The 141,684-nt window shown below is 51.1% G+C and overlaps 2 protein-coding genes, 1 long non-coding RNA gene and 1 other non-coding gene across 7 annotated transcripts; 2 read left to right on the top strand and 2 right to left on the bottom strand.

The window, feature by feature from the left end:
• The first annotated feature begins 4,620 nt into the window (after window positions 1–4,620).
• WDR45B (WD repeat domain 45B) lies at window positions 4,621–36,482 on the top strand. 2 transcript variants are annotated; one of them, XM_039475844.2, is made up of 10 exons: window positions 4,628–4,881; window positions 8,510–8,584; window positions 17,842–17,943; window positions 25,278–25,365; window positions 26,112–26,206; window positions 30,028–30,218; window positions 32,342–32,427; window positions 33,690–33,791; window positions 34,502–34,623; window positions 35,113–36,482. In XM_039475844.2, the coding sequence occupies exons 1-10, from the start codon at window positions 4,815–4,817 to the stop codon at window positions 35,217–35,219; spliced, it is 1,035 nt and encodes a 344-aa protein (XP_039331778.1). In that variant the 5' UTR covers window positions 4,628–4,814; the 3' UTR covers window positions 35,220–36,482. The 2 variants fall into 2 exon arrangements, with proteins under 2 accessions (XP_074245190.1, XP_039331778.1); XM_074389089.1 differs by lacking the exon at window positions 8,510–8,584 and having other exon boundaries at window positions 4,621–4,881.
• A 7,625-nt stretch (window positions 36,483–44,107) lies between these two features.
• Window positions 44,108–130,812, bottom strand: FOXK2 (forkhead box K2). Of its 3 annotated transcripts, none has more exons than XM_039475842.2 (9): window positions 130,344–130,811; window positions 83,939–84,133; window positions 79,111–79,258; window positions 76,650–76,796; window positions 69,285–69,478; window positions 68,013–68,188; window positions 66,063–66,359; window positions 65,645–65,854; window positions 44,108–47,072 (listed from the first exon to the last, which is right to left on the bottom strand). In XM_039475842.2, exons 1-9 carry the CDS (start codon window positions 130,751–130,753, stop codon window positions 46,876–46,878), a joined length of 1,974 nt encoding a protein of 657 aa, XP_039331776.1. In that variant the 5' UTR covers window positions 130,754–130,811; the 3' UTR covers window positions 44,108–46,875. The 3 variants fall into 3 exon arrangements, with proteins under 3 accessions (XP_039331776.1, XP_039331777.1, XP_074245189.1); XM_039475843.2 differs by having other exon boundaries at window positions 44,108–47,069; XM_074389088.1 differs by lacking the exon at window positions 44,108–47,072 and adding an exon at window positions 63,371–63,785 and having other exon boundaries at window positions 130,344–130,812.
• Window positions 59,269–72,002, top strand: LOC120366779 (uncharacterized). The gene is made up of 2 exons (XR_012514750.1): window positions 59,269–61,187; window positions 63,923–72,002. It is a non-coding gene; the product is annotated as an uncharacterized LOC120366779 (long non-coding RNA).
• LOC120367064 (small nucleolar RNA U13) lies at window positions 69,619–69,719 on the bottom strand. The gene has a single exon (XR_005581562.1). It is a non-coding gene; the product is annotated as a small nucleolar RNA U13 (small nucleolar RNA).
• Window positions 130,813–141,684: the final 10,872 nt, after the last annotated feature.

Below are 141,684 nucleotides of genomic sequence, written 5' to 3'. Positions count from 1 at the left end.
ACCCGGCTAATTTTTTGAATTTTTGGTAGAGACAGGGTCTCACCATGCTGGCCAGGCTGCTCTCAAGCTCCTGACCTTGTGATCTGCCCGCCTCAGCCTCCCAAAGTGCTGGGGTTACAGGCGTGAGCCACCGGGCCCGGCCCTCCTGGTTTCTTGATGCATGTCCACATGTGCTGTACCTTTAAACAATACATCGGCGGACCAGGCACAGTGGTTCACACCTGTCATCCCAGCACTTTGGGAGACCGAGGTGGGCGGATCCCTTGAGCCCAGGAGTTCAAGACCAGCCTGGGCAACATGATGAAACCCTGTCTCTACTAAAAATACAAAAAATTAAGCTGGCATGGCTGTGTGTACCTGTAGTTCCAGCTACTCAGGAGGCTGAGTGGGAGGATCACCTGAGCCCAGGAGATAGATACACACAAAACAGTATGTAAGTCCCATTCTCTCCACCCCCAGAGCTGAGACTCTGCTTTCTGACTGCCCTGGAGAAGGGGGGCGAGATGAGCCTCGTCCCTCACTCCTAGTTGCACCTCAGGTGCCCGACATGGGGACCTCTGAGCTAGCAGTGGACGGTGGGAATCCTGGAGCTGCTGGAACGATGCCCCGCAGGCTGGTGGCCTCCTCCCAGGCCTGGAGGCTCTGGGGAAGAACCTTCCTGCCTCTCCCAGCTCCAGGTGGCTGCCTGGATTCCCGCACTGGCTGAGTCAGGGCTGAGTGCTCCAGTCCCACTGCCTCCGCGGCCTTTCCCCTGGGTCTCCCCTCTTCCCATCTCTTCCAAGAGCATGGGTCATCGGCTTTAGAGCCCAGCCCAAATCCAGGAAGATCTCATCTCGGGAGCCTTAATTACATCTGCAATGATTCTTTGTCTAAAGAACCCCCGTTCTCAGGTTCTAGGTGGACCTTTTTTTTTTTTTGAGACAGGGTCTGGCCCAGGCTGGAGTGCAGCAGCACGATCTCAGGTCACTGCAGCCTCAGCCTCAACCTCATGGGCTCAAGCCATCCTTCCTCCTCAGCCCCCCAGGACATATCTTTTGAGAACCACCATTGAACCCACTGTGGTGGGCAGGGCCGCTCTGGGTCTCCTGGCTAGGATACACTGGCACTACAGCCACTGGGATTGCAAAGTGTGAAGTAAAATGTGAACTGAAGGAGGCGCAAGGGTGGCATGCAGAGAAGTTCAGGGAAATGCCCCAACCCACACTCCTTCCCCCACGTGACACGTGTCACAGCAGGTGCCCACGGTGTGCACGGAGGAGACCCCAGCGCCCTCCAGGGAGGAGCGTGCTGAGCTCTGGGACCGCTCTTAGGTCTCACTCTGTGATTTGGACCTGGGCCCTTGAGCCCTAGTCACAGCCTGGGTGGCCCCGCTGGCTCCGCCCGAGGCTCCTGGTCACTGTCAGGGAGGAGTCCCTCTTGTATGGGAATCAAGGTATTCAATGCCCATAACACAGGAACCGCCTGGCCCGCTACGGAATGCAGAGCAGGGAGTGGGCCAGTGCCCTGGGCTTAGAGCCCGGCCCCTCCTCCTCATGGCTGAGAGGTCTGCATCAGCTCAGGCAGGGCAGGCGGCTGCCAGGGGGCAGGGCCAGGACCTCCTAGGAGATCAGGTGTGCTGCAGGGGAAAGGGAGGGGACAGCAGAGGGAGGAGGGGACAGGAGAGGGAGGAGGGGACAGGAGAGTGAGGCGGGGGGGTGGAGAGGACCCAGGAGGGGCAGGAGAGTGAGGAGTGGGTGGAGAGGACCCAGGAGGGGACTGGAGAGTGAGGAGGGGGGGTGGAGAGGACCCAGGAGGGGGCAGGAGAGTGAGGAGGGGTGGAGAGGACCCAGGAGGGGACAGGAGAGTGAGGAGTGGGTGGAGAGGACCCAGGAGGGGACTGGAGAGTGAGGAGGGGGGGTGGAGAGGACCCAGGAGGGGGCAGGAGAGTGAGGAGGGGTGGAGAGGACCCAGGAGGGGACAGGAGAGTGAGGAGTGGGTGGAGAGGACCCAGGAGGGGACTGGAGAGTGAGGAGGGGGGGTGGAGAGGACCCAGGAGGGGACTGGAGAGTGAGGAGGGGGGGTGGAGAGGACCCAGGAGGGGGCAGGAGAGTGAGGAGGGGTGGAGAGGACTCCCTGGCGGGAGACACGGTCATCCGCCGCATGAGCCAAGCCCAGGGACAAAGCTCGGTGACCAGGAGGCCCGCAGCAGCCTGACCCTAAGAGTGGAGAACTGTGTCCTGTGGGCCTGGAGCCCTGCAGGGGCTGCGCTGTGTGACCATCACCTGTCCTTTAGGAGGGTCCTAAGGGGCTGTGTCCTCTATGGGCTGTGTGTTCTGGGGGGTGGCCTGTGTCCTGGGTGTCTCTGTGTCCTGGGGGTGTCTCTGTGTCCTGGGGGGGTCTCTGTGTCCTGGGGGGGGGTCTCTGTGTCCTGGGGGTCTCTGTGTCCTGGGGGGGGTCTCTGTGTCCTGGGGGTCTCTGTGTCCTGGGGGGGTCTCTGTGTCCTGGGGGGTTCTCTGTGTCCTGCGTGTCTCTGTGTCTTGGGGGGGGTCTCTGTGTCCTGGGGGTCTCTGTGTCCTGGGGGGGTCTCTGTGTCCTGGGGGGTTCTCTGTGTCCTGCGTGTCTCTGTGTCTTGGGGGGGGTCTCTGTGTCCTGGGGGGTCTCTGTGTCCTGGGGGGGGTCTCTGTGTCCTGCGTTTCTCTGTGTCCTGGGGAGTCTCTGTGTCCTGGGGGGGGTCTCTGTGTCCTGCGTGTCTCTCTGTCCTGGGGGGGTCTCTGTGTCCTGGGGAGTCTCTGTGTCCTGGGGGGAGTCTCTGTGTCCTGGGGGGGTCTCTGTGTCCTGGGGAGTCTCTGTGTCCTGGGGGGGGGTCTCTGTGTCCTGGGGGGGTCTCTGTGTCCTGGGGGAGGTCTCTGTGTCCTGGGGGGGTCTCTGTGTCCTGGGGGGGGTCTCTGTGTCCTGGGGGGGCTCTCTGTGTCCTGGGGGGTCTCTGTGTCCTGGGGGGTCTCTGTGTCCTGGGGGAGGTCTCTGTGTCCTGGGGGGGGTCTCTGTGTCCTGGGGGGGTCTCTGTGTCCTGGGGGTCTCTGTGTCCTGGGGGGGTCTCTGTGTCCTGCGTGTCTCTGTGTCCTGGGGGGTGTCTCTGTGTCCTGCGTGTCTCTGTGTCCTGGGGGGTTCTCTGTGTCCTGCGTGTCTCTGTGTCTTGGGGGGGGTCTCTGTGTCCTGGGGGGGTCTCTGTGTCCTGGGGGGGTCTCTGTGTCCTGGGGGGGTCTCTGTGTCCTGCGTGTCTCTGTGTCCTGGGGGGTCTCTGTGTCCTGCGTGTCTCTGTGTCCTGGGGGTCTCTGTGTCCTGGGGGGTCTCTGTGTCCTGCGTGTCTGTGTGTCCTGGGGGGGGTCTCTGTGTCCTGCCTGTCTCTGTGTCCTGGGGGGGTCTCTGTGTCCTGCGTGTCTGTGTGTCCTGGGGGGGTCTCTGTGTCCTGGGGGGGTCTCTGTGTCCTGGGGGGGTCTCTGTGTCCTGGGGGGGTCTCTGTGTCCTGCGTGTCTCTGTGTCCTGGGGGGGTCTGTGTCCTGCGTGTCTCTGTGTCCTGGGGGTCTCTGTGTCCTGGGGGGGTCTCTGTGTCCTGGGGGGGTCTCTGTGTCCTGCGTGTCTCTGTGTCCTGGGGGGGTCTCTGTGTCCTGGGGGGGTCTCTGTGTCCTGCGTGTCTCTGTGTCCTGGGGGGGTCTGTGTCCTGCGTGTCTCTGTGTCCTGGGGGTCTCTGTGTCCTGGGGGGGTCTCTGTGTCCTGGGGGGGTCTCTGTGTCCTGGGGGTGTCTCTGTGTCCTGCGTGTCTCTGTGTCCTGGGGGGTCTCTGTGTCCTGGGGGTCTCTGTGTCCTGGGGGTGTCTCTGTGTCCTGCGTGTCTCTGTGTCCTGGGGGGTCTCTGTGTCCTGGGGGTCTCTGTGTCCTGGGGGGGGTCTCTGTGTCCTGGGGGGTCTCTGTGTCCTGGGGGGGGTCTCTGTGTCCTGGGGGGGTCTCTGTGTCCTGGGGGTCTCTGTGTCCTGGGGGTCTCTGTGTCCTGGGGGGGGTCTCTGTGTCCTGGGGGGTCTCTGTGTCCTGGGGGGGTCTCTGTGTCCTGGGGGGGTCTCTGTGTCCTGGGGGTGTCTCTGTGTCCTGCGTGTCTCTGTGTCCTGGGGGGTCTCTGTGTCCTGGGGGTCTCTGTGTCCTGGGAGTGTCTCTGTGTCCTGCGTGTCTCTGTGTCCTGGGGGGTCTCTGTGTCCTGGGGGTCTCTGTGTCCTGGGGGGTCTCTGTGTCCTGGGGGGGTCTCTGTGTCCTGGGGGTCTCTGTGTCCTGGGGGGTCTCTGTGTCCTGGGGGGTCTCTGTGTCCTGGGGGGGTCTCTGTGTCCTGGGGGTCTCTGTGTCCTGTGGGGGGTCTCTGTGTCCTGGGGGGTCTCTGTGTCCTGGGGGGTCTCTGTGTCCTGGGGGTGGTCTCGCGGCGGCCCCGCGCCCGACAAGGCCAGGCCCTGCCTCCAACGCGCTCGGCGCTCCCGCCGGGCCCCGCCCCGCCGCGCCCCGCCCCGCCCCGCCGCGCCCCTCCACGTCTCGGTTGAACGCGCTCGGCGCTCCACGGGCGGTCTGGCGGGGCGCCCACGCACGCACGCACGCACGCCCAACACGCACGCACGTCCAACACGCACCACGCACGTCCAACACGCACCACGCACGTCCAACACGCACCACGCACGTCCAACACGCACGCACGCCCGGCACTTCCGGCCGCGGCGGCCCGAGCGCCGGCCGGAGGGGACCAGACCACCGGCCCCCGCGAGCGGGATGAGGCGCTGAGCCGCGGACCCAGCACGGCGGCGCCATGAACCTCCTGCCGTGTAACCCGCACGGCAACGGGCTGCTCTACGCCGGCTTCAACCAGGACCACGGTGAGGAGGCGCGGCGCGGCCCCGGGGTCCCGACGCTCCCGCCGGGCCTTCCCGCCCGGGCCCCCCTCCGAAGCCCTCCCGGCCCGAGCCGGGGTCCGGACCAGGCCCGAACCGGCGCGCACCCGCCCGGCGTTCGCCCCCGGGGTCGCCCTCCCCGCCGCGCCACGCCCACCCGGCCCCGGGACCCGCGGCGTGACCGACGCCCCGCCGGGAGCCCCGTGTGGCCCGCGCTGCCCTCGAGGCTCCGGCGGGAAGTCGCGCGGGGCCGCCGGGGCCGCGGCCGGTGCGGGTCTCCTCGGAAAATGTCCCCTCCCCAGCCCCGCCCCCGTCCCCGGGGCTTCTCCTCGCGTTTGGGGGAGCGGAAGGCCCGGGGGAGGCCCGCGGGGGAGGCCGGCCGCCTCTCGCACGGCGGGTCCGGGTGTGGGCGCTGGAGGGCGCCCGCCTTCCCCGCGGGTGTTCGGGGCTGCCCGGGGGGCGGCGGGCGGCGGGCGGCGGGCGGCGGGCGGGGCCCGCGCAGGAAGGGAACGGCCGTGATTCCGGGCCTGGTTCCGCGAGGCTTTCCGGGGGGCTTCGGAAGTTCTGTCTCGGGAGAGAATCCAGGCCGGTGCTGTGTGGCCCCGTCTTTCCCGTGAGGAGATGTAGAAGATGGAAAAGTTGCGTCTTTTGAGACGGAGTCTCACGCCGCCGCCCAGGCTGCAGTGCGGGGGCGCGATCTCGGCCCGCCGCGGCCTTGGCCTCCCGGGCTCCGGCCCACGCCCGGCTGGTTGGTTTTTTTTTTTTTTTTTTTTTGGTAGAGCTGGGGATTTGCCATGTTGCCCAGGCTGGTCTCAAACTCCTGACCTCCTGTGATCCGCCGCCTCGGCCTCCTAAATGGCTGGAATGACAGGCGTGAGCCACCAGGCCTGTCCCAGAAGTCATTTTTAAAAGAACTTTTGCCTCTATTTTTAGATTGTTCAGACTTTTGGCTTGTCTTCTCTTGAAGATAGCGTTCGCGTCCGTCTTCGCGACTCCGTGTGTCGGCCTGCTTGCTTCCAGTTTCCGTGGGAAACACAGACGTTTGTGTGTGTACACGTGCTCTGTGCTGGCGTGAGCTGCTGAGTTCCTTGGGCTGCTGCTGTAGCTCCAAGGTTGAGAGCGGGGAGTATCTGTGGGTCACACATACTTAAAGGCACTCCCTCTCACTGACCGTGATGCCCTGTGGCCGGTCAGGCTTCCTGCCAGCTTCCCCGGGGTTGTGTGTTGGAGTTTCTCGGGGAAGAAAGTTTTGCTGAGATAGCAGGGTGATGCCTAGCCTCCTCAAAGGGTGGTTTCCAACCATTTGGGGTTTGTGATGCCTTCTTTTTACTGAAATGTGCTATACCTGTAGAATAGTGCATGTATCGTAAGTGTTCAGGTAATGAATTTTCCAGACTGAACACACCTGTCACCAGCAATTCAGAAATTGAATATACCTGGCCACCGTTGATTCCAGTAAATGCCCCACCTGGCTTCCACAATGGGTTCGTTTTGCCTGCTTCTGTACTTTGCTTCTGTATTTTCTTAGTCAGCATCATGCTTGTGATTTTTTTTTTTTTCTTTCCGTATTGGGTATAATTGTAGAACAGTCTTTTTTTTTTTTTTTTTTCCGAGACGGAGTCACTCTGTCACCCAGGCTGGAGTGCTGTGGCTCGATCTTGGCTCCCAGCAACCTCCACCTCCTGGGTTCAAGTGATGCTCCTGCCTCAGCCTCCCAAGTATCTGGGATTACATGGCGCCGCCCCCTCCCCCACCACGCCCAGCTCATTTTTGTTTTTGGTAGAGATGGGGTTTCACCATGTTGGCCAGGCTAGTCATGAACTCCTGACCTCATTATCCACCTGCCTTGGCCTCCTAAAGTGCTGGGATTACAGGTGTGAGCCACCACGCCTGGCCAGATCATTCTTAATGATGCACAAGGTTCCTTTGTCCAGATATGTAACAATTCATATATCCATTCTACCATGGTTGGGCATTTGGCTACATTCCAGTTTTTGGCTATCATAAGCATAATAGTGCTACTATGATTATTCTAGAACATGTCTTTTACTGACATGTGTTCACATTTTCACAAGGCATATACTCCTATATATCTGGGAGTAGAATTCACAGTGTAGTCGATAGTGCACATAGTTTTCCAAAGTGGTTGCACCACTTCGCCCTCAACTGGCAGGTCTGAGAGTTCCCATAGCTCTACATCCAGCTCACATTTGGTGGTCATTTTGGTGGCTGTGTAAATCTGTCTGTGTTATTTGCATTTTTCTGATTTTCTATGTTGATTCACCATCTGGATATCCTCTTTTGTGAAATGTCTAAGTCGTTGGAGTTGTTTGCCTTTTTATTGTGGATTTTTAGGAGGTGGTTTGGTATTTTTATTTATTTATTTTTTTTGAGATGGAGTCTTGCTCTGTCGCCCAGGCTGGAGTGCAATGGCATGATCTCGACTCACTGCAGCCTCTGCCTCCCGGGTTCAAATGATTCTCCTGTCTTAGCCTCCCAAGTAGCTGGGATCATGGACACCCACCGCCATGCCTGGCTAATTTTTTTGTATTTTTACCACCTGCCTCGGCCTCCCAGAGTGCTGTGATTACAGGCGGGAGCCACCATGCCCGGTGGGTATTTTATACAAGTGTTTTGTCAGAAATATATGTGTTCTGATGAAGACAAGTATGGGGTTAAAGCTTGGGGAAGATGTAATGGTTGACAGAGGAAGATTAGGCTCCTTTATCATTTTCATGTTTTCCAGCAAGGGATTCCTCTATTCAGATTGTATGAGTCCAACAACATAAAGAGGGAGTTATGACGCAGAATAACTTGCGATAACAACATAGCACTTTCAAGTGAGTTTCAGATTCCAGGCCCGAGTGAATTATGTTTCACAGTGCAAGAGTTGATTGCAAAATGTGTGCTCAGTTGACTGGGGTAGTTGTCAGAGGTCCTTGGATCTGTTATGGTCTACAGTTTTATAAGTGACTTGGACAAAAACACAGGCATGCTTTTCACATTTGGAAGGGTAGCTGATAAGATAGAGTAATATGGCTGCCAAACTGGAATGGCGGATTAAATTTAGTAGACTGGGAATGTATTTATTTGTTTGTTTTATTTTTTTCTTCGAGATGGAGTCCTGTTCTGTCGCCTAGGCTGGAGTGCAGAGTGCAGCTGTGCAGTCTCAGCTCACTGAAACCTTTGCCTCCCAGGTTCCAGCAATTCTCCTGCCTCAACCTCCCGAGTAGCTGGGATTATAGGTGCCCACCGCCATGCCTGGCTAATTTTTGTCTTTTTAGTGGAGATGGGGACCTCTGGTCTCCCCGGCACCCTGCCCTTCCCCTCGCCTGGTGTCCACCGTGGGCAGGGCTGCCTGCTTCGTGGACGTCCTGCTCCAGGTGCGTCCTTCGCATATGTCACTCATTGCCCCTCCAACACCTGGTGTGATACGTGACACACAGCACTCAAATGTATTTGCAGGAGTTGAAAGGAGTTGTGACTTCGCACATACCATGTCCGTGTGGTTTGAGCGTCTGCAAGAGTCCCTAGTAGTCGCTGGTTTCTCCAGACCCCTTACTTTCCCGCTCCAGGCCAGGGGATTAATGTCTCTTTTACACTCCCGCTTTAGGATGCTTTGCATGTGGGATGGAAAATGGATTCCGAGTCTATAACACCGATCCACTAAAAGAAAAGGAGAAACAAGGTAAGGGTTAACGGACGTTTCCTGGTTTCTCCCCTTTCCAACCCTCAGAGTCTAAATTTAACCTTGCAGGTGGAGCTGGGAGGTGATGGCTATTTTTGAAAAGTAAATAGGGTTCATGGCCCCCCATAAATTTGGAGGGAGCTGTCCTCTTTTTTTTGTTGAGCTCCTGTGTATGCTGAGGGGTACAGGAGTGCGTTGAGCAGGCTTGGGCCCAGGCCTGGCTTCTCTGGTTAAGTACTGATCAGCGTGAACTTGTGTCACAACAGGGATTTTCAGAGGTTTTTTGGCAGCAGAAACCTCTTCTCAAGTAGTCTTACCTATAACCCTGGGATGTAGAACAGTGAGTGGTGCTTTGTATGTGGGAGTTTGTTTTGTAAGTCAGGGTGCATCTCCTTAATTGATGATGGGAAGACTGCCCTGGGAGCTTAGAGCTCAGGCTGCATGCACACTGTGTACATTTGAGTCCTGGTTCTGCCCTTGACCAGGCTGCTATGTGACTGTGGACAAGTTTCTCAACCTCTCTGGCCTGATTTTCTTGATAGGTGAAATAAGGTTGATAATAATGCCTGCTTACTAGAGTTACTGTAACAGTGAGTCGGGGTGTGTAAGACACGTAGATTAATGCCTGTACGCGTCAGGTGCTGAGAGTGTACGACACTACCGTCGTTGTCAGCAGGAGCTGCCACCTGCATGACTCTCATAGAGGAAGTCAGTGGAACCGTCGAGTTGCAGGTGGTGCTGGTGTTCATGGCATCTAGCGTACAGTTACTTCGTTTTGGTTGTGCTTTATGCAGATAGGTAGTTGCAACACTTTTTTTCTTTTTGAGACAGAGTCTCACTCTGTAGTCCAGGCTGCAGTGCAGTGTTGCAATTTTGTCTTGCTGCAACCTCCGCCTCCTGAGTTCAGGCAAATCTCCTGCCTCAGCTTTCTGAGTAGCTGGGATTATAGGCACATACCACCATGCCCGGCTAATTGTTTTGTATTTTTGGTAGAGATGGGGTTTCACCATGCTGGTTTCGATCTCCTAACCTCGTGATCTGCCCACCTTGGCCTCCCAAAGTGCTAGGATTACAGGTGTGAGCCACTGCACCCACTTTTTTTTTTTTTTTTTTTGAGACAGAGTCTAACCTCTATCACCCAGGCTGGAGTGCAGTGGCACAATCTCAGCTTACCACAACCTCCACCTCCCGGGTTCAAGCAGTTGTCCTGCCTCAACTTCCCGAGTAGCTGGGATTATAGGCATGTGCCACCACTCCTGGCTAATTTTGTATTTTATTTTATTTTTTAGTAGAGATGGGGTTACTCCATGTTGGTCAGACTGGTCTCTAACTCCTGACCTCAGGTGATTTGCCCCCCCCCACTCTGCCTCCCAAAGTGCTGGGATTACAGGTGTGAGCCACCACACCCAGCTGCAAAACATTTTAAAACAGCGTGACTTGCAGATCTCAGGATACTCTTTACTAAATTGACCCAGAAGCTTAAAGAAGAGTTTGTAGACATTGGTATCAAAGTTCAGTCGTTAACAGCTGTGTAGGGAAAAATTCTCCAACCGTGTTTTTTCTCTGCTCTCACACCGCAGCAGTCCATCAGCATAGAAGAAGACCTCTGTGACAGAATGTGGGGGGCTTTTTCCCCACATGCCAAGCAGTGGACACCAGCTGGGTGTCCTTTGAGTTCTGACACCATCCACCTAGAGATAGAATCAGATCCCACAGGTTGAGGGCTCAGTCCCCAAGACTGCCCCACTCACAACATTCACGAGTGTGGGTCTCCTAACATCAGACTGGCTTTAAGTTGGGATTCCCGCAACCGCCGCATTGGATTGAATTAGTTTGCTGCAGCAGCTCACGGAACTTGGGGAAGCACATGTACCAGTTTAGCAGTTGTCTCTAGCCTTTCTGGCACCAGGGACTGGTTTTAGGGGAGTCAGTTTGTTCAGGGGTCAGGAATGGCTTCAGGATGAAATATCTCCCTTCAGATCATCAGGCATTAGACTCTCGTGAGACCGCATAGCCTCCACATCTCAGATCATCAGGCCTTAGAGTCTCATGAGAGCACAGCCTCCATTTCTCAGATCATCAGGCCTCAGAGTCTCATGAGAGTGCAGCCTCCATCTCTCAGATCATCAGGCCTCAGAGTCTCATGAGAGTGCAGCCTCCACATCTCAGATCATCAGGCCTCAGAGTCTCATGAGAGCACAGCCTCCATCTCTCAGATCATCAGGCCTCAGAGTCTCATGAGAGCACAGCCTCCATCTCTCAGATCATCAGGCCTTAGAGTCTCATGAGAGTGCAGCCTCCACATCTCAGATCATCAGGCCTTAGAGTCTCATGAGAGCACAGCCTCCATTTCTCAGATCATCAGGCCTCAGAGTCTCATGAAAGTGCAGCCTCCATCTCTCAGATCATCAGGCCTTAGAGTCTCATGAGAGCACAGCCTCCATTTCTCAGATCATCAGGCCTCAGAGTCTCATGACAGTGCAGCCTCCATCTCTCAGATCATCAGGCCTTAGAGTCTCATGAGAGTGCAGCCTCCGCATCTCAGATCATCAGGCCTTAGAGTCTCATGAGAGTGCAGCCTCCACATCTCAGATCATCAGGCTTCAGAGTCTCATGAGAGTGCAACCTCTACATCTCAGATCATCAGGCCTCAGAGTCTCATGAGAGTGCAGCCTCCTCATCTCAGATCATCAGGCCTCAGAGTCTCATGAGAGTGCAGCCTCCACATCTCAGATCATCAGGCCTTAGAGTCTCATGAGAGCACAATCTCTGTCTCTCGGATCATCAGGCGTTTTAGAGTCTTATGAGAGCGTAGCTTCTGCCTCTTCCATGTGCGTTCACAGCAGGGTCCACCTTCCTTTGAGAATCTAACACTGCCACTGATCTGACAGCGGGCAGAGTTCTGGTGTGAATGCTTGTTCGCCTGCAGGCCACGGAGCAATACTGCCTCATGCACATGCGGACCCCTGTTATAAAGGATGTTGCCAAGGATACAGATGAAGGCAAAGGCAGGACAGGGTTTGGGGACAGGCCGTAGAGCTCCCAAACCCTCTGTGGGCGGTGGTCCCCCCAGGACCTTCCAGGTGTTCTGCTAACCTCTTCAATTTGTATGCTTTTCTTTTAACTTCATAATTCATTTTCCTTTTTCCACATGTGTTACAGAAAATACCTCTTGGATTTTTTTTTTTTTTTTTTTTTTTGAGACGGAGTTTCGCTCTTGTTACCCAGGCTGGAGTGCAATGGCGCGATCTCGGCTCACCGCAACCTCCGCCTCCCGGGTTCAGGCAATTCTCCTGCCTCAGCCTCCTGAGTAGCTGGGATCACAGGCACGTGCCACCATGCCCAGCTAATTTTTTGTATTTTTAGTAGAGACGGGGTTTCACTATGTTGACCAGGATGGTCTCGATCTCTCGACCTCGTGATCCACCCGCCTCGGCCTCCCAAAGTGCTGGGATTACAGTGTGAACCACCGTGCCCAGCCACCTCTTGGATTTTTAAGGAAGCTTCCTGGTATCTGCATTCCTTCTCCCAGTGTGTAGGGTGGGACCCTCTCTGCGGAGGGTCTTCAGACCCACAATCAAGTGGAGAAGATTTGAGTCATACCTTCGTAGGGGAGAGGAGAGCGGGAGAGAGATTCTGGTTCCTAGGGCCTAACACACCCAACATTATAACAAAAGACTGTATCGAGGTCTGTGGGAGTTCAGAGCCAGGAGCCATGAATGAACGCGTATATGTCTCTCTCTTTTTTTTTTCTATTTTGCTACTGTCACCCAGTCTGGAGTACAGTGGCGTGATCTCGGCTCACCACAACCTCCGCCTTCCAGGTTTAAGCGATTCTCCTGCCTTAGCCTCCCAAGACCTGGGATTACAGGCCTACACCACCACGCCTGGCAAATTTTTTGTATTTTTAGTAGAGATGGGGTTTCTCCATGTTGGTCAGGCTGGTCTCGAACTCCCGACCTCAGGTGATCTGCCTGCCTCAGCCTCCCAGAGTGCTGGGGTGACAGGTGCCAGCCACCGCGCCTGGCATGTCTCTCTCATAACACCACAGCAGCGTATTAACAGCTGCTTCCTAATTCATGAAGATTTTACAGTAAATTCAACATTTCTTACAAAGATGAGTTAGACGACTGGGCATGGTGACTCAGGCCTGTCATCCTACCACTTTGGGAGGCCAAGGCGGGCCAATTGCCTGAGCTCAGGAGTTCGAGACCAGCCTGGGCAACATGGAAAAAGCCCATCTCTACTAGAAATATAAAAAATTAGCTGAGTGTTACGGTGCGTACCTGTAATCTCAATTACTAGGAAAGCTGAGGCACAAGAATTGCTTAAACCCGGGAGGTGGAGGTTGTAGTGAGCCAAGATCATGCCACTGCACTCCAGCCTGGGTGACATAGTGAGACTCCTTCTCAAAAAAAAAATTGTTGGACAAGATGCATCTAAAATTTCTCAATTCCAGGAAAGTATACCGATGGTGTGGTTTAGTGCATCCCACACATACCGGTCCTGTGCGGCTGCCAGCCCTGCCCCGCCGTCCCTGAGCTTAGCACGCAGTGAGTTCTCATGTGCACATGTGGCGTGCTCCCGTTTCTAGCTTCAGTGGGTTGACAGGCCCTAACGTTGAAATGGATACAGGAGGGCCACGCTGTCTTTTTGATGGCACATTTAAGAGGTTGCCGCTGTGCACTTACAGACTTACCTGCTGTTCTGTGTCTGGCAGTCTCCAGTTTAATGTGAAGAGTGGCAGCAGACTTGCCCTTGTTCCGTTTTAATTTCAGCGGTTTGCTTTCCCAAGTTGCAGGGAAGGAAGCCTGCATTGCAGTGTGTCCTGGATCTGGGCTTGTGGCGTGTTCTCTCTAGTGTGACTGTGGCATTGAGTAAGGACACTGGGCTCTTCCAGATATGTGTCTGCCACTTGACAGGAACAGGAAGCTGGTCGTTCAGGGAAGCTTTCTTGGGGATCCCTGCTCCTTCAGTCATGGGGTCCAGTGTTCTCCCTCCCTGCTGCATCCATTGCACACTAAGATTTGTTGTTTCCAGAGACGGCTTGGCCGTCAGGACAGTGCTGTTCGCTCATCTGGGAAGGCCCGTGGGCCCCAGGGAAGGCTGCCTGAAGTGGAGGCTGCAGCCTGTCATGGTCCTCGTAGTGACGCTGTGAGATCACAGCGGAGGACTGGGGTTTGACACACGCACACGACCGAGGGTACACTGCGGAACAGTTCCCTGGTCAGGGGAACGAATGGAGTGTTTCAGGAATGACACTTTAGCACCCCATGGCTGTAGACATAGAAGAGTGTACATGAAAAGTCAGTTGCACTTGTCACTTAAAAACACAGCTCTCCCACATCACAGAGCTGAGTAGAACCTGTGGAACTTGGGTCCATCCCGGTGAGCTTGCTGGCTCTGCAGGCTGGGCAGAGGTGATCTGAGGCCTTCTGCCATCTTCAGTGCGGCCTGCATTTCTCTGGGTGACCAGGACTCACGTGTCATGACGTTGGCAGCCACACAGGGAGAAGTAAAGAGGACTCAGAGATCTAGAGAGGATGCCCTGTCTGAGGTTGAGCCGCAGGTGAAGGCTGTGCCAGTGGATGGCAAGCGCGTTGTTGACAGGCACCTGTTGGGCGTTGAGTGGTTCACTCGAGGCTGGAGATAAGAGTGAGGAGTGAGACTGGCAGGTGTCTTCATGGGACACACTGAGCATCTGTACAGCTCCTGACGCCAGCAGCCCACAGCGCACCCGATCTGAGGCACACAGCCCAGGGCCTCAGCACATCTAGTTCACAGCAGGTCCCGTGAGCCTCATGCTCAGTGTACTCACCCAGCATGCCAGGTGAAGGTGTCAGAGAAACGGGAGGCCTGCAAGGCGGTGGGGACGGGGGTGGAGATCACTGCAGGTGGGAGGGACACAGAGGTGGTGTGTAGCTTTGGGAAGGAGCTGGAAAGGAGAAGTTTCATTACCTGGTGGTGGAAGGTTAAATTGGTAGAGCCGTGTTGTGGAGGAATTTCGCAAGATGTGTTCCTTTTAGGTAACACTGTTTGATGCTGCTATACTGATACTACTTGCAACACTTTCCAAGAGTGAAAAATGGGAGGACCTGAATTACTGCCATGAAAGTGTTGATTATGGTGGTTACGGCACATCTTTAAAATGGTACACTAATGCAGTGAGAATGCTGAGACCAGTCTGTGAATCCTGACATGGAGAGATGGCCATGGCATTGTTAAAGGGAAAATAACTTAGAGAATAGCACAGGTGGTATTATAGGGACAGTGTTTACACACACAGTTTGGATCATACGTGGCCGGGGGGAGTGGCTCACACCTGTCCTCCCATCTACTCAGGAGGCTGAGGTGCGAGGATTGCTTGAGCCAAGAAGTCAAATGAAGATGATGCCACTGCACTCCAGCCTGGGTGACAGAGCAAGACCCTGTCTCAAAAAATAAAGTACATATGTGATGTTGTTTCACAGTGTTTTCTACTTTTTGCTTTTCTGTGGTGGTTTATAGTAATGATGTATAATTTTTTTTTTTTTTTTTTTTTTTTTGAGACAGAGTTTTGCATTTGTCACCCAGGCTGGAGTGCAGTGGCATGATCTCAGCTCACTGCAACCTCCACCTCCTGGGTTCAACCGATTCTCCTGCCTCAGCCTCCCAAGTAACTAGGATTACAGGCATTCACCACCACACCCAGCTAATTTTTTTTTGAAATTTTAGTAGAGATGAGGTTTCACCATGTTGACTAAGCTGGTTTCCAACTCCTTACCTCAAGTGATCCGCCTGCCTCACCTCCCAAAGTCCTGGGATTACAGGTGTGAGCCACCGTGTCTGATCTTTTTATTGTTTTTTAATTGAGGCAGCATCTCACTATCTTGCCCAGGCTGGTCTTGAGCTCCTGGCCCGAGGTCATTGTCCTACCTTGGCCTCCCAGAGAGCTGGGATTATAGGTACCAACTGCTGTGCCCAGCCTCTTTTTAATTTTTTGAGGACTTGCCCTACTTTTTTCCAGAGCGGCTGTATCAGACAGTGCATAAGAGTTCCCATGTCTGCACATCGTGGCCGGTGCTTGTTCTTTTCTGGGTTAAAAAAATATTAGCCATTCTGTGTAGTGAGCCATGCTCCCGTCACTGTGCTCCAACATGGGCAACTCTGCCTCAAAGGAAAAAAGTCATCCAGACGGGTATGAGGTGGGATCTCACTGTGGTTCTGACTTGGATTTCTCTGAGGACTAATGATATTTAGCGTCTTTTCTTGTACTTCTCAGCCATTTGTAAATCATCTTTGAGAAAGAAATCCTTTGCCAATTGTAAAATCAGGTTATTGATTTTTTTATTGTTGAGTTGTCAAAGTCCTTCACATATCCTGGATATTACCCACTTACCAGACGTGTGATTTGCAGACACACTCTGCCATTCCATGGGTTGCATTTTCACTCTGTTGATTGTGTCCTTTGGTGTACAAAAGTTTTAAAATTGGATGTAGTTTCAAAAGCACATTGCCTGTGCTGCTTGTTTTACTTTGATTTTTTTTTTTTCTTTTTGAGATGGAGTCTTGCTCTGTTGCCCAGGCTGGAGTGCAGTGGCGTGATCTCTGCTCACTGCAACCTCTGCCCCCGAGGCTCAAGCGATTCTCCTGCCTCAGCCTCCTGTGTAGCTGGGACTACAGGCACCCACTACCAATCCCAGCTAATTTTTTAATTTTAAGTAGAGATGAGGTTTCACTGCGTTGGCCAGGTTGGTCTCAAACTCCTGTCCTCAAATGATCTGCCTGCCCTGGCCTCCCAAAATACTGGGATTACAGGCATGAGCCACTATGCCCAGCCGTTTTCTAGAAGTTCTGTAGTTTAGGGTCTGTCTTTTCCGTGTTTCACCCATTTTGAATATGGTGGGAGATAAAGACCCAGCTTCATTCTTTTGTTTGTGGACAGCCAGCTTCCCTGGAAGCACTTGTTGAGGAAACGCCGTTCCTCCCTTGAGTGGTCAGCATTTGTTTGGCGGAAGGTGATTGGCAGTTCTTCTCTCTCAGCTCTGGCCCATTGCAGTCCATCCGTCTCTTCAGGATTGTTCCAGTTAGAAACCAGGTGTTAACTGGCAGCATGCTTCCTGTTGTATGGGGAGTGAGTTTTTGGAACAAGAGTAGGCTCGGTTGCTGGGGATTGGTGTCCTGTGCCAAGAGGGTGAAGGAGCTGTGGCCTTCACCCTCTTGGGGCGGGGTGGGGAGCATGGCCTCCCTGCGCCATGGTAATCATTGTGGTTTATGCTATAGCCACGTCCTGTTAAAGCCAGAATTACTTTGAGATGTCTTATGTGTAAGTGTCTGTAAGAAGTTGTTTTCATCGTGGATAATATGGATGATTTTTTCTCTTGGGGGGTGTGGGGGGACAGGGTCTTGCTCTGTCACCTGAACTGTAGTACAAGATACAGTCTTGGCTCACTGCAGCTCAACCTCCTGGGCTTAAGGGATCTTTCTGCCTCAGCTTCCTTAGTAGTTGGGACTACATGCATGGGCCACCACTCCTGGCTAATGTTTTTATTTTTATTTTTGGTAGAGAGGGGATTTCCCTATGTTGCCCAGGGTGGCCTTGAACTCTTGTGCTCAAGCAGTCCTCCCACCTCTACTTGCCAGAGTGCTGGGATTACAGGTGTGAGCCACAGTGCCCAGTCTGGTTTTTGTTTTTTGTTTTTTGTTTTTGAGACAGAGTCTCACTCTGTCACCAGGCTGGAGTGCAGTGGTGTGATCTCGGCTCACTCCAACCTCCACCTCTTGGGTTCAGGTGATTCTTCTGCCTCAGCCTCTGGAGTAGCTGGGACTACAGGTGCATGCCACCACACCCGGCTAATTTTTTTCTATTTTTAGTAGAGACTAAACTTGGGATTTTACCATGTTGGCCAGGCTGGTCTTGAACTCCTGACCTTGTCATCTGCCTGCCTTGGCCTCCCAGAGTGTTGGGATTATAGGTGTGAGCCACTGTGCCCGGCCATAAATGGCTGATTAAAAATGAGTCCTGTAGTCCCAGCTGTTTGGGAGGCTGAGGCAGGAGGATCATGCAGCCCAGGAGTCCAAGGCTACAGTGAGCTGTGATTGTGCCTGTGAGTAGCTACTGCACTCCAGCCTGGGCAACGCAGTGAGATCTTATCTCTTACAAAAAAGAAAGAAAGAAAATTGCTGAGTGTTGGTTGTCTTGACTTTCTCTTTTCTTTTTTATTGTAAAATATACATATTAATTTGTAACATTTATCTTCTTAAAACTATCATTTCAGAATTTCTAGAAGGAGGAGTTGGCCATGTCGAAATGTTATTTCGCTGCAACTATTTAGCTTTAGTTGGTGGTGGGAAAAAGCCGAAATACCCTCCCAACAAAGGTACGGTAACTGTTTGTTTAAGAATCGTGCCTCATGTGTCCTAGTCTTTTCTTGAATGTGTTTATGTTTGTGGCTAGTGTGATTTTCCCTGGTGGTTCTCTGAAGTGTCAAGGACTGGTCACTGGGGAGGAGGCCGGCTGCAAGGCCGCCAGGTCTCTATTCCCAGAGGAGCACGTGGAGAGCGTCCCTCGCTCCCGTTGTTCAGTCCGTTGTTCAGTCAGGGCTAGTAGACAGAAACCAGGGGACCTGCTGCACCGTAGGCTGACACCATCAATGTCTTGAATTCATTTGAAAGCAGGGTAGAAGGGTTTTTTTTTCCCTTACTGAGACCCATTGACTTAAAGGAACATAAGTTTCATAGCCACATAGAAGAAAAAACTAGTTTGGCTTTGGGTTTCGGGATTTTTTTTGTCGGGGTGGGACTGAGTGCACGTGTGTGTGCAGATGACGCTGCATAAGAGCTCTGGTCCTTGTAAAGTCGAGGGAGGAGTAGACGATTTTCCAGATAGCCTTGTGTCTGTGCAAGCTTCACCTCGCTGTTGCTAAAGGGAAGAGGGAGTGAGGCGGAAGGTCCAGGAATGGGGAGGGCAGAGCACGGGGAAGAGGTGGGAGGTCGGCTGGGGCGGGAGGCGGAGGCAGATCTGGGGGAGGCTCGAACGCCAGGAAGGAGATGCTGCCAGATCTGTGTTTGGGGAAAGTTCTAGAGGCAGTGCAGGAGGTGAGTGAAGAGACAATCAGAGGACGGGGCAGGCGTGGGAGGCCCCTGTTATGGGGAGAGGTAAGAGAAGTGGAGCGAGCGTGTTCGTCGGAGCCCAGTGCCACGCGGCAGGAGGAGGCCTGAGAAAAGCCATCTGGTTCTGGTGATGTCGAAGGCCACCGGTGGTCTCAGAGGACAGCTAAGTGGGAGCCCAGTGGTGGGTTGGTGGGTGGGTGGGTGGGTGGGCTGGGAGCAGGTGGTGGGAGGGAAGGAGAGGCGTGAAGGAGGCAGTTCAGAATCAAGACCAGGATGGGGCTGCGGATGCTGCATGCCAAGTGGTAAGTGTGCAGGTGAGCGAGGATCCGGGCGAGACCATGTACTTGGGGACAGAATAGCCTAGGCCAGGCTGTGTGGGAAGGTAGAATTCTAGATGACTCGTGGCAGGCTCTCGGGCCCGGGTCACAGTTCTCAGCAGAGCCCTGTGAACTGCATGAACATGAATGTGAGGAAGAGACGCCACACTCAGCGTGCGGGCAGGCCCTGCCTGACAACACTTACTTTTGTTTTGGAATTAGGAGCAGAGAAATGAAATGGAAAGAGATGACTGACAGGAAAAACAGTGGAAGACAGAGCTTTAGATCTTGTCCTTTGAGCAGTTCTGTAGTCTCACAGGCCCAGGGTTTGTCTGTGCCAGCTTTAGAGCAGAGTTGTGAGGGGCTGCCAGCGCAGCCCAGAGAGGGAGAGGCCTGTGGCTTGTGAGTGCTCTGGAGGCACCCACCCAGAACGAACAGTGGGGGTTTCACAGAGAGGGTGGGGAAGGCTTTGGAGGAGATTGACCTTGCCCTGGCTAATTGGGGATGGGCAGAAATCCTGCTGGTGGATTGGTCTGTGTCTTGTCATGGAGAACATGATCAACCATCAAGGAAGAAAGGACGCTTACGGATGGAAGTTAGGAGGCCTGCAGGGCCGCCTCCCTTTTCTACATCTGGCACTGCTGGGCGTACCCCAGGTACTAACTAGGGAGCCATCTGTATAGGATAATCTCAGGTCTCATTCTCATTATAAAGTTTCTGAGAGGTGTAAAAGCCTTACAAGTTTTACAGACTTAGAATAAAGCAGTATTCAGCAGTTTCTGAATAAGTGTACCTTTTGTACCATATAAGGTCTTTTTTTAAACTAGTAAACTTTATTTTTTTAAGTTTATTTATTTATTTTTTTTTTTTTTGAGGCAGGGTCTCACTGTATTGCCCAGGCTGGAATGCAGTTGCACAATCCTGGCTCACTGCAGCTTTGACCTCCCCAGGCTCAGGTGATCTGCCTCAGCCTCCCAAGTAGCGCCCACCACACCCGGCTGATTTTTGTATTGGTAGCAGGGACGGCATTTCAACATGGTGTCCACGCTGGTCTCACACTCGAGCTCCAGTGATCTGCCTGCCTCTGCCTCTGCCTCCCAAAGTCCTGGGATTACAGGTGTGAGCCGCCATGCCTGGCTGTGTTACTTGTGTGCTTTTTTGAGACAGGGTCTCCTGCTGCCCAGATTGGAGTGCAGTGGGGTGATCATAGCTTACTGCAGACTCAAACTCCTGGACTGAACCTGAGTAGCTGTGACTAATTTTTGTTGTTGTTGTTGAGATGGGAGTTTTGCTCTTCTTGCCCAGGCTGGAGTGCCGTGGCGCAGTTTCAGCTCACTGCAACCTCTGCCTTCCAGGTTCTAGTGATTCTCCTGCCTCAGCCTCCTAAGTAGCTGGGATTATAGGCACCTACCACCATGCCCAGCTAAGTTTTGTATTTTTAGTAGAGATGGGGTTTTGCCATGTTGGCCAGGCTGGTCTCAAACTCTTTTTGTTGTTGTTGTTGTTGTTGTTGTTGTTGTTGTTGTTGCTTTTGGTCTCAAACTCTTGACCTCATGATCCTCCCACCTTGGCCTCCCAAAGTACTGGGATTACAGGTGTGAGCCACCGTGCCTGGCTCTGACTAATTTTTAATAACCTCCCTCACCCCCAACACACTGGGTCTCACTGTGTTGCCCAGGCTGGTCTTGAACTCTTGGCCTCAAGCAGTCTCACACCTCAGCTTCCCAAAGCACTGGGATTACAGGCAGGAGCCACTGCACCCATCCCTCCTGTGGTTCTTCAAAAGCACAGTGCTGATTGGCATTCTCGTCCTTAAAGCTCATCTATAAATTAGGCCTTAGAACACAAACTGCTAATTTATCCTAACAGAATGTTGCAATGTTAGCAGGCAAACAAGACAGAAGAAATTTTGAACTTAAAATAGAGCAGGGGCTGGGTGCAGTGGCTCATGCTTGCAATCCTAGCACTTTGGGAAGTTGAGGCGAGTGGATCACTTCAGCCCAGAAGTTTGAGACCAGCCTGAGCAACATGGCAAAACCCCGTCTCTACCAAAATTACAAAAATTAGCTGGGCCTGGTAATGTATGCCCAGGTAATGTAGTCCCATTCATTTGGGAAGCTGACGTGGGAGAATCTCTTGAGGTCAAGGCTGCAGTGAGCCAAAATTGTGCCACTGCACACTCCAGCCTGAGCAAGAGAATGGGACCCTATCTCAAAGAAAGAGCAAGAACAGCTCAGGAGGTTGAGTGGAGTGAAGACCTTGCTGGTCCTGGTTTGTGTCCCTCTGATTTCACTTTAAAACTGAAGCCTCTTGGTCAGGCATGGTGGCTCACGCCTGTAATCCCAGCACTTCGGGAGGCTGAGGCAGGCAGACCACGAGGTCAGGAGTTCAATACCAGCCTGGCCAACATGGTGAAACCTCATCTCTACTAAAAATACAAAAATTAGCTGGGCATGGTGGTGCCTGCTTGTAGTCCCAGCTGCTCGGGAGGCTGAGGCAGGAGAATCACTTGAACCCAGGAGGCAGAGGTTGCAGTGAGCTGAGATCGCGCCACTGCACTCCATCATGGGCAACAGAGTGAGACCCTGTCAAAGAAAAAACAACACCAGAACTGAAGCCTCTCTTCTGACGTAGGGTTATCTTCAGCACTTTAACATCAGTACCTGTGGTCAGGCTTGCCCATGGGCTCGGTCGGGTGGCACCAAGGAAGGGCAGGGAGAGAGGAAAGTACCCAGGCCAGAGGATGAATGCATTTAGTGTGCCTGTGTATGCGAGGCCGGTGGATTGCCTGAGACCAGGACTGGGTGTGTGTGTACCGAGAGGGGAACGGGCAGAGGGAGCAAGCCAGTAGCCAGATACCGAGGAGGAGGATGGCTGATCACCAGCAGCTCCCAGTGAAAACGCAGAGAACGAGAGGACGCCGCGCTCTCAGATGAATTCTTGCTGCTCACGCACCAGGAGATTCCCAGCGGAGGAGCCCCACGGGTCGCCAGCGCAACTCTTGTGACCGGCGAGGCGGTTTTGCCGGCGCCTTGGAGTGTCGGTTCTTGGTGCAGAGTCAGAAAAGCACCATCAATCTTAACGCCGCTGTTTTAGTCGGCGCAGTGGGTTGCTCAGATTTCAACGCTGAGAATCAATAAGATGGACGTCCACTCAGAAACCCAATTACAAAGACGGTAATTATAAAGACCACAGATGGATAAATCCACAACGAAGGGAAGAAAACAGCCAAAAAAGGCTGAGAATACCCAAGATCAGAACGCCTCTCCCTCAGCAGGGGATCCCAGTTCCTCATCAGCAACGGAACAAGGCAGATGGAGAACGAGTGTGTTCCAGTTACAGAAGCAGGCTTCAAAACGTGGATAATAAGAAACTTCTGTGAATTAAAAGAACTTGTTTTAACCCAATCCAAAGAAACTAAGAACTTTGAAAAAAGGTTTGATGAAATGTTAACAAGAATACACAATTTAGAGAGGAATCTAATTGAATTGATGGAGCTGAAAAACACAATACGAGAACTTTGTGAAGTATGCACAAGTTTTAACAGCTGAATTGATCAAGCAGAAGAAAGGATATCAGAGGTCGAAGACCAACTCAATGAAATAAAACGAGAAGACAAGATTAGAGAAAAAGGATAAAAAGGAACGAGCAAAGTCTCCAAGAAATATGGGACTATGTGAAAAGACCTAATCTACGCTTGAAAGGTGTACCTGAATGTGACGAAGACAATGAATCCAAGCTGGAAAATATGATTCAGGATGTTATTCAGGAAAATTTTCCCAACCTAGTAAGGCAGGATAATATTCAACTCCAGGTAATACAGAGAACACCACAAAGATATCCCTCAAGAAGAGCAACTCCAAGGCACATAATCGTCAGGTTCACCAGGGTTGAAATGAAGGCGAAAATACTAAGGGCAGCCAGAGAGAAAGGTCAGGTTACCCACAAAGGGAAGCCTATCAGACTCACAGCAGATCTCTCAGCAGAAACCCTACAAGCCAGAAGAGAGTGGGGACCAATATTCAACATCCTTAAAGAAAATACTTCAACCCAGAATTTCACATCCAGCCAAACTAAGCTTCATAAGTGAAGGAAAAGTAAAGTTTTTTGTGAGCAAGCAAGCACTCAGAGATGTCATCACCACCAGGCCTGCTTTACAAGAGCTTCTGAAAGAGCCACTACACATAGAAAGGAACAAACAGTATCAGCCTTTCTAAAAAATACCAAAAAGTAAAGCGCATCAGTATAATGAAGAATTTACATCAACTAATGGGCAAAACAGCCAGCTAATATTAAATGGCAGTATTAAACTCACATACATCATTATTAATTTTAAATTTAAATTGACTAAATCCCCTAATCCAAAAACAGATAGGCAATTTGGATTAAAAACTAAAACCCATTGGTATGCTGCATCCAGACCCATCTCACATGTAAGGATACACAAAGACTCAAAGGGGTGGAGAAAGATTTACCAACCAAACGGAGAGCAAAAATAAATAAAAAGCAGAAGTTAAAATTTTTGCCTCTGATAAAATAGTCGTTAAAGCAACAAGGATCAGGCCCAGCGCGGTGGCTCAAGCCTGTCATCCCAGCACTTTGGGAGGCCGAGGCGGGTGGATCACGAGGTCGAGAGATCGAGACCATCCTGGTCAACACGGTGAAACCCCATCTCTACTAAAAATACAAAAAATTAGCTGGGCATGGTGGCACGTGCCTGTAATCCCAGCTACTCAGGAGGCTGAGGCAGGAGAATTGCCTGAACCTGGGAGGTGGAGGTTGCGGCGAGCCGAGATCGCGTCATTGCACTCCAGCCTGGGTAACAAGAGCGAAACTCCGTCTCAAAAAAAAAAAAAGCTAAAGATCCTAAACGGCCGGGCGCAGTGGCTCAAGCCTGTAATCCCAGCACTTTGGGAGGCCGAGGCGGGTGGATCACGAGGTCAAGAGATCGAGACCATCCTGGTCAACATGGTGAAACCCCGTCTCTACTAAAAATACAAAAAATTAGCTGGGCATGGTGGCACATGCCTGTAATCCCAGCTACTCAGGAGGCTGAAGCAGGAGAATTGCCTGAGCCCGGGAGGCAGAGGTTGCGGTGAGCCGAGATCGCGCCATTGCACTCCAGCCTGGGTAACAAGAGCGAAACTCCGTCTCAAAAAAAAAAAAAAAAAAAAGATCCTAAACATATGCAGGAATACCCAGATATACAAGACTTATAAAGAGACTTAGGCTCCCACACAATAATAGTAGGTGACTTCATCGTTAATATTTGACAGATTAATGAGACAGAAAATTAACAACGATATCCAGGACTTGAACTCAGATCTGAAACAAGTAAACTTAATTAACATTTATAGACCTCTCTACTTTAAATGCACAAAATATACACTCTTATCAGTACCACATCATATCAACTTAGAAGTTTAAACGAAATATTGGTTGGCTCCTCGTTTGTTATTCTCTTCCCTCATTTTCTTTTATGTTTCCATTATTAAGCACAATTATAGGCATACCCATATTTAGACTGCATTTTAGCCCGGGCAATAAAGCAATACCCCCAATCTCTCTCCCTCTTCCTCTTTCTTCCTCTTCTTTATTCTTTTTCTTCTTATTTTTTTCTTTTTCTCTAAAAAAAAAAAAAAAAAAAGTGCATGTCTGAGAGTCCTCTTCCAGACACTGAGGCCAAGGAGATTTCTTCAGAGGGTCCTCAACAAGCTGTCTAAAGTCCTGAGGGAAGAGGCTCTGCTGATTGGAGATGGACAAAGGTCATTAGGGTTTTCAAAAAGGGGATGAATTACAGACCAATTGGCTTGATGTTCATGCCAAATAAATTCTACATCTGTTGAGTTCTAGACTATCTACGGAAAGTTCTAAAACATCTACTGGTGATTTTTCCCTTTTTAACTGAACCATTTGGTCCTTTGGAGTGATCCATTTAAAGTTATTTTCACCTATAATTTGGCAAAGACTCCCAGTGTCCTCCATTTCCATTTTCCCTTTCTTCCCCAGCAAATTACCTCTGAATTTTAACTGGACCAAAAAAAATACCAGGAAGGAAAGACCCTGTGAGTGGGGAGGGGCCTGAGGGTGAATCCCTGGCACAGCTCACCGTTTGAGTTGTACCCCAAGGCCTCCCAGGTGCGGGTGTGTGTCTGAGGCCTGGAGGTGGGGGCAGCCGTGCCCAGTAGGAAGAGAAACCACCTTCTGCCTCAAGCTGGCATCTCTGCATGCCGGCACCATGGCCTGTTTATGACTGCATTCATCCATTCTTTCTGATATTTCAGTAATGATCTGGGATGACTTGAAGAAGAAGACTGTTATTGAAATAGAATTTTCTACAGAAGTCAAGGCAGTCAAACTGCGGCGAGATAGGTAGGTTTGGTATCAGTAATTTTTTAAAGTAGAATTTCACTTTCTCTAGAGATGGCTGAGTTACTTTTCTATTTTTGGCAGAAAAATGTTTAGGAAATGACGTATTAAAATGTTGGCCCTGGTCTGGGTGCAGTGGCTCAAGCCTGTCATCCCAGCACTCTGGAGGCTGAGGCGGGTGGATCATGAGGTCAGGAGTTCGAGACCAGCCTGGCCAACATGGGGAAACCCTGTCTCTACTAAAAATACAAAATTAGCCGGGCATGGTTGTGCATGCCTGTAGTCCCAGCTACTTGGGAGGCTGAGGAGAATTGCTTGAACCCAGGAGGTGGAGGTTACAGTGAGCTGAGATCACACCACTGCACTCCAGCCTGGGCGACAGAGCGAGACTCCATTTCAAGAAAAAAAAAAAAAAAAAGCCTCTAGGATCTTCTGCTTTGAAACCTTTCTTATTTTCCCAGACAGAGTAGCATAAAAATATCACTTCTGCCGTGTTTTGCTCAGTTGTGAACCTAGATGGAATGTTTGATGATGTCCCTCTGAACCCAGCAAGGTCCCTTAGGCTGACCTCCCTCCATGTGCACCTACCTGCAGGTGCACTGTGACCTGTCCCCAGGGGGTTTCCTCAGGAACGATCCTTTTCTACGTGGTATTTCCGTGTTTCTGTTTCAGTACGGTAAGAGTAGGAGCATGAAATGTCTGGGTCTGACTTTTGAGGAATACAACTCTGATCATGTTTTTCTTTCCAGAATTGTGGTGGTTTTGGACTCCATGATTAAGGTGTTCACATTCACACACAATCCCCATCAGTTGCACGTGTTTGAAACCTGCTATAACCCCAAAGGTGAGAACTCGAGCAGATGGGTGGCCATGGGAAATGGGTCTGTGTGGAGATGCGGCCTATCCTGGGTGTTTCCTTCTCTGAGCGGGTCTCTGTCTGTCTGAGCAGCGGGCTTGGTGAGAGCAGTCCTGAGCCCAGCGGGGCCTCCAGGGGAGATGACTTGACAGGGCCCGCAGCTCACCATCCCAAAGCCACCTTCTGAACAGAGTCACAGAGTGGGGGCTCTCACTTGGGGGACTCCACCCCCTGATTTTGGCCACTACGGACCTCCACAGTGAACCAGGAACCTGTGTTTTCCCCACGTTAGGAGCCGCTGAGTTCTAGACTCAAGAATTTCCTTCCCTGGTCTTCTGAATTGGAGGATTGTTTGTTTCTGACTTTGTCATTGATTGTACCGTCTTTGTATCTTTTTAAATTTAGGGGTTTTGCCCTGGCTTTGTTGGGGTATAATTTACATAAAACTCACTCTAAGAATACCATTTGTGGCTGGGAGTGGGTGGCTCACTCCTGTAATCCCAGCACTTTGGGAAGCCAAGGTGGATAGATCTCGAGGTCAGGAGTTTGAGACCAGCCTGGTTAACATAGTGAAACTCCATCTCTACTAAAAATACAAAAAATTAGATGAACGTGGTAGCAGGTACCAATCCCAGCTACTCTGGAGGCTGAGGCAGGAGAATCACTTGAACCTGGGAGGTGGAGGTTACAGTGAGCTGAGATTGCGCCATTGTACTCCATCCTGGACAACAAAGCAAGAATTCGTCTCAAAAAAACAAAACAAAACAAAACCAACTGAGGTCAGTTGTGGTGGCTCACACCTGTAGTCCCAGCATTTTGGGAGGCCTAGGTGGGCGGATCACAATGTGGGGAGATTGAGACCATCCTGGCTAACATGGTGAAACCCCGTCTCTACTGAAAATACAAAAAATTAGCCTGTTGTGCTGGTTACTCAGGAGGCTGAGGCAGGAGAATCGCTTGAACCCAGGAGGCAGAGGTTGCAGCGAGCTGAGATTGCACCACTGCGTTCCAGCCTGGGCCACAGAGCTAGACTCCATCTCAAAAAAAGAGAAAACCCGGTCTCATATCCTGGAAAGTGATCTTGAGATCGTCCCCTCCCCACTCAGCTCGTTTTGTTTCTTTAGATAATGTTTGTCTTCTCTCCATGTGTGTGTCTCTGTGTGTGTGTGTGTGTGTGTGTGTGTGTGTCTCTGTGTGTGTCTGTGTGTGTGTCTGTGTCTCTGTGTGTGTGTCTCCATGTGTGTGTCTCCATGTGTGTGTCTCCGTGTGTGTCTCCATGTGTCTCCGTGTGTGTGTCTCCGTGTCTCTGTGTGTCTGTGTGTGTGTCTGTGTGTGTGTGTGTGTCTCTGTGTGTATCTCCGTGTGTGTGTCTCTGTGTGTCTGTGTGTCTCCGTGTGTGTCTGTGTGTCTGTGTGTGTCTCCGTGTGTCTCCGTGTGTGTGTCTCCGTGTGTCTCCATGTGTGTCTCTGTGTGTGTCTCCGTGTGTCTCCGTGTGTGTGTCTCCGTGTGTCTCTGTGTGTGTGTCTGTGTGTGTCTCTGTGTGTGTCTCTGTGTGTATCTCCGTGTGTGTGTCTGTGTGTCTCCGTGTGTGTCTGTGTGTCTGTGTGTGTCTCCGTGTGTGTCTCCATGTGTGTGTCTCTGTGTGTGTCTCCGTGTGTCTCCGTGTGTGTGTCTCTGTGTTTGTGTCTCCGTGTGTGTGTGTCTCCGTGTGTGTGTGTGGTTTTGCTCCTTGTTATTGGTAAGTCACGGCTGTTGGTCCCTTCGGCCGTGTTTTGGCTGGTATGAATAAGAAGTGCCGTGCGTGTGTTCTCATACTGGCGTTTGGATGGTTTTCACTTCTCTTCCGTTGATCCTGAGGGATTCAGCTGCCGGCTCCAGCCGTGGTTGTGCCTCCTGTGAAGTGCTACCATGTGTTTTCTAGAGTGGCTGTGTCCTCTTGCGTCTCACCTGTGGTTTATGAGTGTTCCGGCACTGTCAGTCTTTCTAGATGCGGCCGCCCGTGCGTGTGTGATGATGTCTCACTGGTAACGGCATCTCCTTGTGGTTTTAGTTTGCGTTTCTCTGAGGACTGGCGGTGCCGATGCCTTTCCTTGTGGTTCTTGCCTTTTGAGATCTTTTGGTAAATGCCCCAAATGTTTTGCCCATTTTTTAGCTGGTGGTTTATCTTATCCTGGGATGTAAGAATTCTCTTTTTTTGGAGATGGAATCTTGCTCTGTGGCCCAGACTGGAGTGCAGTGATGCATCTGGCGTGTGCTGTGTCCTGCACTGCATGAGGGTTCAAAGACTTAAGAGGGAACGGTGGGGGATAAAGAAAGGCACAGACACAGACATGGAGAAAGCTGGACCAGGTGGTCTGAGAGGTGAGGCTGTCAGTCTCTTTGGCCTCACCCTGTCTCAATGAACTTTACATGTTCACAAAGCATGTAGCAGAGGAAGGGTGCAGTTACTTAGGGCAGCCTGTGGTTGTTATTCTCATACTTCAGTTAACACACTTTAGCTAAAAACTATCTTGCAGCAAGGTTAGTGAAATCTGGTTATCTCTCTCTAAGCCCATCTCTGTTCTACCCCAAGACATACACATCCTCCTGTTACGGTTTTACTTTTCTGGAGTATCACCCAAAGGTCACAGCGGCCTTGCTGCTGATACCCCCAGGGGGGTGGGGGGCTACTCCAACTCCCTACAACTGGAACCTCTTGGGTTCAAGCGATTCTCCTGCCTCAGCCTCCTGAGTAGCTGGGATTACAGGTACCTGCCACCATGCCCAGCTAATTTTTGTATTTTTTAGTAGAGATGAGGTTTCATTATGTTGGCCAAGCTGGTCTCAAACTCTTGACCTCAGGTGATTCTACTGCCTCGGCCTCCCAAAGTGCTGGGATTGCAGGTGTGAGCCACTGCAACCTGGCCGTAGGAATTCGTTACATGTTGTAGATTTAGTCCTTTACTTGACATACTTCTGCAAATACTGGTTAAAAGATGTCTTTGATGTTTTCTTCTACACATTTAGTAGCTTTACCCCTAAAGTTAAGTCTTCGATCCATTTCAAGTAAATTTTATATTCAGTGTGAGGCACAAGCCTGGGTGGTTTTCTTTGTGGGCATCTAACCTTGGTACCTTTGTTTAGATTAAATAAAGATAAGTTTTGTTCTGGACTTTTTGTTCCATTGATCTGTGTTTATGTCCTTATGCCAATACCATCCTGCCTTGATGAGAAGTTTAAAGTAAATCTGAAGTTAGAAGTCTTCCAATCTCATTCTTATTTTTAAAAAAAATGTGGGCTATTCTAGTGCCTTTGTTTTTTCGTATAACTCTTAATATCAGTTGTCTTCAGGAATCTTGCTGAGATGTTAGCTGTGATCACACTGACTCTGTAGATGAGTTAGATATTTATAGGTGCCAGGCTGGAGTGCAGTGGCAGGATCTCGGCTCACTACATTCTCCACCTCCTGGGTTCAAGCAATTCTTCTGCCTCAGCCTCCTGAGTAGCTGGGATTACAGGCATGCACCACCACGCCCAGCTAATTTTTGTATTTTTAGTAGAGATGGGGTTTCACCAGGTTGGCCAGGATGGTCTTGATCTCTTGACCTCATGATCCACCCACCTCGGCCTCCCAAAGTGCTGGGATTACAGGCGTGAGCCACCCCGCCTGGCTGAAAAGTCTTTAAATTGACTTTGTGGTTCTGATGTAAATGAAAACCCATGTTTAATTCTTACTGCTATTTTTTCCGGAGAACTTGGGGGCAGAAAATGGATTTTGGCTGTGAGAAATCAAAGGCAGTTCCTGATAGGTGTCCTTTGTCTCCATGCAGGCCTCTGTGTCCTCTGTCCCAATAGTAACAACTCCCTTCTGGCCTTCCCCGGCACGCACACGGGCCACGTGCAGCTCGTGGACCTGGCCAGCACAGAGAAGCCACCCGTGGACATTCCCGCACACGAGGGCGTCCTGAGCTGCATCGCACTCAACCTGCAGGGAACAAGAATTGCAACTGCGTCTGAGAAAGTAAGTGTGCTCCTCACCTCATTGGTGTCGTGCCTCCGGGAGCAGCAGGCTCAGGAAACTGGCCATTCCCTGTATCAAGACCCAAAGGTGATGGGTCTACCCAGCCTGGAGCCCCTCAGGGGCCCGTGGACCTGGCTGGTCATGTCACAACGGGGTCGAGGTCTTCACAAGTTGTCTTGTGCCAAGGGACTGGTTTTATTTCCAATTGTTCACAAACAAACGTCTTGTAAAATATGATAAATTATTTGAAAAACCAAAACACAAGATGCCTGTAATCCCAGCACTAAGGCGGGCAGATCACTTGAGGTCAGGAATTCAAGAACAGCCTGGCCAACATGGTGAAATCCTGTCTCTACTAAAAATACAAAAATTAGCTCAGCGTGGTGGTGGTTTTCGCCTTTAATCCCAGCTACTCGGAGGGCTGAGGCAGGAGAATCACTTGAACCCAGGAGGTGGAGGTTGCAGTGAGCTGAGATCGTGCTGCCTCACTCCAGCCTGGGTGACGGAGCGAGACACTGTCTCAAAAACAAAAGGAAGAAAATACATACACGCCCGAGTTTCTTATCATTAGAATAATTGGATGTGAAAGCTTGATAGTGTTGTCACAGACATGGCAGAACCACAGCCTGATAACAGACAGCTGCAAACCCCTTTCACCTCCTAGGGTTCTGTCTTCATTGAATTGCCACCAGATTGTAACTGAAAATATGGAAATATTGGACACATTATCTTAATTTGCCAGATCAGAATAGTTGTTAATTTTTAAAAATAGTTTTAAATGTGGGGTTTTTAATACTTCCTTTTGCCTGAATTCAGATTTTTACAAAGAAAATTGGTGTCTTTGACTATAGTTTTCATGGAAGACTGCAAGCCCAGTGTTACTTTGTAGGAAATGGTCAACTGTGAAGTAGGGCGGGGCCGCAGGGCGGTGGTCGTGCACATTGTGGGCACCGTCTCCTGACACTTGGGGTGGGGGCTGCTCCAGCCCTTTTACCCGGTGCCAGTGCCAGGGCCACTTCTCCACATGCGGGGACAAGTGGCTTGGGGTGCACGTCCTGCTCACTCCTGGGACTCAGCTGAGAACAGGGTTAATTATTTTTTAGGTAATATATTTTACAATGCTATTGTATTAGCAACAAAATAGATCTAATTTTGTATGGATTATAAATACGGTTCCTCCCTATTTTTGTACATTTTTTTCTTACATTTTTTTCTTTTTGCCTTTGCGTTCTCCTCCTCCGCCTCCCTGTGGCTTTTTCTTCTTTAGTAGAATCCCTGTTAGGAGCGTGGATCATGGCGTGCTTCTCCGCCTCCTGCCTTCTGAGCTCAGCAGTGCCCTCCGGGATAACTGGGTGCACGGGATTACCTGGAGCCTTGCAGTATCTGTGACCCGTCCCACACTGTTGGTGGTCACCCCGTGAGGCTGCTCCCGCCTTGACCCCCACAAGCTGGGCTCCCTGCTGCACTCCCAGGAGTAGGCTGCTGGGTTGAAGGACGTAGAGATTTTCGTCGGATGTTGTCAAAGTGTGTTCCACCAAAGATGCGACAGTGTTCATTTTCCCAGCTGTCAGAATCAGCTGGAGAGTCCTCCACTTTCTGGAGGAAATGTTGAAAACACCCCGATGAGGTCTTGGGCTCCTCTCTCAGGAAAGCCAGTGTAGTTGACATAAATGGTTTTAAGTCCTTTATTTTCTTTTGCCTTACCTTTTTGACGGCAGGATTCCTGTGCTGCTTTTTCTAGCTGTCTGAAGGAGTTAGGGTTCGGAGGATGCTTCTCTCGTCGAGGGCCATGTGTGGTGGGAGCAGGGAGCCTGGGTGTTCCTCCTGGGTGTCAGCCAGGGATGCCAGCGTCCAGAGTCAGTCCGTGCTGCCTGGCCAGGAGCTTGTCTCCTGAAGCCTCTCTTGACTTGTGCCCAGTGCTGTGGGAGCAGGAGCTGCCGGCCGACTCGTTCTCAGGGGCTCACTGTGTACTGGCATTTGGAGGAGAAAGTTAGTCTTAGATGATGTGGGTGAGTTTGAGAAAGGCTTGTGTGGGCTAATGGGTTTGTGAATGTAAATCATTTCAAAAACTAACAAACAAGTTTCAAATCTTTGATAATGAAACACTTCACTGTTTTTCAAAGGGGACCCTTATAAGAATATTTGATACTTCATCAGGGCATTTAATCCAGGAACTGCGAAGAGGATCTCAAGCAGCCAATATTTACTGGTAAGGGCACCCCCACCTTCACCTGGAGAAGAGCTTTGGGCAGACAGCACGGAACTGGGCCTTTGGGACTTGGGAGAGCGGGTAGGAGCAGCCACCCTCTACCCCGTAAGATCAGAGGAGGAAGGCTGTGTCGGGCTGCTCGGGGCTTCAGTTCCAGCTTTTGAAATTGTGACTAATTTTAAGTTTTTATCATGGGAAATTACACAAAAGTAGAATATTTTAATTAACCCTGCTTCCGTGTTTATCAGTATCAGTATTTGCTGGTTTCTATTGTTTTTTTGTTTTGTTTTGAGTTGTTGTTTTTTTGAGTCAAGGTCTCGCTCTGCCGCCCAGGCTGGGGTACAGTGTCATTATCATGGCTCACTACAGCCTCGACCTCCTGAGTAGCTGGAACCACATTTGTGCACCAGCTCGCCTGGCTGATTGTTGTGTTTTTGTAGAGAGGGGTCTCACGCTGCCCTGGCTGGCAGGCTCGGGTTCATCCCTGTTTATTTTTCATCTTTCTGGTGTTTTTACCAGTTTCACCTCTTGGCCAGCACTCTGGCTTGTGTTTAAGGAAGTGCTGGAGACTGTTGGTTCGTCTGCTTCTAGCCTGTTACAGTCTGAGAGGCCACACTGCCACCCCACGGTGGTGTCCCTACAGCCTCTGGGGGGTCTAGTGCTGAAGCCCTGCTTGGGCAGGGTCTCACACCCTGTGGCCACGGCCAGGAGGCCTGGTTTCTCTCCATTCCCTCGTATTGAGCAGCATTTGGATCTTTGGGATGAAACTGTAATTCATTTGTAAATACAGTGGCTTTACCTGTGAGGTCCTAGGCCTTGTGGTGTGCAAAGCACACCCTTGTCTGCTCCCAGAACAGACAGCACATGGCCAGTGCCTGCCCCAGCCCAGGTGACCTCCACAGGAGCAGCCTGTACCTCCTGGGGCCAGGATCGTTGGAGAGAATGTGTTTCTCACCCGAGTCTCGTGAGAGCAGCCCTGAGCAGCATGTGGGGGGCGGTCTGCAGGATGCCCCTTCTCCCAGGCACACAGCTCGTCAGCTGCATTTGGGGGGCCCGTGGCTCACAGGATTGTGCTTTGTGGCTTCGACCTGTGGTGCTGTGGGGATGGTTGTTGGCTTGTTGAAGAAAGGGCAGTATTCAAGGTTGGCGCCTCGGGTGTGGGAACCTTGAGGTCTTCCTGGGTGCTGACAGGTGCTGTGGGCCGAGCCTCTGGACTCCTCCGCGTCCACTCAAGGCCTGAGCTGTGCTGCTTTTCTCTGTAGCATTAACTTCAATCAGGATGCGTCCCTCATCTGCGTATCCAGCGACCACGGCACAGTGCATATTTTTGCAGCTGAAGATCCAAAAAGGAATAAACAGTCCAGGTAGGTGTTGGGACACCTGCTGGGGGGAAAAGCCCAAGGATGAAAGGAGTCCCTGTTGTTTCAGTGCGGACAGGACAGACCTCCCCATGCCAGCAGGGCAGTGTGTACAGACGCCCCACGTCAGCAGGGAGGTGTGGATAGACCTCACGTGCTATCAGTGTTGAAGTCTTTTTCATCTAACTTGGTATTTATTGAGGTTCGAAAATCAGTGCAGGCTGGCCGTAGTGGCTTACACCTGTAATCCCAGCACTTTGGGTGGCCGAGGTGGGCGGATCACCTGAGGTCAGGACTTTGAGACCAGCCTGGCCAGCATGTTGAAACCCTGTTTCTATTAAAATACAAAAAATTGGCTGAGCATGGTGGCGGGCGCCTATAGTCCCAGCTACTCAGGAGACTGAGGCAGGAGAGTCACTTGAACCCAGGAGGTGGGGGTTGCAGTGAGCCGAGATCACACTGCTGCACTCCAGCCTGGGTGACAGAGCAAGACTCCGTCTCAAAAAAAAAAAAAAAGATTAAAAGCAAAAATAGAATTTAAAAATAAAGTCTTATAACAGGTTTTGTTATGCATAGCAAAAAAAAAAAGTCATTAAAGCTAAAACTATATTAAAGAACATTTTAGTATTTTCAGCAGCATTCTCAGTTCGAGCAGGTGACTTTCTGTAAACTGTCTGAGGATGCAGTCACCTTTCCTTGCTGCTTTGTCTTCACAGTTTGGCCTCAGCGAGCTTCCTCCCGAAATACTTCAGCTCCAAGTGGAGCTTCTCCAAGTTTCAGGTTCCCTCGGGCTCTCCGTGCATTTGTGCCTTTGGAACAGAGCCAAATGCCGTCATTGGTGAGTGGTCCTTCCTGGAGGGCACGTCCCCACCCACTCCACCTGGGATCCGGCCACTGAGCTTCTGACCCAGCTTCCCACAGACATCCCAGCACCGCGCTGTGGCACCCATGACCACCCACTTTCCCTTACTTCTCCTGGGGGATCAGTGTGTCCTGCTTACGGTCTACAGGGCCATTTGGGACGTCAGCCCCCCTCCCTGCAGTTTCCCCAGGAAGTCACTGGGACAGGGCTTCTAATGTTTGTACAGACAACCAAAGAATGCTTGTTACCCCGTAGCCAGCACTAGGACATGAGTTGTTCACCCAAGACAGTCAGGGCTCCCGGCTGCATGTGCCACGTGCTCTCAGTGCAGAGCTGGGGCCTTTGGGGCTTTGAGAGCAGCTGCTTGGCTCTGAGAGACGCTTTGCAGTTCAGCTCCGTGGGACTCTTTGCTTTTAACTTTGGGGGAAAGAAACACACGGGTAAAGCTGTCTCCTTCTGTCCCAGCGATTTGTGCGGACGGCAGCTACTACAAATTCCTGTTCAACCCCAAGGGGGAGTGCATCCGAGACGTCTACGCGCAGTTTCTAGAAATGACCGATGACAAGCTGTGACTCCCGGCCGGGAGCGCCACAGCACCCACCGCCTGTCCCCTTCAGGCTCTCGGGGCTGGTGCCAGTGCCCCAGGGGCCTCCTGGGCCACGGGCTGGAGGGGCTGCCCAGGGACTTGGTCTTGAAGCCATACGTGGTTGTCTGCTTTCCTGAGGACTCCCATTTCCAGTATTAAAGAGAGAATCATCATCAAGGCACCGTAGGTACTCAGTGGCTGTTCCCATGAGTTCAGCTGTGACGTCGCTTCAGCAGCTCCACTGCATCCTCACCTGGCGGGGGCTCCACACAGACCTGGGGACTGGGCTGAGGGTGGACACGGTCAAGTGTGTTTTTGCAACAGATTCCATCATCCTGAGTCTGCTGTGGCGAAGTGAACAAGTGTGTAAATGTAAGTTCTTACATTATCAGCAGATTTAAATAGAACACCAGCAGCTTGCCTTAGAAAAGGAGAATTCCTTCTCCCGTCGGACATGAAGAAAAATGACTTGTAGCGAGAACAGAGTGTGAATGTTTCCCTCGTGTGAGCCCAGCCCGTGGTTTTCTCCCTGCCCACAGCGTGGTCATCTGTGGCTGTGTGTGGCGTCCCCGTCTCTGTTGGCGCCATTAGAACAAGACAAACACCAGGCTCGCCCTAGAAGCCGAGCAGTCAGTCCTGGGGCGCGTGTGGGATGGGGACTCTGCAGGGTGTCCTGGTTACATTCTGGGTGAAATCCCAGTTTCCCAGTTTCGTGTAGGGAACAGTGATGCACAGACTTTGAACATTCATTACGGGGGAAAGCATCCTTGACTTCGGGTCGTCTGCCAGAGCAGGGTCCGGGGGCGCCCACTGCACTTCCCGCTGCTGTGGTCTGCTCTCTCAGCCCCACCTTCTCCCTTCCCCTCATTTATAAGAATAGTCACACACTAACATTTTGGGAAGGAAAGGCAGACCTTCTTTTTAACATCTGGTAACTAAAACAGGTTATGGGCTTTACATTGTCTGCTACTTGGGGTATATATTTACTTTTCTTAAATTCCCTTTAAAGAAACTTTATTTTACGGTTTTGATTTCAGATTGCAAACATATAAAACCTGCACAGCAGCAAGTTCTCGGTTTTGCTGGTTGCTTTACCGTTACTGTCATGTAATCAACTAACTGTGTATGTGGATTTTGATGTAAAGTATGCATGTTACTTTTATGTGTATTTAATCATGAAGTTTAATTTTGCACACTTATTTGTAATGTTTCTTTTAAATAAAAGTGACTAATTTTGTTGTACTCTGGACCTGTCACGGGAAGTGGAGTCAGATGTATGACGCAGCCACACAGTCATCTTGTTTTGAGAATCGTTTTGGACCGGAGGCTTCAGAACAGCCTGTGGGGCAGGACAAGGTGGAAGCCAGGGCCGCTGCGGGCCGAGCCTGGGGATCAGGGATGGCGCTTCTGGAGGAGGGAAGGAGGAGGTGTGTCTGCGGCAGCCGCGTGTGGCTCTGGGAGCCTGCAGAGTGGAGAGTGACTGATGGCGGCAGTGGCAGATCCGTGCTCGTGATGCCGCCGCCGCTGCTGTGTGCTGGGGTCCCTGCTGAGCCGGGGTCACCTTTGACTTGGCTCTGCGTGGGGGAGCAGAAGTTCCCGCACGGTTGTGCGGTTACCGATTTGTAACGCTAGACTGGGTGAAGTGCGAGAGAGGCGAGTTTCCTCGGTGCACGTGAGCGTCCTCAGAACTGATGTGCAGGCCGGGCGGGGCAGTCACAGCTGCTGTCGCAGGCCCGTTCGTTAGGAACGCGGTGCGGGCCCGCAAGTGAGGCCCTGGCACCACGGCCCCTCCCCAGGTGTGTGCTTCTGTGAAGTCACCGCAGAGCGGGAAGGACCCGGGGTCTCCGGCGCTGGGGACTGTCGGGGAGCAGCAGGCTGCTTTTCTGTTGGAGCTCATGGGAAGCGGGGTGGATGGGAAACCAGGCCAGGCTGCCGCTTCTCCCGCGAGCCTCCTGTGCGCAGGACACGGGGGTGAAGCCTGCAGAAGCCCCTGCCGGGCGGCTTGTTTTTCCAGCCGCTGCCGCAGACGGCGCCCGCTCAGCAGCTCGCCCGGCTGATGATACAGGTGCGTGGGCCTGGCTCATTCCGGCTGCGTGTCGGGTCCGCCTGCCCTCCCCACGGCCCTGGGATGCCTGTGGGGACCCGGCCCCCAGCCAGCAGCCAGCCTGGGTTTGACGGTGACGCCTGTGTGAACCCCGGGCCCTTCCCCGCGGCCACCACTGCAGTCGGGGCGCTGTTTTCTTCCTGTTTGCCAGAGACCTGTCACGCGACTCAGCCCTCCTCTCTCTCCTGCTGTGTCGGGCATTGGGTTGGTTACATTTTCTAAACTTGCACCAAAATTTTTCTCTTCCAGATGGATCGGAAAATACAGTGAAAAAACATTGCTCGTGCAGAGAAGCAAATAAACAATTTTAAAAAATAAGCAGAAATAATATATTCCTTGTAAAATAAAGAACATATAGAAAAATATAAAGTTGTAAGCAAGAGTGCCCTGTGTTTCCACGTCCAGAGAAGGTCACTCTTGGACAGCCCCACGCCTGAATGTAAAACTTACTTTTACTTAAAATTTTTTTGGGGTGGGGATGGGGTTTCTCCTCTGCCTCCTGGACTCAAGCGATCCTCCTTCCTCGGCCTGCCATGCGCCACCACGCCTGGCTAATTCTTGTCTTTTTAGTAGATACGGGGTTTCTCCATGTTGGTCAGGCTGTTCTCAACTCCCGACCTCAGGTGATCTGCCTGCCTCATCCATTCTCCCAGAGTGCTGGGATTACAGGCGTGAGCCACCACACCCGGCCTGTGTGTTTATTTATAAGGGATTCTGATTTGTAATTTTACTTTCTTTTAGTCTCCTTGCCGCATTATGGAATTACGGATCAGGTTAGTAATTTTGTGGTTTTGGCATTCATTTTAAAATGATTTGTCTTACGCAACATCCACCAAAATGGAGACATACAATGTGTTTTAACAAAAGCAAACGTAGCCTTGAGATTGAGGCGGCAAGTAGTGAAATGTGATTTCTTTTATAGCTCTGTTCAAGAGAAACGCCACCGTCCATAGAGGCCGTGAATCTTCCGGCGTCTGCCCTGAACCTCCTGCAGACACCTGCAGCGCCACCCTGAACTGTCCGTGCTGGCTGCCAGCCAGGCAGAGTCCTGCCATCTGTGTAAGACGCTGCAGACGGTGAGTCTGATGCTTCTGGGCTGTGTGGCGACGACTTCTTATCTCCGAGTCCCTCATAGGCACATGGGAAAAAGTGGTTGAGGAGCTGGCCAGATACTGCAGAGGAGGGTGACCTTCTTAGCAGATGTGTGACTCCGGAAAATGGCAGCACTTTTCTACCTCGATGTCAGTACTTGCACGGGGCTGAACTTCACGCCGCACGTCATTCACCGTCAGCAGCTCGTACTGACAGCTGCCTGCCCTTTCCTCTTGCCCTCGCCCAGGCCGGAGTGCAGTGGCGCAGTATCAGCTCACGGCACCCTCTGTCTCCTGGGCTCAGTGACCCTCCGACCTCAGCTTCCCACGTAGCTGGGACCAAAGGCAGGTGCCACCACGCACAGCTCGTGTTTTTGTAGAGATGGTGTCTCTCCATGTTCTCCAGGCTGGTCTTCTCCTCCTGGCCCAAAGCAGTCCTCCTGCCTCAGCCTCCCAAAATGTTGGGATTGCAGGCGTGAGCCACCGTGTGCAGCCACGCTTTCATCATTTTTCTTCGTTTGGCTCTGTCTCCCAGGCTGGAGTGCAATCAAGGCTCGCTGCGGCCTCCACCTCCGGGCTCAGGTGATCCTTCTACTTCAATTTCCCTAACAGCGAGGACCGTAGGCATGCACCAACAGGCCTGGCTAATTTCTTCATGTTTGTTTCTTTGAGACAGAGTCTCTCGCTCTGTCTCCCAGGCTGGAGTACAGTGGCTCAACCTTGGCTCACCGCAACCTCTGCCTCCTGGGTTCAAGCGATTCTCCTGCCTCCACCTCTCAAGTAGCTGGGACTACAGGTGGGCACCACCACACCTGGCTCATTTTTTGTATTTTTAGTAGAGATGGGGTTTCACCATGTTGGCCAGCATGGTCTCGAACTCCTGAGCTCAGGCAATCCACCTGCCTCAGCCTCCCAGAGTTCTGGGATGACAGGTGTGAGCCCCTGCACTTGGGCTTTCTGGCTGATCTTTAATTTTGTTTTAGAGATGGGGGTCTCCCTTTGTTGCCCTGCTTGGTCTCAAACTCCTGGATGGAAGCGGTCCTCCTGCCTTGCCCTCCCAGAGTGTTGGGTGACATGTGTGAACCGCCATGCCTGGCCTTCACTTCCTTTTTGATTGTTTATTGCTGGTGCCTGTGAATACGGCGTGTTTTTACCTTGACCTTGTACACTGCAGCACTGCTGAATTCGTTGGTCAGCGCTCGTGGTTTGAAAGTGTGTGTGTGTTTCTGTGGAAGTTTCTGTCCGCGCTCATTCCATCTGCAGGGAGGTCACCCCTTCGAGGCAGATGCCTGCCTCTCTTTTCTTGCCCGATGGCTCTGGCTGACTGTACGAAAACTCCTGACCTCAGGTGATCTGCCTGCCTCAGATCCTGGTGTCCTGTTCCTGATCGTAAAGGAAAAGCTTCACTGAATGTGTGCACTTAGCTCTGGGCCTCTGCATTTTTCCTGCTGGGATTTCATCAAGCCTATTGGAAGTGTAGATTCGTCTTTATCGAATCAGGGAAGTTTTCAGTGACTGCTCAGGTGTTTCGTCTTCCCCTTTCTCTGCTTCGGGGAGTTCTCCTAAGGCCTGTTTGGGAGGTTGGTGGTCCTGTAGGTCCCTGCCTCTTTACTCCTTGCCCATTTTTCTTTTCTGTCTGTTGCTTAGACGGGGTCATTTAATTGACCCTACCTTCAAGTTCATGGCTGCTTTCTGATGCCTGCTGAAATCTGCTGTTAAATACCTCTAGCGAATTTCTTATTTTAGCTATTTTGCTTTTCAGCCCTAGATTTTGTTTAGTTTCTTTTTATAATTTCTATTTTCTGTTCTTTCAACTTTTTCATACACTATTCGTATTTCTTTCTTTTTGGGGCGGGGGAGGGACAGCGTCCTGCTCTGTTGCTCAGGCTAAATTGCAGTGGTGTGATCACGGTGAACCGAAGCCTTAACTTCCCACGTTCAGGCGGTCTCCCACCTGAACCTTTGGAGGAGCTGGGACCCAGGCACGTGCTAGCTCACTGTTTTTTTGAGACAGAGTCCCACTGTGTTGCCCAGCCTGGCCGCGAGCTCTTGGGCTGAAGCTGTCCCCACTGTGGTCTCCCAAAGTGCTGAGACTGTAGGCCTGAGCCACCACACCTGGCTTGCCTTAGTTCTTTGTCCCTGGTTCCCTTCAGCTCGAGCGTACTTAAGACAATTGTTTCTCCAGTACAACTTCCCGGCTTCCTCAAGGGTGGCTTCTGTCAACCTGTCCCCTGCCCCAGCCTCATGAATGGCTCATGGTTTCCTGTTTCTGTTTTATTTTTTGAGTTAGAGTCTCACTGTTGCCAGCCAGGTTGGAGTGCAATGGTGAGGTCTCTGCTCACGGCAACCTCTGCCTCCCGGGTTCAAGCGATTCTCCTGCCTCAGCCTCCTGAGTAGCTGGGATCACAGGTACCCGGCTAGTTTTTGTATTTTTAGTAGAGACGGGGTTTCTCCGTGTTGGCCAGGCTGGTCTCGAACTCCTGACCTCAGTGATCCACCCACCTTGGTGCTGGGATTACAGGCGTGAGCCACTGGGCCCAACCTAAAATATTTTTTAAAAAAAAGTTTACACACCTTATTCCATTCTCTAGGAATCGAGTGACGTACACATGGGACTGTTTGATCTTGTCCTGCAAGTCCCAGTTCATTTTTGTTTCCCAGTGTTTCCCTGTTTGCTGAATTTTTTCATTTGTTTGGTTCATTTCGAGAGCATCTGCCCTTATTTCAGAGCATGGCTATGACTGTTCTTCATCTGACACTTCCAGTGTCTGGGTCATGTGAGAGTTGGCAGGCGGTCTTTCCCTTGAGGGCTGAGAGTTTTCTGGCTCTTTCTATGTTGAGTAATTTTGTGCCCTGGGCATTGGGCGTACCTTGAGACTAACCAAGGCCTATGAAATCCTCTGCAGAATGCTGAGTTTTGTCTCGGCAGGCAGGTAACCGGTTCTGTTCTGACTGCAGGAGCCAGCATCCTCCTCCGCTGTGGTTCCGCACGCCTGGTTTCCCGTCTGCGTTTTGCCATAAAGGCCTGCACCTGGCGTCACCAGCCAGGGGCCAGTCTGCACGAGAGTTCAGTTCCCAGGGCCTTTGCTGTCTCCACCCCGCCCCCATCCCCATGCCGTTCCTGGGAGCGCGAGGGGCCCTCCAGCTCCTGTGCTGTGTCCTTAGACTGAGAGGCCCAGGCTTTAGCCTCTCTGCTGTTGCCAGCCTGGGGCCAAGGTGGGACAGGGATTTCCCTCATGCTGTTTGCACTGCAGGTGCCCCGTTCTCCAGTTGCCGTCAGAGTGAAGGGTTCTGTTGTGGGGAGTCGGTGTCTTCAGGAGGTTCCCGAGACTGTCTCTGCCCGGGATGCAGAAGGGGGCGTGTCTGCCCATGATGAGGGGGAAGGGGGCGTGTCTGCCCGGGATGGGGGGGGTGTCTGTCGGGATGGGGGGGCGTGTCTGCCCATGATGAGGGGGAAGGGGCGTGTCTGCCCGGGATGGGGGGGGTGTCTGTCGGGATGGGGGGGCGTGTCTGCCCATGATGAGGGGGAAGGGGCGTGTCTGCTCGGGATGAGGGGGAGGGGGGCGTGTCAGGATGGGGGGAAGGGGGCGTGTCTTTCATGATGGGGCGGCATGTCTGCCCTGGATGCAGAAGGGGGCGTGTCTTCCCGGGATTGGGGGGGCGTGTCAGGATGGGGGGAAGGGGGCATGTCTGTTGTGATGGGGGGGCGTGTCTGCCCATGATGAGGGGGGGCGTGTCTGCCCGGGATGCAGAAGGGGGCGTGTCTTCCCAGGATTGGGGGGGCGTGTCAGGATGGGGGAAGGGGGCGTGTCTGTCGGGATGAGGGGGTAGGGGGCGTGTCTGCCCGGGATGAGGGGGAAGGGGGCGTGTCTGCTCATGAGGGGGAAGGGGGCGTGTCTGTCGGGATGAGGGGGAAGGGGGCGTGTCTGTCGGGATGAGGGGGAAGGGGGCGTGTCTGTCGGGATGAGGGGGAAGGGGGCGTGTCTGCTCATGATGAGGGGGAAGGGGGCGTGTCTGTCGGGATGAGGGGGAAGGGGGCGTGTCTGCTCATGATGGGGGGGGGGCGTGTCTGCCCGGGATGCGGGGGGGGGGGGTGTCTGTCGGGATGAGGGGAAAGGGGGTGTGTCTGTCGGGATGGGGGCGTGTCTGTCGGGATGAGGGGGATGGGGGCGTGTCTGCCGGGATGAGGGGGAAGGGGGCGTGTCTGTCGGGATGAGGGGGAAGGGGTGTGTCTGTCGGGATGAGGGGGAAGGGGGCGTGTCTGTCGGGGTGAGGGGGAAGGGGGCGTGTCTGCTCATGATGGGGGGGGCGTGTCTGCCCGGGATGCGGGGGGGGGGCGTGTCTGTCGGGATGAGGGGAAAGGGGGCGTGTCTGTCGGGATGAGGGGGAAGGGTGCGTGTCTGTCGGGATGAGGGGGAAGGGGGGCGTGTCTGTCGGGATGAGGGGGAAGGGGGCGTGTCTGTCGGGATGAGGGGGAAGGGGGCGTGTCTGCCCGGGATGCGGGGGGGGGGGCGTGTCTGTCGGGATGAGGGGAAGGGGGCGTGTCTGTCGGGATGAGGGGGAAGGGGGGCGTGTCTGTCGGGATGAGGGGGAAGGGGGCGTGTCTGCCCGGGATGCGGGGGGGGGGGGCGTGTCTGTCGGGATGAGGGGGAAGGGTGCGTGTCTGTCGGGATGAGGGGGAAGGGGGGCGTGTCTGTCGGGATGAGGGGGAAGGGGGCGTGTCTGTCGGGGTGAGGGGGAAGGGGGCGTGTCTGTCGGGGTGAGGGGGAAGGGGGCGTGTCTGTCGGGATGAGGGGGAAGGGGGCGTGTCTGTCGGGATGAGGGGGAAGGGGCGTCTCGGACATCTTAACGTTCATCCCTAGTGCGCAGTTCTGAGCCACTGTCCAAGACTAGACCCAGCCAGGGACGCCCTGCCGGGTTAGGGTCTGGCCTCTGACGTTCCTAGGACTGAGGTCGTCGATCTGTCTGTGGGGTCCGCAGTCGCTCGTCGTGGACCCCACTGGGACCCGCTACGGGATGTCTCTAAAAGCAGCACCTCTGCAGCCGGACGTCAGAGGTCACCCGAGACCCACCTTGCGTTCTGCATGTTTCGTGGATGCGGGCCCAGCCCAGGGCGCGAGGACGGGCCCGGCCGACGGTGCGGGCGCCGAGCTGCTCCGCAGAGGGACCGCCTCGCAGGGCGCGTGACGGCAGCTCCGGTCCGGGGACCGGCGCAGGGACGCGGCGCTCCGGGACGGCCTCTGTCGGTGAACAGGAAATCTGGGGTCCGTGTAGCTCCTCGGGGGGCCTCTGTGCGGTTCTGCTGCGCTCGATTTCGTCCCTGCCGCGCCGCAGTGAGCAGCGAGCGTCTTCACGATTCCAGACGCGGCCGTCCACACCGGCCCGAGGCGCAGAAGGGCCGGCAACACCCGAGCTGCTTTCTCATCTCGGGAGAACAGGTTTCTCCAGGGGCCGGGCGGTCCTGTCCGTCCTCGGCTTGAAGAGAGCGCGCGCAGACGAAGCAGCGACAGCACCTCGGAGCACCTGAAACTCCGGCGTCACGGACGCCGCGGACGCCACTGCCCGTGACCGCCGCCTTTCCTGCGGGCGCCCACGGAACGTGCCGGCCTGCAGCGTGCTCGGAGGAGAGCATCAAGTGGAACGGAGTCTATCAGGAGGGAAATGATACTCTGCATTCAGTTAAAATTAATAAAAATACTTTATTGAATTTCAGGAACTTGGTACTTTTTAAAAATTTCAAACCTTTGCACACAAACCACCACTGTGCCTTCTGGAATAGCGGCGTTAGGACCTGACGATTGTCACTCATCTCCTGCGTCACGGCACAGAAATCCCAAGTCCCGAGGCCGCCCTCCCCCCCGTCGGGCCGTGCCTGCCAACTGCTCTGTTACTGCAGCCGAGGACAAGGACGGGCGTGGGGAGGAGGCTGGAGGAGCCCCGCTGTCCACAGGCGCACCCCGCTGTCCACAGGCGCACCCCGCTGTCCACAGGCGCACCCCACTGCAGGAGAGGCGGGCAAGCCGGGGATTGCGCCACGTGCACGCAGCGCGCCACGGACCGCGGGCCACACGTGAGTCCCCGTGGGTTTCGCGTTTGGTTCAGGGCAAAGCTACTGAAACTCAGTCTAGTCCCTGAGGAGCTCAGAAGTTTGGCAAAGGTCAAAGCAGAGACTTCCTGGAAATAAGACACGGAGGAACACAGCGGAGAGCTGGGAGTTCGCAGCGACGCAGCCGAGGGCGCCGCAGTCCCGGCCCCGGGGCTGGAGCCGGCAGCCGGGTTCCTGGGGATTCGGAGCTCAGCGTGTGAAGACGGTGCCGAGGCCGGCACGGCGACCTGCGTGTGGGAGCCTGCTAACCTGGTCTTCCTCGCCTTGATCCTAAATCCCACGTACCCGTGAAAAAGCCGCGAACATAGGCGTGAGGAGGAGACGGGAGCGCGCAGGCTCCCACCCGCGAGGCACACGAGTCGGCCTGCAGCAGCCAAGAACACTCACACTGAGAGTGGGGCCTTCCCCTTACCTGTGATCCCAGCAGATCCGGATCGACCTGGAAGGGCCACCCGCTCCCGGACCGAGCCTTCGCCGGGAAAATCCACCCGACTCCACATCCAGCAGAACAGACGCCGCCTCCGCCTGGGGCCGTGTCCAGGCCGCGCTCCCACCGGCGACCTTGCTCGAGAGCCGGACCCCTGCGGAGGGACCCGACCCCACGGGACGCAGCAGAGCCCTAGCTGTCCCACAGACTGCGAGCCCTCGGAGTAGGACGACAAGCACACATTCCAAGGTACTGTCTGTAAGGTGCTGGGAAGGGGCCGCGCCCGCCGCGCTCACACACACGGTCTCAGCCAAGTGAAGCTTCCGTTTTTATTTCCGAAACGGCCGAGTTATAATCCGGCTAGTGTGCGGGAATTTCACCCACCGTGCGTCACGGCGGTGACGCCACCGCAGCCCCACGCCGAGGGCCACACACAATTCACCCAACAGATTCATCATATTTGGTCTTTACGTAAATAATAGTTTTTAAATTGCCTAAATATACCATTCTGAGCCTTTCATCCCACCAGGAAAATAGTTTTCCTCTCTAAAAAAAAATTAAATACCAAAATAACTACATTTAAATAAATAACGTTACGATGGTGACATTAAAAAGCTCCGCACCAGGCCGCCGCCCCTGCTCCAAGGGCCCTGCTCGGCCCTCAGCCGGCACGGCACCCTCGCTCGCTCGGGACAGGGGAGCCGGGCCAGGGGCGCGGGACCTCCCACCCATTCCTCCACCCGCCCTTTGCATCTTCTGCAGGGAAGTCAGCCTCAGGCCTGGCCTCGGCTCTGAAAGGTCAGGACGTTTCCTGCCGAACATCAGGAAATGCCCAGACGTCCTGCTCCGCCGTGGACGGGCTGGAGGGCGCCCAGAGCTGGGAGGGCGTCCGAGACACAAACATACCGCGAGAGACTTGGGATCTGCGTTTCAAAAGGGCCTGTGATAAAAGACTGAATCTTTTCTTTCCAATGAAGTAGCAACGGTTCTGTCGTTTTAAACATACACAATACTTAGGAGACTTGTTTTACTTAGAGTGGAAAATTTTGCCAGGGACAGAGTCAACACAAAGAAACAACAAAAAATCGCCAAAAGAGATCAGTTAAGTGCAGCTCGGTGAGTCCCGGCAGCTCCTTCCCGGCACCAGCTCGCCCCTGGGCTCTCAGGGTTCCACGTGGCCACAGCGCCCGTCCACCTGTCCACGCGAGCCACATGCTGAAATGGAGGTGGATGAAATGCATCAGGCAGCTGCTGCAACATGGAAACGCGCAGGTGCCGCAGAGTAGCTTCATCTGAGCTTCAACAAGACAGACAACAGGAAATCATTCCATAGGCTGAAAACAAAAAACGTCTCTTTTCCCCAAATGAAATCCACTGAAAGGTCCTGTGTGATTCCAAAAGTCTGAGTAGAAATGGAGTGATGTGAAATGCCCGAGACCCCATGATTCTGTAAAGAAAGTACACCTCCGAACACTCTAACTGCACACGGGAGCAACAGAACGCGGCCTGGCCTCCGCCGCCTGGTGGGGCCTGTGAGGGCGGTGGGGAGGGCTCCCCCCACCACCGTCCCGAGGGCCTAGGACCGACTGCGCCGTGCCCACACGCGATGCCTGCTCCTCTGGGAGGGCCGAGTTTCACTCGTAGGTACTAGAGATGAGCCCGAAGGCAACGGCCCAGCAGGTGCTCAGCGGGGGAGACGCTGTCTCCAAAATCAGGTTTTCCTGTGTGTGGTTTTTGTTCAAGTGTGACTTCTGTCTTTAAATTAAGGAGTTTTAAGGCCACCTGGGTTTTGTGTTTTCAGTGCTGAGAGGTGAAGTCCAACCACAGGGCCCTGCACCCACCGAGAGCTGGCGGGAGGCGACGTCTCCTTTTGGCACCACAAAGTTGATACTGCTGAAGAAAAGCTCCTGGTCGCTAGTTCTGGACGCCCTTTTCCCTCGCGGCTGCCGGTGGCGGGTCCACACTCAGGGCAATGACGATGCTCTCGCCGTCTTCCGTCTTGATCCGCTTCAGCTCCGGCTGTTCCGGCTGGTCACCGTTCTGGCGCTTCGTGGGCAGGGAGGCTGATGCGGACGCATGCGTCGCCAGCAGGTGCAAAGGACTCGCCGCTGCTGAAGAGACAGGTGGGAGTCAGATGAACCTCAGATGAACCCTCGCCCTCCCACAAGACCCCAGGGACTGGCCCACAGTGGCCGAGGGCACAGGAGCCTGAGCTGGGCCCTTGGGCACCCCCCAGAAAACTGTAGAAAGTTCACTGCCTGATTAGCAGATGTTTTTATTAACAGCTGGCACCATCTTTATGTCCTGTAAACAGGCTATTTTGATGTCACTGCTGGGGGAGAAGGGCTGAGTCCAGCAATGGCTGGGGCAGGAGATGGCTCTGCCGGCTTTGCCAAGAACTGGCTGCCGCTGTGCCCCCCGCCCTCGCCCCCCACCCACCGGAGATGCTCCTAGGCCATCTCCACACAGAAGGGAGCAGGGAGCCACCTGTTCCTCAGGAGAAGCACCGCCGTTTCTCACGGCTGCCGCTCACCTGTGCGCTGGGTCAGTCCGCAGAGGTGTGTGGGGCAGAACAGAGACTGCCCGGCTGCTAACAGCTGACCAGCCTTAGTAATTCCAAAGGCAACGCTTCCAGACGATGGATCATGTTATGTGCCAGCTTAGCTGACCTATAGTGCCCCGATTTTGGTCAGCCATTACTCTGGATGCTTCTGTATAGTTACTTCTTTAGATGAGACTAACATTTAAATCAGTCAGCTCTGAGTAAATCAGTTGACCATCGAGACCGGGTGGGCCCCATCCAACCAGGTGAGGGACTGAGAGAAAAGACGGAGGTCCTCTGAGGGGAAGAACTCTGCCCCCAGACGGCCTCTGGACTCTCTAGAACTCCCACCGTGACTCCTCCCTGGGGTTCAGGCCACCCTGCAGATGCTACACTGGACAGGCCCCTCAACACGTGAGCAGATTCCACGCCGCCCCTGGCTCTGCTGCTCAGGCACCCTCACCCACCAGGTGCCGACGGGACCTGGCACCTCCAGCTTCCAGCACAGGCCAGTCTTCCTTGTGGGCGGCCGCGTTTCTGGAAGACACCGTCACCTCCACTTCTCGGTGGGCCCCGTGAAGCTCTGAGAAGCAGGGGCAAGCCTCCAGGCTGCACACACACCGTCCATTGCACTTCTCTAACCTCAAACCAACTCAGAGCACCCAGGGAGGGAGCACACACACTCCTGGGGGGGCCCCAACCCAGCTGTACAGCAACCCCTTCCCGCTGTCCCAGGAGCCTCACGACAGCGCCTACGGCACAGCACCTGAACCCAACCACAAGCGCGGAGCACACGGCGCACTCTGCCCTGGCGCCTGGAGGTGCGGGAGGGGCACTGCCCATCCGCCCATCAAGGGTCAGCCCTCTCAGACCACAGGCACTGGTGTGACACACACACCCCTCCCGCTCGCAGTCCCCTCCGTGGACGCCGCCTGATCAGGGGCCCGAGCTGCACCGTCAGCCCGAGGCGTGGTCAGCTCTAGCTATGTGGGTCGGGCGCATGCGCGCCCCGTAGTTGCGGCAGCCATGAAGAACGGCAGTCAACACGGGGATCCCAAGAGACTCAAGAAGTGAACAGGGACCCAGAGGCATTGGGGGTCAGACCCCCGTTTGGGAATTCACAGCATGGCCCCGAGGCCGCAGAGGCAGGTTCCCCGGAAGACGCCAAACCCCCGTCTGCAGTGTGGACATCTGACTTTACTGGGTTCCCTTTTCCTTTACATCCCTGAGCAACAGACGAATCACACATAAAAGATGAACGAGCTCAGGCCTGTCACCCAGCACTTCGGGCGCCTGAGGTGGATGGCCTGAGGTTAGGAGTTTGAGACTAGTCTGGCCAACATGGTGAAACCCTGCCTCTATTAAAAATACAAAAACAGGCCGGGCACGGTGGCTCACGCCTGTAATCCCAGCACTTTGGGAGGCCGAGGCGGGTGGATCACGAGGTCAAGAGATCGAGACCATCCTGGTCAACATGGTGAAACCCCGTCTCTACTAAAAATACAAAACATTAGCTGGGCATGGTGGCGTGTCCTGTAATCCCAGCTACTCGGGAGGCTGAGGCAGGAGAATCACTTTAACCTGGGAGGCAGAGGCTGCGGTGAGCCGGGACTGTGCCACTGTACTCCAGCCTGGGTAACAAGAAACAAACTCCACCTCAAAAAAAAAGGGACAAACAAGCAGCTGCTCAGTTTCCAGAAAGCACAGCTGCCCCCAAAGCAGGAAGCCGGTCTGAGGAAGAGGCTCGGAGCCCAACGAGTGGGCCGGGGAGGCTCCAGGCCTAGGGGAGGCACGGGGACACTGCTCAGCCCACCCATGTGGCCCGCAGGGCCTGTGCTGGCTCAGCCCTCTCTCAAGGAGACCCCCACATGCCCTGACATCAGTTTCCTGGCACCTGGCAGCAGGGTGGCCCCACAAACAGAGGCACACACGCACCCAGACACCAGTCCTCCGAAAGAGACAAGGTCACTGCTGTGGTGTCAGCCTCTGTCCCTTCAAAACGTGTGCCGAGACTCAACTGCCAGCGGAAGCATCTTCAGAAGGTGACTCGACGCGGAGGCTTTGCCCTCTCGAGGAACTTAATGCTGTCACCAAGGACAGGTTCACGATTCCAGGAGTGAGTTCATTACGAAAGGGTGACTACGCCTCCAGCCCCCACCACGTAGGCACACAGGAAGGCGGCCTCGCCAGCCTGCAGAACTGCGAGCTGGTCCCTTCTGTCCATAAAAAATGACTGTCTTGGGTGTTCTGCTACGGCTGTGCAACGTGACTCAGCCACCTAACGGAAGAGCCTCCCGTTCACCAGGACCGAGTGGACCCAGAGAATACACAGTGATGCAGGCCGGGCACAGTGGCTCACACCTGCCACCCCAAGGGAGGCCAAGGCAGGCGGATCACTTGAAGCTAGGAGGTTGAGACCAGTCTGGACAACACAGCAAGACCCCGTTCTCTATTTAAAAAATCATGTTTAAAGACATAATACTAGAAATTATAGCTTGACAGGAGGAATATGTTTAGTGTCCTGTGGCATGGAGATGACGGGTCAACAATACACACTTTCAAACAGCCCGAAGGACACCGAAGCTTCCCAGCACTCAGAAACGGGGGCCGTCTGCGATGGCGGATGTGCCAATCACCACGAGTTACACGCTTCGCCACATCACTACGCGCCCACACACAGGCAGAGTTATTCTAATTACAGAACAGCGGTGAGAGGCCGGGCGCGGTGGCTCACACCTGTCATCCCAGCACTTGGGGAGCCGGTGGATCACCTGAGGTCAGGAGTTCAAGACCAGCCTGGCCAACGTGGTTAAAACCCTGTCTCTACTAAAAATGCAGAATTAGCTGGGCGTGGTGGTAAATGCCTAGTCCCAGCTACTCAGGAGGCTGAGGCAGGAGAACTGCGTGAATCCAGGAGGCGGAGGTTGCAGTGAGCCAAGGTCATGCCACTGCATTCCAGCCTAGGTGACAAAAGCAAAACCCTATCTCAATTTTAAAAAAAGCAGCAGCAGCAGCAGCCTGTGACAGTGAAGTGCTCCACCCACCCAGCCCCGCCCCAGAGCCTCTGTCGCTAGGTACCCACCACAGGGGCCACGCAGACACCCGTAACACAGCAGCAGGGCTGTGCTAACAGACCCAGCCCCGAAGAGGGAGGTGGAGAAGGCCGACCAGTCCACAGGCCGCAGGGCCCTGGAGGCGCCGGAGCCGGCGACGGTGAGGGAGGGCAGTCCCTGGGCGAGGAGGACCAGAACTGACCCCTCTGCTCCTGGGCAGATGCTCCTAACGAGGCTCACACGTGCTGTCTCGGAAGGCACTGAGCTCTGCCACTGGTCATCTACAACAGCTCAACAAGACGTCCGTCCAGCAAGCTCTGCAAGCTCTGGTTTGCAGTGAGGACCACGCGGTGCCAGGAAGGACCCCCGGACAAGGAGCCCACGTGGGCGGCGTGAACACAGGTGTGGCACGGGGGTCACAGGTAGCGCACGGGCCTGCAGCGACCCTGCCCTGAGAAAGTGAGGAGGCACAGCGGTCTCCGCCCAGCGCCTGCTCCTTGCTGGCAGGACTCGCAGACAGGCGTGCCCGGTGTGTTCCGTGAGGGCTTTGAGCACAGGGAGCTCACACCACGCCTGACAACTCCAGGGACTTTCATTTTTATGCAAGCCCAGGAGGACTGCAAGAATTTCCTACCATGAAATGGAACCTGGAGTGAGGGAGGTGGGGAGGGTGGTCATTGGAATAAAACAAACATGAAATCAAGGAATCGGCAGCGATCAGAGCAAGAGGGGCTCCGCTCGCTCTGCAGCCCGCCCTGGGCTCAACACGGTCCCAGGCAAGGCGCCAGCAGGCTTGGCGAGGGATTCTGACGTTCACGTGGAAACGCCACGGGCCTGGACTGGGTGACGCGATTTTTAAGAAGAACCAAGTTGGAGGACTGACACCTCCCGTGTGGAGACTCGGTGAAGCCCGGGCCCCCACGTGTGCCCGGTCCGGGGGGCGGGAGGATCACTTGAGCCCAGGAGTTTGAGACCAGCATGAGCAATACAGTGAGACCCCATCTGTACAAAAGAAGAAAAATATTAGCTGGGCATGGCTGAACTACTCAGGAGGCTGACGTGGGAGAGCTGGAGGCCAGGAGTTCAAGACTGCAGTGAGCCATGATCACACCACTGCACTCCAGCCTGGAGTGCAGTGACCCTTTCTCAAAAACCAAAAAACACAAGCAGCAGAACCTGAAAAACACGCAAGACAGGCCACCTACCCTGTGACATCTCTGTATTACCTACCAAAGGAAAAGGATAACCTGATGTTCCCAAATCTGTTTATACATTTGTACAAAGTCTTACAGAAATAGGCAAATGACCCCTGCCTCATGGAACAGCACCACGGCCTGCTGCATCCACGCTACCCCCGTGGTTAGAACTCACCTGTCCGTAAAATGCAGTCCGAGACAGCGGGTGCCAGCTTTCCTTTCTCTTCCTCCATTTACCTATTTCACTGTGTCCTGGGCTGCAGTGCAGCGGCGTGATCACAGCTCATTGCAGCCTGGGTCTTCTGGGCTCAAGCCACGCTCCCTGCCTCGGCCTCTCAGTGGCTGGCACTACAGGTGCCATCACCACACCCACCTCATCTTTTGTGATTTTGTAAACACCATGTTCCCCAGGCTGGTCCTGAACTCCTGGGCACAAGCAATCCACCCAGCCTGGTCTCCCAAAGTGCTGGGATTACAGGCGTGAGCCGCCACACCCAGCTGTTTCTATTCTTTTAGGGGAGAACTCGGTTCCTCTGCAAGTCTATCTGGACACACTGAGGATTTGTGGCAAAGCAGCCAGTGGGCCCAGCGCCACCCACTCTGCTCTCCAGACGCTCACAAGGGGACGTTCCCCACCTGAGGGTCCTCACTGATTCAGGAGGTGGTTTTCGGAAAGAAGGTCCTGGAGATGCATTCATTTTTTGGCCTTCCATGCACACGAATCCTCTCCACGAATTCCAGTATCTTCAAACTCAAGTGTCTGGAGCATTTCTCAGCAGCCAGCTCTTAACCCACAGGTAGCCTATGTCGTAACCCTCGACATCACCGCAGCTGTAGGCTGTGTGGGTGCTACGGGCAGGGATCCCCTCCGAGAGCTACAAGAAGCATCAGAAAACCCGACACTGTGGGCACACGCTGGAGCAGCTCAGACACGGGGGCAGCTGCCGCTGCTGTGGTAGCGATGGGTCAGCTCCCACGGTACACAGGCCCCAACCCGAGGCCTCCTCGCCTGCACGTCCCGATTCCGCTGCTCTGGGGCTGCTGACCTGCAGCAGCAGCAGCTGCTGCTGCTCTTATGCCTGGGAAGGTTTTGATGCTGGGTGTGAAAGACGTCCAGGGACCCTGAGGCAACCTCACAACTGTGTGACCAGCCGGGGATGGCCACATCATCAAATCCTCACCCCAATTCTGGGAGCCAGATCCCCACTGAGGCATGCCTGTGCACCTGGTGGCTGCACGGGACCCTCAGCGTCAGCCCGGCTCCCCCATGTCCTGCTCTGTGCTGACGCACCGCTCCCTTCACAAGGACCCTCGTGGGGGACACTGAAGGCCCACATCGTCCCAGGCACGTGGCCTGTGGGTGCGGGGCTACAGCCGTCCGGTCAGCTGTCCCCGGCAAAGCACGCAGAGACCAGGGCTGGGCGCCGCGCAGCTCAGAGCTCCATGCACCTTCCCCTGGGCTTTCCTTTCTTCTCTTTACCTCCCTTCCTTCCAGAAAGAAACTGCTGCATACCTTTCAGAGTAAGAGCCTGGGCCCGGCACGGGGAGACTGTCACAGGGCCTGCCTCCGGCAGCGAACTGGGACATCTCACCCTCACGGTGAAGTGTGTGCCCTCATGCCCGGGGCCACAGCTGAGATGGAGAGAACCCGGCCAGCTCGAGGAGATGCCCCAGGGAATGCTGGAGTCCACAAATGCTATCTGGGGACCACGTAACTGCTACACAATGAAGACGACAGAGTTAGGCAGGAAGGGTCAACGATCAAAGCACGAAAAAATGTTAACGAAAGAACTGAAAGGCAGGGCCTGAGAACGTCCCAGGGTGACGCAGCAGAAGGGCCCCAGCCGGCGGGTCAGCCAGGCCTGTGAAGGACGTCGCCAGGTTCCTCCGCTGTGTGAGGCTTGAGCTGTGGCGACATCTTCCACTAACAGTGGTCTGGGAACCCTTAAGGTGACAGAAAGAAAACAGAAGGACACACGTGTGAACCCCACGAACGACCGGGCCAGTGAAGAGGCTGGAGGGTCAGTGTGTGAACCAAGAGATGCTCCGGCCACACTAAGCAGGCACGGCCCTGGCCAAACACAGCTCAGCCCCAAACTCCCAAATCAACAGACAGCACTGGCCGGGCACTTTGCGAGGCCGAGGCTGTGGGATCACTGGAGTCCAGAGTTTGAAAGCAGCCTGGGCAACACAGTGAGATCCCATCTCTACAAAAAACACAAGAAATTAGCTGGGTGTGGTGGTGCACACCTGCCGTGCCAGCTACTCGGGAGGCTGAGGTGGAAGGACAGCTTGGGCCCGGCAGGCCGAGGCTGCAGTGAGTTGGTAACTCGGCACTGCACTCCAGCCTGTGTGGCAGAGCAAGACACTACCTCAAAACAGCAACAAAAGAGGAAGTCAGTCCAGCGCGGCGGCTCACGCCTGTAATCCCAGCACTTTGGGAGGCTGAGGAGGGCAGATCACCTGAGGCTGGGAGTTTGAGACCAGTGTGACCAACAAGGAGAAACAATCTCTACCAAAAATACAAAACTTAGCTGGGCGCGGGGGCTCGTGCCTACAGTCCCAGCTACTCAGGAGGCTGAGGCAGGAGAATCACTTGAACCCGGGAGGCAGAGGTTGCGGTGAGCTGAGATGGTGCCACTGCACACCAGCCTGGGTGACAAGAGTGAAAATCCACCTCAAACAAAAAAAAACAATGAAGTCATTTATGATAACACAACCGTAATTGTGCCAGGAAACCAGAACAGCCACCTGCAGCCCAGAGACAAGAGGTGAGCCTGGAAATGCCTGGACGGCGGCACCCGCAGCCCTGAGGGCAGGAGTCTCCCAAAGCAAGCTCCCAGGGTGCCGGCCCACAGCATGTGTGACGGGAGGAAGTCAGTCGGGATGAGCCTGCGGCACCTCAACTCTTCCCACATCTCACTGCCAGGGAGACTTGGGAGCGTTTCCAGAAAATACCAGGCTTTCCTTTCTGTAAACTCAGACAGAGGAGGCCTCAAGCCCTCCCCACACTCTGGAACAAGCTTGGAGCAGTTCCTGGGCACCAGGCACACTCTGTTAGTAAGAGGGCGAGTACCAGGCCTCCTCCAGGGGGCAGGCAGCATGAGGCACACAGCTCTGCACCGGGTTTGGGGCCCCTGGAACAGGGCAGGGGAACACAGGAGCGCTGGCAGATAGGACGACGGGGTGGACGACGGGGTCAACGGGACCAGAGGCTGCCCTGGTGAACCTGACAGGCCTGGGATGGACGTGCCTGTGTTTGAATGAGGCCTCTGTGGAGACGCCTCTGGAAGCAGAAATGAAGGCTGGAGCCACCACCACAGTCACCTTCCAGGAAGACGCTGGCAGCTCACGCCCCGCACCCACCCATGGAACTCACCTGTCACCGACCAAGCCACCTGCTGTCCTGCCAGGTCAGGGCTATGGCGCACAGCCAGAACACCCAGACCCTCATCCGCTCGGCCCCACCTCCCATCCATCAGCGCCATCTTCACGACACAGACAGAGGCCAAGCCCTAAGCCCCGGGTCCCACAGCAGCTGGAGGCAGAGGCAGAACCAGCCCAGGCTGTCCTTGGGGCCTGGGTGAGGACGGAACCCCTGAGGGCAGGAGGCCGGCCTTGGCCTCGCTGCTCATGCTGCTGACCCCTCTGACGCCCCTGGGGGAGTCTCAGGCAGCCTGTGGGGTCCTTCCCTGAACACCAGATGCTGGCGGCAGAGACACGGATGGGACGTGCCTCCACCTCATCCAAAAGCAACCCTGGACACAAGCACGTCAGCACGCAGACCCTCCACCCGGGAGCCCCAGTAACTGCCCCACATTCCCGTGCAACCCTTTCACCTCTGCATGCCTGGCAGGAACATGGACACCCGTGGTCAGGGTAACGCCTTCCAGTGGGATCCCTGAATGGATGAGGTCCTCCGATGCAGCCCAGGCTGAAAGGGGGCGGGGACTCACCCTGGGTCCGGAGGGGACCCTGGCGGAAGGGCCAGTCTATCCCTCAGGGTCAGGAGGCTGGATGACCTTTCTTCCTTCCCCTCCCCTGCTGAGATGGGGCCCAGGGAGGCAGATCTTCAGCCAGGGGTCGCTGCGCCTGGGGCCACAGAGCTCCGGGGCAAAGCAGAACACGCGTGGCCAGACATGCCGGCTTTCCGGGAGCAGCCCCAGATGTGGCCCAGGAAGAGGCTCCACTGCGGAGGGCTCAGCGAGGCGCCTTCGAAGTGGTGCTGAGACCTGGGCGGCCACCCCCTTTCGGGACCCATGGGCCCCCGCCGCCATCCTCGGCCACAGCAGCACGGGGCACCGTGGGAGAAGCTTGGTCAAAGTGTGCGCTCAGAACACAGACCCTAAGGGTGTAGACAACTGAAGCGAAACGGGGAGGTGCGTGCCAGAGGGCACAGAGGACGGTGCGGTGCGAGACGTGAGTTCCGGAGCTGGACAGAAGCCTCCAAACGGGCCCTGCGCGGGGTGGGGCCGCCTGCCTGACAACCGTCACGACACGAGCCGTGAGCACCTCTGCTGACACCCAACCACAGGCTTGGGAGGGAAAACCGGCCGCATCCACGTTAATTCTTCAGCAAAAATACTAAATTTACCGTGGGGCAATGTTGAAAGTAAATATCTAGAAAGAAAACCAGTTTGCAGAATTACTGAGAAAACAGAATGAGTAAGATTGGCAGAAATACAAATCAAGGCTGCGATTTCAAATGTACTCAGAAGTACCAAAAATGTGGTTTACAGGAGGAAAAGAGTCTGCAGAGTTTCAGTCTTTACTGATTTCTTTTCTTTTGAGATGGGGGTCTCGATCTGTCACCCACGCTGGGGTGCAATGACGCGATCTCGGCTCACTACAACTTTCGCATCCCAGGCTCAAGCAGTCCTCCGACCTGAACCTCCCCAGTAGCTGGCATTTCAGACTTGTGCCACCAAGCCCAACTAAAATTTTGTACATGGTCTCACCATGTTTGCCAGGCTGGTCTTGAACTTCTGAGTTCAAGTGATCTGCCCACCTCGGCCTCCCAAAATGCTGGGATTAACAGGCATGAGCCACCGCACCTGGCCCTTCGTTGTTTTTGTGGAGAATGGGTTCTTGCTGTGCCCAGGGTGGCCTCAAACTCCTGGGCTCAAGCAATCCTCCCATCTCAGCCTCCCTAAGTGCTGGGATTACAGGTTTGAACAACCACACCTGACTCAGTCCTTTCAATTCATATAGAATACTTAAACTAACCAGAGGAGAAAAGGTTTCTCAATCTTAAAGCACGAGATTATCATCAATATTGGATAAGAAGTCAAGAGACTGAATAACCAGAAACCTCATAGATGGTTTCACAGGGGAGGTCTATCATTTAAACAACTGCCAGGCGAAGTGGCTGATGCCTATAATCCTAGCATTTAGGGAGGGCAAGACAGGAGGATTACTTAAGCCTCGGAGTTCGGAATCAGCTTTGGCTAATACAGTGAGACCTGTCCCTACCGGGGGGTGGGGGGGTGGGGAGGGAGAAGGCTGGGCGTGGTGGCACATGCTTGTGGTCCCAGCTACCCTGGAAGCTGAAGTGGGAGGGGATCACTTGAGCCCAGGAGGTTGAGGCTGCAGTGAACCAAGATCCTGCCACTGAACTCAGCCTGGACCACAAGCAAGACACTCTATATTAAACACATTAGAAACAAAGGGAAAAGTATATAAACTGGACTTCATAAAAATTTTAAAAAGACAACCTACAGAATAGGAGGAAATACTTGCAAATGATACAGGCATGCCTCATTTATTGTACTTCACAGATAACTGCCTTTTTTTCCTGAAGGTTTGTGGCAGTCAAGCAAGCCTCCCGGCACCGTCCTGCCAAGAGCACGTCCGTCACACCTTGGGAATTCTCACAGTATTTCAGACTTCATTATCTTATCTGTCCTAGTGACATACGACCAGTGACCTCTGATGTGGTCTTGAGTGTCCCCGTTTTGGGGCACCGTGAACTGAGCCCATGTAACGCGAGGCTGAGCTGAAGTGGTCAACAGTGTGTTCTGACTGCTCTCTAGGAGAGACAGAGTCCTAGAGAAAACGATACTGAAGTTAAGCAGCTAACAGCCCTATTATAACGACCTCTAAGTGTTCAAGTGAAAGGAGGTCTCATGTCCCTCATTTTAACCCCAAAGCTAGAAATGATGAAGCTTCCTGAGGAGAGCATGCTGAAAGCTGAGCTAGGCCAACAGATCAGCCTCCTGTGGTCATTGGCACTAAGTTGTGAATGCAAAGGAAAAGTTCTTGAAGAAAATTAAAAGTGCTCCTCTAGGGAAGGCATGAGTGGCAGGAAAGCAAAAGAGCCTGACTGCTGATGGGCAGGACAGAAGGTCAAAGCACCCACCACATCCCCTTAGCCAACGCCCAGTCCGGAGCCAGGCCCCAACTCTTCAACTCTGTGAAGGCCGAGAGGCGAGGAAGTTGCTGGGATCAGAGGTGGAGCCACACGCGGCGGGGCCTGGCTGGGGCTGTTTCCTTTGTGCGTAAAAGCGTTTCTACTTGCCGTGAGCCCACTTGTCCAATTCTGCTTTGGTGGCCCGTGCCTGTGGGTATTAATGAAGAAATCTTTGCCCAGAACAATGTCCTGGAGAGTTTTCCCCACGGCTTCTTTTAGGAGTTTCATACTTTGGGGTTTGGGACTTAAGTCTTTAATCCATTTTGATCTTTGTATACGGCAAGAGATAGGGGTCTAGTTTCATTCTTCGGCATACGGATACCCAGTTTTCCCAGCACCATTTACTGAAAAGATTGTCTTTTCCCCAATGCGTGTCTTGGCACCGTTGTCGAAAATGAGTTAACTGTAGCTGTGAGGCTTAACTTCTGGGTTCTCTCATCTATTCCATTTGCCTATACGCTTGTTTCTACGGTAGTACCATGCTGTTTTAGTTACTATAGCTCTAGAATACAATTTTCTATCAGGTAATGTGATTCTTCCAGTTTTGTTTTTTGCTCAGGATGGTTTTGGCCATTCTGGGTCTTTTGTGGTTCCATGTAAATTTTAGGATTATCTTACCTATTTCCATGAAGAATGTCACTGCTACTTTAACAGAGCTTGCACTGAGTCTGTAGATTACTTTGAGTAGTATGGACATTAACAATATTCAGTCTTCTAACCTGTGAACATGAAATAGCCTTCCATTTTTTGGCGTCCTCTTCCATTTCTTATTTTCTAGTTTTCACTATAGAGATCTTTCATTTCTTTGGTTAAGTTTACTCCTAGGTATTTAATTTTTTGTAGGTATTGTAAATGAGATTACTTTCTTAATTTCTTTTTCAGATTATTCATAGTTTGTATACATAAATGCTACTGATTTTCTGTATGTTAATTTTGTATTGGGCAAGTTTACTGAATTTATCAATTCTAATAGTTTGTTGGTGAGTCTTTTTGTTTTTTTTTTTTTGTTTTTTTTTTTTTTATTTGAGACGGAGTTTCGCTCTTGTTACCCAGGCTGGAGTGCAATGGCGCGATCTCGGCTCACCGCAACCTCCGCCTCCTGGGTTCAGGCAATTCTCCTGCCTCAGCCTCCTGAGTAGCTGGGATTACAGGCACGTGCCACCATGCCCAGCTAATTTTTTTGTATTTTTAGTAGAGACGGGGTTTCACCATGTTGACCAGGATGGTCTCGATCTCTCGACCTTGTGATCCACCCGCCTCGGCCTCCCAAAGTGCTGGGATTACAGGCTTGAGCCACCGCGCCCGGCCTGTTGGTGAGTCTTTTAAGTTTTTCTAAATGTAAGGTCATATCATCTGCAAACAAGGATAATCTGACTTCTTCTTTTCCTTTGGATGCCCTTTCTCTCATCTGATTGCTCTAGCTAGGACCTCCAGTAGTATGTTAAGTAAGAGTGGTGAAAGTAGGTATCCTTGTCTTGTTCAAGATCTTGTAAGAAAGGCTTTCAGTTTTTCCACATTCAGTATGCTACTAGCTGTAGGTCTGTTTTATGTGGCTCCTACTGCATTATGTTCCCTCTATTGTGTTCAGGTATGTTCTCCTAGCTTTGTGGGGAGTAGGGGTTATGATGAAGGGATAGAGAATGTTTTGTTGTTGTTGTTATTTTCTTGAGACAGTCTTGCTCTGACACCAGGCTGGAGTGCAGTGGTGCAAACCTGGCTCACTTCAACCTCTGCCTCCTGGGTTCAAGTGATTCTTCTACCTCAGCCTCCGAGTATCTGGCACTACAGGTGCGTGTCACTACGCCTGGCTAATTTTTGTTTTTTTAGTAAAGACAAGGTTTCACCATGTTAGCCAGGATGGTCTTGATCTCCTGACCTTGTGATCCACCCTCAGCCTCCCTAAATGCTGGGATTACCGGCACCATTTTGCCAAAAGCAGGTACTGTAATTTCATGTCTCTGTCCCATCTTGGTAATTCTCACAATATTTCAAACCTTTTTATTACTATATCTGTTTCAGTGACGTATGATCAGTGACTGATCTGGTCTTGAGTGTCATTCTGTGAGCCACTGCACTCAGGTGGGATATCAAATTTTATTGTAAGCTTTCTCACCATCAGCTGAAATGATCATTATGATTTGTGTCCTTCATTTTGTTGACATATCATGTATACTGAACCATCCTTGAATCCCTGAGACAAATCTCACTTGGTCATGATAAATTTTCTTTTTGCAGCTGGGCGTGGTGGCTCACACCTGTAATCCCAGCACTTTATGGGTCTGAGGTGGGCAGATCACCCGAGGTTGGGAGTTTGAGACCAGCCAGACCAACATGGAGAAACCCCATCTCTACTAAAAATGCAAACATAGCCGGGAGTGATGGCGTGTGCCTATAATCCCAGCTACTCAGGAGACTGAGGCAGGAGAATCGCTTGAACCTGGGAGGCACAGGTTGCAGTGAGCCAAGATGGTGCCACTGCACTCCAGCCTGGGTAATAAGAGCAAAACTCCATCTAATTTAAAAAAAAAAAAGAATGCTTTTTAATGTGTTAAACTCAGTTTGTTAATTTTTGTTTGTTTTAAGCCACGTGGCCTTGCTCTGTCGCCCAGGCTACAGTGCAGTCGTGTGATGCCATGCCAGGAAGGAGGTGACGCAAGCACGCCCTCGGCCACCCTAGCTGGTGTCTCACCAGGTTGTATGCACCCCAAGTCCGCTGGCTCTAGACTGCCTTTCAAGTTTACTTAGGTCTCCAGAGCAACTTCACCCACACACGGGGCTACGGCTGCTCTAAATGCTGCCTCCAGTGCACCAGCTGAGTTCTGCCCCGAGTGGCTTTCTGCTGTAACAGGGCAGCGCTGAGTTTCAATGCAATGTCCCACAATCACTGTGCTCTCCCTCCCTCAGGCGGACAGACTCTTCCTTCACACCACGAGACCACTGCAGGGCACGACGGAAAGGCGGTGTCAGTGAATCAAGGCTGCCTTTCCTACCTCAGTACCTCTTTCCTCAATGGGATCCTAAACCAGGTACTGTAATCGCTCACCTCATTTTTGGCTCTTATGAAAGTGCTTCTTTCCTTCTGATATAAAGTCTCATTCTTACTCAGGTTGGAGTGCAGTGGCATGACCGTAACTCACTGTAGCCTCTACTTCCTGAGCTCAGGAGGTCCTCACACCTCAGCCTCCTGAGTAGCTGGGACTACAGGCACAGGCCTGGCTAATTTTTGTGCTGTTCTGCAGAGACAGGCTTTCGCTGTCGGCACAGGCCGGGAAGGTGCTTCTTCGTGTGGCTCGTTGTTCGCTTTGGTGTTCCCTTAGGGGGCATCCCTGCTGGAGGATTCCATTTAGCCACCTTGCTGCACCCACCTCCTAAAATTTATTTTGAAATAGAGACAGGGTCTCACTACAATACCTCCGGCTGGCCTCAAACGCCTGGCCTCAAGCAATCCTCCTGCCTTGGCCTCCCAAAGTGCTGGGACTCCAGGACTAAGCCCCATACCTGGCCTATGTTTTTAGGCATAATGTTACTGCATACTTAATAAACAATACAGTATAAACATAACTGCTTAAAATAGTAGGAAACCAAACATGTCATGTGACTGGCAGACTGCAACATTCATTTTACTGCAGTGGTCTGGAACCAACCCTCCAGCATCTCTGAGGTACACCTACCTGCCTGGAAAGGGCCTGAAATCTCTACACATACATGAAGAACTACAAACTTCACAACAAACACAACCCAATTAAAAGATGGGCAAAGGAGGCCGTGTGCAGTGGCTCACGCCTGTCATCTCAGCACTTCGGGACGCTGAGGCGGGCGGATCACGAGGAAGTCAGGAGTCTGAGACCAGCTTGGCTAAAATAGTGAAACCCTGTTTCTACGAAAAAATACAAAAAATTAGCTGGGGGTGGGGGGGGTGGGGGGTGGCTGTAATCCCGGCTACTTGGGAGGCTGAGGCAGGACAACTGCTTGAACCCAGGAGGCAGAGGTTGCAGTGAGCCAAGATCACGCGATGGCACTTCAGCCCGGGCAACAGTGTGAGACTCCGTCTCAAAAAAAAAGGAGGGGGGGGGGGCCAAAGGATTTAAAAAGACATTTCTTCAAAGAAGATATGCAAATCACCATAAAGCACAAGAGAAGATGTTCAGGCAGGTGTGGTGGCTCACGCTGTCATCTCAGCACTTTGAGAGGGTAAGGTGGGCAGACTGCTGGAGCCCAGGAGCTCAAGACCAGCATGGGCAACATGACAAGATATTATGGCTTAAAAAAAAAGACTAATTGGCACAACCACCTGTGCAGCGGTTCTCACATTAGGTGTTCAGCATCCAGGCTGTCGCTGACACCGTTTTAAGGAAAATCATTTCCAGAATCTCTACTTGGCCATGAAGCCTTTCTTAAAGGCGATCTACCACCTTCTCTCAACAGCCTCTCTCATCTGCTCAATTGGCACGGGTTTTGGGGATAAAAACTTTGGGACGCAGCATGAAAGCACTAATAGAAAATACTGGTGCTGGCTGGGTGTGGTGCCCACACCCGTGATCCCAGCACTCTGAGAGGCCGAGGTGGGAAGACTGTGTGAAACCAAGAGTTTGAGACCAGCCTGGGCAACACACTGAGACTCCCTATCTATTAAAAAGTGTAAAACTTAGCTGGGAGTGGCGGCACATGCCTGGTGTCCCAGCCACTTAGAAGGCGGCTGTGGGAAGACTGCTTCAGCACAGGAGGTCAAGGCTGCATTAGGTGGTGATCACACCACTGCACTCTAGCCTTGGTGGAAAGTGAGACCTTGTCTCTTTAAAAAAAAAAAAAAAGGCCAGGCACAGTGGCTCATGCCTATAATCCCAGCACTTCGGGAGGCCAAGGCAGATCACGAGGTCAGGAGTTCGAGACGAGCCTGACCAACATGGTGAAACCCTTTCTCTACTAAAAATACCAAAAAAATTTTAAAATTAGCCAGGGGTGACGGTGTGCGCCTGTAATCCCAGCCACTCGGGAGGCTGAGGCAGGAGAATCGCTTGAACCCCGGAGGCAGAGATTGCACTGAGCTGAGATTGCGCCACTGCACTCTAAGCCTCGGCAACAGAGCAAGACTCTATCTCAAAAAAAAAAGACAAAGGAAAGCAAAAGAAAGGAGAAAACTGGTGCTGGGAACCCCAAATTATTATTTATTGAAAGAAACCCTTTTTCAAAACAAGTCGTTTCTTAGTCAAAGGTTTCAATCAAATCAAAGGAGAACCCACAGGATTTCCCAACAGGTTTTTTTTTTTTTTTTGAGAGTCTTGCTCTGTCACCCAGGCTGGAGTCCTCCGCCTCCCGGGTTCAAGATTCTCCTGCCTCAGCCTTCTGAGTAGCTGGGACCACAGGAACCTGCCACCACGCCCGGCTAGTTTTTGTATTGTTAGTAGACACAGGGTTTCACCGTGTTGGCCAGACTGGTCTGGAACTTCTGACCTCAGGTGATCCACCCACCTCAGCCTCCCAAAGTGCTGGGATTACGGGTGTGCGCCACCGCGCCTGGCTGAGATCACTGACTGTCACGTGGATCCAGAAGGAGCTTCAGTGCTGACAGCAGGCCTGTGCAACCATCAATGAATACAGAACTAGGCAGGTAGTTTTCTTTAAAGCTAAAAATATTAAGAAAGGCATCTTAGTAACATTTTAATTTTTCATGTTAGAAGAATTTGTTATGATTTTAACTTTTATCAATTTTGTTATAGACAAATTAGTCTTTAATATTTGTATCTATATATTGTTGCTGCAGAGAAAAGATATGACTCATAAATAACATTTAAGCCTGAAGTACACAACTTGTACAAGATCTGTGGGGGAGCGTGAGATGGAAAGACTGGGCCACAGCCGAGGGGGTCTGGGCCACTCCTGCCTGGTCCATGCATGGGTGAGTGGACATCTAACAACGGCTGTTTTGGAGTCCAGCAGTACACTTAAAATAAATAATCCCATAAGAGTTTTACTTTTAAAACATCAGTATTCTCAACAGTGGAAAATTAAAACACTTGCTTAAATTTGTAATGAAAAATTTTACACAAATATGTAAAAGGGTTACAGTTTTTCAAACTGCTTCTAAGAGAGGTGGACCCAGAAGGCCTCTGACCTGCTCAGGTGGCTCTCGGCAGACCTAGCATGTCTCAGAAATGCACATTCTGGGCCCCACACCAAACATGCCTAGTTGGGAACTCTGGGAATGCAGCCCTCTGGGGAATTCTGACACACATCAAGTCTGGGACTCAGGGAGGCCCATGCCGTCTTAAACGTGGGAAGAATGACTTAGACCAGGATGCCACCTGCCTGCCCTCCCCGCTTCCATTTCCTCCCAGCTACTTGCAGGGCCACCAGGAGGATCCACAGCCACAGCTTCCCAGAGAGAAGAGGAGGGGGAAGCCTGGGCAACTCTCCATCACCAAGGAGGCGCAGTGCCTGGGGAAGAAGGCATTCCAAGGAAACTGATGACGACAAACTCTGCAATCTACCTACAGGCAGGACGTGTTGGGAACTGCTGCCTAAAAACAGTAGCTCTCAGGTAGCCAGTCTTCCCCAGAAAAGGTTCCAGACCTTGTTCTTCCATAAATCTGGGGAGAGGGAAGGTGGTGCTAAGTCACAGGAGGAGCTACCTGCAGGTTTCAAGGTCTCTGTTTTTAACATTCGGTAAGGATTTGAAGGTCATGGTAAAGCTTTCTGATCCCTACCCTCTCTCAAAGAAAGTGTCTCATGGGCAGAGAGACAGTTTTGGTTGGCAGCTTTGAATCTGCCTGCTTGAGATCCTGCAAACGTCAGGATCAGCCCATGCAGCCACCGACACCCATGTGTACCCAACCCAACCCAGCCCAGCACGGCACGGTGTGGTGCAGCGCGACCCCACTGCCACACCCCTCTGCTAGGCCCCAACACCCAAGCTGGCCTGGCAGCCAGCTGGGACTCCTACCCTCTCCACACTCCACGGGGCAGGGGGAAGGCAGAGAACCTGGTGTCGGTGCAGGGACTCTGCTGTGTCCGTCTGTAGGCGTCACAATCCGTGCTGTTTCCGTGCACGGGCCTCCGATGGGCTTTCAGAGCAAAAGGCACAGAAAAGCAGCCTCTCTCCCACCCTCAGCAACACAGCACCAGCAAAGGGCACGCAAGGCCACGCGAAAAGGCAGGTGACGGCTCCACACGGGAGCTCGAGAGCCACAGCCTACGGCCCACTGCAGTCTGCTTCCTGGCCACACCCAGGAAATCCACAAAAGGCGAGAGTCTTTTTCTGTCTCAAGGTATTAGAAACTCTCCTCTCTTTTCAGACAGGTCCTCCAATGGGGATCCCATGACAGCCGACTTCACAAGCACTTCCTACAGCCTTATTAGACTTCCTGCAGCTTAGAAATGCAAACATGTCCTCAGACTAATGTTAGAATTATTAGAACCAAAACCCTGAGTGACGGGCCTCTGCTCCCAATACCCACACCCGCGGCGAACCACCGGCACATCTTACCGTTGTTCACCTGGCCGTGGACCGCAGTGGGGGCTGGCGACACGTGAGTGCCGTTTTGTGTTACAGTTTTTATTGGTAGCTGGTGTTGACCTAGAGGTGCCTGTTGTACTATGGTCACCGTCTGGACCGGGGTGGTCTGTGCCGTCTGGATGATCCGGCTAGCAGTGCCTAGCGTGGCATGGCCAATGGCGGGAATAGGCTCCACTTTCACTGAAAGGAAAAGGAAAAGAAACGCCACTAATGTTACTACTGGAAAGCAGACAAAGGTCTTACCAGTTTAAAATATAATCAGCAGATGGTTATCGGGCCTGCTAGAAGACGCCTCTAAAACAGCGCGAATGAGAAAGGGTGAAGAACTCCTACGGGCGTCCCAGAGTGCGAGGCTGGAGGGAGCAGCCTCTCTGTGCCCACTGCCCACCTTTGACTTCCCTGTGATCTCCGTTCTCCTGGGGCTCTGCCTTGGCAGGGGCCAGCACAGCTGCAGGGGCGACCACGGCTTGTCCAGAGACGGTGTACGTGCTCGCTGGGGCCAGCCCGGCCACGCCGGCGACCGACGCTGCTGGTATCTGGTGGACGACGTGGACCGTCTGCACGGCGGGTGGCTGGGAGGTCGAGGTGGCCACCGGGGTGGCTACAGTGTAGGTGACAGGCTTGACGGCCTGCGGTAGCTGCCGCTGGACGGTGATTAAGACTGGCTGACTGGACAGAGGTGACCCTGGTGAAAGACACGAGCAGGACCGACACTCACAGATACTGACTTCCGCAAACACAGATTCCCACACTAAGCACTGACAACACACAAACTTGAATTTAAAATACTGGGCGTGGCCCTATTTTACCTCATAATAGCGAAGTTGCTAACGATGAGGGAGGTGTCGTATTTTAACAGGGGTATTTAATTCCCCTCTGTAACTCCTAAAAAGGCAATTTTGGCTCTGTTTAGATACCTCATAACCCCTCTTCCTACAGTTCCTTTTTCATAAAAAAAGAAAATGTCAATACACAACATAAGAGGAAACTGGGCCAGGCATGGTGGCTCCCTGCAATCCCAGTACTTTGGGAGGCTGAGGTGGGAGGAGTTTGAGCCCAGCCTGGGCACAGGAAGACCCTGTCTCTACCATAAATACTAGCTGGGCATGCTGGTGTGAGCCTGCAGCCCCAGCTTTGTGGGAGGCCAAAGACGGAAGGCTGCTTGAGCCTGGAAGGTGGAGACTGCAGACAGCCAAGAACATGCCCCTGTACTCCAGCATGAGCGGCAGAGCAAGACCTTGTCTCAGGACAAACAAAAACAACAGAAGAAGAAGAAACTCCCCCTGTAGGCCAGAAAGACGAGGGCCACACTCACCTAGGATCAACACCTCCCTCTTGAAACAGGTGGAAGGGAAGCAGGAAGTTCAAAAACAGCGTGGGGCTGTCACAGAGCCTCTGGCACCCAGCCCCTGCCCTTTGTGGTTTGGGGGGTTAGACCAGAGAGAGAGAGACATGGCTGTCAGGTGCTACTGACAGTGGGCAGGGGACAGTGTTCTCTGGCCCAGCATGGCCAGAAATCCCAACTGATCCAATCCACATTGCTGTCAACTGTAACCGACTTAGTCTGGACACATGTCTACACTACATTTGTTTAATTCCCCAGGGCATACATTTTTATTTCACATTATGACTTTCTAAGTAAACTGCAAAGTGTTTACCTATTTCTTAAAATGGAAATGTTAGGCTGAGCGAAGTGGCTCACGCCTGTAATCCCAGCACTTTGGGAGGCTTAGGCGGGTGGATCATGAGGTCAAGAGATCAAGACCATCCTGGCCAACATGGTGAAACCCCGTCTCTACTAAAAATATAAAAATTAGCTGGGCGTGGTGGCGGGTGCCTGTAGTCCCAGCTACTGGGGAGGCTGAGACAGGAGAATCACTTGAACCCAGGAGGCGGAGGTTGCAGTGAGCTGAGATGGTGCCACTGCACTCCAGCCTGGACAATAATAGAGCGAGACTCCGTCTCAAAAAAAATAATAAATAAATAAAAAGGACATGCTTTTGCTTCCAATCAGTGTCTAGTTTGTCTACTTTTTACGGTTTTTTTTTTTTGGAGGGGGTCATTTCATGGATTTTTGAATGACAAGCTTAGAAACAGGTTAATCCTAAGTTATTTCAGGCATCCATACACAGTCATTTAAAGAACACTCACTGATTTTGAAAAACACTCCCAGTGCTACCAGTTTTGCAAGGCCTATAAAATGACACTCAGGTCCTGGTATAAGGTACAGAGGGACAGAGAGGCCTCTTGGGAAGTCCGGCTGTTCCTTCTCTGCTGAGCCCAGCGTCCGTGTCTGGCTCACACTGTCCGGCCCGTGCTTCCTCTCCCGCTGTCTCACCTGGTGCACTCTGCGCAAATCGGGCTTCCTGGATGACAGCGAGTTTGGGCTGCGCGGTGCCAGGCTCAGGCTCCAGGGGGGCCGGCGAACCTTCCCTCGACAGGCTCTCAGGGGTCTGGGCGCCACTAGAGTGAGCAGACAGCACTCCAGCGTGATTGGGAGAGGCTGGGGCACTCCTATGTCACCGAGAAGAAGACATTGTATTTTTACAGGTGATGTACTCAGACACAGCACTTAATGTGTTACTCAGTGCACTCTGCAAAGGGGGTGCTGTTCGTCTCCTGCCAACCGACTACTGCTGTGTACGTTCTGCTTCTCTGTACGCCTGTGAACTGAGCAGGGCACTCGGCAAGACAGGCTGAGCCCGTGTGTGAAGGGCCATCACGTGCTCCGAGCCCACATGCACAGCATGGCCGTGGGGTAGGGCTGGCTGCCTTTTCTCTCTGAGCAGCTCCTGTGCACAGACCGCAGGAGCCAGCAGCGGGCAAGTTGGTGGGCACTTAAGACTTACGTTATGCTCTTTTTTTTGTTGTTGTTAAAAATAGTATTCGTGAAGCTAAAAATAAGGAATTTTAAACTCTGGCAAATTAACACTGTACAAGTCAACTCAAGTTTAAGCAGCTAAAAAGTAAGTTTCTTTTTTTTGAGACGGAGTTTCGCTCTTTTACCCAGGCTAGAGTGCAGTGGCGAGATCTTGGCTCACTGCAGCCTCCACCCCGCCCCACCCCCAGGGTTCAGGCGATTCTCCTGCCTCAGCCTCCCAAGTAGCTGGGATCACAAGCATGCACCACCATGCCCGGCTAATTTTTTTTTAATTTCTAGTAGAGACGGGGTTTCACCACGTTGGCCAGGCTGATCTCGAACTCCTGACCTCAGGTGATCCGCCCACCTCAGCCTCCCAAAATGCTGGGATTACAGGTGTGAGCTACCGCACCCGGCCTCTGAAAAGTAGTTTTAATGAACTTTTCCTGTGCCAAAGAAAAGGGGAAATGTCAATGTGGCACTGGTGTGAACAGTTTGCCCTAAGCCCCATGAAGCAACAATCTCACGTGGGAGTACGGTTTAAGTCAAAATTTGCAAATGGTCTAAAATGCTTCAGACCACTAGAACCAGAAATACTTGGACAGCACCAACACTGGCTCAAATCCCATCCCAACATTCAGTCATAACGCATTCGGCAGTTCCTGCATGTTCACAAGGAAATGTTACCAAAACATTGGCAGTGAGTTCAGTGACCGTTGGTGAGGCCTTTCGTTCCTCTTTTTTCCTTACCTAGAAGAGAGCGGTCCCAGAGGGGTTCTAAAGCAAGGCACGCCCCTAGGCCGTCTTTTCCTAAAAGCCTGTTCTATTAATTTGCTTTCAGAGGCGGGATCTATCCTCCAGAATGAGCCTTTGCCTGGTTCTTCCTGGGAACGCGGTACTTTGATGAAATAACGATTCAGAGAGAGATTGTGGCGAATTGAATTCTATGAAACATAAAAAAATACGTAGAATTCATATATTTCTTTGCTGAGAAATAAAACTGTGTCCTAGTTTTAGTGCCCTGCAAAGCAGAAACCTCGATGCTGGGCTCTGGCAGATTGCAAGAGTGAAGTTTTTTCTACTGCGTCACCCGGGTAATGTGCTGACATCGTAACAAGGTCTGAGGGAGGCCCGGCCTACAGAGGAGCGTGAACCCAGTCATCATGCTTCCGAACGACCATGGAGAGTGACGTTAATGGGCAGTGCCGTGTGGAAGGAGCAGTCCACCCCCTTGGTGAGCAATTCTCAAGGGAAGTAGCAGCCTGGGGTTTGAGCCCTACAGCCCAAGGCCACTATTCGCTCCCAAAGAGGAAAGTATACCACACCCCGTGGCAGAATGGGCCCTGGGAGGCAGGGTGGGGAGCTGGAGCATGGAGGGATGAGGAATCCGCACAGCGTGGGCACAGGCCATTTCTCACTCCATCTCCTTTCAAGGTGGGAAACCCAGGACTACGAGTGTCAGCACAGAGCACTCCAGGTAGAGCCAATGACTTAGCTGCCAACCTCTCCCTGCTTGGAGACAAATAGAGCTGATGTGAGCCATTCTGTTAAAATACTTTCTCGCACAGAATTAGCTTACAGAATCTGTCATGCCATTAAAAGTAAATTAATCCAGTATAAGGTATTTGGCAAACCAGCAAAAAAGAAAAATGAGCAGAAAGCTGAACATCAGGATGGAGACCATCTTCCAGGAGCAGAGGACCTGGCAAAGTGCCTCCGTTTTTTATTTGATCCTTGAAATAATTTTGCAAGCTACACAGGAAAAATTTCCCTCCCAGCTCCTCAGCAGTGCATCATTCCTTCTGTTACAAAAAGCCGGACGGGGGCGATGGCTTACCTGAGGCCAGAAGTTTGAGACCAGCCTGGCCAACATGGTAAAACGCTGTGTCTACTGAACATATAAAAATCAGCTGGGCACAGTGGCCTGTGCCTACAGTCCCAGCTACCCAGGAAGCTGAAGCTGAAGAACTGCTTGAACTCGGGAGGCGGAGGTTGCAGTGAGTGTACATTGTGCCACTGCACTCCACCGTGGGCAACATAGAGCCACACTCTGTCTCAAAAAAAAAGCCCAGCTAAGGGTTTCCAGATAACCTGAAAAAAGCCCCCCGCCCCCTGCTGTGACCTGATTCACGCTGACAAAAGCTGGGTTCATATGAACATTTCATGAATTTACATTAATGTGTAGATTCAAAAGTAAGCTATGAAAGTGTTAAAATGGTGGTAACTTAAAACAAAATCTGAAGCTATCCAAAAGATCATTTCTAAATACCCCATTAACCTTATTAGAATTGCAAGCCTCAGCCTGAAATTCCAAATTGTCAAAGGTAACTAAGAAATCCCACATGTGAAATAACACTTTCCAACCAACCTCGGGGTGTTCAAGTGCCATCCTAACGCCTTTGGCCCCCGTGGATGGAGGAACTTCATGGGCACCATGAAGAGGCGGGCTAGGCTGTGTGTGGTATTTGTGAAACTGCTTACAGTCAGTGCATCAGGTGAGATTTCCAATATTCTAAAAACCACAGATACTTGCTATAATGTTTTATCACTGGTTTTAGCTGATGCCCAACCTTTCTATCAATGCCTCCAGAAGATCAAATATTACTGTTATTGCTGCCCTGACAAAGACAGAGAAGGCAAAGCTTCGCGGACTGCTCTCAGAATTTTAAGTGTGAAGTAGAAGGTAGATTCCAAGACGGTGTATGAAGAAACGCAAATGCAGATGATGGTAACAGAAAAGGCTCCAGCAGTGGAAACGGCAATCCCAGGCACTGCCTCAGGGAGGTGACAGTTCCCCTGGCTGTTCTTTCTGGCCAGATCCTCCCAAGCAGGAACTCAGAAAGAACTCGTGCCCCACACAGCGTCTGAGGCTGAAGAGCAGACAACATTCAACAAGCCCCTGAGTGAAGACTGTGGCTGCCCTGAAGTGGGGTCATCTAGCTGCACGCTGTCAGGAGGAAAGGTTAATACAGTGGGAATCTGGAAACAGAAAAAGTGACTTTGGGGAACCGGGCTTTTGAGCCGTGTGAACAATGAGGACATGATGGGCCAGAAGGCTTGACGCAGGAGCGTCACCACCACCATCACTTACGAGACGCAAATAAGTTCATGGAACTGGGGAGCTGCTATTTTCTGTCCTGGAAACATAAAATAACCCAGTCCGCGTCATCAGAATAGATTCTAACCTATTTTATTCTCTAATCCACCTCCCTAACGACAATCCCAAGAGCAAATGAGGAAAGATTACTTGTGATTTGCCAGGCAGCGAGACTCTAGAAAATATGAGGAAGTAATGAGACATTTAATGTAGACACAAATAGAATAAAGTAACTATGTTTCTAAGGTAATTTAAGGCCGCTGTAATTTGATCAACCCGGGATGGATGTTCCTTCATTCTAGTGCTACATTTATTAAAACCACATTGATTGGACTCCACTGATTCAGAAATTATAAAGCTTTCAGAGAAAACGTGGGCTGTTATTCTTTAACGCTAAACATCAAGAACAGGATCTGCAATTTTGAGCCAATTTTCTTTCCCCCAAAGCCTTTCCAAATTGAGCTTCTACTGAAAATCAGCCCTTCCTGAGCAGCAGCTCCCTCCCTTCCGGGGTTCCACTCCCGCGCCTTCCGGGTGAGCCTTTCTAAGCAGACCCCAGGTTTCTCGAGGACAGCTTGTCTACTTAACCTTACCCAGCCATGAGTGCCCCCCAGTGTGCGTTCTGCACAGAAACTGAGAAGGAACAGGCCAGGCTCCTTTCAGAGGATGGAGGATGGGTCTAATGTCCCGGAACACTGCCAAAAAAGTAGGGGTGAGGCTGCGTGCAGAGCATGGTCCTCACTCTAAAAGAAACCAAGGTATGCGTGCAGTAGCTCACATCTATAATCCCAGCACTTTAGGAGGCCGAGGCAGGAGGATGGCTTGACTCCAGGAGTTTGAGAACAACCCGGGCAACACAGGGAGATCCTATCTCCATGAAAAATAGTGTTAAAAAGGAGCCAGGTGCGGTGGTACACACATGTAGTCCCAGCTACTTGGGGGAATTACTTGAGCCCAGCAGGTTGAGGCTGCAGTGAATTATGACTGTGCTACTACATTCTAGACTTAACGACAGAGCGAGATCCTGTCTCAAAAATAAATAAAAGAGGCCGGGTGCGGCGGCTCATGCCTGTAATCTCAGCATTCTGGGAGGCCAAGGCACTTGGTGGATCACCTGAGGTCAGGAGTTCGAGACCAGCCTGGCCAACATGGTGAAATCCCATCTCTAGTAAAAATACAAAAATTAGCTGGGTGTGGTGCTGCACGCCTGTAGTCCCAGCTACTCAGGAGGCTGAGGCTGGAGAATCGCTTGAACCCAGGAGGCAAAGGCTGCAGTGAGCCGAGATCGTGCCACTGCACCCCAGCCTGGGAGACAGAGTGAGACTCCGTCCCCTCAAAATAAAATTTAAAAACCAGCTCTAGTCCCCTTGGAGTGTGAGAGCCCAGTGTTTTCAAACTTTTCATGGTCACAACAATTATCTCAGTTCTGGGCTCGATAAAATGATAAAACCATAAAAAATCACTTTGGAGTCAGCGAGGCCTGGAGCTGCGACAGTGGTGGTGCACACAGAGAGCCCGTGGGGCACAGAGGCCGGGCCAGCGCATGGCCACAGCCAATACCCAGGGCTGGGCCTGGCACGCGGGCGCTGCCCCGACTGAGCAGTGAGCGGGCTGCCGTACCCTGCACGCAGGTTGGGCCTCGGCAGGGGCGGGGGCGGGGGTGGGGGCAGCGGCAAGGAGCCTACTCAGAGTGGCAGCAACAAACACATTGGAAGAGAGCTTTGGCCTTGGCCATTCTGGTTTTAAATGGCAAGCTATACGCTCTGTGTTCTTCTGCACTCATGTGTCACTTCTTAAATACTCTGTACCATTAAAAAAAATAACTCTGGGAGGAAAATGCGAACAAAGGAAAGACACAGGCCATCTTCTCAAATAGGATTCCTCAGACCATCGCATCACACCCACGGATGCCGTCTGTGGATTAACAAAAAGCCAGGCCACAGGGAGACAATGTAAAACACCGGCTTCTGTTTTTCAGCCAGGAAGTCGGAATCAGGTCTGCTGCACTGGGAAGGGCGACTCAGAGAATCTCATGACAGAGAAAGGGCCCGTGAGGGTCAGTATTCCAACAGCCAGGGGTACAGCTGAGGACAGAAAGAATTTAAGAGGACAGGTCCGGCTGGGCGCAGTGGCTCCCGCCTGTGGGAGGCCGAGGCGGGGGGCGGGGATCATGAGGTCAGGAAATCAAGGCCATCCTGGCTAACACAGTGAAACCCCATCTCTACTAAAAATACAAAAAATTATCCGGACATGGTGGCATGTGCCTATAGTCCCAGCTACCTGGGAGATTGAGGCAGGAGAATCTCTTGAAACCAGAGGCTGAGGTTGCAGTGAGCCAAGATCGCACCACTGCACTCCAGCCTAGGTGACGGAGCAAGACTCCATCTCAAAAAGAAGAGTACATGCCCACGAACTGGGGCTATCTGAAGGAAATAATCCCTCTCCGCTAAATTAGCTGGCGCTACGAGGCATGAAATGACACAAGGGCAGCCTTACTGGGCAAGAGATGCAGTTGTAGACGTACAGACCTTGATCCAGACAGGAAAGAAAATCTTTCAATAAAAATAAGTTTAATAACAGTTCGACAGAGAGGGGTGCTTGACATGTGTTAGTCCGCAATTCTCTGCCTAAGTGGGCTGTGCAGGCACCCGCCGTAGCTGGCAGAAAGCAGCGCATGCGTGAGAGGTCCTGTGGGGTCCTCACCACTCCACGACCGTGGTCCAGGGGAGCCTTGCTCCAAGGGCTCTGCTCCCCAGAAAAGCCTATTCTGCCTTCCTGAGTTGAGCCCCTTCCATAACTGAGGCCAGGCCTTTATCCATCCACACTCTTTAGCAAGAAAACCTTGTCCTACTCATAGGTAGTTCTAAAATAAATGGATGTTAGAAAAAACACACGGAAATACAACCTAAGAGAAACAGATTAAAGTCTAATAAAGCTTCTTAGAAACACTCACATCACAAAGCACCAAGTAACCGGTATTTCGAACCACCAGAATAAGCCGCACTTAAACTCTTCGGACCCAAGCCGGACTCCACGTGGAGTTTCTCTCCTTGACAAAGCAATAAAGCCATGGTCACTGGAACATGAATGTAAGTTACTGTCCGGTTTTGTGTGTGTGTGTATGTATACATACAGTTTGAAGCACAGCCTTTTTTTTTTTTTTTTTTTTTTTTGAGGGAGTCTCACTCTGTTCTCCAGGATGGAGTTGGCTCCTGGCAGCCTCCGCCTCCTGGTTCAAGCGATTCTCCTGTCTCAGCCTCCTGAGTAGCCGGGACCACAGGCACCCTCCAACACACCTCGCTAATTTTTGTATTTTTAGTAGAGACAGGGTGTCACCATGTTGGCCAGGCTGGTCTCGAACTCCTGACCTCGTGACCCACCTGCCTTGGCTTCCCAAAGTGCCGGGATTACAGGCATGAGCCACTGCAACTGGCCAGCCTCACTTTTTTAGGTTAAAATATAATAAATATGGCCAGAATTTAGCGTGCAACGTGTTAAGAGACCCTGACATGTAGCTAGAAATGGAACTAATCTCCAAATCCAGCATTTCCCTGATGGTCATTTAAGAAATGCCTCCTTCATGTAAACAGGGAAGCGGGCAGGGCAGGGTATAGACACTCCAGTTAAGGGGGGAATGAGGTGGGCCAGAGGGGAGGCTGGGTCTCATTCTGTACCTTCCATGATTAAAGACCCTCAAGCCCCTCCACAAAGAAAATATGGACTATGTGGTTGGTAGGCTTTTTCTTTTTGAGACAGGGTCTCGCTCTGTCGCTCAGGCTGAAGTGTAGTAGTATCATCACAGCTCACTGTAATCTCTACCTCCCGGGCTCAAGTGATCCTCCCACCTCAGCCTCCAGAGTAGCTGGGACTACAGGAGTGAGCCACCACACTCAGCTAATTTTTTTTATTTTTTGTAGAGACAGGGTTTCGCCATGTTGCCCAGGCTGCTCTCGAAATCCTGGACTCACACAATCACCTGCCTCAGCTCCCAAAGTGCTATGATTACAGGCATGACTTATTGTGCCCAGCCAGTAGGCTATTATTAACAGAACATGTTTATACATCTGTAGTTAAAAGAAAAATGGTTTTTCCCTCCAATAAAGAGAAAACAGTTACCCCCGCACCACCGTCGTCACTAAGCCATGTAGTTCTGGTATGTTTTTAAGAATCATTTACTCATTACAAGAAACCCTCAAAGACATTCTATAGTTACTGGTTACTTAATGAATTCAAAAACTATAAGCATACATACATTTCTTCTCTGTCTTTTTCATATTCTGTATTTCAAACTTACCCATTGTCAAATTTTCTCAAAGTGCAAGATTCTCCTATACATCTAGCAAACAGCCAACAAAACACAGACACACAGAAAGAGAAAAAACTACGCGGTCTCAAGGGTCACAATTACTGGTGCGTGAGCTGACCAAGGGAGTATTTTGCAGATTTCAAAGCGTCTCCTGGGGGTGGCCCAGGCTCCCATGAGCAGGTGGGCTGCCCAGCTCAAACACGGCACACCACATTCATCTGTCTTAGACCCTGGCCTCCTGGTTAAGATGTCCTCTGAGAAAGCTGCTTCTTGGTAAAACAGTTTGAAAACTCACTCTGCAAACCTCCAAACTTCTGTCCTTCAGTAGGACTAAGTGAGGAAGACAGAGAATGCTAAAGGAAAGGAGAGGCTGGGTTTCAGCTTTTCCTACATTTCAGTATGAACTGCATCGGTCAAAGGGAAGTAGCTCAAACAATCCACGCTTCACAAACCCCACGCAGACAAATCTAGTTCCATAAAACACAGAACACGTAGGTCCAGACGCTCTCCCAGAACCATGCTTCCTTCTGCTCTACATGAAGAGGGTGCGAGCGTGGCGGCCCTGGCCCCCACCTCCTCTTCCTCTCAGCAAGGGAGGCTCCCCCTCCCCTCCTACCTCCCTAACCTGTGCGTACGTGAAATACAGCGGCTGCTCCATTCACTTCTTGGTATCAGTTAGTCTCTATTTAGTAACACACTGAAAGGCACTTACCTGCCAGCCCTTGTCTGCTGTCCTATAGTAGGGATAATTTTTAGTGATGTGTGTATAAATTCCATTCAGGGTGAGCTGTTTGTCAGGCGCCATTGTAATTGCTTGTACTATTAGTTGTGCATACGAGTAGGGTGGCTTTGAATCATCCTGTATTTAAAAACAAAAACAAAAAGAGAGTACTGAAATTACCACACTTTTTACTAAATTTAATACATTTACAGATTCTCAATGCTTTGATACCTCATTTTTTATTTTTGAGACTGAGTCTCACTCGGCCACCCAGGCTGGAGTGCAGTGACATGATCTCGGCTCACTGCAACCTCTACCTCCAGGGTTCAAGCACTCCTGCCTCAGCCTCCTGAGTAGCTGGGATTACAGGCACCCACCACACCCAGCTAATTTTTATTTTATTTTATTTTTTGAGACAGAGTCTTGCTCTGTTGCCAGGCTGGAGTGCAGTGGTGCAATCTCGGCTCACTGCAACCTCCGCATCCTTCACTCAAGAGATTCTACCGCCTCAGCCTCTGAGTAGCTGGGACCACAGGCACATGCCACCACGCCTGGCTAATTTTTGTATTTTTAGTAGAGATGAGCTTTCACCATGTTGGCCAGGATGGTCTCGCTCATGATCCACCCACCTTGGCCTCCCAAAGTGCTGGGATTACAGGCGTGAGTCACCACGCCCGGCCTAATTTTTATTTTATTTTATTTATTTTATTTAATTAATTTATTTATTTACTTTGAGATGGAGTTTCGCTCCTGTTATCCAGGCTGGAGTGCAATGGTGCGATCTCAGCTCACTGCAGCCTCCGCCTCCTGGGTTCAGGCAATTCTCCTGCCTCGGCCTCCTGAGTAGCTGGGATTACAGGCACGCGCCACCATGCCCAGCTAATTTTTTGTATTTCTAGTAGAGACGGGGTTTCACCATGTTGACCAGGATGGTCTTGATCTCTTGACCTCGTGATCCACCCGCCTCGGCCTCCCAAAGTGCTGGGATTACAGGCGTGAGCCACCGCGCCTGGCCTATTTTTTATATTTTAAGAAGAGACAGGGTTTCACCATGTTGGCCATGCTGGTCTCAAACTCCTGACCTCAGGTGATCTGCCTGCCTTGGCCTCCCAAACTGCTGGGATTACAGGTGCGAGCCACCTCACCCAGCCTGTTACCTCATTTTTCTTACTATAAAAGTAATATAGTTTGAAAACATGGAAGAAACAAATAAAAAACTATCGACTATAAAGAAAAATATTAAAAATCACATAAGGAAAAAAAATCCAAATGTCAAAAACCAAGAAGTAAAGGCTGCTTGACCTCAGTGGAGTCCAAGGAAAGCACCTCAGTCAGGACCAGATCCTGCTGGCTACGCCAGGGGCACAGAACAGGGGCGGGTAAGGCTGGCTGAGGGCAGAGCCAGAGGCACCTTCCCCAGGCATGAGCACCAGCGGTGGCCAGGGCTGCTCAGAGCCCCAGACTCACCAAATACTCCTCCACAAGTAGCCCCTGTCCATGAGGAGCAGCCCCCTGACCCATGAAGAGCCCCACGGAGGCTCCACCTTGGGGTCGCAGACATCCTGGCTGCTGTGTGCCCTGGTGCCAGGCTGACATCCCCAGTCCTGGCTCTTTCTAGGCCACTGGTGGCTCCTTGTCATGGTGACAAGTTGAAACCCACATATGTTGGCACAAGCCCACTGGGGAAAGGGAACCGCCCGTGGTTGTGAACTTCTGGGCAATACACGTATCAACATGGATGAAGAGCAACAGATAATGCTGGTTAAAAAAAATAACTTGCAAAACAATACATCCAAGATGATACTATTTATATGAAGTTTTACAATGAACACGTATAGATATTATTCAAGGATAAACACATATGGAACAAAAAACAGGCAGGCTGACAGGCAGGAGGCAAGGACATCAGACGCGCCCAGGGGGTCCAGGACGGCGCCCTGGGCTCCCACAGCGTAGGCCGTGCTCAGCTCCAGCAGCTCAGGGTGGGCACAGGGAGGGTGCTCTTGTTTTTTCTTGGGGTGATAGGGTCTCTGTCATCCAGGCTGGAGTACAGTGGTGTGATCTTGGCTCACTGAAGTCTGAACTCCCAGGACTCAGGGGATCCTTCCCAGCAGCTGGGACTCGGGGTGCATGCCGCCATGCCGGGCTAACTTTCGGTATTTTTTGTAGGGACAGGGTCTTGCTTTGTTTCCCAACCTCCTGAGCTCAAGTGATCCGCCCACCTTGGCCTCCCAAAGTCAACTTGGGCATTTTTTTTCTAAACAGAAAAATGTAATCACAAGAAGACCCTCCTCAACCCCAATTTTTTTTTCCAGACAGGGTCTTGCTATTTTTGTGGCCTAGGCTAGAGTACAGCGACCACTCAAGGCTGTCACTAGACAGGCAGGTAACACCAAGGGCCCTGCAGCTGCGCGCTGTCCCCGGGGCTGCTCCAAGGCTACAAAGCCTTTACCTTCGGGCTGTCTCCACCTGAAGCTTCCTTTTCGTTTTCAGGCTGTGAGTTGTCAGCCATTAAATTGAGGTCAGATGGCATCACTCGGCCCACCTTGTACCCTGAAGACCCCGCTCCCCGGGGGCTGGAGGGGCAGGAGTTTGCAGCGCTGTGGAAGAGAAAAGGTTGTTCCCATGAGTCTGTCACAGAGCACGATCCTACTGTGTGCCAACAACTGGCTCTAATTACAGGAAAAACAAATATGAAAATGTTAAAAATAATAATAACAAAAAAAGGAAATATCAGCATTTCCTATGGAAACACAGATTTTTTGTTTTTGTTTTTTCAAGATGGAGTCTTGCTCTGTAGCCCAGGCTAGAGTACAGTGGTGCAATCTAGGCTCACTGTAACCTTCACCTCCCAGGTCCTGGTTCAAGCAATTCTCCTATCTCAGCCTCCCAAGTAGCTGGGATTACAGGCATGAGCCACCATGCCGAGCTAATTTTTATTTTTTTTTAGTAGACATAGGGTTTCACCATGTTGGCCAGTCTGGTCTTGAACTCCTGACCTCATGATCCGCCCACCTCGGCCTCCCTATCAATTATAAAACATTCAATTATAAAGACACATGCACATGTATATTTTCTGCAGCACTGTTTCCAAGAGCAAACACTTGGAACCAACCCAAATGCCCATCAATGATAGACTGGATAAAAGAAAATGTGGCACATATATGCCATGGAATACTATGCAGTCATAAAAAAGGATGAGTTAATGTCCTTTGCAGGGACATGGATGAAGCTGGAAACCATCATTCTCAGCAAACTGACACAAGAACAGAAAACCAAACACGGCGTGTTCTCACTCAAAGGTGGGTGTTGAACAATGAAAACACATGGGGAGGGGAATATTACACACCAGGGCTTCTCGGAGGCCAGCGTGTCTAGGGGAGAGGTAGCAGGGAGATGGGGAGATTGGGGAAGGCTAACATTAGGAGAAATACGTAATGTAGATTACGGGGGGAATGGATGCAGCAAACCACCATGGCACATGTATACCTATGTAACAAACCTGCACGCTCTGCACAGGTACCCCAGAAATTAAAGTATAATAAAAGAAAAAAAAAAGAAAATTTACCACTGTACCCATTTTAAAGTGCACAGCTCAGCAGCATGAAGCGCATTCACATAGATGTGCAGCCATCACACCACCTGTCTCCAGAACGTTCTCACCTTCCCAAACTGAAGATCGGTCCTCAAGAAACACCAGCTCCCCTCTCCACCCCCAGACCCTGGCCACCTCCATTCTACCTTCTGTCTCTGCAAATTTGATACTCTAGGAATCTCAGTGACCGGCTTATTTCACCAACATAATGTCCTGGGTCACTTCATGTTTCGGCATACATCAGGATTTCCTTGGTCAGGCTGAGGAACATCCCACTGTATCTTCTATCTTCTGGAGATGTGCACAGCGCTGCTATGAGAACGAGTGTACAAATGTTCCTTTAAGACCCTGCCTTCACTTTGGGTCTACGTCCAGAAGTGGGGTTGAAGGATCACACGTCACTCTATTTTTAACTTCTGCAGGAACTGCTGGACTGCTGTCCGCAGCAGCCACGCTGTTTTGCGTTCCTTGCATTAGTGCACAATAGTTCCAGTCTCCACATCCTCACTCACACTGGCTTGCAGGTTTGCTGTTTTTAATAGCAGCCAATCCAGTGGGTGTGAGGTGGGAGGTCACTGTGTTCTGACTGGCATTCACCTAATGATTACTGACAGTGAGTATCTTCTCAAGTCCTTATTGGCCATTTCTGTATCTTCTTTGGAAGAAGGTGCTTTCTGTTTTTTTGAACTTGGTGTTTTGTTTCTTTGATGTTGAAATTCAGGAGGTCTCTCTATAATCTGGATATTAATTCCTTGTCAGATATATGATTTGCAAATATTTTCTCCCTTTTTACTGTTTATGTTGTCTTTTGGTGTACAAATTTTTAAAATTTTCAAGAAGTTCAATCTGTCTGTTTCTTTTGCTGCCTATGCCTTTGGTATCAAATCCAAGAAATCAATGCCAAATCCAATGTCATGGGAGTTTTGCCTATGTTTTTTTCTAGGAATTTTACAGTTTCAGGCCTTAAATTTAGGTCTTTGATCCGCTTTGAGTTGATTTTTGCATATGGTATAAGGGCGCAACTTCATTATTTTCCATGTGGACATACAGTTTACTTGCTGGAAAGTCTGAAAGAATGGTGTTGTCAAAGATTGGCTGGCTCGCACCTGTACTCTCAATACCTTGGGAGGCCGAGGCAGGTGAATTACATGAACCGGGGAGGCAAAGGTTGCGGTGAGCCAAGATGACGCCACTGCACTCCAGCCTGGGCGACAAGAACAAAACTCCATGTCCAAAACAAAACAAAACAAAAACACCATAATTTGACTACATTCTGTGAGGGTTTATTTCTGGGCTCTCTATTCTTCCTTTTTTTTTTTTTTGAGATGGAGTTTTACTCTTGTCACACAGGCTAGAGTGCAATGGTGTGATCTCGGCTCACCGCAATCTCGGCCTCCCAGGTTCAAGCGATTCTCCTGCCTCAGCCTCCCAAGTAACTGGGATTACAGGCATGAGCCACCACTCCCGGCTAATTTTTTGTATTTTTAGTAGAGACAGGGTTTTGCCAGGTTGGGGAGCCTGGTCTTTAACTCCTGACCTGAGGTGATCTACCCGCCTCAGCCTCCCAAGGTGCTGGGATTACAGGTGTGAGCCACCGAGCCTGGCCTATTCTTCTTTATCTTTCAAAACAAACAAAGACAAGATGTTTAATTGGCTCATAGTTCTTCAGGCTGTGGGCTCTCTAAAAAAATTCAAAATTAAAATTAAAATCTATCTCAGACTTTAGACCACTGTCTGCCCCTTTCACTTATACTCCAATACAAACAAGGCCAAGCACGGTGGCTCACGCCTGTAATCCCTACACTTTGGGAGGCCAAGGCAGGCAGATCACAAGGTCAGGAACTCAAGATCAGCCTGGCCAACATAGTGAAACCCCATCTCTACTAAAAAAACAAAAATCAGCCTGGCATGGTGGCACATGCCTATAATCCCAGCTACTCAGGAGGCTGAGGCAAGAGAATTGCTTGAACCCGGGAGGCAGAGGTTGTAGTGAGCCAAGATCATGCCACTGGACTCCAGCCTGGGCAACAGAGCGAGACTCTGTCTCAAAAAAAAAAGAATCCAGGCCAGACACAGTGGAACACATCTGTTGTCCTAGGTACTCAGGAGGTCAAGACGGGAGGATCACTTAAGTCCAGGAGTTTAAGTCCATCCTGGGCAACACAGCCAGAACTCATCTCTAAAAAAAACTTTAAAAACAGCTTTTTGAACTAAAACAGATTTACAAGAAAAAAAAAACCCATTCAAAAGTGGGTGAAGGACCTGAACAGACACTTTTCAAAAGAAGACACACATGATGCCAACACACATATGAAAAAATGCTCATCATCACTGGTCATTAGAGAAATGCAAATCAAAACCACATTGAAATACCATCTCATGCTAGTTAGAATCGCAATCATCCTCGTTAGTATAGTGGTGAAAATAAAAAGGAAAAAAAAAAAAAAGAATAGTGATCATTATAAAATCAGGAAACAACAGACGCTGGAGAGGATGTGGAGAAACAGGAACACGTTTACACTGCTGGTGGGAGTGTCAATTAGTTCAACCATTGTGGAAGACAGTGTGGCACTTCCCCAAGGACCTAGACAGAGAAATTCCATTTGACCCAGCAGTCCCATTACTGAGTATATACCCAAAGGATTATAAATCGTTCTACTATAAAGACACATGCACACGTTATGTTCACTGTGGCACTGTTTACAACAGCAAAGACCTGGAACCAACCCAAATGCCCATCGATGACAGACTGGACAAAGAAAATGTGGCACATACAGGCCATGGAATACTATGCAGCAATAAAAAACGAGTTCGTGTCCTTTGTAGAGACACGGATGAATCAATCATCCTCAGCAAACTGACACAAGAACAGAAAATCAAACACCGAATGTTCTCACTCAAAGGCGGGTGTTGAACAATGAGAACACATGGACACAGGGAGGGGAGCATCACACACTGGGGTCTGTTGGAGGAGGAGCTACGGGGACAGTGGGGAATGGGGAGGGGTAACATGGGGAGAAATGCCAGATATGGGTGATAAGGGGATGGAGGCAGCAAACCACCTTGCCATATATGTACCTATGCAGTAATCCTGCATGAACTGCACGTGTACCCCAGAACCTAAAGTACAATTTTAAAAAAACACAAATCTTTTAAAGAATGAGTAAAGAAGAAAAAAAAAAAAGAATGAGTAAAGAGACCAGCACAATGGCTTACAACCGTAATCCCAGCACTTTGGGAGGCCAAAGCAGACAGATCACTTGAGGTCAGGAGTTCAAGACCAGCATTACCAACATGGTAAAACCCCATCTCTATCAAAATTCAAAAATTAGCCGGGAGTGATGTCAGGCACCTATAATCCCAGGTACTAGGGTGGCTGAGGCAGGAAAATTGCCTGAACCGGGAGGCAGCGGCTGCAGTGAGCCAAGACCACATCACTGCACTCCAGCCTGGGCAACAGAGTGAGACTCGGTCTTAAAACAAAAACGAGTAAATAAAAACCAGGATCATTTGGGAACTACATTTCATAATGCAGGAAATTCAGAGCAGAAATTCAACGGTATTTTAAGCACCACTTCACATCTCTCTTCCCACGTAAGTTAGCACCAGGGAAGGGGAAAGGGGTCACTCTGGGTCTGCCCCTGGGACTGAGGACGCTCCAGTGCCCCCGTCCCCACTGCCGCACCTGATGGTTCCTGTAGGGGAGGGCAGAGGGCTGATGAGGTGGGCCATGGTGTCTGGAATGTTGATGGTCAGGGGTGAGATGTTCGGCTGCACGGCCTTCACCGGAGACTCCGACGCCTCCTGCTTCTCCCTCTTCTCGCTGGACAGGGCAGTGAACGTTATCTTGATGTTTGTGCTCGGGAACCTGAATGTGCACCTGGAAAAGAAAAGCCCACAATCAGCACCCTTTTGCTGTCCCTACAAGAGTAGGAGCAGAGTCCCCAAGTGTCCCCCACAACACTGGAGCAGCTAAGGATGTGTACACAACACTTCCAAGCTCAGCTCACCGTGTGATTTCAAGTCATTTACAAACAAAATCACAACTAAGGTGTTTCATGACTTTAAAACACCAGTAAGAACACTATTCAGACCAGCCAGACAGGAAAATTAAAAACACAGACTAGGCCAGGTATCGTAGCTCATGCCTGAAATCCCAGCACTTTGGGAGGCTGAGGCACGGAGCTCACTTGGGTCCAGGAGGTCAAGACCAGCCTGGGCAACACAGCGAGACTCCATCTCTACAAAAAAATTAGCCGGGCATGGTGGCGCATGCCTGTGGTCCCAGATTCTCAAGAGGCTGAGGCAGCAGGACTGTTTGGACCCAGAAGGTCGAGGCTGCAGTGAGCTGTGACAGCGCCACTGCACTTAAGTCTGCGCAAGAGACCCTGACTCCTCCGACCAAAAAAAAAAAAAAAAAAAAGGCATAGTCTCAAAAAGACTCAAATATTACTTAATCTACATGACTCCTTTCAAAGTAAGTGCACGAGGCTAGGTGGCTCATACCTGTAATCCCAGCACTTTGAGAGGCCGAGGCAGGCGGATCACAAGGTCAGAGGTTTGAGACCAGCCTAACCAACATGGTGAAACTCCGTCTCTACTGTAAATACAAAACTTAGCCGGGCGTGGTGCCACTGGCCTGTAATCCCAGCTACTCGGGAAGCTGAGGCAGGAGAATCACTTGAACCCGGCAGGCGGAGGTTGCCGTGAGCCGGGAGTAGGCCACTGCACTCCGGCCTGGGTGATAGAGCCAGTCTCCATGTCAAAATAAATAAATAATCAAAAATAAAATAAGTGCACAAATACACTTGAGGTCTCACAGCAGACTTAAAATTCAAATACTACCTAGTGAGTATTTTGCTTTCAAAATAAACATACAAATGTATCTGGGTCACAAAGCAATAATTTTGTGGCAGTTTTCTTATTTAAGGAAGAAAAATAATTCCTTTTGCTTAAATAAAAATCCTATCACCCTTTTCACTGCTGGCCCTGGCAAACAAAGAGCCAGAGACGTTAAGCTACAGGGAGACGGTCTGCAGCCCAACACTCTGGTTCATGCTTCAGGGACACAGTCTGCAGCCTAACACTCTCGTTCATGCTACAGGGAGACAGTCTGCAGTCTAACACTCTGGTTCATGCTACAGGGACACGGTCTGCAGTCTAACACTCTGGTTCATGCTTCAGGGACACGGTCTGCAGCCTAACACTCTGGTTCATGCTTCAGGGACACGGTCTGCAGCCTAACACTCTCGTTCATGCTACAGGGAGACGGTCTGCAGTCTAACACTCTGGTTCATGCTACAGGGACACGGTCTGCAGCCTAACACTCTCGTTCATGCTACAGGGAGACGGTCTGCAGTCTAACACTCTGGTTCATGCTACAGGGACACGGTCTGCAGCCTAACACTCTGGTTCATGCTACAGGGAGACGGTCTGCAGTCTAACACTCTGGTTCATGCTACAGGGACACGGTCTGCAGCCCAACACTCTGGTTCATGCTTCAGGGACACGGTCTGCAGCCCAACACTCTGGTTCATGCTTCAGGGACACGGTCTGCAGCCTAACACTCTCGTTCATGCTACAGGGACACGGTCTGCAGTCTAACACTCTGGTTCATGCTTCAGGGACACGGTCTGCAGCCTAACACTGGTTCATGCTTCAGGGACACAGTCTGCAGCCTAACACTCTCGTTCATGCTACAGGGAGACGGTCTGCAGTCTAACACTCTGGTTCATGCTTCAGGGACACGGTCTGCAGCCTAACACTCTGGTTCATGCTTCAGGGACACGGTCTGCAGCCTAACACTCTCGTTCATGCTACAGGGAGACGGTCTGCAGTCTAACACTCTGGTTCATGCTACAGGGACACGGTCTGCAGCCTAACACTCTCGTTCATGCTACAGGGAGACGGTCTGCAGTCTAACACTCTGGTTCATGCTACAGGGACACGGTCTGCAGCCTAACACTCTGGTTCATGCTACAGGGAGACGGTCTGCAGTCTAACACTCTGGTTCATGCTACAGGGACACGGTCTGCAGCCCAACACTCTGGTTCATGCTTCAGGGACACGGTCTGCAGCCCAACACTCTGGTTCATGCTTCAGGGACACGGTCTGCAGCCTAACACTCTCGTTCATGCTACAGGGACACGGTCTGCAGTCTAACACTCTGGTTCATGCTTCAGGGACACGGTCTGCAGCCTAACACTGGTTCATGCTTCAGGGACACAGTCTGCAGCCTAACACTCTCGTTCATGCTACAGGGACACGGTCTGCAGTCTAACACTCTGGTTCATGCTTCAGGGACACGGTCTGCAGCCTAACACTCTGGTTCATGCTTCAGGGACACGGGCTGCAGCCTAACACTCTCGTTCATGCTACAGGGACACGGTCTGCAGCCCAACACTCTGGTTCATGCTTCAGGGACACGGTCTGCAGCCTAACACTCTGGTTCATGCTTCAGGGACACGGTCTGCAGCCTAACACTCTCGTTCATGCTACAGGGAGACGGTCTGCAGTCTAACACTCTGGTTCATGCTACAGGGACACGGTCTGCAGCCTAACACTCTCGTTCATGCTACAGGGAGACGGTCTGCAGTCTAACACTCTGGTTCATGCTTCAGGGACACAGTCTGCAGCCTAACACTCTGGTTCATGCTACAGGGACACGGTCTGCAGCCTAACACTCTGGTTCATGCTACAGGGAGACGGTCTGCAGTCTAACACTCTGGTTCATGCTACAGGGAGACGGTCTGCAGCCCAACACTCTGGTTCATGCTACAGGGACACGGTCTGCAGCCTAACACTCTGGTTCATGCTTCAGGGACACGGTCTGCAGTCTAACACTCTGATTCATGCTACAGGGAGATGGTCTGCAGCCCAACACTATGGTTCATGCTTCAGGGACACGGTCTGCAGTCTAACACTCTGGTTCATGCTTCATGTAGCTTCCTTAACATTGCTCAAGTAACACATAATCAAACAAAGGTCACGCAAGCCAAATACCTCCAAAGAATAAAATTTAAAAACAGTCCATAGTCTGAGTCTCACCATGAACCCAGTTAAACAACAGCCTATTTGTCAAACAAGCGGCCGGCCACACTCAGCCCAGCTCCCATCTGTGCACCCGGTGTGGGCACCCCTGCCACAGGGGAAGGCGCCGGCCTGTGGAGGGCAGAGGCTACGCCATGGCTCTCCCACTGCAGGGACATCTCCAAGGAGGCACTGCCCAACACTCTTGCTGGGGTCAGGAAGGGCAACACCAAAGGCTCCAGCACTCGCTGTCTGCCTCGCTGGCGCTGGCTCCCCTCTCCCTTCTCTTTCCCGTGAGGCACTTGCAGACGACCACTCCTCCCACTCCTACCCGCCGTCTCAGTGGAGAGAGCAGAACCTCATAGAACGACTGCCTCCTGGGTGTCCAGGACACCACACTCCTGGTTCCTGCTTCGCAGGGCTCCTTTCCAGTCCCCTCCCGGAGCCCCCTCTCCTTACCGCGCAGTGTTCGATGCTCCAGGCCTGGACTCCGGCTTCTCCCTTGACGCTCACTGCCGGCTCATCCAGGCCTCAGACCCTGAACGCTACACATACTCCAAAACTCCCACTTCACTGGGGGAACTCAAACAAGACTCCCAGCCCCAGCTCCTCTCCCAGGACTCTCCTCATCAGTGACAGGCAGCCCTCAGGTGCTCAGGCTAGAAATGCAGGAATCCATCCACCAGGGCCATCAGTTCTGGCCTTCAAAACATACCCATTAAGAAAGCTGAAAAAGCTTCTCTGTCAAAGCCCCTCTTTAGACACTGAAAAAAAATAAGCCACCTTCTTTTCTTATTCACCTTCCACCAGAAGAGAATGTGTGAAAGCTGGGCAGAGTGGCTCACACCTGTAATCCTAGCACTTCGCGAGGCTCAGGAGGGAGACTGCTTGAGTTCCCGAATTCGAGACCAGCCTGGGCAACAAAGAGCCCTGTGACCCGGGCTAGAGTGCAGCGGCATGATCACTGACTCGCTGCAGCCGCACGCTCCCAAGCTCAAGTGAGGCTCCTGCATCAGTTTCCTGAGTAGCTGGGACTAGAGGCGCATGCCACCATGCCCGGCTCTGTTTCCCAGGCTGGTCTCAAACTCCTGGGCTCAAGTGATCCACCTGCTTCAGCCTCCCAAAGTGCTGAAATTACATGTGAACCACCATGCCTGACCTGGTCTGTAAATAATATATTTAGGACACTGGTCTTTTTGTGTATAAAGGTCTATTTTACTTTACATCCTTACAAATTATTAACTGAATCAACTAAGACCAAGAGAGAAACAGACCACTGATATCGAAACCAAAGGAAACAAAGGAAAAAGAAAAAGAATTGGTAAAACAAGACACCAAAATGCTTCAAGCTGCATCACAAAGCCAGGTATGGAATCGCTTGAGCCCAGGAGCTCAGAGTCAGACTGTGCAACATAGTGAGACCTCTTCCCCTAAAAAACAAGACGGGCAGCTGGGTACGGTGGCTCACACCTGTAATCCCAGCACTTTGGGAGGCTGAGATGGGTGGATCACAAGATCAGGAGATCGAGACCATCCTGGCTAACATGGTGAAACCCCATCTCTACAAAAAATACAAAAATTAGCCTGGTGTGGTGGCGCATGCCTGAAGTCCAAGGTACTTGGGAGGCTGAGGCAGGAGAATCGCTTGAACCAGGAGGCAGAGGTTGCAGTGAGCCAAGATCGCACCACTGCACTCCAGCCTGGGCGACAGATTCTGTCTCCCCCCGCCCCCAACAAAAAGAAGAAAAGAAAAGAAAAAGAAAAAACAAACAAACACAAGAAGGACCAGGCACGGTGGCTCAGGCCTGTGATCCCAGCACACCGGGAGGCGGAGGCTTGCCGATCACAAGGTCAGGAGACGACCATCCTGGCTAACAGGGTGAAACCCCGTCTCTACTACAAGTACAAGGAAATTACCTGGGTGTGGTGGCACTTGCCTGTAGCCCCAGCTACTTGAGAGGCTGAGGCAGGAAAATCGCTTGAACTCAGGAGGTTGCAGTGAGCCGAGACCGCGCCACGGTACTCCAGGCTGGGCGAAAAAGTGACACCCCGTCTCAAAAGAAAAAAGAAGAAGAAAACCACAGGATCCACAATATGCAGCAACAGTTCAGGACACAAGTGTATCCACACTGAAACACGGCCAAGACCAAAAGAGCTGTTTAAAATCCACCTAGGCCGGGCACGATGGCTCATATTGTCATCCCGGCATTTTGGGAGACTGAGGCAGGAAGATCACCTGAGGTCAGGAGTCCAAGACCAGCCTAGCCAACGTGGCGAAACTCCATTTCTACCAAAAATACAAAAATCAGCCAGGCGTACTGGCACACACCTGTAATCCCAGCTACTCAGGAGGCTGAGGCAGGAGAATCTCTTGGACTCGAGAGGCAGAGGCTGCAGTGAGTCAAGACCCCACCATTGCACTCTAGCCCGGGTGAAAGAGTGGGACTCCCTTTCAAAATAAATAAATAAATAACTAAAGTACATCCAGACCAAAGATCTGAAACACATCATATTTAGTGGCATTCACTGCTGGTGTTAATCTTTCCAAGTTCAAACACCTGTCAATCACTACATTTTAAAAGAAAACTGGCACCTCATCTCAAATCACCTGCTTGGCCTGGCCCTCTTCCAAGTGTACTTGACCACTTTTCCTTCCTGCTTGAAAGCTTTTTGATAAACGTTCACTCCTGCTCTAAATAAACAAATACAGGCCAGGCGCGGTGGCTCAAGCTTGTAATCCCAGCACTTTGGGAGGCCGAGGCGGGTGGATCACGAGGTCGAGAGATCGAGACCATCCTGGTCAACATGGTGAAACCCCGTCTCTACTAAAAATACAAAAAATTAGCTGGGCATGGTGGCCCGTGCCTGTAATCCCAGCTACTCAGGAGGCTGAGGCAGGAGAATTGCCTGAACCCGGGAGGCGGAGGTTGCGGTGAGCCGAGATCGCGCCATTGCACTCCAGCCTGGGTAACAAGAGCGAAACTCCGTCTCAAAAAAAAAAAAAAAAATACATACTACAGCTGATCACCTGTCATGTATCTGAGAGCCTACTGAACTCGGCTCCCTCTACACAGACACTACCTCTAGATGGTGTGTGTGCACAGCTGCCACCTCCGAGGACAAGAGGCTGGCCTGGCACAAGGTCCACCAGGATCTGCAAGCCACCCTAGACTCCCAGCCACCATCTCCTGAGTCCTCCTCGCTGCTCAGGAGCAGCCTGTCCCACGCGGAGGTGTGTTCCCAGGACCACCCACCCTCTCACACCAGCCGAACAGCTTACAACCCAGGGGTTCTCACGTGCAGAACCATGTGGACACAAACAGGGCAAGGTGCTTAGACGCCAAGCAGCTCTGCCATGCCTGCTGGGATCCTCACACAGCGTTGGCTCTGAGCTGAGCGCAGCTGTAGGGCCCACACAGACGCCAGTCAGCAGCAGAGGTGGGAAGAACAGTGAGTACAAACTGCACAACCTGACTGAAGCTCAGTGGACAACGGCTCTCAACAGCCACGTGCAGACACTTACGACATCAAATCAAACGCTACTACCAGGCCAGCCACAGTAGCTCACCTGTCATCCCAGCACTCTGGGAGGCCGAGGCGGGAGGATCACTTGAGGTCAGGAGTTCAAGACCAGCCTGGCCAACATGGTGAAACTCTGTCTCTACTAAAAACACAAAAATTAGCCGGTGTAGTGATGGGCGCTGGTAATCCCACTACTCGGGAAGCTGAGGAGCAAGGATCCCGTGAACCCAGGAGGCAGAGGTTACAGTGGGCTGAGATCAGGCCACTGTACTTGCGCTACTCTGATCAAAGTGAAGAAAGGATAAAACGAGACCATGAACCTGGAGTTAAGATCATCTGTAATGCTCTCGGCAGTGATTTCTTTTTTAACCAATACAAGCATCTGGGACAAAGCATGTTTAGCAAATCTGATGTCAAGCAGTAACTGGTAGTGGATCAGCTACTGGAAACACACAACCATTATGGCCGCCACTTCGTCTTCCACCATTATCCGCTCCATCACATTTAGTTTAAAACACAAGATTCAGGCCAGGACATGTTCGTGTTAAAAAACAGGTGAGCTGGCAGGGCGCGGTGGCTCACGCCTATAATCTTAGTACTTTGGGAGGCCAACGCAGGTGAATCACCTGAGGCTGGGAGTTTGAGACCAGCCTGATCAACATGGAGAAACCCTGTCTCTACTTAAAATACAAAATTAGCCGGCTGTGGTGGCACATGCCGGTAACCCCAGCTACTTGGTGGACCCAGGCAGGAAAATTACTTGAGCCCGGGAGACAGAGATCGAGGTGAGCCGAGATCGTGCCACTGCACTCCAGCCTGGGCAACAAGAGCGAAACTCCGCCTCAAAGCAAACAGCCAGGACAGGGGCACATGCAGTGTGCTGGGTATTCCTCCATAAATCCAAGCTTCATCCTAATCCAAAGACAGCAGGACGGAAATGGGTGTACCTATCTGTGCTGGTACGTACGGATCACCCGCACCACAGTGTGGTAGTGTGACATGGGGGGGCCTGTGCTCCCCGGAGTGATGTGAGGGACGCACACCAAGACAAGACTGACCCTGCCAGGAGACGTGAGCACCCAATATCCTCTCAGTGTTTCATTTGCTTTCCACACAACCCATATTATTTGTCAGCCTGCCCTTGTCCCCAGAGTCACGCAAAAAGTCCTGACCCAGACTGGCTGAGTGCTCTCCGCCGACAGGGCACTGTCATGCTGAGGCCATCCTTCCCTCGCATCTGATTCTGTTTCCTTTCTGTTTTGAGGCAGGGTCTCACTCTGTGGCCCAGGTAGGAGTGCAGCGGTGCAATCACAGCTCACTGCAGCCTCAACTTCCCAGGCTCAAGGGACCCTCCTGTCACAGCCACTAGAGTAGCTAGGACTAAAGGCACATGCTACCATATTCAGCTGATTTTCATTATCATCATTTTATTTATTTATTTATTTTTGAGACAGAGTTTCGCTCGTTACCCAGGCTGGAGTGCAATGGCGCGATCTCGGCTCACCGCAACCTCCGCCTCCTGGGTTCAGGCAATTCTCCTGCCTCAGCCTCCCGCGTAGCTGGGATTACAGGCACGCGCCACCATGCCCAGCTAATTTTTTTGTATTTTTAGTAGAGACGGGGTTTCACCATGTTGACCAGGATGGTCTCGATCTCTTGACCTCGTGATCCACTTGCCTCGGCCTCCCAAAGTGCTGGGATTATAGGCTTGAGCCACCGCGCCCGGCCTATCATCATTTTTTGTAGCAACGGGGCCTCCCTATGTCACCCAGGCTGGTCGCAAACTCCCAGGCTCAAGTGATCCTCCTGTCTTGGTCTCCCAAAGTGCTGGGAGCACAGGTGTGGGCCACTGTGCCCAACCCCAATGTTTCCAGTTAAAGACAACAGATGATCAGTGCTGTGATGATATTCCACCGCTTGAGATCCTCCGGAGCACAGGCCATTTAAAATGAGGAAAGGGACCAGGCCGGGTGGCTCACACCTGTAATTCCAGCATTTAGGGAGGCCGAATGAGGAAGATCACTTGTGCCCAGGAGTTCAAAACCAGCATCAGCAACATAACAAGACCCCCACATCTCTACAAAAAAATGTTTAAAAACTTAGCGAGGCATGGCGGTGTGCACCTGTAATCCCAGTGTCTTAGAGGCTGAGGCAGAAGGGATGCTTGGGCCTGGGAGTTTGAAGCTGCAGTGATACCACTGTGCTCTATCCTGGGCAACAGAGCAAGATCCCAACTCTAGTATTGTTTTTGTTTGTTTTTTTAAAGAGGCCAGGCTCAGTGGCTCACACCTGTAATACCAACACTTTGGGAGGCCAAGGCAGGTGGATCATCTGAGGTCAGGAGTTCGAGATCAGCCTGGCCAACACGGTGAAACCCCATCTCTATTAAAACTACAAAAACATTAACTGGTCATGGTAGCTCACACTCAACTACTCAGGGGGCTGAGGCAAGAGAATTGCTTTAACCTAGGAAGTGGAAGTTGCAGTGAGCTAAGATCACGCCACTACACTCCAGCCTGGGCAACAGAGCAAGACTCTGTCTCAAAAAAAAAAAAAAAAAAAAAAATTAGCAGGGCATTGTGGCGCACGTCTGTAATCCCAGCTCCTCAGGAGGCTGATGCTGAAGAATCGCTTGAACCCGGGAGGTGAGCTGAGATTGTGCCACTGCACTCCAGCCTGGGTGACAAAAACAAGATTCTGTCTCAATAAAAATAAAGAAAAGAGAGACAGAGGAAGGTGCTGCTGGCTACCTGCTCCCAGCCTCTAACCAAATGCGTGAGGATGTGCCCTCCTTCCTGGCTGCCACAGAGCACTGCAAGCAAAGCCCAAGCCCTGGAAAGGTGAGAGTGGTGCTCTGTGTCCTAATTTAAGAGTGAACCTTTCCTATGTTTATGAGCCATGAAATACATTTAAAAGCTATCCAGATATCCTGGTAACTTGCTTTTTCTCAATCTGGATTCTGACTGCGTGGGTGAGAGTTCTCGATTATAAAAATTCATCAATTGCATGTGCATGATACATGCACTTTTCTGTACAGACAGTACTCTTCAATAGACAGTTAAAAAAAAAAAAAGTTGCCCATGCAGATAGATGTAGAAATTAGCAAAATATGGATCATGTGACAGGCATGGGGGGTTCACTGTGCCATTTTCCATGCTTTTGTGCTGACAATGACCTATTTCTTTATCTCTTTACCTGGGTTGTGATTGCACAGACACCCACACTATAATTATAATTTATTTAAATGTAGGTTACATTCAAAACAAAATACATTGAAACTGTTTCCAGGTTCTCTGTGGAGTTCAATTACCTTGGAAATCCTCGTTCCCCTTTTCAAAACTAGAAATTAAAAATTGTGGAATAATTTTGGATTAGTTGCCTCACAACACTAAAGGAACCACAAAATATTAGAACAGAATGGAGGTAAAGGGAAAAACAGGTGCTGGGGGTTAGATCCTCCCGAGTCGTCCCCATATGGCTTCAGCGCAGCGAGTTCAAGGCAGGTCCACATGCAGCTGGTGTCTTGGGTGGAAGGACTCCTGGCTTCCCCAAGGCCTGAGGTGCCTCTTCCCTGGCCTGGCAACTTCCCTCCAGAGAAGCACTCGGGGTCAGTGCAGAGGGGTAAACGTCTGGAAGACACTATGCTGATGAGGGGTTATCTCCTACAGTCAACCCCTCTCAATTCCTGACACTGTGTGTTCTTACGAGTACTTCATTTGGGCCTGAGCACGGTGGCTCACACCTGTAATCCCAGCACTTTGGTAGGCCAAGGTGGGCAGATCACCTGAGGTCAGGAGTTCAAAACCAGCCTGGCCAATACGGTAAAACCCTACCTCTACTAAAAACACAAAAAAATTAGCTGGGTGTGGGGGCGCACACCTGTAATTCCATCTACTCAAGAGGTTAAGGCAGGAAGAATCGCTTCAACCCAGGAGGCAGAGGTTGCAGTGAACCCAGATCGAGCCACTGCACTCCAGCCTGGGTGACACAGAGAAACCGTCTTGGGAAAAAATAACAATGACAAATACACACACACACTTTGATTCTGCAAGATTTGTAATAAAGCTCAGTACAGACTAAGAATCTGTTTATAAGCCTGAGACGTCTGACCAAAAATGGAAGAAAGGGACAAGTTCATAAATGCAGCACAGGAAAGGAAAGGAAAGCTGGAGGGCAGAAGGCAGAACACAGACCCTGAAGTCAACACTGACCAGGAGCGGGAACCCCAGGGAGTCCGAGGGGTCGTGCATCTCAAACCACACACCAAAACTGACCTGGCAACAACGCAGCCGCGGACACTTTCACGCCGATTTGGAAGGCCCTGATAAAAACTAAATCTCCTTCACTTGAATAAACTAACAACGTAAGCTGGATTCAGTGTTGCAAACATTGTTCTCCCAGCCCGTCTCTCTCACTCTCCTGTTCTAGTTGTGTTCTTGTGGGAATGGAAATTACTACAAATGTGACGTGCAGGCCAATGGTCTGGAGTTTATGAATGAACACACTCATGAAACAGCTCTAAGCACTCCAAAGACCAGTTCCTTAGGAACAAAGCTAGACATTGTTGCAAGACTTCAATATTAACCGACATCATACAGCCCCAAAGATTTAAGTAAGTCTCCAACTTAAACGAGAGTTAAATTTAGTGATGTCTCTTTATGCAAAGCAAGTTCAACCAGCTAGCCGATTTGTCAAACTATTGCCTAGAACGAAAAAGTACTTGAAAAAAGCCCCGGCTGGGCGTGGTGGATCATGGCTGTAATCACTTTGGGAGGCCAAGGCAGGCGGATCACCTCAGGTTCGGAGTTCGAGACTAGCCTGACTAAACCCCATCTCTACTAAAAATACAAAAGCTAGCCTTGGTGGCATGCACCTGTAGTCCCAGCTACCTATGAGGCTGAGGCAGGAGAATCGCTTGAACCTGGGAGGCAGTGGTTGCGGTGAGCCGAGATCATGTCACTGCATTCCAGCCTGGGTAACAAGAGCGAAACTCTTGTTTCAAAAAAAAAAAAAAGCAGCTCCACAGCCCATCCACCGTCCGAGTCACAGCAACAGGACAAGCGTCCCTCGGGGACCATCTCCACCACAGGCGCAACTGTATCCCCAGAGCTGACCTGATCTCAAATGGTGTTTCGTGTGTTAAGGGCTCATCACACATCCCCAGGTCGAGGGGCCTCTTTGCAGCCGCACCTGTGAATGTGGATCTCATGGACACAGACACAGTCAGACCCCTCCAGAAACATCCAAAGTCCCCAAAAACCACATTTGTGCTTCTGTGGCGTGATGGCATGGCTGGAAACCTGCATAAGAAGCCCCTCCCATTCAATCAGGCCACGTGTCCTTGACATGCAGAAGAGACAAGGCCAGGGCCGACACGACTCATGAGCAGCAGGGTCTGGTCCCAGGCAGTCCCGCTCTGAGAGGCCAGCATGGAAGAGCAGCCTTTGGCCCTAGCATCTGCCCGGGGCATGGCCTCCGGGACGGCCCTGCTTCCCCTAGACTCCTTCTGTTCTTTTCTGCCACGACACAGATAACTCGGACTAACTCAGAAAAAAATGCCCCATAGGTGAGCTCCTTTCTATCTATTTAAAAACCATGTCTGACCAGGCACGGTGGCTCACAACTGTAATCTCAATACTTTGAGAGGCCAAGGCAGGCAGATCACCTGAGGTCAGGAGTTCGAGACCAGCCTGGCCAACATGATGAAATCCCATCTCTACTAAAAATACAAGAATTAGCCAGGCATGCTGGCTTCCACTTGTAATCCCAGGGATTACAGGTGGGATTACTTGGGAGGCTGAGGCAGGAGAATCGCTTGAACTCAGGAGGCGGAGGCTGCAGTGAGCTGAGATCGCACCACTGCACTTCAACCTGGGCAACAGAACAAGACTCCACTTCGGGAAAAAGGGAGGGAGGGAAAGAAGGAAGGAAAATTTAACAAACTCTTTTCTGATGTGTGATTTTACATAACGCAGTGACCTACAGAGCACCTGCCAGGTTTGGAGGCTTGCAGACCATACGCAGACACTTGACCAGAGTGACTGCAAGGTCACTCTGCACTCCGGAGCCCTGCTCGGGATGCTGCTCTTCAACCACTCCAGCCAAGTGCTCACAGCCAGCATCATAGTCCACAGCACAAAATGACACCAGGGTGACATGACTGTGGTGCCCTCAGAAGACACGACTTCACCTCTAGAGTTCCTGTCAAAGGTAACTAATCTAGATCCAATCAAAAAAAATCACAATAATAATCCAACCAATCCAAAGAGAGGGACATTCTACAAAGTAACTAATGCTGTGCTCTTCAAAATCGTCAATGCCACATGTCAAAGGGGATGAAAGCGACAGGCGGGTTCGATGGGACACGGGACCTGCTCAGTGAAGGGAGGGAAGCCTGGAGTGAGTGCTGGTGAGTGAAGCCTGGGCGAGGCCGCCCGCTAGGCCGCCGCGCTGGAGCAGCGCTCACGGGGCGCGCACAGAAGAGGACACCTGCAGGAAAAGCATCACCTCTGCAACTGCCCCTCGAATGAGAGAAACTGTGTCAACACGTGGGTCTGGGGAAACAGTAATCAGAGTGGGAATCTGGGAAAATGGAAATTCCCTACACTACTTTTGCAATTTTGCTTTAATTCTCAAGTAATTTCGAAAGAAAAACAAAAACGAGTAAGCCTTCAAAACGTCCGAAGTGAACCTCAACGCCAGTCTAGGCCTGAGCCAGGCTGGGAGCGTGCGCCTCGTCCACCGCGAGGGCAGTGTTTGGAAGCCGCTGTTTTCCGAATCATTTTCTGGTGTTTGACAGAAGCGCCGGTTCCAGACGGACCGGGCCTTCACCACACACGGCCTGGGGCGCCTGCTCCGGACACTGCCCTTTGAGCATCTCTGCTCCTCGGGAAGTCTGTATCGGTGATCACATCGGCTGACTCCACGGACCACAGTGTGGGGCCCAGCAGTCACAAAGCGCTGCCTCACTGCGACCTCCTCCAGGGCCGCATGTGTCCTCAGTCAGCCTCACGCTAAGCTAGCAAAGCGTGGATCCAGTTATGGGGACAGGGCAGTGGCACGGCCACATTTGCACCAAGTGACCTTCTCTGACACCGTGTACTGTCACTCACACGGCACCACTGATACCCACTACATCTATCACCACCCTGTCAGTGGGCTTCCAGATGATGGCCCAAGAAACCCAAGTCTGGTAATGCCACACTAGGCATTTCAGATTTCTTCTCCCCTTAAGAAAATACTCATCCCACTCCCATCCCAGCAGTCCCCAGGCCTCTGGGCTGGCAACTGACGTCTGGCTCAGCTTCGCCGCCCTCATCTCTGGTTAGCAGCTGCTCAGTGCCATGTCTCCTTCCTCTGGGACCCAGGATGACTCAGTGGCCCCATTTAGGACACAGCTGGTCCCAAGGCAGGTAAACAGAAGACGGAAGCAAGCCCACAGCTAAGCCTGCAGCCAGTGGGCAGGAGGGCCCCAGGGAGGACCCTCAGGACTGAAACTTCATAATAGAATCTTTCAGGATCAAGGGCACTTACATTCACCAATGACCCATATGCACGACCCCACCGTCCCTGGCCTTTTCAACTGTGCTGAGAGCAACACCCCTCAACGCCCTGTGCCTCACACCCTCAGGACTCCACAAGGGGGAGCCCAGGGCCCGCGGCTGGCACCGCCCAGAGTGCAGTGGGTGCTTCCTAACAGTCCAAGGACATCCCCGAAAGGGGTCTGCAGGAGGCAGAGCCCCCGGCCAGGCCCCAGAAAGGGCAGCCCTGCCTCTCCTTGGAGGAGGTCTGAGTGTCAAGTGCCATCTGAAAGCACACTAATTACAGACAGAGAGCCTGACAAACTTGAATACAGTTTAAGACAGTGAGAAATATACGAGAAACCCTAAAAAGCCCACACTTTCCCTTGTCACTCATCAGCAATAAACCTTAAGCAAATCAACATTTATCACCTCGGCTTCAATTTTTTTTTTTTTTTTTTTTTTTGCTCTTGCCCAGGCTGGAGTGCAGTGGTGTGATCTCAGCTCACTGCAACCCATGTCTCTCAAGTTCAAGCAATTCTCCTGCCTCAGCTTTCCAAGTAGCTGGGATTACAGGCATGTGCCACCCCGTCTGGCTAATTTTTTTTGTAATTTTTTTTTTTTTAGTACAGACGGGGTTTCACCACGTTAGCCAGGCTGGTCTCAAACTCCTGACCTCAAGTGATTTGTCCACCTTGACCTCCCAAAGTGTCGAGATTACAGGTGCGAGCCACCGCGCCACACCAGCTTTAACTTCTTATCCTTCAAAATGCTAAAATGCTACTTCGTCTATGAAAACTCATGACATGCCATCATGTTTACTAAAGCACACCATGCCATTTTCATTTTTGTTAGGTTCAGCACTAATCTTCCAACCTAAGCCTCCAAAGCTTAAAACAGGCTGTGACACCTCATGAGCCAGGCTTGGTACTGCCTGGCAAGTGCAATCTTTCAGTGAAGCACACTGACCGCACGCACTGCTTCAAAGTGACTTTGAACTCACATAGTTCTGACACGGAACTTTTCCATACAGACAAGGCCAGCTTCAGGCTTGTGTGGCCAGCACAGCTGCACAAAGCCTGTCTCAGAAGGACCCAGTCATGGGGTTCAAGCCCTTACTGCCACCATCTCGAAATACCTAATCATTTATATTTAAATTGGTGTTCTGTAGTGAGGCTCAATGGGACACAGCCCATCTTGCTCCTGCACCCTCTTCTTCCCCCACAATTATCCACCATCCCTGGTGGGGCTTGAACAGGGGTGTCCTGCTTCAGACAGGTATTCCTGGGAAAGCTTGATGTCAAGTAGCAATTAAAAACACTATGCCTCGGCCAGGCATGGTAGCTCAGGCCTGTAATCCCAGCACTTTGGGAGGCCGAGGCGGGTGGATCCCGAGGTCAGGAGTTCAAGAGCAGACTGGCCAACATGGTAAACCCTGTCTCTACTAAAAATACAAAAATTAGCTGGGCACGGTGGGGTGTGCCTGTAATCGCAGCTCCTTGCTTGAACCCAGGAAATGGAGGTTGCAGTGAGCCAAGAGCGCATTCCAGCCTGGGCGACAGAGCAAGACTCCGTCTACTGCCTCAGCCTCCTGAGTAGCTGGGACTACAGGCACGCACCACACCTGTTTTATTTTTGTTGAGATGGGGTCCTCACTAGATTTCTGAGGCTGGTCTCAAACTTCTGGGCTCAAGTGATCCACCCACTCAATCTCCCACAGTGCTGGGGCTGCAGGCATGAGCCACCGCGCCCGGCCTTTTCCTGCTTTCTCAACAACAGGTCTCATGCTTTCATCCACACTGGACAACACGCACGATGCAGCTGGCCCTATATTCTAAGGTATAAACAGCAGGGAATGGAGCAGGTCCGCAGGCGGACCTGCTTCTGCAGGCAGTATGAGGGAGCCTCAACTCCAGAAACACTCCTAACCAGGCTGGTGCAGGGTGCTCCAACATACATGTGATGAGCAGCTCTGTAAGTTGCTGTCTCGCACTCCGAGATGTTCCTTGGCTTGGGGAGTAATTGTGGCCCCCTCCCATTTGCTGCACTGTGACTGTAATAAGGAAGGCGCTGGAAAGGGCTGCCGGGGCTGCGATTCGGTGTGGCAACCTGCTGTCAGGGGCAAGGCTGTCTCAGGAGTGCAAACCCATTAAGATCCTCACTCTGGGATCTGCAGGCAAGGCAAGGCCCACAAGAGGAGGGAGGTCGGCTTCAGGTGGCCTCGTAAAGTAAGGACACGTTCTCCATTCTCCTTTAACGTTCGGCCACTCGAAGATTTCCACTCCAGGTCCCACCAGAGGCCGCAGTGAGAAATGATCCCACAGGTCCTCTCATCTGGATCACCAGACAACAGCTGGGGATCTTGGTGCGGACGGCAGGGTCAGGCTCTCTGGAGGCCTCTCGGGTGGCAGCAGCGGAAAGGGCACCACGCACACAACAGCAGAGCCCTCCTGTACCGACACGTGGAGACGCAACCGCTCCTCGGAGGCGGGAATGCGCTTGAGATCATTCACCCCACACCTGCCCAAATGACATTCACGCAAAACTACATCCATGCTTCCCTCAGGCTGAGTCTCAAGAGAGGCTGTGGGGCAGTGCCTGGGTCCCCTTCTTCCTCCATTCTGTCCATGGCAATTCCTTCTGCTAATTCAACAGAGAAGTAGCCTCCAAATCGTTCTGACTGTATACCTCTAAGTGACAAATTAAGTAGAAATCAATGTATGAATATATGAAAGGCCAGGCGCGGTGGCTCACGCCTCTAATCCCAGCACTTTGGGAGGCCACAGCGGGTGGATCACGAGGTCAAGAGAAAGAGACCATCCTGGCCAACATGGTGAAACCCCATCTCTACTAAAAACTACAAAAATCAGCTGGGTGTGGTGGGGTGTGCCTGCAGTCCCAGCTACTCGGGAGGCTGAGGCAGGAGAATCGCTTGAACCCAGGAGGTGGAGATTGCGGTGAGCTGAGATCGCGCCACTGCACTCCAGCCTGGCGCCCGGCAACAGAACAAAACTGTCACAAAAAAAAAAAAAAAAAGAAAGAAAGAAAAAGAAGTGAATACACGAAATACAACATCGAGAAACAAACAGGCAAAGGATAAAATGGGAGAAACTATTCACAACACCATCTCACACAGGGTTTCTGTGCAGGACATATGAACAAAGCCTAAAACTCAGAAAGAAGGTGAACTGCCCTTTAACAATGGGCAGACAGACACTTACTAAGGAGGACATACAGACGGCCAAAAGCACATGCAGACAAGCTCAACACCATGGGTCATCAGCAAAATACAAATGGAACCACATCTGACGTAATCATCCAAAGTACTCAGAGACAGACAGACAGACAGACACACACACACACACACACACACACACACGCACACACGCGAGATATCACTACACACCCAGAGAATGGCTGATATAAAAAGACTGACAAAACCAAGTGCTGACAAGGATATGGAGCGACTAGGGCTGTCACACACTGCCAGCAGGAATACAAACGGCGTAACTGCTCTGGGAAGTCGGTCGGCTTTTCTGTGAAGTGAATGCACACTCACCACCTGGCCCCACCACTCTACTTTTGGGTGTCTGCCGAGAGAAATGAGAGTACCGTTCACACCTATGTGACCCCTACACAAACGATCACAGCAGCGTGACACACAACAGTCCAGACTGGACACTGCCTCGACAGCGAAGGTGAATGGATCCATAAACGGTGGCACACCCATACAAGGGAATGCCACTCAGCTGCCACCCGGCAATCGCAAAAGAAAACTGCCCACACAAGTAACAGGAAGCCCATATACACCACATGAATAAGAGCACGTCAAACACAAGTATATTCTACATGATTCCATTTCTATGAAACCCTGGAAGAAAACACATCTACAGGAAGGGAAGCACAGAGGTGACCGTCTGGGACTCCCCAGGGGGGATGAGGCTGACTGCTAAGGAGCAAGAGGAAGGTTTGGGGGTGAGGGGTAATAACTTCAGCTATTATTTTGATTGGAGTTTCAGTAACATGGATGTATATGGTTGCCAAAACTCTTTGAAAGGTATCTTTTTTAAAAAAAAAAAAGATGGGGTTTTACCATGTTGGTCAGGCTGGTCTTGAACTCCCGACCAGGTGATCCACCCGCCTTGGCCTCCAAAGTGCTTGGATTACAGGCATGAACCACCACGCCCGGCCTGAAAGGTATCCTTATAAAATAAGTTTGTTTTATGTAAAGTATACCTGAAAAAAAGTTTAAAAATAAGCTGGCAATAATATAGTAATATATGTATAAATTAATTACAGTATTGCACACTGTATAATAGAAAAACAGCAACTAAGCAGGATATGAAACATAACCAAAAGTATATTTTCTTCCTAAACTCTTAGAACGAACTTGTCCAACCCACAAGTCATGGGCTGCATGTGGCCCAGGACAGCTTTGAATGTGGCCCAATACAAATTCACAAACTTTCTTAAAACATTATGATTTTTTTTATTGTGATTTCTTCTTTTTTTTTTTTTTTTTTTTTTTTTTTTAGCACACCAGCTATTGTTAGTGTAGACAATTCTTCTTCCAATGTGGCCCAGGAAAGCCAAAACACTGGACAACCTGGGCGTAAAATATCGCCCTGATCGCTTCTGGTGAGCCCATGACGGAGACTGATACTCCACCCTGAAGATTCTAAACACAGGGAGTATGATGCCTAGGGTTGTATCTTCAAAATCAGTAATAACAGATAGACAGTTATACAGTATACAAGACAGATCAGTGTACTGAGTTCTTTATTTAAAAGCAAGTTTTAGGTTGGGCTCATTGGCTCACACTTATAATCCCTAAACTTGGCAGTCTGAGGTGGGAGGATCACTTGAGCCTAGGAGTTCCAAGACCTGCCTGGGCAACATGGTGAGACCCCCCCATTTCTATTAAAAAAAAAAAAAAAAAGGTTAGCTTTTCCCTCTGTTCGACACTGGGATGCAGCACTTCTCTGGACACCTGCAGCCAAGAACACCTGCATGTTACTCAGGCTTCTCACGTCCCACAACTTACAAGGTGAGCTGCACGGAGAGGTGAACATTTGCTAAAGGTGCAGGAAAGTACTTTTAAACCACCATGTGGGCTAGGCACAGTGGCTCATGCCTGTAATCCCAGCCCTTTGGGAGGTGGAGGCCAGTGGATCCCCAAGGTCAGGAGTTTGAGACCAGCCTAGCCAACGCAGCAAAACCCCATCTCTACTAAAAATACAAAAATTGGCCGGGCGCGGTGGCTCAAGCCTATAATCCCAGCACTTTGGGAGGCCGAGGCGGGTGAATCACGAGGTCAAGAGATCGAGACCATCCTGGTCAACATGGTGAAACCCCGTCTCTACTAAAAATACAAAACATTAGCTGGGCGTGGTGGTGCGTGCCTGTAATCCCAGCTACTCGGGAGGCTGAGGCAGGAGAATTGCCTGAACCCAGAAGGCGGAGGTTGCGGTGAGCCGAGATCGCGCCATTGCACTCCAGCCTGGGTAACGAGCGAAACTCCATCTCAAAAAAAAAAAAAAAAATACAAAAATTGGTCGGGCATGGTGGTGCACGCCTATATTCCAGCTACTCCGGGAGCTGAAGCAGGAGGATTGCTTGAACCCAGGAGGTGGAGACTGTTGTCAGTCAAGACGGCGCCACTGCACTCCAGCCTGGGCTACAGAGCAAGACTTCATCTCAAAACAAACAAACAAACAAACAAGGACTCCATCTCAAAAAGAAAAAAAAAAAACAAAAACTATGCTGGGTAGCCAGTAAGCACACGAGAAGATCTTCAACATCATTAGTCATTAGGGAAATGCAAAATTGCAACCACAATACCTGCTCAAATCCCTAAAATAAGAAGAGAGAAAACAGGCTGGGCACAATGATTCACGCCTGTAATCCCAAAAGTTTGCAGGGGCTGAAGGCAGGTGGATCACTGAAGCTAGAGTTCGAGATCACCCTGAGCAACATGGAGAAACCCCATCTCTATTAAAAATACAACAAAATTAGCTAGGTGTGGTGGTGCATGCCTGTAATCCCAGCTACTCGGAAGGCTGAGGCAGGAGAATGGCTTGAACCCGGAAGGCAGAGGTTGCCGTGAGCTGAGATCGCGCCATTGCACTCCAGCCTAAGCAACAAGAGCAAAACTCCATATCAAAAAAAAAAAAAAAGAGAGAGAGAGAGAAAATGCCAGAAGCTGAGGAAGTTGTGAGGCACCCTGAACTCGTTCTCACACAGTGTAAATGGGTATAAACTGCACAAAGTGCCTTCCAACATGCTGCTAAGAAAGCTGAACACATCAGCCAGACGCGATAGCTCTTGTCTATGATCTTAGCACTTTGGGAGGCTTAAGCGAGTGGATCACCTGAGGTCAGGAGTTCAAGATCAGCCTGGGCAACATGGTGAAACCCTGTCTCTACTAAAAATGCAAAAGTAGCTCGGTGTGGGGCAGCCACCTGTGATCCTAGCTGCCTGGGAGGCTGAGGCAGGAGAATCACTGGAACCTGGCAGGTGGAGGCTGCAGTGACTGAGATCGTGCCACCGCACTTCAGCTGGGTGGCGAGACGGAGGGAGGGAGGGAGGGAAAGAAAAGAAAGAAAGGAAAGAAAGAGGAAGAAAGCAAGCTGAAGACATGCACAGCCTCTAAGCCAGACAGCACGGAGCCAAGAGGCACGCTCAAAGAAACACGCACGTGCTCGCCAAAACACACATACAAGAATTTCAATAAAATTTTCAATTAAAAAAAAATATTATTGGCCAGGCACGGTGACTCATGCCTGTAATCCCAGCACTTTGGGAGGCCAAGGCAGGCGAATCACGAGGTCAGCAGATCAAAACCATCCTGGCCAACATGGTGAAACGCCGTCTCTATTAAAATATAGAAAGTTAGACAGGCGTCATGGTGTGCACCTGTAGTCCCAGTGACTCGGGAGGCTGAGGCAGGGGACTAGCTTAAACTGGAGAGGAGGAGGTGGCAGTGAGCCAAGACTGTGCCACTGTACTCCAGTCTAGTGACAGAGCAAGACTCCATCTTAAAAAATAAAAAGAAAACTATTCTTGGCCAGGCACGGTGGTTCACACCTGTAATCCCAGCACTCTGGGAGTCCAAAGTAGATGGATCACCTGAGGTCAGGACTTCGAGACCAGCCTGACCAACATGGCAAAACCGCACCTCTACTAAAAATACAAAATTAGCCACGCGTGGTGGTGCATGCCTGTAATCCCAGCTACTTGGGAAGCTGAGACAGGAGAATCCCTTGAATCCAAGAGGCAGAAGCTGCAGTGAGCTGAGATCACACCACTGCACTCCAGCCTCGGCAACAAGAACGAAACTCTGTCTCAGGGAAAAAAAAAAAATTCTTGCAGCTGGGGTGTGGTGGCTCACACCTGAAATCCCAGCAGTCTGGGAGGCTGAGGTAGGCAGATCACTTGAGGTCATCAGTTTAAGACCAGCCTGACCAACATGGTGAAACCTCGTCTCTACTAAAAGTACAAAAATTAGCCAGGCGTGCTGGTGCGTGCCTGTAGACCAAGCTACTCAAGATGTTGAGGTGGAAGAATAGCTGGAACCTGAGAGGCAGAAGTTGCAGTGAGCCAAGATCATGCCACTGCACTCCAGCCTGGGAGACAGAGCTAGCCACCATCTCAAAAACAACAAAAAAAAGGCCTTCCAACCTTAAAAAAAAAAAAAAAAAAAAAAAAAACTATAAGAAAATTCATAGCAGCATTATTCGTAATGGCCCCAAGTAAAATTACATTAAATGTCGACCTATAGCAGAATACTGAATTGTGATATATCCCCGTTACTATTTTCCAGTAATGAGAATAAATGACCAACAGCTATGTGCAAAGATACGCACTAATCTCACAAACACAGTATTCAATAAAAAGCAAACACTGTTGGTCGGGTGCGGTGGCTCACACCTGTAATCCCAGCACTTTGGGAGGCGGAGGTGGGCGGATCATGAGGTCAGGAGATTGAGACCATCCTGGCTAACATAGTGGAATCCTGTCTCTACTAAAACACAAAAATTAGCTGGGCGTGGTGGCACATGCCTATAGCTGCAGCTACTCAGGAGGCTGAGGAAGGAGAATCGCTTGAAGCCGGGAGGCGGAGGTTGCAGTGAGCCAAGATCACGCCACTGCACTCCAGCCTGACGCCTGGCAAAAGAGCGAGACTCAGCCTCCAAAAACAAAAAAAAAAAAAGCAAACACCCTCTCCTACAAAGGACTCTGTACAATTTCATGTGTGTGGAGTTCAAAAGCAAATAAAACTAATTTATGGTTTAGAATTAAGGACAGTAGTTCCAAGCTCAAGAGTGGGGGCCCTGGCAGGAAGAGGTGGATGCTGACGATGTCATATGTCTTCACTGGAACAGACCATGTCAGTGGCTCTTACTGAGTTGTACTTAGGATCTGTGCACTTTTCTGTGTCTAGATTATACTTTTAAAAAGTGGAGGGTAATGGAGACCAACTAAGAAACCATTCCAGGGCCGGGCGCGGTGGCTCAAGCCTGTAATCCCAGCACTTTGGGAGGCCGAGGCGGGTGGATCATGAGGTCGAGAGATCGAGACCGTCCTGGTCACCATGGTGAAACCCCGTCTCTACTAAAAATACTAAAAATTAGCTGGGCATGGTGGCGTGTGCCTGTAATCCCAGCTACTCAGGAGGCTGAGGCAGGAGAATTGCCTGAACCCAGCAGGCGGAGGTTGCGGTGAGCCGAGATCGTGCCATTGTACTCCAGCCTGGGTAACAACAGTGGAACTCCGTCTCAAAAAAAAAAAAAAAAAAAAAGAAACCATTCCGGAAGTCCAGGTGAGAAACCACCAGGTCAAGAGCGATGGGGAAGAGGAAGAGTAGGGACAGATCTGAGAAGCGCTGAAGTAGGACAGATGGGGCAGATTAATCACTCTTTCTTTTTTTTAATTATTTGTTTCCACCTCTGTGAACACAGAGAAGCAGAGCACACCATGGAGAGGGGTGCCCACGGGACCTGGACGGGCAGCACTGGCTCACAAGAAGAACGAACAGACAACAGCACTGCAGACACAGAGCTGGATGGAGGTCAGGTCCCAGGCCCCCAGGGATGGCCACCCGCCAGCATTTCACACTGCACACCCCTCCCACAACAACTTACCTGAAGTAGCTCTATGCCCCAAAAAGGTCCAGAGAAGACAGTTAGTATTTCTGTTGTTGCCACTAATAGGTGATAAATGCACATGGCATAAAATGTGAAAGCCAAAGAATTTTCAAAATAAAAGCAAGGCAGGGCACAGTGGCTCATGCCTACAATCCCAGCACTTTGGAAGGCCGAAGTGGGAGGATCAATTGAGCCCAGGAGTTCGACACCACCTTGGGCAACATAGTCAGACCTCATCTCTATTTAAAAAAGGCCAAGTGTGGTGGTGTGTAGTCCCAGCTACTTAGGAGGCTGCAGCAGGAGGATCACTTGAAGCCAAGAGTTCAAGGCTGCAGTGAGCCATGATCACGCCACTGCACTCTAGCTCAGGTCACAGAGCAAGACTGTGTGTCACAAAAAAATAAAAATAAAAGCAAGACTCTTCCCTATCGTGGCCTTCCTACCGCTTCTTTCTCATGACCATTCTCAAAGCAGAACCCAGAACTACTCAAGCAAGCAAAAAGCAGCTGCCTGAAGAGGCAAAGGCTCTGGGCTCCAAGTGGGCAGCTGGGGTGGGCCTCGGCTCACCTCCCGGGTGTGGCACCCCAGAGCAGGTGCTCACACAGCACGGAGCAATCAGTCTGCCCCTTGGAAGAAGCCTTCATCTAGATGCCACAAGTTCTCACCCACAGCCTCCCTGGATGGCATGAGCCCAGGAGTTCTAGGCTGCAGTGAGCTACGACTGCGGCACCAGCACTCCGGCCTGGGTACCAGAGCAAGACCCTATCTCTAAAACAAAACAAAAAAGATACCTCAAAACATTATTCTGGTAGCATGTCCAGTTTTATTTACTAAGCATGTACAAATAGTTGTGAAGTAGATTTAGAAAAGTTATATAAAAAAAATCACAGTATCAAATGAAATGTCCTCTGCTGCAGTCCCACTGGCCACTCTGGCAACAGCACCCAAGAGGTTTAACTTATTCTACCCCATTTCCTTTCCAGAAGTGGCCAGAGACCATTCATTCATGTATTCATTTACACAGAGTTTCACTTTGCAATCATGGCTCACTGCAGCCTCGACCTCCTGGGCTCAAGCAATCCTCCCACCTCAGCCTCCAGAGTACCTGGGACTACAGGCACCCACCACCACACCCGGCTAACTTTTAAATTTTTTGTAGAGACAGGGTCCTGCTATGTTGCCCAGACTGGTCTGGAACTCCTGTCCTCAACTGATCCTCCCACATGAGCCACCACACCCAGACCAGAGACCACTTTTAAAGCAAAAGACGGAGAAAATAAACACACACCCACACACACACACACCCCAAATCAATCACAACTACAACCTGCACACTGGCTGACCAAGCTCCTGATAATACTACTCTGGCTGCACTCTGCACCTGTCCTCTCCTGCCAGCAGGGTCCTCTGCTGTTTCTCTTATCAACACCAACACTCCCCTTCTGCCGGGCACAGTGGCTCACACCTGTAATCCCATCATTTTCAGACGCTGAGGTGGGTGGATCACCTGAGGTCAGGAGTTCAAGACCAGCCTGGCCAACATGGCGAAACCCTGTCTCTACCAAAAATACAAACACAGCCAGCAGTGCTGGTGCATGCCTGTAATCCCAGCTACCACCAGCGTGGCTGAGGCATGAGAATCGTTTGAACTCGGGAGGTAGAGGTTGCAGTGAGCCAAGACTGTGCCACTGCACTCCAGTCTGGACAACCAAATGAGACTCCACCTAAAAAAAATATTAATTATCTGGATGTAGTGATTTGCCTGTAGTCCCTATTACTCAGGAGGCTGAGGTAAAGAGCATCTCTTGAGCCCAGAAGTTCAAGGCAGTAGCAAGCCATGATCACACCACTGCACTCCAGCCTGGGCAACAAAGCAAGACTCCATCTATTTAAAAAAAAAAAAAAAAAGGCCGGGCGCAGTGGCTCAAGCCTGTAATCGCAGCACTTTGGGAGGCCGAGGCAGGTGGATCACAAGGTCAAGAGATCAAGACCATCCTGATCAACATGGTGAAACCCCGTCTCTACTAAAAATTAGCTGGGCATGGTGGCACGTGCCTGTAATCCCAGCTACTCAGGAGGCTGAGGCAGGAGAATCGCCTGAACCCAGGAGGCGGAGGTTGCAGTGAGCCGAGATCGCGCCATTGCACTCCAGCCTGGGTAACAAGAGCGAAACTCCATCTCAAAAAAAAAAAAAAGTACCCTTCCTACCTTTGCAGTTCATAGGCAGTGTGTTAACTATGAAAAAAATCAGTTTTTCTTTGAGTGTCATATCTGATTGTCACACACACAATTTGTGATACACAGATATAAGTTAATAAACTCAAAAATTTGGCCAGGTGTGGTGGCTCATGCCTGTAATCACTTTGGGTGGCTGAAGCAGGAGATCAGGAGTTCAAGACTAGCATTGGCCAACACGGTGAAACCTCATCTCTACTAAAAATACCAAACTTAGCCAGGCATGATGGCAGGTACCTGTAATCCCAAATACTCAGGAGGCTGAAGCAGGAGAATCACTTGAACCAGGGAGACAGAGGTTGCAGTGAGCCAAGATGACGCCACTGCACTTTAGCCTGGGCAGTACAGCAAGACTCCATCTCAAAATAAATAAGTAAATAAATAAATAAATCACTCGTTATTTGGAATCTATGACTATTTTCTAAAATCCTAACTCCAAAAAAGCCTACCTGTGCTCATGCCACACCCTTTATCCATGTCCCTGCATACCCCCTGAGGTTGGCCCACTGGCACCTAGGAGTAAATCCATCAGCAGAGCCAGAGATAACGGAGCTGCCCACACAGGAATGTGCTTGGTCTCAAACGCCGTCCCACGCTGGGAGAGTGTCCTCCAAGGATAATAAAGAAGCAACCACATACGCACCACACACCCACACAGACGCACCTGTCCGAGAAAGATCACGCTCCAAGCTATGCCACTGTCAGCCCAGAAGTTGCTGCTGCATTTCAAACCCACAAAGTATTAACACATAAAAAGGCTTTTCTGCTCAACAAGCCCAGCTGTGACATGCTAGGAAAAATCATCAATAAATGCTCACTTACTGATATGGGACCTGGCTATCAACCTCATTAGTGGGCATAAAACAATTAGAGAACTCAAAACAGAATAAAGTGGGAACTTGATAACGATTTGCTCCCTCCCTAGGTGGCATGGAGAGAGAGACAAAGGGAAAGGATCTGAGCAGGAACCTTCACGGCTGGTCTCACAGGAGAGGCAGCCACAGAGTAGCATCTGGTGGGCAGGCAACTAGCGGAAGGAGAGGGTTACGCTTGAGGGTGGGTGCTGGACTAGAGTGTGCCAACTCCAGGAGAGAGGACACGGGCCATGAGCAGACAAACCTTCGCCAAGCGTCCAAGCCAATGGGAAGGATAAACTGGGGAAGGGAGTACAGACATGGGATCACTGGAAAAGGCTTCAAACTGATTACATGCAGAAGGACATGGGCCCACAAACAACAATCGGGCAGGAAGAACGGACATAAGACAGGGAAGTTAAAGTCCTAATACCAACATCTCTTACTTCCAATCCTTCAAATCATTCAAGCAGCTGAGCCCATCCTGCAGTGCAGTGGTGTGATCTTGGCTCACTGCAACCTCTGCCTCGAGGGTTCAAGCGATTCTCCAGCCTCAGCCTCCAGAGCAGCTGAGATTACAGGTGCGTGCCACCACACCCAGCTTTCTGTATTTTTCAGTAGGGGCAGGGTTTCACCATGTTGACCAGGCTGGTCTCAAACTCCTGACCTCAAGTGATCCACATGCCTCGGCCTCCCAAAGTGCTGGGATTACAGGTGTGAGCCACTGCATCTGGCCAATTCTTTGAATTATCCATTTACTTTTTTTTTTTTTTTTTTTTTGAGACAGAGTCTATATCTGTCGCCCAGGCTAGAGTGCACAGCACAATCTCAGCTAGCTGCAACCTCCACCTCCCAGGTTTAAGAGATTCTCCTGACACCGCTTCCCGAGTAGCTGGGATTACTGGTGCCTACCACCATGCCCAGCTAATTTTTTTATTTTTAGTAGACACAGGGTTTCACCATGTGGACACACTGGTCTCGAACTCCTGACCTCAGGTGATCCACTCACCTCAGCCTCTCCCAGAGTGTTGGGATTACAGGTGTGAGTCACCATGCACAGCCCATTTACATGTATTTTTTAATTTTTATTTTTGAAATAAGACCTTGCTCTGTTGCCCAGGCTGGAGTACAGTGGCATGATCATGGCTCACTGCAGCCTTGATCTCCTGGGTTCAAGCAACCCTCCCACCTCAACCTCCAAAGCAGGTGGAATCACAGGTGTGTGCCACCATACTGAGCTAACTGTTTCACTTTTTGTAGAGACAGGGTCCAACTATGCCGTCCAGGCTGGTCTCAAACTCTTGTCCTCAAATAATCCTCCTGCTTCAGCATCCCAAGGTGTTGAGATTACAGGCCTGAGCCACTAAGCCCGGCCACCTTACAAGTTTCAATACTTTTCTATTTCTACCTCCCACTCTCACACCGCATCTTCTGCCTCAAGAAGAAATTCCATCACCTCTCAGTCTACATTCTAAGTGTTTTCTCTTTCCACCAGAAGATAAACCAGGAGAGGAAGATGAATGGAAATTCTGAAGGGCTATTCATCACTACCCTTCTAACTGATTTGGAAGCTCTGGCTGGGGTAATCCACACTGGGCTGAGTGGCTGTGAGCTGTGGGTATGGTGTGCGGTACAAGTCCCTTCCCTGGGCTGGGCCTCAGTGCTGCCTGCCCTGGGGCCAGAGGTGACAGCGAGGGACTTCAGGAAGGCCCTGGCTGGAAAGATGTAACCTAAGTTCAGTGGGGTTCTTTTTCACTCCATATAAAACATGGTACAGAACATTTTGCTCTTTTACTTTTACACGATAACATGATACACAGGAAACCCCCTGCCGCTACTGTTCCAGAAGCACTGGGGGCACTGTGTCTACCAGCAGAGAACGAGGACATTCTTCTGTCTGCAACAATGAAGGCAACTGCTAGGATGGTGATCTTTCCTTTGATGAAATTAACAATTTTTTTTAAATTGGAGACAGAATCTTGGTCTGTCACTCTGGCTGAACTGCAGTGACACGATCATGGCTCACTACAGCTTCAACTTCCTGGGCTCAAGTGATCTTCCCATCTTAGCCTCCCAAGTGGATAGGACTAGAGCAGGCGTCCCCAAACTGCGGCCCCCTGAGGCCATTTATCCAGCCCCCGCCGCACTTCAGGAAGGGGCACCTCTTTCACTGGTGGTCAGTGAGAGGAGCACAGTATGTGGCGGCCCTCCAACGGTCTGAGGGACAGTGAACTGGCCCCCGTGTAAAAAGCTCGGGGACACCTGGACTAGAGGAAGGCGCCACCACACCTAATTAATTTTTTTTTTTTTTCTTTTGAGACAGTCCTGCTCTGTCGCCCAGGCTGGTGTGCAGTGGTGCCATCTCGGACCACCACAACCTCTGCCTCCCAGCGTCCGGCCCTTCTCCTGTCTGAGCCTCCCAAGTAGCCGAGACGACAGGTGTGCACCACCACACCCGGCTAACTTTTGTTATTTTTAGTAGAGATGGGGTTTCACCATATTGGCCAGGCTGGTCTTTAACTCCTGACCTCGTGATCCACCCACCTCAGCCTCCCAAAGTGCTGGGACTACAGGTGTGAGCCACTGTGCCTGGCCCAATTTTTATATTTTTTGTAGGGACAAGGGTCTCGAGAGGTTGGCCAGGCTGATTTCAAACTCCTGGCCTCCAGCAATCCTCCCACCTGGCCTATGTCTCTTTTGTTTTTTGAGACAGTGTCTTGCTCAGTCACCCAGGCCGAAGTGCAATGGCACAATCTCGACTCACTGCAACCTCTGCCTCCTGGCGATTCGCCCATCACAGCCTCCCAAGTGGCTTGGATTACAGGCACCCGCAATCATGCGGGATCATTTTTTATTTTTCTAGAGACAGCATTTCATTCCGTTGGCCAGGCTGGTCTCGAACTCCTGATCTCAAGCGATCTGCATGCCTTGTCCTCTAGAAGTGCAAGAATTACAGGCATGAGCCACCGTACCCAGCCATGGATATTTTTATTCTTTTTTTCTTTTTTAAAGGAGTCTCACTCTTGCCACCCAGGCCAGAGTACAGTAGTGTGATCTCACTCAGCTCACTGCAACTTCCACATCCCAGGTTCAAGCAATTCTCCTGCCTCAGCTACCCGAATAGCTGGGATTACAGGCACAAACCACCATGCCCAGCTAATTTTTTGTATTTTTAGTAGAGACACAGTCTCACCATGCTGGCCAGGCTGGTCTCGAACTCCTGACCTCATGATCCACCAGCCTCGGCCTCCTAAAATGCTGGGATTACAGGTGTGAGCCACTGGGCCTGGCTGGCCATGGATGATTTTTCACATTCACTTCTACAGTCTAAATGTTCTACAAAGAGTATTATTTCACAATATGTTTAATGATATTTTAAAGTAAACTTTAAGGCTGGGCGCGGTGGCTCAAGCCTATAATCCCAGCACTTTGGGAGGCCGAGGCGGGTGGATCACGAGGTCAAGAGATCGAGACCATCTGGTCAACATGGTGAAACCCCGTCTCTACTAAAAATACAAAAATTAGCTGGGCATGGTGGCGCGTGCCTGTAATCCCAGCTACACAGGAGGCTGAGGCAGGAGAATTGCCTGAACCCAGGAGGCGGAGGTTGCGGTGAGCCGAGATCACACCATTGCACTCCAGCCTGGGTGACAAGAGCGAAACTCCATCTCAAAAAAAAATAAAAAATAAAAAATAAAAAAAATAAAGTAAACTTTAATAATTTAAAAAGACTATAAGCATCATACCAGTTCAAGCAACAAGCATCTGAATTTCTCAGAATAACGTTCCTAATATAATACCAGCTCCAGTCCACAGTCCCACTCACTGGTCAGCTGGAGACTGGACCCACCAAGTGCCCAATAGCTGAGTGGACCCAGCAGCAAGAACCTTCTACAACCAACTGCTAAGCTCCATATTCTTTTCCTAAACAATACTTTCTAACCTTAAGTGCCTACCAGAAGCTGCCGAAGACCTTGTTGTAAATTTATTGTGTGTGTCTGTTCCAACCTGTCTAGAGGTTTGACGGACACGAGGCACTCCTCTTCTGTTTTGCCTAAGACATATCCAAGGCCAAAAAGAAGCTTAAAAACACTTCAAACCCATTTAACAACTCTCAGATGCCTGGGGCAGAAGATTACAGTCCCAATATGCAACAGACTGCCTAAGGCGAAAACCTGGGTGTGTTTCTGGGAAATTAGGACATTCAGAGGCAACAGTGTGTACCGGAAAATTCAGACAGCTCAGCCCATGCCCAAGGCAAACTGTACACTCTGAGAAGATCTACCAAGGTCTTGAGCTTTCTGACAATCAGGGCTGATCCCTAGGCAAAGTGCAAGCCCAACCAAGAGCTGAAGGAGGGCCCAGGCACAGAGCTAGTTTGCAAAGACTGGAAGAGTTCCTGGCATTCAAAGAAATCTTTGTCAAAACACCAGCTTACTGGTGTGGACTTAGCTTGTATTTAACAAGCTAAGGAACGAGGACTTCAGTAAACACATAACTAAGGAATATACTCTACAATAATTATAGATTGAGAAAACAATTAAATAAAAGGGCCCCTATATCCTTAGGTGAACAGAAAACCTCAGCAAACCCAAGGAAAGCAGAAGAATCTGATTTCCAGTGCCATTCCTTTATAATGATCACAGGTCCCGCTTGCAACAAAAAAAAAATCACAAGGCACACCAAGAAACGGCAAAGTATGACTCAGTCAAAGAAATAAAAACTGACAGAAACTACTCCTTGGAAGGCCAGACACTGGACTTGCTAGACAAAGACTCTGAAACAGTTGCCTTACACATGCTGAAAAAGTTAAATAAAAACCCAGGCCAAGCACTGTGGCTCACACCTGTAATCCCAGCACTTTGGGAGGCTGAGGTGGGCAGATCACCTGAGGTTAGCTAGGTGTTCGAGACCTGCCTGGCCAATATGGTGAAACCCCGTCTCTACTAAAAATACAAAAAAAAAAAAAAAAAAAATCAGCCAGGTATAGCGATGGGCACCTGTAATCCCAGCTATTGGAGGCTGAGGCAGGAGAATCCCTTGACCTGGAAGACGGTGACTACAATGAGCTGAAATCGCAGCATTACACTCCAGCCTGAACGACAAGAGTGAAGCGCCATCTCAAAAAAAAAAAAAAACCAAAAAAAAAAAACAAAAAAAAAAACAACCACACAATAAAGGAAATAAGGAAAACAATGTGTGAACCAAACAGGACTATCAATGGAAATTATAAAAAGGAGTGAAACAGAAATCACAAGGTTTTTAAAGGTACAATAATAAAAGTGAGAAATTCATGCTAGCAGTTCAACGTCTGAGCAGGCACAAGAAAGAATCAGCAAACTTGAATAGGAAGGTTGAAATTCTGCTCCATGAAGTCTGAGGAGCAGAAAGGAAGAAGAAGGAAGGAGACACGCAGAGCCTAACGGACCTGTGAGAAGTCACCTTGCCAACCCACACACACAGGGTGGGAGTTTGAAAAAATAAGGGAGCCAGGCGCGGTGGCTCAAGCCTGTCATCCCAGCACTTTGGGAGGCCGAGGCGGATGGATCCCGAGGTCAAGAGATCGAGACCATCCTGGTCAACATGGTGAAACCCCGTCTCTACTAAAAATACAAAACATTAGCTGGGCATGGTGGCGCGTGCCTGTAATCCCAGCTACTCAGGAGGCTGAGGCAGGAGAATTGCCTGAACCCAGGAGGCGGAGGTTGCGGTGAGCCGAGATCGCGCCATTGCACTCCAGCCTGGGTAACAAGAGCGAAACTCCGTCTCAAAAAAATAAATAAATAAAATAAAAAAATAAGGGAGCACTTCAGGAGGCTGAGGCGGGTGGATCACCTGAGGTCATGGGTTTGAGACCAGCCTAGTCAACATGTTGAAACCCTGTCTGTATAAAAAATACAAAAATTAGCCAGGCATGGTGGCAGGCACCTGTAATCCCAGCTACTCGGGAGAGTGAGGCAGGAGAATTGCTTCAACCTGTGAGGCGGGGGCTGAAGTGAGCCAAGATGGTGCCACCGCACTCTAGCCTGGGAAGACCAAGAACTGTTTCAAAAAATGTGTTTTTCAACACTCTAATTAACAGGTAGATTTGTGGTAATAAGAAAATGCATACCCTGAAAAATGACTTTTAAGAGAGAACAAGATAAAAGATCCATGGAAAATAAAATACTACTTTTGGGGACTGCTTTCAACTGTTTGCTAGCATCTGTAAGAGAAGACAGGAAGAAGGGTACATGCTGAGCCACCAAGTCTCTAAAGTCAAATCTGGATGGGCTGGGGTGCATGGTGGGAAGGATTCGAGCTAGAAGGCATCTTATTTGCGACAAGGATGTGCTCCAGTAGGGCAATCCCAGGAGGCTCTCCTCCAGAGCTCTGCAAAAGTTCTCAGCAAGAAGGAGCCTGGCCCCTCCTTTAGCCCAAAGCATAAGACCCAAGAGCCAGGTCTGTGCACATGCTCTGTAGGAGAAGCAGAAGAGCAGCACCCAGTGCAAAGACTCAGAAACAAGAGCCACCAACAGTCAAGTCAAAAGAAACTTCATGGCCTGACTTGTTCCTATAACAGAGCCATAACAATTACCAAGCAGCACCACAAGTCATGTGTCCTGACACACATTATTAGAACATTTTTATTCAGTTACAAGAAATTCTGTCCATGTGCAGCCAGGCTTCCACAGGTCACCCCTCTATATATCAGACTTTTTTTTTTTTTTTAAACAAGGTTTTGCTCTGTTGCCCAGACTAGAGTGCAATAGTGAAATCACAGTTCACAGCTGCCTCAACCTCCTAGGTTCATAGGCTCAGGTGATCCTCCCGCCTGTCTCCCGAGTAGCTGGGACTACAGGCATGCATCACCAAGCCCAGCTAACAGGATGCTGTTTCAAGTCAATGAGGAGCCGCATACATGATGGTCCGGTAAAATTATAACGGCGCTGAAAAATTGCTATTCCTAGCCATTGTGATATCATAGTGCAATGAATCACTCATGAGTGTGGGCTGATGCTGGTGCCAATGAACCTAAACGCGGACAGCTGCGTGAAAGTATAGCACATTCCATCACATTCAGTACCTAATACTCGATGATAATAAATGACCGTTACTGGTTATGTACTTACTGCACTATACTTTCTATTTTTATTTTAGAGTATACTAATTCTACTTAGTTTTTTTATTTTTATTTTCTTTGAGATGGAGTTTTGCTCGTTGCCCAGGCTGGAGTCCAGTGGTGCGATCTTGGCTCACCACAACCTGTACTTCCTGAGTTCAAGTGATTCCCCTGCCTCAGCCTCCTGAGTAGCTGGACTACAGGCATGTACCACCATGTCCAGCTTATTTTTTTGTATTTTTAGTAGAAATGGGGTTTCTCCAGGTTGGTCAGGCTGGTTTCAAACTCCCAACCTCAGGTGATCCACCTGCCTTAGGCTCCCAAAGTGCTGGGATTACAGGTGTGAGCCACCGCGCCTGGCCTCATAGTTAACTTTTTAAAAGTAAGCAGAAATAGTAGGCCAGGCGCAGTGGCTCACGCCTGTAACCCCAGCACTTCGGGAGGCCAACATATGCAGATCACTTGGCCACATGGTGAAACCCCGTCTCCACTAAAAATACAAAAATACCCAGACATGGCGGCAGGCACCTGTCATCCCAGCTACTTAGAAGGCTGAGACAGAGGAATCACTTGAACCAGGGTGGCGGAGGCTGCCATGAGCTGAGATCACACCACTGCACTCCAACCTGGGCGACAGAGAGAGACTCCATCTCAAAAAAAAAAAAAAAAAAAAGCTAAGGCCAGGCATGTTGGCTTACAACTATAATCCCAGCACTTTGGGAGGCCCAGGCAGGTGGATCACCTGAGGTCAGGAGTTCGAGACCAGCCTGACCGATATGGTGAAACCCCATCTCTACTAAAAATACAAAAACAATTAGCTAGGTGTAGTGGGGGTACCTATAATCCCCACTACTTGGAAGGCTGAGGCAGGAGAATGGCTTGAACCCAAGAAGCGGAGGTTGCAGTGAGCCAAGATTGCACCATTGCACTGCAGTCCGGGTGACAGAAACAAAACTCCGTCTCCAATAAATAAATAAATAGAGTGTGGCCTAAATGTCGAGTGTTTATAAAGTCTACAGTCGTGTACACTCATGTCCTAGGCCTTCACATTCACTCACTAACTCACCCAGAGCAACTTCAGTCCTGCAAGCTCTGCTGACACTAAGTGCCCAAGAGACGTACCCTTTTTTTAATCTTTTGTACCTTTTCTATGTTTTTGTATGTTTGGATACACAAATACTTCCCGTCATGCTACAGCTGCCTGAGGCATTCAGTGCAGTTGCATGAGTCTGTGCAGCATGTGGCTGCAGGAGCCATAGGATGTCCACGCAGCCTGGTGTGTAACAGGCTGTGTCACCTAGGTGTGTACAAGCAAGCTCTGCGATGTTCGCACAACAACGAAATCGCCTAACAATGCATTTCTCCATCGTTCAGTGACGCGTGACTATACAAGACCAAAAAGGCCGCTTTGCGTAGTCCACCGTCAGCGAAAACAAGTGGGAGCAACTGCAGAATCAAAAGTGAATTTAATCTGACTTACATTTGTTAACTGTTTTACATGGTTTCCTATGATACAGTATTCACCAAATCCAAACTCAGAAGCCTACATCAAACCAACTCAGTAACAAACATTTCAGTCCTATCAAGTACCTGAATTACGGGAGGTCACCAAGGGGTCAAAGGCCACAATCCCAGGAAGTGTACAACCTGAAGATGAATCACTCCAGCCACAGAGCACCTACGTGCAGTCCACTCAAGCGTACAGGATTTGAGTTGTGTTTACGTGTAGGCAAGTCTGGGGGAAGCCGGGCAAAGTCGGAACAGGTCCTTACAGAGGACACAGCACAGACAGTTTATATTTAAACCACATCTTCCACCCAGCTCAAATGGCTATAAAAATGATGCTCATTGTCCTAACATCCTCCAACAGCTTACATATGGCAAAAACACAGAATTTTAAAAATATCCTCAGGTCAGGCGTGGTGGCTCATGCCTGTAATCCCAGCACATTGAGAGGCTAAGATGGCCAGATCACGAGGTCAAGAGACTGAGACCAGCCTGACTAACACGGTCAAAGCCTGTCTCTACTAAAAATACGAAACATTAGCTGGGCATGGTGGCGTGCACCTGTAGTCCCAGTTATGCCTCCTGGGTTCAAGCGATTCTCCTGCCTCAGCCTCCCAAGTAGCTGGGATTACAGGCATGCGCCACCACGCCAGGCTAATTTTTTATTTTTAGTAGAGACAGGGTTTCTCCATGTTGGTCAGGCTGGTCTCGAACTCCCAACCTCAGGTGATCCGCCCACCTTGGCCTCCCAAAGTGCTGGGATTACAGGTGTGAGCCACTATACCCGGCCTATTTCAGGTTTTCTAGATTCCATCTGTTCAAATAAAAATCCAAAGATGAGTTTTCTTACTGCCAATTATTAATAACTAAACACCCTTAGAAACAGCAACTTGGGAGCTGGGCGCAGTGGCTCAAGCCTGTAATCCCAGCACTTTGGGAGGCCGAGGCAGGTGGATCACGAGGTCAAGAGATCGAGACCATCCTGGTCAACATGGTGAAACCCCGTCTCTACTAAAAATACAAAAAATTAGCTGGGCATGGTGGCGCGTGCCTGTAGTCCCAGCTACTCAGGAGGCTGAGGCAGGAGAATTGCCTGAGCCCAGGGGGCGGAGGTTGCGGTGAGCCGAGATCGCGCCATTGCACTCCAGCCTGGGTAACAAGAGCGAAACTCCGTCTCAACCAAAAAAAAGAAAGAAAGAAGCAGCACCTTGGACAGCCGTCTTTCCCAGTGTGGTGGTGCTAACACTGATGTCCCATCATCAGTTCACTCTCCAGTGGAACCAGGAATACAAAAAACTGTAACAATTCAGCTACAGCTCAATGTCTCCCTGTACCCCCAAGATAAATGTTCTCAGAATATCTGTATCAATATGACTCAGGTATTCTTAGTTCTCAGAATATCTGAATCAACCTAATTAAGTCAATAAACATGACTAAGAGTACACATTACAAGTGTAACGATGTTAGGCTACTACTGCCTTGAGGGACCGAGTGGAATCTCTTACAACCAGGGATAGCAAGGCAGGACTGCATTTCATGTGAGTGTCCTTTCAAAGCTGCAAAGAGAGGAATTATCTACGGACTCTGCCATCAATGAGTCTCAACCCCCCAGACCGTTTTTAAAAAGGCACTTTCGGGCAGGGTGCCATGGCTCACGCATGTAATCCCAGCACTTTGAGAGGCCGAGGTGGGTGAATCACCTGAGGTCAGGGGTTTGATACCAGCCACACCAACATGGTGAAACTCTATACCTACTAAAAATACAAAAATTAGCTGGACATGTGGCAGGTGCCTGTAATCACAAGATACTCAGGAGACTAAGGCAGAAGATTCACTTGAACATGGGAGGCGGAGGCTGCAGTGAACCAAGATCACACCACTGCACTCCAGCCTGGGCAACAAAGCGGGACTCTGTCTCAAAAAGAAAAAAAAAAAAAAGAAATTAGCCAGGCATGGTGGCACAGGACTGTAATTCCAGCTGCTCAGGAGGCTGAGGTAGGAGAATTGCTAGAACCCAGGAGGTGGACATTGCAGTAAGCCAAGATCATGCCACTGCACCTTCATTCAGCCTGGGCAACAGAGCAAGACCCTGTCTCAAAAAAAAAAAGGGGGGGGAGGGAGCCTTCAAGTTTAATTTGAACAGATGCTTCGGTAGCATAAAGGTCTTAGGCAGGAATCATTTGTAGAAAAATTATCAAAACTTACCACCAATGGGACCAAGAGTCACACTCAACTATTACGAATTGTTAGGTTACTATGCAACAGGCATCTCTCCACCTCCTGCGTCCTGTGCATCATAAGGCCTCTGTCCACCAGATGCCAGTAGCGTCAGCCCACCCAGTCTATGCCAACCAAATGCATCTCAAGACACTGCCGAGCGTCCCAGGGAGGAGAAGGGGGCAGACTCATCCTGAGGTCGTACTCCAGTGCCTTTCACAGGATAAAGCACACACGCCTTCCATCTCAAATAACAAACTGCAGCAAAAACCAAACACTGTCTAAAAATCCCACGGAAGTCTCAGCAGAGCACCTTCTCTGTTCCTAGGAAATCAGCAGAGATGGACGAAGCCCAAGGCACACTGTACACTGACACGCACGAGGAAACGGAGCCGCTCAGGCTGTGGCTCCCACGCCAGTGCTTCCTGGTCTCCTTGCCCCACCTCCTAGGGTGCAGCTGTAACACCCTGTTTCCTGCTCAAAGCCCACTTCACAACGTAGAGATGGCAATGTGGGCCTTAAACATGCCCTCATGTACTGTATTTCAGCAGCAAGTTCAAAAATTCCTCATGAAAAAGTGTGGAGGTTGATTTACTATGACTGTCATTATTTAAGATATTATAAATTGTTCCAAAAACCAAACATAAAAGAAAACAAGAGCCCACAAAAATGTTAAACAGATAAGAATACTACCCAAAATGCCAACAGCTTTCATTAAAAGCTTCCTTAATTTAGAAACCCCCTCTTCTTCATTTTCCAAAAAGCTTTATCCTCAACAAAGCAAGAATAGCTACATTTTCACAATGGAAAAATCTGCCGTTACTGTAACAGCCTCATCTCCTGGAGTATTTCCACCAATCATGCAGGAAGCTATGCTGCACTTCTGCAACCGCAGGTCTAAATGGGACTTGCCAGTAAATGGGGGAGCCATGCCTGACTGTAATCCCTTCACTATTAATATATGATCAGCACTTAAAAACATTTATAGGCCAGGTGGGATGGCTCACGCCTGTAATCCCAGCATTTCGGGAGACTGAGGTGGGAGGGTCGCCTGAGGATAGGAGTTTGAGACTTGCCTGGGCAACACAGAGAGACCCCAGGTCCCCCCTCCAAAAAAATTAGCCCTGTATGGCCTGTACTCTCAGCTACTCAGTTGAGGTAGGAGGATCACTTGAGCCCAGGAGTTCAAGGCTGCAGTTAGCTATGATGGTGCCACTGTACTCCAGCCTGGGTGACAAAGTAAGACTCTGTCTAGCTGGGCGCAGTAGCTCTCATGCCTGTAATCCCAGCACTTTGGGAGGCCAAGGCAGGTGAATGACGAGGTCAGGAGTTCGAGACCAGTCTGGCCAACATGGTGAAATCCCATCTCTATTAAAAACACACAAAAATTAGCTCAACCTGGTGGCAGGTGCCTGTAATCTCAGCTCCTCCAGAGGCTGAGGCAGGGAAATCACTTGAACCTGGGAGGCAAAGGTTGCAGTGAGCTGAGATCGCACCACTGCACTCCAGCCCGGAAGGTAGTGTGAGACTCTGTCTCAAAAAATAAAAATAAAATAAAATGAACACAGAGTTTCACCACTGAAAAAGTACTGAACACCAGGTGAAGGAGAAGCAAGCTGGCTGTTGGGTTTTTAACTTAAAGTAACAATTATTCTAAAATAGGTGCACTGTGTTCCCTTTGTCTACAAATCAGTGATGATAATGTATCTCAATTTGCCAAATGAATTTTTTTTTTGAGACGGAGTGTCACTCTTGTCACCCAGGCTGTAGTGCAGTGGTGCCATACCAGTTCACTGCAACCTCTGCCTCTCGGGTTCAAGCGATTCTCCTGCCTCAGCCTCCCAAGTAGCTGGGATTACAGGCCTGAGCCACCACGCCCTGCTAATTTTTGTATTTTTAGTAGAGATGGGGTTTCTCCGTGTTGGCCAGGCTGATCTCGAACTCCTAACCCCTCAGGTGATCCGCCTGCCTCAGCTTCCCAAAGTGCTGGGATTACAGGCGAGAGCCACCACACCCAACCAGAATTTTTTATTTAAACTCTCTACTAAAAATACAAAAATTAGCCGGCATGGTAATGTATGCCTATAATCCCAGCTCCTCAGGAGGCTGAGGCAGGAGAATCACTTGAACCCAGTTGGCGGAGGTTACAGTAAACCAAGATCGCACCACTCCACTCCAGCCTGGGCGAGAGTGGGACTTCGTCTCAAAAAAAAAAAAAAAAACAGTTATTAAAGGCAACTGATTTGTACGCTGAGCAACTCTTCAAAGCGCCAAGCGGCATTTGCCCTCTGCTATGAACCTCCCTTTATTTATGCCAACACATGCCAACTCCTGCGTCCCAGGCTCAGCTCCACTTACAAGCTCGTCAGGAGTTGCAGGTCGCAAAATGAAGCCATTTCAGGAACCCTCGCAGCCCTTCAGTACAGAAACACACCACATCTACCTAGTAGCTCCGTTCTGACCAGCTCTGCTCAGCTCTTCAAATAAGACAATTTCGTTTTCTTTTCCGCTGGGACTGTCCTCCTTCATACCTGGTCACCAGTCCACCTGGCCAAATAGCCGACCAGGCCTCAATTCCATTTCTTGGTGGTTCCTTCAGCCACTTCCCCTCAGTGGTCAGGTTTCCACTCTTCCTAACCGTAACCTGAAGTCTGCTCTCCCTACCAGGCCCCCACTTTACATGCACTCCTTACTCTCCAGCCCTCCGTCCAGCCTCCTTCCCTATTCTGGAGACCACAGCCCTCTCAAAGGCTGCCCAAGACTTTCTGATTGCCACGCCATGTCCCTAGGCCGTCGCCTTCCAGGACCCCCTCCTTATTTCTTCTTTCTGGTACTGGTATTCTCCAGGAACCGTGGTTCTGCCCATCCTCATGGAGTACAGCGGAATCACTGTGTTCCCTCAATTCATTTCTGGGGGGTCTCCACCTGGAAAGCCTCAGAAGCCACTCACTGGCTGCCTGTTCACCTCTCCAGTCTTCACCTTGGAAGACTCTCTGATTTAATGAGCAAGTCTTCAAATGTGACATTACCAAACACAATGTGCAAATTAAAACATGCCATATAAGAAAGTGTTGAATTGGCCGGGCGCGGTGGCTCAAGCCTGTAATCCCAGCACTTTGGGAGGCCGAGGTGGGTGGATCACGAGGTCAAGAGATAGAGACCATCCTGGTCAACATGGTGAAACCCCGTCTCTACTAAAAATACTAAAAATTACCTGGGCATGGTGGCGTGTGCCTGTAATCCCAGCTACTCAGGAGGCTGAGGCAGGAGAATTGCCTGAACCCAGGAGGCGGAGGTTGCGGTGAGCCGAGATCGCGCCATTGCACTCCAGCCTGGGTAACAAGAGCGAAACTCCGTCTCAAAAAAAAAAAAAAAAAAAAAAGTGTTGAATTACCACTAGGTAGAACTGATAGGGAGTTCATTTGGCATGGGGTCACTTTCCTAAATAAACGCAATTTTAGTTATCATATTAAATACTTGTAGTCAACTGTAAATTCAACTTCTATTTATATTTGACTATTAGATATTCTGGGATCTTACTGATCAAAATGTGTCAAATTCATCTGACATTTTAGAACTATAAACAGCTGTTAAAGAGTTGCCTATTTTTATGGATAAATTATACTTCGTTTGTTACCATGAAAACAAAAATAGCAACAACAAACCCAAACATTCCTGTCCAATTGATCTTCCTAAGAAACACTTTACTAGGCCGAGCCCTGTGGCTCAAGCCTGTAATCCCAGCACTTTGGGAGGCCGAGGTGGGTGGATCACCTGAGGTCAGGAGTTCAAGACCAGCCTGGCCATCGTGGTGAAACCCCACCTTTATTTAAAAAAAAAGAAAAAAGAAAAAAAAACAGAAAACACTTTACTAGTCACAGGCTCCAGACCAGGCCCTTCAACAAAAAAGAACCCTGTCCTCGGCCGGGCACCGCGACTCACGCCTGTCATCCCAGCACTTTGGGAGGCCGAGGCAGGCGGATCACAAGGTCAGGAGTTCGAGACCAGCCCGGCCAACATGGTGAAACCCTGTCTCTACTAAAAATACAAAAAAATTAGCCAGGTGTGGTGGCGCACGCCTGTTGTCCCAGGTACTTGGGAGAGTGAGGCATAAGAATTGCTTGAACCCAGGAGGCGGAGGTTGCAGTGAGCTAAGATGGTGTTACTGCACTCCAGACTGGGTGACAGAGCAAGATTTAATCTCAGAATAATCAGTTAATTATTTTTAAACAAATAAAATACAAATACAAAACTTAACCAGGTCTGCTATGCTGGTGGGTATCTGTAATCCCAGCTCCTCAGGAGGCTGAGGCAGGAGAAGCACTTGAACCTGGGAGCAGGAGGTTGCAGTGAGCCGAGATCACGCCACTGCACTCCAGCCTGGGCGACAGAGCGAGCCTCTATCAAGAACAAAAACAAACAAACAAAAAAACACCTTGTCCTCCAAGAGGTCATTCTTTTTTTTTCTTTTTTTTTTTTTTTTTTTTTTTTTGAGACGGAGTTTCGCTCTTGTCACCCAGGCTGGAGTGCAATGGCGCGACCTCGGCTCACCGCAACCTCCGCCTCCTGGGTTCAGGCAATTCTCCTGCCTCAGCCTCCTGAGTAGCTGGGATTACAGGCACGCGCCACCATGCCCGGCTAGTTTTTTTGTATTTTTAGTAGAGACGGGGTTTTACCATGTTGACCAGGATGGTCTCGATCTTTCGACCTCGTGATCCACCCGCCTCGGCCTCCCAAAGTGCTGGGATTACAGGCTTGAACCACCGCGCCCGGCCAAGAGGTCATTCTTCATTCTCTCAGTGTCCAAAATAAAAACGCTCCGCACCAGACCTAGGCAGACTTCACACTTCAGCTGCACCAAAATCTGCTCCAAGATCCCTTCCTGCCTGAATTCCAGCTTCTCCAGAGCCAGGGTCCAGGGCCAGCCACACCTATGAGGCCACCGCCACCTGCTCACCTCCAAGAGCCCTGACCAGGTGGCCCAGAACATCCCCATGGAGCCCACCCTACAGTCTCTCAGTCCCAGTAACGCCTGTGACTCCAGTAATTCAGAGGCTCTGAGAAAGGAAAATGTCGCCTTTCTTTACACACATCCCTGCATACTGTGTATCCAAAACTCAAGGACTTGAAGAAGCCACTTGCTTTCTGGAAAACCACACCCTGACACTCTCGTGCACACTGAGCCCCCACGCTGGGATCAAGTCTCCCCAGCCACTGTGGAAATGGTACTTGGATCCACATCTTAGCCAAATTATTAAAATTCAGCAGCCAAGGACAGGATCATAGTCCTCATTCTTCCATCTTCCCCCCCAAATTAATACATTATTTAGTATTTCAATGAAATAAGCCACACTTTAAACCTACATTACTTATATACTCTTCCAAACTTTGAAAATTTTTAATAGAAATTAAAAATGTAGGGCCGGGCGCGGTGGCTCAAGCCTGTAATCCCAGCACTTTGGGAGGCCGAGGCGGGTGGATCACGAGGTCGAGAGATCAAGACCATCCTGGTCAACATGGTGAAACCCCGTCTCTACTAAAAGTGCAAAAAATTAGCTGGGCATGGTGGCACGTGCCTGTAATCCCAGCTACTCAGGAGGCTGAGGCAGGAGAATTGCCTGAGCCCAGGAGGCGGAGGTTGCGGTGAGCCGAGGTCGCGCCATTGCACTCCAGCCTGGGTAACAAGGGCGAAACTCCGTCTCAAAAAAAAAAAAAAAAAAAAAAAAAAAAGAAATTAAAAATGTAAATTAAATTTGAAGTTGAAATTGGAATAAAATCATTATGGTTCAAATAAGAGACCAACCGTGGGTTGTTATATTATTTTCTAACATACAGGGATGCTGAATTCAGTAGGCAAATCTGAAATAAGCATTAAGAATATTTCGGCCCTGCTGGGTGCAGTGGCTCACACCTATAATCCCAATATTTCAGGAAGCCGAGGCAGGAGGATCATGAGGTCAGGAAATCGAGACCACCCTGGCCAACACAGTGAAACCTTGTATCTACTAAAAATACAAAAATTAGCTGGGCGTGGTGGTGTGTGCCTGTAATACCAGCTACTTGGGAGGCTGCGGCAGGAGAATCAGTTGAATCCGACAAGCAAGTGTTGCAGTGAGCTGAGATCACGCCATTGCACTCCAGCCTGGGCGACAGAGCAAGACTCCATCCCAAAAAAGAAAACAAAAACAGAACAAAACAAAAAGAATTATTTCAGCCTTTACACAATTACTCTAAGTTACAAGTGCTTCTAGACTTATATATTTAATTTGATTTTTAAGCTTAAAAAGAACTTGTATCATCAACCTGAAAACCTGAGCTTAAATTCAGAAAAAAAAATTTTAGGGCCAGGCACAGTAGCTCACACCTGTAATCCCAGCACTTTGGGAGGCTGAGGCGAGCGGATCACCTGAGGTCAGGAGTTCAAGAGCAGCCTGACCAACATGGTGAAACCCATCTCTACTAAACATACAAAAATTAGCCAGGTATGGTGGTGTGGTACACACCTGTAATCCCAAGTACTCAGGAGGCTGAGGCAGGAGAATCACTTGAACCTGGGAGGCAGAGGATGCAGCGGGCTGAGATCATGCCACTGCACTCCAGCCTGGGCAACAAGAACAAAAAACTGTGTCTCAAAAAAAAAAAAAAAGATTTTAAAACAATTTTTCTGAATTTCACGGGTACCAATTCTTTACAATTTATTACATTAACCTGCGTTACTGCCCTATGCCAAAACCTTGGAAACGATGCCCTACAAAAAAAAGGAGGTACTAAAATATCTCTAGGATAGTAATTTAATTCACACTGTACAAGTGCTGAAATCCGTTCTGTAAAAAAGGCCATTAATGCCCCTGTGTACACAGTACAGGCAGAGGTTCAGGATTCATGTTAGTCTCAGTGGCCACAAAACTCTTCCCTGAGCACAAGTGAGAGGCCCAGCCTTCATCTCACTGCCCTTCTTACTCAGCTCTACTGCAAGGCTCATTCTTACCCTTCGAAAGGTCTGAATTTGGCCGGGCATGGTAGCTCATGCCTGTAATCCCAGCACTTTGGGAGGCCAAAGCAGGTGGATCATGAGGTCAGGAGATCAAGACCATTCTGGCCAACAAGGTGAAACCCCCGTCTCTACTTGGCGTGCAACTGTAATCCCAGCTACTAGGGAGGCTGAGGCTCAAGAATCACTTGAATACAGGAGGAGACTGCAGTGAGCCGAGATCCCACCATGGTACTCCAGCCTGGCGATGAAGGGAGACTCCGTCTCAAAAAAAAAAAAAAAAAAAAGGTCTGAATTCTAGTCCCTCACTGAAAGGTCAATTTATCTCCATGTTTCTCATGTTGGCATCTGTAGAAGTCAATTCACCACAAATGGTTCTGGCTGAATGGTGAGAATTTTCTTTAAAAACTCAAAATCGTGGCCAGGCATGGCGGCTCACACCTGTAATCCCAGCACTGCGGGAGGAGTGGTGCTCACACCTGTAATCCCATCCTGGAATGCAGTGGTTCAATCAGTTCACAGCAACCTCAAACTCCTGGGCACTGGAGCCAGAGGATCACTGCCCAGGCGTTTGAGGCTGTGGTGAGCTATGACTGCACCAGTGCACTCTAGGCTGGGTAAGAGACCCCGTCTCAAAAACAAAAACAAAAACAAACAAAAACTCAAGATCCTCACAACAGATGTGTAACTTCATTTGTTGTGACCCAACAAAGTATTCTGCAAAAAACAGTCAGATTATAGGACAGCCATTAGACCACTACCATTGACTTTACATAGTGTACAGTATAAACACACAAAAACAGCATTTTGATTTGAAAATAATACACTTGGTCAGCTGGCTCACGCCTGTAATCCCAGCATTTTGGGAGGCCGAGGCAGGTGGATCACAGGGTCAAGAGTTTGATACCAGCCTAGCCAACATGGTGAAACACCGTCTCAGCCGAGCGTGGTGATGCGCACCCGTAATCCCGGCTACTCTGGAGGTTGAGGCAGGAGAACCGTCTGAACCCAGGAGGCGGAGGCTGTGGCTAGTGACACCACTGCACTCCAGCATGGACGACAGAGAAAGACTCCGAAGGAAAAGAACATTCTTTAAAATGCTGCTACCGAAGTTTAAGGAATGTGCCGGTACGCCTTTCCATACTGAGAGACGGCACAGCACGTGCACACACCACGCACGCAACTCAGGAAGAAAACCAACAACTCTTACCAGCATCTCCAACAACCGAAAGCAGCTAAAAATTCCAGTTTGTGGACAAAGGCTGTACTTGCAAGGAGCTAGAAGCGAGCCCCTGAGGAATAATCAGCATTTCCTAGAGAGCAAGTTTGTGTTTCAAGCAGAGTCAATGATACTTCATCGAACCACAAGACCACGCTAAATGGTTCTGCAGCAGGACTGACAGTTCCCTAGGAGGCTGACTTCACACTCTACATGACCTTATAATACTTCCTAACCCACCGTCTTTCTTGTAAAAGTCATGTGAAAAGGATCCAGTTTTCCCTGAATTTTAAGGTTCAGAACACAGACTGAAAATCCATCGTGCCTGAAGAGTTTTCCATTTTAGGCCACAGAAAACGCGGCGGGGAGAGAGAAATCCTCGCGGCTCCTGAGACAGCTCACTCCTGAGAACGAGTAACGGCGACACCCGCAACAAGGGACAACCCCGGCCCGGGGCCGCTCCTCCCGCCGCACGCGGGTTCGCATTCCCGCCGGGCGCGGCCTCGCCGCAGGTGCGGAGGAGGAGGGAACCCAGAAACCCCGGCCCGCGCGCACGGCCGCCCGGCCCCGGCTCCGGGAAGGGAAGGCCGGGGGGCCGCACCTGCGCCGTGGCCGGCGGGCGGGGTCGGGGTCGGGGTCGGGGTCGGGGTCGGGGTCCGCCCGGCCGAGGGTGACGGCGAGCCCGGGCGCGGGTCCCGCCCCGCCCCGCGCGCCCCGCCCGCCCCGCGCGCCCCGCCCGAGCCACTCACACGCGCGGCAGCTGCAGCGGCGGCGCCCCGCGCCTCTGGAACACGCCGTCCACGAACACGCCGTTCTTGCCCAGGCAGCGCAGGTAGAAGTCGCCGCCGGCGTCGGGCCTGGGCTGCGCGGGCGGCGGCTCCGGAGCGGCCCCGCCATGGCCGCCGCCGCCGCCGCCCGGGGGCGTGAAGATCTCGAGGTGGCGCCGGGAGATGAAGCTCGAGTGGCCCATGCTCACGTCCACCGAGCCCTGCGACGAGTTGCGGCCGATGGTCACCGAGCGCTTCTTCATCAGATACTCGAACTCGCGGCCCTCCAGGCGCGCCACGGCCCAGCCGCCCGGCGGGGACCCGCCGCCCCCGGGCCCGCCGCCCGCGGGTGGCGTGCCCGCGCCCGAGAGCGCCGCCGCGGCCGCCGCCATGGGCCTGCGTGAGGGCCCCCGGGCCGCTCCGCGCGGGCGCCGGTGGCGCGGGCCGAGGCCCAGGCCGCGCGGGTCGTGGGCCGCCGCGCACCGGAGCCGAGGGAGGGGGCGAGCCGAGGCCGCCGGCCAGCGAGCGAGCGAGCGGCGGCGAGGGGCGGGAGCACGCGCGGCCGCGCCACCGAGCCGGCGCGCCGGGCCCGCCCCGCGCTGACGGACGGCCGGGCCGGCCAATGGGGGCGGCGCACGGCAGTGGGGCTACCGAGGCGGGCCAATGGCCGGGCGCGTCGCGCCGAGCGCCCCGCACGTCCGGCGGCGACGCCCCGACGCAGTCCCGGCTCCGGCGCCGCGGAAAACCCGGAGCGGACGGCCGGGAGCCCGCGCGGGATCGGGGCTGGCGCGGGGGGCGGCGCGGGCGCGGGCGCGGGGCCCGGGGTTCTCGGACGCGGCGGGCGGGACCCGGCCCAAGGTCACAGCGGGCGCCGGGCACGCGGCGGCCCCGGACCCGGCGTGGACCCCGGGATGCGGACAGGCGGCGGCCCGCGCGCCCAGGCCCGGCCTCCGAGCGGCCTTTTCCCCGCGGAGTGCGGAGCCGGGGCGGGGGGCGGCGGGCCGCGGGGCCGGCGACGGGCTCGTCTCGAACCCGCAGCTCCGAGGCCCGGTGCGGCTGTGCCCCCCGGCCAGCCGGTCGCGTCACCGTGTCGCGCTGTCCCGCAGGGCGCCCAGAAGTTGTGAATCACTTTCACTCGACTGTCGTCGGCGCCGGGTTTAAAAACGCAGTCGGGCCGGCGCGGGGGCCAAGCCCGCGACCCCTTCGCCGTGGGCGGCCCGGGCGGGGCGGCGTCACCTGCGCGCGGCACTTCGGGGCCAGGCCGGCCCGCCCGGCGAAACCCCATCCCCACTCGACACGCGGAAACGAAACAGTCAGCCGGGCCCGGCGGAGCTGCGCCCCGAGTCCCAGCTGCTCGGGAGGCCGAGGCAGGAGAAGCGCTTGAACCCGGGGACGGAGGGCGCAGGGAGCCGAGATCCCGCCATGGCGCTGCGGCCTGGGCTGCAAAGGTGGAACTGCCCCAAAGCAAAACGAGACATACGTGTGTCTGCACACACGTGGACGCACACGGAACTCTCATGAACGAAGAGTCAGTACCTTAACCAGCTGGGTACTGACAGGTTTTAAAAAAACAGAATTTTGCCACTGTTTAAAAAATTGTAAGGTCCCATCTAAAACGAGATGATCAATAGTCTAGATGTTTACGAATCAATGAAACTCCTGCCATTAAAAAGAAAAAATCCTGCAAATGTATCTCACGGCTATTTAACCAGTTGTGGAGATGTTCAGGGTTCAGGATTATGAAACGTCTGCAATCTCTGAAACAGGAGAATTCCGTGGGAAGTCAGCATCAGCCCTAGAAAGCATGGCTTAGGCAACAATCGCATCCTCACAAAACTGAAATAGCAACAAATCACACCAATTTAAGTCTCTGCTGGGGAGGGACTGAATTGTCACACTTCTTCCAACATGGTGGCTCCTGCAGGGTGGGTGACAAGAAGAATCTGGTTATAGCAAACATCCCAGAGTTCCTCTGTTTGCTGCTTGTTAAATAGCAAAGAACAATTAGAAGAGCGAACTGATATAATTTAGGTACAGAGGCCAGGTGCTGTGGCTCATGCCTGTAATCCCAACACTTTGGGAGGCCGAGGTGGGTGGATCACTTGAGGTTTGAAGTTAGAGGCCAGCCTGGCCAACATGGCGAATCCCCATCTCTCCATGTCTACTAAAAATACAAATAGTAGCCAGGCGTGGTGGGGGGGCACCTGTAATCCCAGCTACTTGGGAGGCTGAGGCAGGAGAATTCCTTGAATGCAGGAGGCAGAGGTTTCGGTGAGCTGAGATTGCACCACTGCATTCCAGCCTGGGTGACAAAGACAGACTCTGTCTCAAAAATAATAATAATTTTGGTACAGAAAGAGTTTAGTGTGACTAGAAAGAGGAGACTGGACTTAAACAGAGCAGAATAAAGTGGACATCCGGAATAGGAACGGTTGAATGGAGGCCCCAGGCAGGAGACACTGGGGTCAGTTCACACATTTTTTGTTCGTTCAATGTGTAAAACCTTTTTCGTTTCTTTTCTTTCTTTTTTCAAGACAGAGTTTTGCTCTTGTTACCCAGGCTGGAGTGCAATGGTGTAATCTCGGCTCACAGTGCAACGTCCACCTCCCAAATTCAAGAGATTCTCCTGCCTCAGCCTCCCAAGTAGCTGGGATTACAGCCATTCACCATCATGCCCGGCTAATTTTGTATTTTTAGTAGAGACAGAGTTTCATCATGTTTGCCAGGCTGGTCTCAAACTTCTGACCTCAGTTGGTCCTCCTGCCTCTGCCTCCCAAAGTGCTGGGATTACAGATGTAAGGCACTGTGCCCGGCCTGCATTTACATGTCTTAACTGCCATATTTGTGTTTGTAATTACAGTACAAATTCCTTCGGGTTAAAACTGCTTTGACAGGATGTCCTAAGAAAAAAAATTGTTTCATTAAATATTCACTTACATATTAGAGGGACTTTTTTTCTTTTCTTTTCTTTTTTTTTTTTTTTTGAGACAGAGTCTCACTCAGCCCAGGCTGGACTGGAGTGGCCCAATCTCTTCTCACTGTAAACTCTGCCTCCCAAGTTCAAGGAATTCTCCTGCCTCAGCCTCCCAAGTAGCTGGCATTACAGGCCTGTACCACCATGCCCGGCTAATTTTTGTGTTTTTAGTAGAGATGGGGTTTCATCGTGTTGACCAGGCTGGTCTCAAACTCCTGACCTCAAGTGATCTACCCGCCTCAGCCTCCCAAAGTGCCTGGATTACAGGTGTGAGCTACCATGCCCAGCCATATTAGAGGGATTTTAGGGGGCATTGAGATAACTATGGAAATGACAAATGGGAAGTGTATCATTAAAAAAAAACACAAGCCAGGTGCAGTGGCTCACACCTGTAATCCCAGCACTTTGGGAGGCTGAGGCAGGTGGATAACTTGAGATCAGGAGTTCACGACCAGACTGGCCAACATGGTGAAACCCTGTCTCTACTAAAAATACAAAAATTAGCTGGGCATGGTGGTGTGCACCTGTAGTCCCAGCTACTCAGGAGGCTGAGGCAGGAGAATTGCTTGAACCTGGGAGGCAGAGGTTGCAGTGAGCTAAGATCGCATCACTGCACTCCAGCTTGGGCGACGTAGCTAGACTCTGTTTCAGAAAACAAAGCAAGCAAACAAACGAAAAAACGCCATGCAGAGAGCAGCACATGCTGCTAGCTAGGAAGGAGTGAGGGCTCACTAGTATAATCCTAGCCCTTTGGGAGGCCAAGGTGGAAGGATCACCTAAGCCCAGGAGTTTGACACCAGCCTAGGCGACATAGTGAGACCTTGTCTCTATTAAACAAAAAGAAATTAAGGAAGGGTAATGAAAGACATTTTCAGATCAACAAAAGCTGAAAAATATCAGCAAAAATACCAGCCTTCAAAAAAATACTAACAAATTATGATGTTATTACTTTTTGTTTGAGGTGGAGTTTCACTTTGTCGCCCAGGCTGGGGTGCAGTGGCATGATCTCAGCTCACTGCAACCTCTGCCTCCTCTCAAGTGATTCCCCTGTCTCAGCCTCCCACGTAGCTGGGATTACAGGGGCATGCCACAATATCCGCCCAATTTTTGTATTTGTAGTAGAGATGGGGCATCACAATATTGGTTAGACTGGTCTGGAACTCCTGACCTCAGGTGATCCACGTGCCTCAGCCTCCCAGAGTGCTGGGATTACAGGTGTGCACCACCATGGCCAGCCAACTAACAGAAATTCTTCAGACCGGAGGAAGATAATCTCCAGGGGAACCCCAGTTCCGCTGGGTAACCAGGAAAGACATTTTAAATTATTTAGGCCAGGCACCGTGGCTCATGCCTATAATCTCAGCAATTTGGGAGGATGAGGCAGGAGGATTCTTTGAGCCCAGTAGTTTAAGACCAGCCTGGGCAACATAGTGAGATCCCATTTCTAAACTAAAAAAAAAAGAAAAGAAAAAGCCAGGCATGGTGGCCTGTGCCTGTGGGGCAGGAGAATAGGGTAAGGAGGCAGGGAACATAAGACCGATTCACACTGACTTCCTAGAACTAAATCAAAAGGAAAAACCCCAACTTCCCACCTCTAAGTAACAAAGTGACCAGAGGCTACTTCCCCGCTTTCTGTGTGGCAGATGGGAACTTGAAAGTGCCTCTGATTGGCTGCTTTCTGCAACCGATCAAAATGATCACAGGCTCCTACTTCATGCGCATGTGTACACCAAGTGGCCAATGGAGACACTCTGAGGAGACACTCTGAGGGACCCCAGAAGATTCTGTAACCAGGTTCTTGACCCGCTGCTGGGGCACCCCCACCCCATGGAGTGGACTTTCATTTCCAGTAAATCTCTGCTTTCATTGCTTCCTTCTTTCCTTTTTTTTTGTTTGAGACGGAGTTTCGCTCTTGTTACCCAGGCTGGAGTGCAATGGCGCGATCTCGGCTCACCGCAACCTCCGCCTCCTGGGCTCAGGCAATTCTCCTGCCTCAGCCTCCTGAGTAGCTGGGATTACAGGCACGCGCCACCACGCCCAGCTAGTTTTTTGTATTTTTAGTAGAGACGGGGTTTCACCATGTTGACCAGGATGGTCTCGATCTCTCGACTTCGTGATCCACCCGCCTCGGCCTCCCAAAGTGCTGGGATTACAGGCTTGTGCCACTGCGCCCGGCCGCTTCCTTCTTTCCTTGCTTTGCTGTGGGTTTTGTCCAATTCTTCGTTCCAAGAACCCGGACAACTCGTAGTCGAGACCCTCCACAGGCAACACCTGTGGTCCCAGCTACTCAGGAGGCTGAGGCGGGAGGATCCCTTGAGCCTGGGAGGTCGAGGCTGCCGTGAACGGTGATGGCACCACTGCACTCTAGCCTGGGTGACAGAGCAAGATGCTGTCTCAGAAAATAAAAAATAAAATAAAAATATTTTTTTAAAAAGATTACTGAATGAATGCTTCAAGCAAAAAAAAAAAAAAAAAATTCTTGGCCGGGCGCAGTGGCTCAAGCCTGTAATCCCAGCACTTTGGGAGGCCGAGGCAGGTGGATCACAAGGTCGAGAGATCGAGACCAACCTGGTCAACATGGTGAAACCCCGTCTCTACTAAAAATACAAAAATTAGCTGGGCATGGTGGCACGTGCCTGTAATCCCAGCTACTCGGGAGGCTGAGGCAGGAGAATTGCTTGAACCCAGGAGGCGGAGGTTGCAGTGAGCTGATATCGCGCCATTGCACTCCAGCCTGGGTAACGAGAGCGGAACTCCGTCTCAAAAAAAAAAAAAAAAAAAAAAATTCTTTTGAGACAGAGTCTCTGTCACCCAGGCTGGAGTGCAGTGGTGCAATCTTGGCTCACTGCAACCTCTGCCTCCTAAGTTAAGTGATTCTCATGCCTCAGCCTCCTGAGTACCTGCAACTACAGGCACACACCACCATGCCCAACTAATTTTTATTGTTATTATTATTATTTTTGAGATGGAGTCTCGTTCTGTTACCCAGAGGGGCCATCTCAGCTCACTGCAACCTCTGCCTCCCGGGTCTAAGCGTGGGGCATGCCACCACACCGGGCTAATTTTTATATTTTTTATAGAGATGGGATTTCGCTAGGTTGCCCAGGCTGATCTTGAACTCCTGGGCTCAAGTGATCTGCCTGTTTTGGTCTCCCAAAGTGCTGGGATTACAGGCATGAGCCATCACGCCTGGCCAGAAACATTTTTAAATATCAGTTCCTGCCGGGCGCGGTGGCTCAAGCCTGTAATCCCAGCACTTTGGGAGGCCGAGGCGGGTGGATCACGAGGTCGAGAGATTGAGACCATCCTGGTCAACATGGTGAAACCCCGTCTCTACTAAAAATACAAAAAATTAGCTGGGCATGGTGGCGCGTGCCTGTAATCCCAGCTACTCAGGAGGCTGAGGCAGGAGAATTGCCTGAACCCAGGAGGCGGAGGTTGCGGTGAGCCGAGATCGCGCCATTGCACTCCAGCCTGGGCAACAAGAGCAAAAAACTCCGTCTCAAAAAAAAAATAAATAAATAAAATAAATAAATAAATATCAGCTCCTGTCTGATACAGAATCCACTATCCTGATGAGGCTCTTAGATACTTCAATGTGACTACTGTGACTGAGGAACTGAATTCTTAAATCGTACTTAATTATGATTGATTTTATTTTATTTATTTATTTACATTTTTTTGAGACAGAGTCTCACTCTGTCACCCAGGCTGTAGTGCAGTGGTGCGATCTCAGCTCACTGCAACCTCTGCCTCCTGGTCCAAGGGATTCTTCTGCCTCAGCCTCCCAAGTAGCTGAGATTACAGGCACCTGCTAACACGCCTGGCTAAAAAAAAATTTTTTTTTTTTGTATTGTTTAGTAGAGAGGGCGTTTTCCTATGTTAGCAGGGCTGGTCTTAAACTCCTGACCTCAAGTGATCTGGCCACCTTGGCCTCCCAAGTGTTGGGATTACAAACTCACCTGCAAAATAAGTTGGAGCACTGCATGGTGTCGGAAGCCCCTTCCGTCTCTAACCCTCCTTTCTGAGGCGGCTTTCGGGGTACCCAAGGATGCTACCTCATTGGAAAACGCTGTTGCTAGAAGAAAATGACATTCAAACAATCATTGTAGGAAAAATACTTTCAACAGAAAACTCAGGAAACTGGGAAGGCGTGATTCCTCCAGTGTGTGGGTTGAGGCTGTCCCGTTTGGAGGAAGTGTCTCCAGAGTGGATCTTACGCAGTCAGCACATGTTTGTGTGGCATCTGCTGCATGCCCAGTACAGCTTTCAGGCCTCCCCAGACGTTAGCTCCGGCAGTCCTCACTCCGCACCTCTGTGTGACGAGTGCTCTTGCTGCCCACGTTACAGATGGGCATGGGGGGCCCAGAGGTCAACTAACTTGCCCAGACCCCGGCAAGTACTTCTCTCTTCACCGCTACGTTAGAAGCAGCAAAAATAAGGTTTCCTACATGTACCACTTACAATAAAAAGGGCTGCCTTCTAATGTTAGAATAACTGATTGTTATACTTTTATTTTTTGAGACCGAGTCGAGTACAGTAGCACGATCTCAGCTCGTTGCAGCCTTGACCTCCCAGACTCAAGTGACCCTCCCCCATTAGCCTCCTGAGTAGCTGGGACTACAGGCACGCGCCACCATGCCTGGCTAATTTTTTTGTATTTTTTGTAGAGATGAGGTTTTGCCGTGTTGCCCAGGCTGGTCTCAAATTCCTGGGCTCAAGCGATCCACCTGCTGTGGCCTCCAAAAATGCTGGGATTACAAGCATGAGACACCACACACAGCCTTATTTTTAATTTTTAAATTTCTTTTCTTTTTTTTTTTTTTTTTTGAGACGGAGTTTCGCTCTTGTTACCCAGGCTGGAGTGCAATGGCGCGATCTCGGCTCACCGCAACCTCCGCCTCCTGGGCTCAGGCAATTCTCCTGCCTCAGCCTCCTAAGTAGCTGGGATTACAGGCACGTGCCATCACGCCCAGCTAGTTTTTTATATTTTTAGTAGAGACGGGGTTTCACTATGTTGACCAGGATGGTCTCGATCTCTCGACCTCGTGATCCACCCGCCTCGGCCTCCCAAAGTGCTGGGATTACAGGCTTGAGCCACCGCACCCGGCCTTAAATTTCATTATTATTATTATTTATTTTTTTTTTTTTAGACGGAGTTTCACTCTTGTTACCCAGGCTGGAGTGCAATGGCGCGATCTCGGCTCACCGCAACCTCCGCCTCCTGGGTTCAGGCAATTCTCCTGCCTCAGCCTCCTGAGTAGCTGGGATTACAGGCACGCGCCACCACGCCCAGCTAATTTTTTGTATTTTTAGTAGAGACGGGGTTTCACCATGTTGACCAGGATGGTCTCGATCTCTTGACCTCGTGATCCACCCGCCTCGGCCTCCCAAAGTGCTGGGATTACAGGCTTGAGCCACCGCGCCCGGCCAAATTTCATTATTATTATTATTTTAGACAGAGTCTTGCTCTCACCCAGGCTGGAGTACAGTGGCGCGATCATGGCTCACGGCAGCCTGCGCCTTCTGGGTTCCTGTGCTTCTCCTATCTCAGCTTCTGAATGGCTCAGACTATAGCAGCACGCCACCAGACCCAGCTAATTTTGTGGATCTTGCCATGTTGCCCAGGCTGGTCTTGAACTCCTAGGCTCAAGTGATCTACCTGCTTCAGCCTCCCAAAGTCCTGGGATTACAGGCATGAGCCACGGTGCCTGGCCTTACTATTATTTTTCAGCCGTAGGGCCTCTCTCTGTTACCAAGGCTGGAATGCAGTGGCATGATAATAGCTTACTGTATCCTTAAACTCCTGGGCTCAAATGATCCTGCTGCCTCAGCCTTCCAAGTAGCCTGGACCACAAGTGCACACCACCACATGCCTAGCTGTTTTTACAATTTTTCGTAGAGATGAGGTCTCACTGTGTTGCCAAGGCTGTTCTCAAACTCCTGGGCTCAAGCATTCCTCCCACCTTAGCCTCCCAAAGTAGTGCTGGGATTACAGTTACGAGCCACCAAGCCTGGCCTACTTTTCATTTTCTATGAAAGTGTGGTCAGTAGAGGTAGGCTGGGCACAGCGGCTCACGCCTGTAATCCCAAAACTTTGGGAGGCCAAAGGAAGCAGGTTGCTTGGCGCCAGGAGTTTGAGACTAGCCTGGGCAACATGGCAAAACCCCATCTCCACAAAAAAAAATACAAAAATTAGCCAGGCATGGTGGTGTGTGCCTATGATGGTCCCATCTATACAGGAGGCTGAGGTAAGATGACCGGAGCCCAGGGAGGTCAAGGCTGCCATCACACCACTGCACTCCAGCCTGGGCATCACAGTGACACCCTGTCACAAACAAACACACACAGCCTTACTTATGTGACTTTCTCTTTTTGACAGTTCAGGAGTCCTGTGGGTTCTGCTGCAGCCCATAATCGCAACTTGTAATACTTTCACTGTCAGGGCCTATGTGGGAAAATGCCTGTTAATACAGAGTTCACCCTGATTGTTCAATGAACTGTTTTGGTATAGACTGCTAAACAAAGTAAATGTGTTCTTGAATGTTTGCCAAACTGACATTATATCCCCAGACTGTTCTGTAGAATCCATGTCATTTCCATCAAACTGTACCAGGACTTTCTGTAGGAACTGACATGCTTGTGTAATATTCTTATGGAGACATGAAGGACTTAGACCAGCCAAAACGATCTTGGGGATAAAGAACAAAGTTGGAGGGCTTACGGCAACCAATTTTAAGAGTTAATATAGGCCAGGCACGGTGGCTCACGCCTGTAATCCCAGCACTTTGGGAGGCTGAGGCAGATCATGAGGTCAGGAGTTCGAGACCAGCCTGGCCAATATGGTAAAACCCCGTCTCTACTAAAAGTTAAAACAAACAAACAAACAAACAAACAAAAAAAACCCGGCCGGGCGCGGTGGCTCAAGCCTGTAATCCCAGCACTTTGGGAGGCCGAGGCGGGTGGATCACGAGGTCGAGAGATCGAGACCATCCTGGTCAACATGGTGAAACCCCGTCTCTACTAAAAATACAAAAAAAAAATTAGCTGGGCATGGTGTCGCATGCTGTAATCCCAGCTACTCAGGAGGCTGAGGCAGGAGAATTGCCTGAACCCAGAACCCAGGAGGCGGAGGTTGCGGTGAGCCGAGATCACGCCATTGCACTCCAGCCTGGGCAACAAGAGCGAAACTCCGTCTAAAAAAAAAAAAAAAACAAGGCCGGGCGCGGTGGCTCAAGCCTGTAATCCCAGCACTTTGGGAGGCCGAGGCGGGTGGATCACGAGGTCGAAAGATCGAGACCAACCTGGTCAACATGGTGAAACCCCGTCTCTACTAAAAATACAAAAAATTAGCTGGGCATGGTGGTGTGTGCCTATAATCCCAGCTACTCAGGAGGCTGAGGCAGGAGAATTGCCTGAACCCAGGAGGCGGAGGTTGCGGTGAGCCGAGATCGCGCCATTGCACTCCAGCCTGGGTAACAAGAGCGAAACTCCTTCTCAAAAAAAAAAAAAAAAAAAAAAAAACCCAGGTGTGGTGGCAGGTGCCTGTAATCCCAGCACTTTGGGAGGCTGAGGCAGGTGGATCACGAGGTCGAGAGATCAAGACCATCCTGATCAACATGGTGAAACCCCGTCTCTACTAAAAATACAAAAAATTAGCTGGGCATGGTGGCGCATGCCTGTAATCCCAGCTACTTGGGAGGCTGAGGCAGGAGAATTGCTTGAACCCGGGAGGTGGAGGTTGCAGGGAGCAGAGACGGTGCCATTACACTCCAGCCTGGGCAACAGAGCAAGACTCCATCTCAAAAAAAAAAAAAAAAAAAAAAGAGTTAATATAAAGCTATAATAATCAAAATTGTGGAATACTGGCATAAGAACGGACAACTAGATCAGTGGAACAACATAAAAAATCCAGAAATAGACCCCCACATACAAAGTCAATTGATTTTTTTTTTTTTTTTTAAGACAGTCTCACTCTGTTACCCAGCCTGGAGTGCAGTGGTGCAATCTCAGCTCACTGCAACCTCTGCCTCCTGGGTTCAAGTGATTCTCCTGCCTCAACCTCCTGACTAGCCCGGTGTGGTGCCCGCCACCACACCGGGCTAAGTTTTGTATTTTTAGGAGAGACGGGGTTTTACCGTGTTGGCCAGGCTGGTCTCAAACCCCTGACTTCAGGTGCTTTGCCTGCCTTGGCCACTCAAAGTGCTGGGATTACAGGTGTGAGCCACCGCGCCCGGCCTTCGATTGATTTTTGACAATAGTGCCCACGTTGTTCAACAGGGAAAGCAAAGTCTTGTTTAATAAACAATACAACAAAAATGGGGTATCTGGTTAATAATGTTGCCAAAT

The sequence above is a fragment of the Saimiri boliviensis genome, chromosome 17 (genome assembly GCF_048565385.1).
Source record: "Saimiri boliviensis isolate mSaiBol1 chromosome 17, mSaiBol1.pri, whole genome shotgun sequence".
Taxonomy (NCBI): Eukaryota; Metazoa; Chordata; class Mammalia; order Primates; family Cebidae; genus Saimiri; species Saimiri boliviensis.
Note: the sequence above shows the minus strand (reverse complement) of the source record. Positions and strands in the feature narration are given on the sequence as shown.

Excerpts from the sequence above, each read along its gene's own strand:
- WDR45B (XM_039475844.2), top strand. The coding sequence starts at position 4,815 with ATGAACCTCCTGCCGTGTAACCCGCACGGCAACGGGCTGCTCTACGCC. Across the intron at positions 32,428-33,689 it reads CAAGCAGCCAATATTTACTG|CATTAACTTCAATCAGGATG; the intron begins GTAAGGGCACCC and ends TTTTCTCTGTAG. Across the intron at positions 34,624-35,112 it reads AGAGCCAAATGCCGTCATTG|CGATTTGTGCGGACGGCAGC; the intron begins GTGAGTGGTCCT and ends CTTCTGTCCCAG.
- FOXK2 (XM_039475842.2), bottom strand. The coding sequence starts at position 130,753 with ATGGCGGCGGCCGCGGCGGCGCTCTCGGGCGCGGGCACGCCACCCGCG. Across the intron at positions 84,134-130,343 it reads CCGCTGCAGCTGCCGCGCGT|GTGCACATTCAGGTTCCCGA; the intron begins GTGAGTGGCTCG and ends TTTCTTTTCCAG. Across the intron at positions 65,855-66,062 it reads AGATCACAGGGAAGTCAAAG|TGAAAGTGGAGCCTATTCCC; the intron begins GTGGGCAGTGGG and ends TTTTCCTTTCAG.